General features: G+C 35.3%; 5 protein-coding genes, 2 long non-coding RNA genes, 1 other non-coding gene and 2 pseudogenes across 13 annotated transcripts in view; 4 read left to right on the top strand and 6 right to left on the bottom strand.

Annotated features, from left to right (window-relative positions):
• LOC125669407 (uncharacterized) overlaps positions 1-7489 on the top strand; it is a 23067-nt gene extending 15578 nt beyond the window's left edge. The window contains exon 3 of the long non-coding RNA XR_007367851.2: positions 6919-7489. This is a non-coding gene — a long non-coding RNA (uncharacterized LOC125669407). The remainder of the gene's footprint in view (positions 1-6918) is intronic.
• Positions 7490-17761: 10272 nt separating this feature from the next.
• Positions 17762-17834, top strand: Trnaa-cgc (transfer RNA alanine (anticodon CGC)). The gene has a single exon. It is a non-coding gene; the product is annotated as a tRNA-Ala (tRNA).
• Positions 17835-33143: 15309 nt separating this feature from the next.
• On the bottom strand, positions 33144-38918 carry LOC125669391 (uncharacterized). The gene is made up of 2 exons (XM_048903854.2): positions 38650-38918; positions 33144-35850 (listed from the first exon to the last, which is right to left on the bottom strand). Exons 1-2 carry the CDS (start codon positions 38858-38860, stop codon positions 35576-35578), a joined length of 486 nt encoding a protein of 161 aa, XP_048759811.1. The 5' UTR covers positions 38861-38918; the 3' UTR covers positions 33144-35575.
• Positions 38834-55507, top strand: LOC125669390 (cytosolic Fe-S cluster assembly factor NUBP2 homolog). Of its 2 annotated transcripts, none has more exons than XM_048903852.2 (8): positions 38834-38957; positions 45185-45309; positions 47907-47995; positions 49243-49352; positions 50539-50693; positions 51362-51472; positions 52310-52379; positions 53854-55507. In XM_048903852.2, exons 1-8 carry the CDS (start codon positions 38924-38926, stop codon positions 53994-53996), a joined length of 837 nt encoding a protein of 278 aa, XP_048759809.1. In that variant the 5' UTR covers positions 38834-38923; the 3' UTR covers positions 53997-55507. The 2 variants fall into 2 exon arrangements, with proteins under 2 accessions (XP_048759809.1, XP_048759810.1); XM_048903853.2 differs by lacking the exon at positions 38834-38957 and adding an exon at positions 39180-39219.
• Positions 55508-60259: 4752 nt separating this feature from the next.
• Positions 60260-64364, bottom strand: LOC125668516 (uncharacterized; annotated as a pseudogene).
• A 5007-nt stretch (positions 64365-69371) lies between these two features.
• On the bottom strand, positions 69372-71886 carry LOC130054248 (uncharacterized). The gene is made up of 2 exons (XM_056163391.1): positions 71777-71886; positions 69372-71569 (listed from the first exon to the last, which is right to left on the bottom strand). Exon 2 carries the CDS (start codon positions 71567-71569, stop codon positions 69836-69838), a length of 1734 nt encoding a protein of 577 aa, XP_056019366.1. The 5' UTR covers positions 71777-71886; the 3' UTR covers positions 69372-69835.
• A 2216-nt stretch (positions 71887-74102) lies between these two features.
• On the bottom strand, positions 74103-81675 carry LOC130054249 (phospholipid-transporting ATPase ABCA3-like). Its single transcript, XM_056163392.1, has 6 exons — positions 81311-81675; positions 78244-78456; positions 77381-77949; positions 76952-77136; positions 76297-76467; positions 74103-75320 (listed from the first exon to the last, which is right to left on the bottom strand). The coding sequence occupies exons 2-6, from the start codon at positions 78329-78331 to the stop codon at positions 74858-74860; spliced, it is 1476 nt and encodes a 491-aa protein (XP_056019367.1). The 5' UTR covers positions 78332-78456; positions 81311-81675; the 3' UTR covers positions 74103-74857.
• A 2454-nt stretch (positions 81676-84129) lies between these two features.
• LOC130054250 (uncharacterized) lies at positions 84130-95087 on the top strand. The gene is made up of 3 exons (XR_008802541.1): positions 84130-85740; positions 91158-91338; positions 92373-95087. It is a non-coding gene; the product is annotated as an uncharacterized LOC130054250 (long non-coding RNA).
• Positions 95088-99208: 4121 nt separating this feature from the next.
• Positions 99209-102896, bottom strand: LOC125668517 (uncharacterized; annotated as a pseudogene).
• Positions 102897-106661: 3765 nt separating this feature from the next.
• Positions 106662-129519, bottom strand: LOC125668515 (phospholipid-transporting ATPase ABCA3-like). Of its 5 annotated transcripts, none has more exons than XM_048902750.2 (20): positions 129415-129519; positions 124758-125075; positions 123594-123893; positions 122853-123124; positions 121638-121872; positions 120908-121081; positions 118444-118625; positions 118083-118220; positions 117459-117588; positions 117139-117293; positions 116728-116883; positions 116281-116491; positions 115701-115950; positions 114151-114251; positions 112953-113975; positions 110974-111186; positions 110111-110679; positions 109681-109868; positions 109023-109193; positions 106662-108374 (listed from the first exon to the last, which is right to left on the bottom strand). In XM_048902750.2, the coding sequence occupies exons 2-20, from the start codon at positions 125053-125055 to the stop codon at positions 107912-107914; spliced, it is 5229 nt and encodes a 1742-aa protein (XP_048758707.2). In that variant the 5' UTR covers positions 125056-125075; positions 129415-129519; the 3' UTR covers positions 106662-107911. The 5 variants fall into 5 exon arrangements, with proteins under 5 accessions (XP_048758707.2, XP_048758710.2, XP_048758708.2 ...); XM_048902753.2 differs by having other exon boundaries at positions 112953-113969; positions 129415-129513; XM_048902751.2 differs by lacking the exon at positions 129415-129519 and adding an exon at positions 128541-128627.
• Positions 129520-130541: the final 1022 nt, after the last annotated feature.

Here is a 130541-nt window from a genome sequence, read left to right as displayed (position 1 = left end):
GTCTCCTAGCTGGTAACCCCCTGTTTGTTGATTATATTTGTATTTGAAAGTGGTCATCTCATAAGCTTACAGAAAATAGAAAATGACTATCCAGAACGACTTATGAAGGTGTTCGGCAGGGAAATCTTATATTTTGGAGAAATTATTGGTTTTATACTCACTTTACATGGGAGGTGGTATGTACATAAAATCTATACACGCTTCAGGTGTCCGTGTACAACACGGGGTCAAGATCCTCTATTTCAAGTGCACTTAACTATCGTAAGGGTGTTTGAAACTATTCATGTAAGCCATGCCTTCTTTTTTTCCACAACATATTCCAGAACTTATAACAGTTTTTATAGCGGGAGCTAGAAAGGTCATCATCGAGGTCATCCGACGAGAAGTTTTATTTATTCATCATCGTTCGCAAAAATCTTTTTTTTATGAAATATTTTCCTTTGACACCAAGACAACTGATACGTAATCTTTAATCCGCCAGACACATGTAACTGATTGTTTAACCCTTACAGAAAGGTGAAGGTCTTTTCTCGATATGATTCGTAAACTTCTCTATTGCCAAGTTCTTATGAATTATTACATAGAGATTATTTGCTACAGCGGTTGAGGGGTAGATCGGGAGACTGATTATTTTGGAGCAGTCAGGCAAACAGACCAACTCGCCGGGAGATGAGGCATGTTTTTGTGCACTTAAACTCATCTTTCTCAAAAACCCGTGCGCCTAACGGAGAATGACAAAGATAAATGCTTTAATTACTATATGAGTTGATGCAGAGATGATTGTAAAACAAACAAAAACTCGTTGAACCTTTTGTTAAAAACATTATAGGTTCGCAGAAAGAGTGATGTACGGTACAGATCGTGTTTTCTAATATATACAATATACTTATGGTTCTCTCCTCTGATGTGTAAGAGCCAGAAAAATGAGAGGGGTTTGTAAACTGGGTCTGTAGACAGTTATCTGTTTGAGAGCAAAACTGCGTGCGAGATTCCCGACCGCAAGAAGGTGGTAGATCTGCGCATTTTCTAGGTATCTGCGACAATTACTCACACTGTGTCCGGAGTACATGTAACGTATTAGCCTGTATCAAACTGTAAACAAACTAAACATTTCCCTGGACCCTTGCTTGAGGATTATATTGTTGAACTCTATACCGTGTTTTGGGGTGGAAAAAGTATATCTCAGTCTCTGTTGGTTGTAAAGTTGCATCTACATGTATACAAAATTTCTGGTGTACTATTAGTTCTTCAATAATTTTAATGGATACATAAGATGTTTAAGCAATTTGTCGGAAACATCACAGACAGTTAAAGTATGAAAATGATTATTTGTAAATACTTATCTATCAAAGAGTATTTAGAAAAACATCCAAATTTCAAATACTAGTCCGCCAATGGAAACAGATGACCTTAAAAGATATGTATGCAATTTGGAACGTTATCACACAAAACCGATTCGTTATCATTAAACAGACGAAATAATTAAACACTTCAAAGATTTTGGGAAGAAATATACAGTTAGTTCATCGTTGACCCGTGCCCCAACACGAGCAGTGGGTACTCTGGTTCCTTCGACACCGAAACCTCCAAAGCTGACTTACGCGGGCAATATCGTGGGGTTTTTTTTTATGTCTGTAGAAATATAGGAATGGGTCTTCTAGTATTGTAACGTGTCCATCAGTGAATTACAGTTATGTGATTTCTGATATCTTCCCTATATCATATTAACGAACTTTTAACTGTTCACTAAATAATGGCGCTTCTATCACCAAAAATGTCTTTTAAAAAGCACTGCAATGATAAAGCACTATTTGATCCCTATTTTATGGAAGAAGAAACACGTACTATATTCATTCATAACCCATAAGGCGCCAACTTATTTCACAGTTATGCTCTAAGTTATCATCGTGACGGTCTGTGTTGGGAAAACACACTAATGGTTAGTAAGGACTGTCCTTAATTGTTATGGACTGAAGACAAGACTGGTCAGCGTGATCGACAGGACTTAGTGGTGCGGTTAACCACAGGGCAATTGGTCCCTCATGGATGTAAATAATTTGCTATCGACTGGCGACAGTGTTATTAGTACGAAAACAACAGATTTACTGCAAACTTAAAAAGAATGAATGCAAGTTGGTGGATTCGCATTGGGTATTCCATTGTTTATTACCAAGAACCGTTCATTTCATAGGTAGATCTATAAGACATTTACATAAAACTGACGGTACAAATGATTAACACTTACTAGAATATTTCCGGATTTACACATCTCGGGAAGGTTTTCATTTTATTTACAAATGAATAGTTTGAAAATTTGCATTTTTTATGTATAAAATAGTATTAAGAAGCAAACATTTACTTGCCACTTATAGATATGTCTTTTCAAGCTACCGTTTGCTGTTAGATTTTACGTTCTAATATATACGGTGTGCATCGGTTACGGAGTGATGTAGCAAATCGCTGACCACACGTAACAATTCTCAACTCTAGAGTGCATTGACTGATTCAGTGTTTCAGAATAGCACCTGCCCTCCAGCAAACAAGCAGGATACATCCCCCCACCGTGAATTCATTACTTCAAATCAAACAAAGTACAAAAGTAAAAATTCAAAAATCAACATTCTGCACGACTGCAGAAGGTACCGCTTCCTTTGAAATCTCTGCTATTTGTTCTCTGGCCATTTAACTTTCCGTTTCCCTAATCGTAATGTGTGAGTTTTAGCACGCTTCCAACTAATGACTTATCTATACCAATAATCAAGTGCGCGAGGTGATTTGCCATATTTTGTCGATCACATGTCGATGTTGAATTGACCTTTTTTATTTGGGGTTATGTGTCAAATTGTTATTTTTATTTACTAATGCCTGCCCAGAAAATTTAGAAATCAAACACTGTTGCGATACGTTATTTAACAGTTAATATAGAAGTGTGCTGGGTTGATATAGTTTCTGATCATGCATAAATGAATAAATACTATTACGCTCTAAGAAATATAGATAAAGATGAGTATCAATTTTCATTTGCTCTTAATCCTAATTTATATACAAACTAATTGTCGACTTTGTTGTGAAATTTTCTTTTATTTTTGTATATAAAAGCAATAAACGGCTACAGAAATTGCCGTTGGATACTCGTAGTCTGAGTGACTATAGTGACAAAACGAGACAATTGTCTGCCTTGCACTTCAATGAAACATCTTGTTATCTTTGTTAAATGCATTTCAAGTGCCCAGAAATTGAAGTGTTAAGAATTCTTTGAAAACTTTTCCAAGACTTTAAAAATCGTACGCGATGTAGGGTACGCGGTATGTTAGTAAAGTATTTGTTTAGAAATGTCTGAAATGCATTTACTTCAAATTAAAGTTTGTCATAAGATAAACAGAGAGTTCGATAAGAGAACAGGACTTTTTTGTAATTTCATTGATTATGACAAAGCTTATTTAAAATATTCTAATGTGATTTCCTTTGTCATTCATCTACAGTGTTAGTTTTCTAGCACATGAAATATGGTAGCCTTTGCAGTGAATCAGAGAGCGCTCTAAATGAATTGAATTATCGGTGTACTTAGATTTTCATAAACTTTCCGGATTATTCCGGAAAATACAATTGCAGAGGAATTATTGTTGAAATTCAAAATCCTGACTGTACAATTATGATTTCTCTACATAAATACTAATTGCCAATTAGTTAATTATGACTCATTTTAATTTTGATATGAACATATAATATCTTGGCTAGGATTCAACAGGTATTGAAAGTATCTCAAGGTTAGAAATGATTCTGTAAACTAACATGTTCCATGTTTCATTGATTAAATAAACATTTTATCCTAGTTACCACGATTTGGGCGATATCCCGTTTGTTTTGTTAATGTACCGCTAGACATCGTGGGCTTTGAAGGCAGGGTAACGTGAAATGAGGAACTCATAATAAAGATTTGCTTTTACAAGATCTGTGTTTATACTTCTTAAGCCAAACAGAAAACATTGGAATTGGGGAGAAAATAAAATATCGGTAATGATGTGACTTTTGCAAAAATCGGTCAGGTTTCAAAACATGCTTCCGTACTCGGTAACTTTGGAAACCTTGACCTCTCACGAGACTATGACAGCTGCATCTTGATATGCATGCATCCTTTTTCAGTCATCCTGACACAATTTGGTATATTAGACAAAATTCTGTATCATTTCCAACAAAAAATTCATCAACAATTCAGATCAATTAAATATAGAACTCAAATTTTTCTCAATAAGAAAATATACTCTGAATGTCAAATTGCAATTTTATCATCGTCTTTGATCACCAAGATGAGTTTTACACAACAGTCGTGATTTAATATGGATGTATATAAAGCACGAGCAATGTAAAGATTCTTCTCTTTTTTTTTCTTTTTTTTTTTTTTTTTGCATTATATACTATTTTTTTCTCGATAATTTTACATTCATTTAAACTGCAATGTAGGAGTGAAAAACAAATGACAATTTTTACCTCTTTGAAGTTGAATAACACGATTTGCTGATAACAAAATCACGACGGAAAAATTACGATGGGTCGCAACACCACAAAAAAATTGTATCTAATGGATCGTTGATATCATTTTAATATATGTTTGTCTAATACACAATTTCTTTCTTCATTTGACATGTTTCTTGAAAATGTTAGCCGTTGATTAAAAAGATATTAACAAATAATGTTTCAATTTTCATATTTGTTATTTAAAAAAGTAGAACGTCTGCCTGAGTCGTCTTGCTAATTTTTATTAGAAATTTAAATCAGGCAACAAACCACGGCGAACTTGGGACTTTTTAAATTTCTTATATGCGAACAAAACTCCTTTTTTCATTATTCCAGTGAAAACAAACAAACACACACACACAAAAATCAAGTAAAAGTATTGTATTTGGATGGTGAAATCATACTTCATATATGAGATGCTTTTAACAAGTCATGAAATGAGTGACGTTATGATTTGAACATATTTTATTGTATGAATATACAAAAGGATTGGTTACAAGTTCTAGCAACTTAGACAACCTCTCGTTGTGACGTTATGATCCACCGTAATTACACACACATAAGGTACGTGTGTTTTGGCCACTCTCATGTTCACCTAAAAAACAGGACTTTGAAATTCATACCCCAGAAATGTTCACATATCCCGTTACAGATGTAATGCATTAATAATAACAAAAAATGTTTTGGATATTCTATCAACGTTAATATTCATATTTTTGTTGTTGAAAATAACACCTTGCTGATTATATAATCAATGAAATGAACTGCCATCCCGCATTTACAACACTTTCAATGGCAAGGATAAATTGGAGTATTTTTACTACTGACAATGATGTATATGGTAAAATTGCAGTCAATATTTTTCCAAGCGAATCATGCGCCTCCATTGAATGTAGGACTGGAATGTTCCACCAAACGGCTCCCAATTTCCAAAACGGTGCACTATTCATGCCTGCGCCTTTTCCTGTATAACACCCGGTAGAAATTGCAATACATTATGCACATGTTCTCATTTTTCATAATTTCAATTTTCAATGTATTTCTTTGCAACATATGGAGTCATATTCATTCAAGCCTCAGTAAATCAAAATTCAGCAAATGCGTGGGCATCTATGTTTTTAATCTCTTCATTTGAAAGTTATTCATAATAAATGCCCACATTATGAATTTTTCCTTTTTCATGAATAATGAGACAGTTATACAGTCATATCGGTATCAGCTGATCAGAATTCCGTGCGCATGCGTGATAGAAATGTGAATCATGATATAACATTGAGATACCTGAGATGCTTATAATTGTATTTTCACCGTACATGTATTTGAAAAACAGGAAAGTTGATTAGGTATAAGCCAATCAGAATTCAGTGCAAGCGCATGCTCATGCAGTTTTAAATTCAGCACATATTTATATCATGTACTTACATCAACAATTCCAATTCGTTTCAGCGAATAAGACGAAAGTTATAAGTATTCAAAACTTAGCCAATCAGAATTTAGCATGCGTGCACTTAAGAGAACTATTTTGCGAATATTCCGAACACAGGTATATTTTAATTTTCATTGTATTCCAGTTTTAAGATCTATAAGATTATATCAATTCAAGTAATAGGTAATCAAAATGCAACGTATACATATACAGGTTTGTATTGTCCATAATACATTTTACAGCACTTTTTATACACCAACAACATTGACTTTATTATCATGATTAATAAGAAAATTATAAATGATTAAACTTTATTTTACTTAATCAGAATTTCACACGTGCTTAAAATAATGGTGATAGCACCAAATCATTGAACTTCTTGATATATGATATATCTTTAAGATATTAAAATAAAAAAGTAAAGGTACACCGAAAAAAAGACGCAGAGGAAAGAAAAACACAAGTTTCTGAACTACGTATATTGGGAACTTAATAACAATAATTACTAATATTAATACTATAGGTATGTTAGAACTATTCAAAATTTATATAATAGCAAAATATTCACAGGTCAGACCAGTGGAATATGGGGTTTTCACAATTTTAATTACATGTATAATAACTTTGATGGATACAATTGGATTTTACTGATGGAAAGTTACATTTTGAGCTGGTGCCTACTACTGGGTAAAAATTCTAACACTTAGAAGTAACCAGAGTAGATCTCTCTTTATAAAACAATGCAGGGTAGCAAAGCTGTCTTGGATTCGCCGAAGTACCATGCAATTTTTATCCATAATAATGGTTTATCGGGAATAAACCTTTAATTTCCTGTGAATTTTCGACAAACTTATCTGCAGTGTAATATTGCTGATTTGGCATTCCTGCTAAAATTAATTAACAATCTGCATTTCCCTAATCCACCATAACTGTTCCATCTAATCAAATTATGTCTATCAATTTGTTTGTTCTGACAGGCATGATCGATGGCACCACAAAACAGTCACAAAGAGGTGGCATTTTAGAAGACAGGGCGGACCCGCACATTGAGAATGGCCATTCTGGAATTTCGTTCGTCGCAGGAGAAGAGGTGTTCGCCCATTCAATCAGCTTCCTAAGCGACAGAAGCTTCTGCTTGTAAATTAAAACGTAATATGACAACTTTCATTACCTTAATTCAAGAGCAAAAAAGCATTTGGCATTTCAGTCTTCAACGATTCTGGTACGAGGGGAATGATCGCTACATTCCATTGGAGCAAGTGCAGAGGGAAAAATTGATATTGGCTTTTGAGTGATATTTAATGGTATTCACTTTAAAATCGAGGGCGTTCGGGATATTTCGATAAAACTCTCCAAACACCCTTCAAAACATGAAGAAAGTATCTATGATTTATGGGAAATGCAATAGCTTTCAAGATTTGGGATGCTCGTAAAAGAAAATTCAAAAGTTGGGTGATATACATATTAAACTGTTTGGTAACGATGTCTGACACAAGACAAGAAAAACATTCGACGACATTGATCTTATAAAGCATGAATCAAAAACCATTTGGAATTACCGTAGTCTTTCTTGGTGTTTATTGAATCTTTGCCTGAATTAAAGTCAAGGGAAAAAATCATAAAGCACTAATATTATTTTCAAAAATATGATACCATACGATGTTGCAAATACAAGACATATTTTTAATTCTTTAACACAATGAAATGTTTGGCTATATTATACATTTCTCGGAGAGCTACATACTGGTGTGTGTTTGTGTAGATTGTGTATAGCAAGACCACAACGTCCGACTCCTAGGGAGGAAGATGGAATAGCTTACAAATCTCGTCACACCTCAGTTCCATACGATGAATCGTATATCACACCATTCAAATCTCGTCACACCTTCTCATATCCATACGATGAATCGTATATCACACCATTCAAATCTCGTCACACATTCTCAGTTCCATACGATGAATCGTATATCACACCATTCAAATCTTGTCACACATTCTCAGTTCCATACGATGAATCGTATATCACACCATTCAAATCTCGTCACACATTCTCAGTTCCATACGATGAATCGTATATCACACCATTCAAATCTCGTCACACATTCTCAGTTCCATACGATGAATCGTATATCACACCATTCAGCACAGTATCGTTTAGACGTTTTCATGGTTTGTATGTTGAAAACAGAAAGGAAAACCAACTGCCTTAAATTACAATGAGAAAACAGTCATAAAAAATAAATGTTTATTCGGTATATACATGAAAGGCGAAGATAACGAACAGTGATCAATCTCATAACTCCTGTAAGCAATACAAAATAGATAGTTGGGCAAACAAGGACCCCTGGACATACCAGAGGTGGGATCAGGTGCCTAGGAGGAGTGAGCATCCCCTGTCGACCGGTCACACCCGCTGTGAGCCCTATATCCTAATCAAGTAAATGGAGTTATCCGTAGTCAAAATCAGTGTGTCAAGAACGGCCTAACAATCGGTATGAAACATGTCAGACAGCATTTGACCCAATGATAGGTTGTATTGACGAACTATATCGTTATAACAACCATAGAATTTGCGAAATGCTGATTTCAATCGAGACTGTTGAAACCCCTGTACCATCAACTTGTTTGTCAGTACCGTAGCTTGCCTCGATTTAAAAACTGACTATACATAGAACAAGCTCTTGCGTATCGAATCAGTTGAGAGATATAAACACCATATGCAGGTGATAATGGAATACCTACATACAAACATACATACATAAATACCAAGGATAGCCCATGAAAGCTCGAAAGCTTATTTCCAATGGGGTCCTTTGATTCACGGATGTTTGCGCTAGGGGGTCATTTATGTGGGAGGAAACCGGAGTACCCGGAGGAAACCCACGTGTCCGAGTGGGCGACCGCCATACCCTCTCACGTACAACCACTTCCGGTCATGGGGATCGAACTCGGATCGCAGCGGAAGTTGCACCCCGGTTCATTTTGGAAAAGAAGAGAGACGCCTTAGAGAGAGACGCCAGTTAAATAACTGGCGGTCGCCAAATAAATTTATAGTGACGGTCACTAGATAAATAAGTGGCGGGCGCCAGATGATAAGTGACAACCTACACTTAAAAGAAGAGGCGACCGCCTATTAAATTGATATCAAGCCAATACTATAGCACCTACCGGCTACCGTAAGATTCAGTAATTGGTAAACTGAAGTCGCCGAGATGACTTTTGTTAAACCGATAAATGGAAAACACCATCGACTCTATGAATAATGAATTGCACTTTTAGGGAAACGAAAAAACTTTGCAGACAGTCTAGATAACTTGAAAATGAGTACAATGCAATAATTACTACATATTCAAATGATTGTTATGCCTAATGAAATAAAGGATTTTCCCCCAATATTTCTCATGATATCGTGATGCATCCAAAACTTTTCTCTTTTTATTACATTTATGAGAAACAGACACCAAAGAGCACAAGAATCCAATATCATTTAACGAACCATTTCATAAATGGAAAGCGCGCACCCCATCTAATGCACATGTATTATGCAAGTGATTTAGAGACCCATTCATATTTCCTGTTATCCTGTTAGATTTATTGAAAATTAGCAATGTTCATTCATTCTTTGACAATCAATATTGCTAGTATTATCTAATAGTCAAACACCGCCAAGAATTTTATCAAGTTAAGATATTATTAAAAGTTTCCCACACACAAGGATAAGATGCAAACAAATATGCTTCAAAGTATTAGGGCAGTATTTTAAGTCGAATGTTAATTAACGTGTTTCATACCAAACTTTGCATACTGATTTTGACTACGGATAAATGTGTTTACCTGATCAAGATATAGGACTCACGGCGGGTGTGCCTGATTAACTAGGGGTGCGTACTCCTCCTAGACACCTGATCCCACCTCTGGTGTTTCCAGGGGTCTGTGTTTACCCTACTCTCAATCTCGTATTCTTTTTAGGGTTTATGAAATGAATCAGTTTGTTATCTTTACATTTTCATATACATATTCTACACTTTGTCGATTTATCTTGCAATATCTTGTCCTTAGAATTTATTTTTAGATTAAAAATGTATGGACATTTCATCAGAGACAGAGAGTTCATCCCCTGGCGTGGGTGTTTCCTTCGGACTATCCAGATTGATACGTCATTCACTAATTGTCATACTATTTTTCCCACCTATATAATTCTTAATGAATACAGATTTATTGAGCAAATGAGGCTGTTTTGGCAAATTGCTTCGTCATTTTATGGAATTAATCATGCCGACAGTAAATAAACACGGTTTCCATTATCTCAAAATAGAGACTAATTATCTGATTTTAGACTCCCAAGCGATAAATCAACATTCCATTGGAGAAATTGATACATCCTGGTCAAAACCAAATTTTACGACCAAAGTTTCTGTAAAGTTTCATTTCATTGTTTTCGTAGTGTACCTTTCATAGAAATCACGATATTTGTTTGAAATAGATAGAAGGGTACATGTTCCAAAACGAGATCTGACTCAAGATAGGAAATGACGTCATTAAATTTTGTTTGAATCCTTGAATGTGTTTCAAAATATATTTACACTGACATCTCAAATTAGAGAGGATGTTAGTGCTTCTAAAAATTGCCTGTCCAGTTTAGAATTAGATTTTTTCGTCATGTTCAATACTGTATCATAACCATTTTCCACTATTCAAAGCCTTCTAGTCTAGTGAATATGGGAATTTTATGCCTTGCAAGTCTATAAAAATCCGGCAACACTTGCTGTTTTACGGAAGTCTCACGACAAAAGTTTTTCTTAAGATATCCTCAACTGTCTTCAACGTCGGCTTCAATTTGTCTGCTGTCCTGTGAAGACAAAAGTAAGCCAGGTAGTCACGGACTCGGTAAATATTTCAGACCCGGAACAGAAGACACCGTGTACAAAAAAAAAACTACTAAAATACCTCAGCTCTCTCTTAAAGACGTTTAACCACAAGATCCTGAAAGTTGTCAGACTTCTTAAACTCTAGTTTAGGTGTGAGATCTGAGCCTGGTAGATGATGCCATAATGCATCAGTTTTGATAAACAGCTTTCAAGTTGTTGGATAATTTGATCCATGTAAGACGACGTTTTCAGACGATAAGACCGGACATCTAAACGACTTCAGTACTTGAGAGATCGGGTTCATCTTCCTCAAGAAAACCCTGTCTAAGTATGAACGATATCAAGCGAAGCTAGTTTCGACATTTATGCGTGCATTACACTGCGTTTAGTAATGACCCCTTGGTGATATGAAACAAATAACTAATTGTTAACTTATGAATCTAGACGTTGCAACCTATTGTTTCAAGATGCGGTGAGATGATGAAATAATTGTCTGTAAATAGTGACAAAAACTTGTGTCTATGATTTTAGAATAGACACAGACGAAAACCTTACTTTGTTTTAGTAGCAATTCATTTTTTGGTAATTCATAACGTCTTTGCACTTTCGTTAGATTCATCGTGCCGACGTTGGGGTCCTCTAATGACGTCATCGAAATATGCGTGGGTTGCAGACGTTTTATTTCATCAGTCAGATGGACGACGAAAATGTAAACAATTACCATTGAGTCTATTCTTATTAACTGTTTATGATCGTTGTTTTCTATTATCTATGAATTTTGTTTATTTTAAACGCAGTTGAACACGTGCAATAGCAAACATACACTTTTAGTTCATTAAATAATGAAAAATGAAAGCATACAACCTATCACTGGGTCGAACACTGTCTGACGATATTTTATACGTAATTGTTAAGCCATTTTGAGCATACTGATTTTGACTACGGATTACTCCGTTTACCTGATCAAGATGTAGGGTTCACGGCGGGTTTGACCGGTCAACAGCGGATGCTTACTTTTCCTAGGCACCTAATCCCAATGTCCGTGTTTGCCTATCTTAATTTTGTATTCTTTATTGAATTTATGAGATTAATCCCTGTTCGTTATCTTCACTTCTTCATTGATTATTGAACCAAAATATTGGACAAATACAAGCACATGTTTTTCTTTCATAAAATTTGTGGTCACTCCATATGCATCTTTAATCAAAACTGAATAAACTAATCAATTCTACAATTTGAAACATTTGCAAGTTGCAAGACACTCACTAAACCGCAGGAAAAACTTTACAAAACTTCGCTGGCTGCGAATACAAGACATGCGCAAGTTAAGAAAGTACATTTTCTGTTCTTATCCGGAAAGAATGATTTGTAATATGATGGCTTCTGGCAGCATCCAATTGACTTGTTCTTAATTTAGGAAATCCCCCTGCGATTTTTCTCCGGCAGGTATGAGCCGTTAACGTTGTATAATGGTGCATCACAGCAATTGCAGCATTCAGCTGCAATCATGTCGACATTGCATATTTATGGAAACTTGAAGTGTAACTTCGAATGTCGAAGACATATTTTCATAGAATCAAGAGGGATTGAATTAAGAACGCACGCAATATGTCTCTTTTTATTTCTTTTAAAACCATAGAAGCTTTTTGAAACTCTTTGAAACTATTTTGATGAAAACCGCATATTTTGCAATGGAAAACATGAAATAGATGTTGTAAGACCTTTCACTAATTAGGCTGTGGTATAAGTATCATAAATGCATACAATTACGCACGTTTTTCAATGAAAGATTCGTTCTTTAGTTGTGCTGCAGCAGGTACATATGTACTTTAACAATCGGAACATCGCTCGGTTTTTTCCGTCACACGTGGAATTGATGTTCGGATTTGAAATTTTTACATGCGTGAGAAAAGTGACGTCACAATAGCCTCGCCATGCCCGGTCATTAAGAATCCGTAATGTATAACAGTAATACATTACGGATCCGTAAAACACCCCTTGCGGCATTTCCGATTCTACTCACATATATCAATTTAAATCTAAGCATAGCTTTGTACTTTTCCAAGTTTCATGTTTTCAATGACGTTGCAATGTTTAAAAAAAACAACAACAAATAAATGATATATCTCAGTGAAATATAGCAGCGTAAATCTTGACCATGATCAATGTTCCTATCTAGTCCCCGAGATCGCAATCGACAAAGCAATCTATGCGTTTATACCACATGTACATAGATCTAAATTTCGTATGTGTATATCGCGTATATTTCGTTTATGCACTCTAACAATAAAACGCTTCCTTGACAATATCTGCTTTGAATTATGCTTTAATTTGTAAATTTCGTCAGACGCCTTCCTTCCGCTTTTGAGGCTACGCAATGGAATCCAACATAACCTCTAGTCCTCTATCACAACACAAGCACACCCATGTGTATAACATGCGCTAACAAAAAATCTACGTATTTCGTTGAAACTTTACCCCCACATTGTCACGTTTTGTTTGAAATAGGCATCGGAGTTATTGGTTTTTGCAGTTCATATTGGTTAATGAGACACTGCATCCTTCATAGTATTCCCACTTGACTAGCCATCTGCAGTCAAGTAGAACTGGTCTTGTTTAGACAACCCTTAAAAAGGTGTGGGGTTGGTGATATATGACCGACATCGGACATATGGGGCATATTTTGAAAAGCCATGAACAAATTTCGTTTTGATAGACTGATAGTTCTCGGACTAGACATCCACGGATAGGGAATTTCAGTAATACTGATAATTAAGCCGTGATGAATTGTGGATACATACTTGTTGTGTAAAGATTATTGCATGGATCGTGAAAGTCCATGGGAATTACATTTATAAGTAACTATGATGTCCGTCTATTTATTTCTCTCAGACCACAAACAGCAGTCTGTAAGATACACTCTAAAGTTTTACAGAATGCTCAGAAATGATCTCGTTATTACGAGGGAAAAAATCTTGAAATTGTGGGAAAATATCTCAAAATGTCGAGATAATTAGAAATTTTAAAACCTTTTCTCGTAATTTCGAAATTGTTTTTGAAATTAGGAAATATTTCTTAATAACAAGCAATTTTCCTCCTTTGAATATACTAATCGATTTTGGTATCATCACAGGTACATGCATTTACATGTATGATAAATAGATTGGAAGAAATGGCATAGAAGTACAATATAGGGTGGACAGACAAGGTCATATATACTCTGCATAAACACATACATTTTTGTCAGTGATTGATAAATACATGTTGTGTATTCATGGCATTTTGAAAACACGATGCAAGTTATCCCTTTCTTCTATTGCTGTATACCCCATAGATAGTGAGAGGTTCCTTATATAAAACTTATATGTTTTGCATATGTGTCAAGCTGAAAGGTCACATGTGGATGACAACGTACATATCGAGAAATGAAAAGAATGGAACGGCTAAGGTTTATAACAGACAAAACATTGGTGCGTGTCAGTATATCTTGATAAAGTCTCCAACACGCAAGTGGACCTTTCAACTTGATTAACATAAAGATTTATATATCATGATACAATATCCATGTAATACATTATAGTTACATTTTCAGTAGTTTTAATTTGCCTTTTACAACTTTACAAATTGTAATGATAGCCATTTCCTCATAAATGCTATGTGCACAGTTGTAAACAATGCGCGTATGAATCTTAATAAATATAGTATGTCTATTTTTAAAACTGCTGGGAATTCTGACAGAATGAACTGCACCGCCTCACACCGCCATACTAACGCGCTTCATGAAGTATGGCGGCGATAAGCGGCACAGTTCATACCCTCATGTATTTTTAAACATGACATTTATTTCTTAAATAAGATAAAAATTTACATGTGATATAAATGTTGATGATATGTCTTCGGTGCAATATGTACCTTTCAGTGAATTTTGAAACTGATAGCAATATATATAGCCTTTGACCAAAAATAAAAGTGTAGAAATAAATTTTTACATCAATCTCCGTAGGTGATGGAGGAGCTTCAATCAATGGCGTGTTGTGGAATTCGGAAGTCCATTCTAAAGGCGTGTTGCTTTATGGTTTTACATGCAATTATTAAATTCAAAAGTTGTGTGCAAAAACGTGAATATAGAGAATGTTCTGCGTCTGTACACTGACTAACAGTGATTATATAGCAACTCGATAATGTTAGTTCTGACCGGAAGAAATTATTTACAATGAAAATCCAAAAATCAATGATGTCTTCATTAGAGGAAATATTAAATCAATACCTTCTCCTTTGCAGACGATCTATCAGGTGCACTCCAGTTACTAGACTACATAATCTTAACCTGAATCAGAACTCAGATAGGTAATTATATTGAATATAGGTTAAAACACCCCTAGATCGGGTCTTATTAACACATCAAAGTTATGTCTTCAAATCAGGGAACATTTCCGATGATGAGGTGTCCGTATCAACGGTTTTACGTCATCCTCCGCCATCTTTAACTGGTTCGCGCGCTATGGTTCCTCAAATTTTGTTGGCCACCATTCTTTGAGCATGTTCTTGCAATTAACTGACAATGGATCAATTAACACGTTGGTTTTTTATTTTTTGGTAGTGTAAAGAGTACAGGGATGATTCACAAGATTTAGTAGCTACATGTAAACCATTACTTTAATTACGCGAGTGTAGGATTTATAACAGGCATTGTAGTACTACACTGCAGTTAGCGCACTTGTTAATAACGTTTTATTTGCTACAGCAGATGTCCAAAGAAACCTGATGCAAAACAGTATTGCAACCTGTTCTGACTAATCACTTGGGGAGGGGCAACGATAAACCATGACTGCACCATTTTTAACAGATTGCATAACACTTATCAAATTGTAAGAAGAGTTTATTTTCACACTATATATGCATTGGGAATAGGCATACTTTCAACGCAGAAAGTATTGTCCTTTTTATCAAAGTACATTCTGTACACCCACGTATACTCATGTACATTGAAGGAGCTTCCCAGAAAGAAAATGATATACATGTATAGGTAATTAATGTGATGCGATTTAAAATTATAAATGGAAAATTCCAAAAAGAGCGAAATAATATCGCGCTTCATAAGCAACTCACACCAAATATTCTGAGTGTACTGCTCATCATACCTTTGGTAAAACCATTACTCATTTTTCCAAACTGTGTATTGTAATATATGAAAATGAATCCATGTAATTTGGTACCTAGTACTTTTATCTGATGGGCGATAAATAAACAGACAAAGGCGAATATGTATACAGTATGTGTAAGATCCAATATCACAACATGATCTGTGTATACTAAATGATGTTTCGAATATCTACACGCAACCGGACAATAGTCCATACCTTTCCAATGACGTCAGTGTAACTAATCCCTCGTTTCTGAAATCGAATTTTGATTTGTCTGTACACTATGAATTAAGCGGAAGTGATAACTTTGCAATTGTTATTCAAATAAAGACTCCATCCACCCCCAAACAACAATTTGTCGTGTTGCAATATGCTAAATTACACCACTGTATTTATACTTCCATCCAATAAAAACAAAATGTACATGACCAAAGCTTAAAAATTCGAGAAATGTAATGTAGCAGAAAGTTTTGCATTTCAAAATTGTGCAAAATATTTTGAAATCATCCAGATGCTATCACACAATCTACACGCAAAAAAAACCCCCCGACACTATCTCTCATCAGAGGGCACGTTACACAAAAACGCGCCCTCTGGTGAGAAAATACCCAAAAATTGTGCTGTGGTTATCTTTTGTTGACACTGATTTGATTTAGCAATGAAACTTTACATAAAGAATTTCTGTCACCAAACGATTACCTCTATTGTTGTTTTTTTAAAGGTACAGATACATGTTCCTTTGTAAACAATCGCTTTAGGGTGGTTTTCCTCGCCAAGTTATACGTGCTTTTCTTTACTTATTTTTACAAGTATTCATTCATGAATTTTCAAAGCTCTACCAGACTTTCCAAAAACAAATATCATTGGTACAAGTGTACGAAAAGCGTACACTTTTAGAACATATGATTAGACGACTGTCGCAGTCTGAACCAGGATCAGATCTCAAGTTCGCATAGAATTTAACGCAATTAATAAAGTAAAAAACACGTGTATGACTAAGTTTGGAATTAAATTTGAAAGAAAATAAAACAATGGAGTGTAAAGTATTTATAAAATGGCCATATGTCTTGAGTATTTCGAATAAACATATTTTTAATTCCATTATTTTCTCTCATTGAAATAATAATTTCCCTTTTCACTGCAAAGCACTGTTCCGTAGTACTTCTCTGGCCGTAATTCTGGACATTCCAATTCATGAAAGCAATAAAATTACATGTATATAAACTTTTAATCATTATAATGGCGATCATGATTGATGGTAAGTCTATACTATAAAAATCATTGATAGGCCAGATAAGGTTTAATTTGGCTCTGTAATTTCAGAAAAAAGGTTTGCAAAACGAGAAACTTTGCTTCTGTTTGAAGAAATATCGGCATCTGCCTAGAACCACTTCCAAACATCACGCAGAAGACATTCGAACATTGATATCAGCTGACTTCTAATTTGGTTACAAGTAAGAAATTAATGTCATTTGTAAAAACACATGAGAGTATGAATTTATTATGTCTCCCCTCTTTCAGGGGGAGACATATTGTTTTTGTATTTCCTGTCCGTCCGTCTGTCTGTCACAAAATCTTGTGAGCACTTCTCCTCCTATATGGCTTATCTGATAGATATGAAACTTTGTACAATGCTTCATTGAAATTTGTAGATGTGCATATTTTCGGGACAGGATGATCCAATTATTTTCCTAAAAGTTTTAGTGGATCTAATAGGGGTGGAGGAGGTTAAAAAGCTTGTGAACGCTTTTCCTCCTATATGGCTTATCCGATAGACTTGAAACTTTGTACAATACATCAATGTAACCGCCGTGGTGGCCTAGTGGTTAGGGCGTTCGCTTCGCATGCGTGAAGGCCGGGGTTCGAATCCCGGCCGCGACAGATCAACGTCGTTAAAACAGGTAGCGACAGTTCCATCGCCAAACGCTCAGCATCAGATGTGAACGGGTCCTCGGAGATGACCTTAAAAACGGATGTCCCGTGTCGCAGTAGGTGTGTCACGCTAAAGAACCTTCACTGCTCAAAGGCCGTTCTTGTCGAGCAAAGGCCTAAATTTGAAGCCCCTCACCGGTCTTGGTGACGTCTCCACATGAGTGAGAAATTCTCGAGAGAGACGTTAAGCAAGATACAATCAATCAATCAATCAATGTTTGCAAATGTACATACATGTATTGAGGGACAGGAGGATCCAACTTGTTATCCTTAAAGTTATAGTTAACTGAGGGATGGAGGGTGTAAAACAGTTTTAAGGGGAGGTTTCATTTGGAACACTTCCTATTTGGGGAGCTGAGGAGACATTTGTTTTTCATAAAAACAATTTCTAATTTAGCTATATTTTCATTTCTGTCGAAATTCCCAACGTCTATCCCAATGATAGACGTACTATATTTTTCAAGTAGTTTTGTATTCATAGGCGTTGTTTACAACTTAAGAAATGTCCACCTTTACAAGTTGTAAATATATCAAAGGCAAAAACTTTGGAAATATTATTGGGTGCACACATTTACCTTTCTATTTTTAGTGCACTAGGAGCCATATTTGATAGTGGAATATAATATATGCCACTTTCATAATTCTTGCAAACATGTTTTAGCAAGATGTCGTCATATTTTTTCCCCATATTTTTATGCAAGTAATTAAGAAATCAATTTCATTTATGGAAATATTTGCGACGTTTACGCCGCCATACTTCATGAAGCTAAACGCGTTAGCGCATCATTAAAAGCATGCTGACCTGAAGTGTTGCTATTCATACCCTCATGTATTTTCAAAAATGAAATTTACTTATTATATAATTTTACTTTCATTTTTATCGGAATATTCCCTGCCGTTAAAATAGTCGTACTATATCTACTAAGATTCATACGCACATTGTTCACATTCATGAGGAGATGGCTATCATTTCAATTGGCAAGGTAAACACATTGGAAATGTAGATATATAAGTATTTATGTAGCATATGCCAAGGATACCTTTTGTAACTGTTATATGCATAAATGATAGAAGACCCCATTAAACTGGCTGACAAATAATTTAGGAAGGTAGATGATAGCGGTAGTTCAGTGATAGAACGTTCGCTTCGTAACTGGCTGGTCATGAGTTCGAGCCCCGCTCGTACCATGGCCGAGTCAAAACTAAGACGTAAACATAGCTTCGCAAAACACTTAAGGCATTTAGAAGATCACGGAGCTTTCGGATATGGCCGTAACAACGGAGGTTCCGTGTCGCAGCAGTGTTGACACGTTAAAGACCCTTTCCTGCTACGTCCCTGGGGCCAGCTTCACAAAACTGTCTTATGACTAAGATCTGTCTTCAGACTAAAATTTGTCATAAGATCCATCATAGCTGTATCACTAAACTGTCATATCTTAAGATGATCTGAAGATTGTTAGCAATATTAAGACATTCAGATACTTGTCTTAAGTGAAAGGTGAATATAACGAACAGTGATCAATCTCATACCTCCTACAAGCAATACAAAATAGAGAGTTAGGCAAACACAGATCCCTGGATATACCAGAGGTGGGATCAGGTGCCTAGGAGGAGTAAGCATCTCCTGTCGATCGGTCACACCAGCTGTGAGCCCTATATTTTGATCAGGTAAACGGAGTTATCCGTAGTCAAAATCGAAGTGCCAAGAACGGTCTAACAATTGGTATGAAACACGTCATACAGCAATTAACCCAATGATAGGTTGTATTGGCAAACTAGATCGTTATAACAACCTTAGAATTTGCGAAATGCTGACTTTAAACGAGACTGTTGGAACCCCTGCACCATCAACTTAGTTGCCAGTAGCCTGCTTCGATTTAAAAAAAAACCTGACCATAAGCAGAACAAGCTCTTGCGTATCGAATCAGTTGAGAGATATAAACACCATATGCAGGTGATAATGGAATATTGCTACATAAATATGGGAAGTTGACGACGGAGAAGAGGAAATCATCCTGTTTGTCATAAAGTTGAGTTGTTAGTTTGCCGTTGATATCGTTAAGTCTATACTGAACATGGTGGTAATCTATGTTTTGTTAGGAAATAGGTAGCTTATCCGGAGGGAGAGAGGTTTTGGGAACAGAAACAATCTATTAGACTATATGGAGGATGCGGACATCAGTGATAAGTTCCGTATACCGCGACATGTGATCTTTGTGAGGAACTCAATATTCGTTTAGAATGTCATACAGTCAACCTTTTCCTACATCCGCTTCTTAGGCATGTCCACTTATTCTTCATTTCTTTCCCCGACTGGACATAATCTGTTCAATTTACTGCATTGACTTTAGAAGTGACATCTCCCCAAGTTCCTTCATAGAATTGAAAACTGGAGTTTTGTTTAGAAAATAACTGTCTTTTTTTCCCCACCACATGAAAGTACACCTTCAGTCAATATTGATATTTCAGATCTTCAGTCAATATTGATATTTCAGATCTTCAGTCAATATTGATATTTCAGGTGAGAAATGTAGACATCGTTTCATAGACATCTTTTAAAAATATTTCACACCGATTTATCTGAACGCACGGACTTCGTTGCCGCTCTGTGGTCACATGTAAACGCATTCGAATATTTGTAGACACAAAAGCAGTGGTGGATAAAATTATTTCTTCATGTTCTTATCTTTGGTAGTTTTCGTACTTTTTCGTTTTTATTCAGTAATTGGCTTTTTCACGTAGGAACGCTATAGGTTTACACAAATACATGTATTACCTGTGTCTTTGGTTTTCCCGACCCGCCCACGCCCTCCATTACGGAACTGTGTTGTTGTTTTTTTAATTCAGTATGTTATTTTGTTAAACAAAACAAGTGTGATGTTGCGAACTTGTAATGAAAGCATCAATTCTATTGTTGAATTTTATATTCAAATTAGTTAAGAAAAATTCTCTGTGCTTTGTATTGAATATTTTTTACTTAGGGCATCTATGTTTAGTTAAAGATAAACAATGATTTCAAATGTAGTGGCTATCATGAATATGGTCCTCTAAGTTTACATTTGAATACAACTTTCTTTCTCAGTGACTGTGTTGCGTGTGACAGCGATAGCGAGAATTCCATCATCATCGTATGCAAGTACGTGTATTGCCTCTACCAGATGGTGGAGCGATCTAGCGTGCTGGAACCCTAGGAAATAGCGTAAAAGTTTAAAGAAATTTCAATAAAGGTAACGATAAATTATAAATTCCAGTTCTCCATGATGTATCCCATGGCAGTGATGTTTCTAACAGAGAGTTCTTTTTTATCTAGTGTAAAAATTTCATTTTGATAATCTCTTTTACATATCCTACAGAGATTTCGAAATTTCATTTAAAATAAAAATTGGTTTCATTGTGATTTCAGTGGTATTAGGGGGCGAGATCAAAAGATCGATGTTGGATTAAAATCTATATTCAACTAGTTAGGGTAGGGGGTAAAAACTCGTAAGTTTCTGTCATCCGACATCGATTACACATTGGTGGAAATAGCAAAAAGACAAGTGACTGTTAAAAACCACATACTAATATTAATGAACATTTAATAGTTTTAATGTGCACTTTTATGTGTGAATGGTATACTGAGTGTTAGTCACTCGTGTGTTTTTACTTATTAATCGATTAGTTTCAACATTCATCATATTTGGTTTTAAGGGGGTGGGGGTCTTGGTGAAAACTATGTGAATTTACCTTTTTTGGTCAGAAATCGAACTTCTGATCTCGTCCTTAAATTGCACATGAAACTTCTTTGCGCACTGAAATATTGTTTTTATCATATTTTGAATACGTAATTTAACATTTCAACATGAAAATTAAAAATAAGAATTCTTTAAAAACGTGACATCTTTGTAAGAAAGAAAGAAAAAAAGTTAGACATACAGTCGAGAAACAATTCAATCTTTAAAATTTTGATGATAAGATCTTGTAAAATACTACTATTTAAAAACAGAACCACCTTGAATAACTGGATAAAGCAATTTTCTGTTTTCAAAGTCATACAGTGATTATTGTGTTTTAATGTTTCCTTTTTAAATTCGAAAAATTCCCAACGTGTAAACAAATCCTCCATTATTGTAGAAAAATGATCTCTAATCAGAACATCAAATAACCGTACTATTGAAAGTTCTGATGATTGTTACACATAAGGCCATGAACAAGGACGTGGTGAAATTCGCTGCTGTTGCTGATCATTTGTTTCTATATAGAGAAGGTTCCTCAAATTTCAAAGCAGGAGTCAAAACCACAAAAGGACTAACTTAACCGGAATCTATTAAATGTATTTTTCAACCAGACTGTCCTTCCCTGTTCGCACTGTATCAATTGATTTATGCACTGCTTTTAGTTGTCCTTCGGATGGGGACGTTAGATGTTGGTTCGATATCAAGGTACACTATTCTCCTGACTTGAAAAAGTGTTCACCGATGACGAGCACAAAACACCGTATTAGTAGATAACACCCTAATTTCAACCAATAAGAATATCCATGCATAAGATCAGTTTACCGTTTTTCATAACTGCATTTTAAAAAAATCAAAGAAACAAACTATATCCGTATTCATTTTACTGCATTTGAACCTTTAAATACTAACACCCTTTTGTTTAATGGTACATATAAAAACAAAAATAGGATACATTCACTGGTGGATCCCAAAATAGGATACAGTTACTGGTGGATCTTAAATAGGATATATTTACTGACGGATCCCAAAACAGGATACATTCACTGACGGATCCCAAAATAAAATATATGTACTGAGGGATCTCAAAATAGAATACAGTTACTGGTGGATATCGGCATAGGATACATTAACTGGTGGATCCCAAAATAGGATATATGTACTGAGGGATCCCGAAATAGGATACATTTACTGATGGATCCCAAAATAAGATATATGTACTGAGGGATCTCAAAATAGGATACATTAACTGGTGGATCCCAAAATAGGATATATGTACTGAGGGATCCCAAAATAGGATACATTTACTGCTGGATCCCAAAATAAGATATATGTACCGAGGGATCTCAAAATAGAATACAGTTACTGGTGGATATCGGCATAGGATACATTAACTGGTGGATCCCAAAATAGGATATATGTACTGAGGGATCCCAAAATAGGATATATTTACTGCTGGATCCCAAAATAGGATATATGTACTGAAGGATCTTAAAATAGGATAAATTTACTGACAGATTCCAAAATAGGATATATGTACTGAGGGATCTCAAAATAGGATATATATACTGAGGGATCTCAAAATAGGATAGATTTACTGAAGTATTCTAAAATAGGATACATTGAATAGATAATTGGAAAATAGTATACATTTACTGACTGATTCTAAAACAAATTGGTTGATTCTAAAACAAAACACACTAATAGGTTAATTCGAAATAGCATATTTTTATAGTCCATTCATAAAAGTTTCGTCGTTATTTCAAGGCAAAATATGTTGAAATCCCCATGTATATTTGGTTGTTATATAGTTTAGAAAAGAAGGAAAGAAGAAGAGATAACCGGCGATGAAATACGACGGAACCATAAACCAACATTTAATTTTAATGAGGGTTTGCATTAATGTAGCATGTCTTAATCTTCAACCCCTCCAATCATCAATGAACCCGTTCATATTGCGCCTAGTGTGTTATGCTCATTTACAAATATCTTTTTAAAAAAACTCATGTGAATATATCTTTTCCTATCATTTTGTAAAACGAACATATCTGTTGATATAGTGCTCATAATTTGAAATAAGCTCCCTTTGTTTTAGATTTTAGCTTTTGGATATAGGATTATATTGTTTGGAGTACGTTTCTGGGTCATACGGTATTTCAAACGAAACGAGGATGTGAAGAGGCCCACACCAGATACCTCTGCAATATATTCATGCGCACAGTGCGTGATTGCATAGGGATGAACAAAGTTATAAACTCCAAAAATACTCACATTATTGGGATCTGTCATTTGATCACCACAGGCTTTTAAGTACGAATGCGTTATGTCGTAAAAAAGGGGAAATTAGACGCAACTGCCGACCTACAAAGTGTATACATTAGGATACCCGACATTCCACAATGTGCAGCCATTACTTTAAATAATTGTGATAACTAAACAAATTATCCACAAAGTGCATGACGATTCAACATAGAATAATGTTCTTAACGGCAGATTCTAAATCGATGAGTCGTCGAAGTTGCGAGGTGACTCCGTTTTGTACTGTTGGCTTGTGGATTATGGTGTCTAGTCGAGGCTTTTGAACCACAGAATTTGTTACATCTTGATAAATTTGAGAAATGTGATCCAATTCTACACCATGTATGGTTATACGAAATACGCGTTAAAAATCTCTAAACTGTTTTTAGAATATAATATAAAATTATACCTGCAGTAAATTAAAATGGTAGAATGTGCTGCCTCGTCAAGTTGTATTATCATTATCTTACATGTATATTCATATTCACCAATGTTTTATGAGAGAGAGAGAGAGAGAGAGGGGGGGGGGGGGGGAGATTCCGTTTCAAGGTGATGGCACACGCTTTTTAACTGAACGTAAAAAAATATATAAATTTCAAATTAGTGATATGCAGCGTAAATAATCGATAGAATTAGGGACCTATATACTATAGTATATATAGGTCCCTGATAGAATGCGCTGTGAGAACTTGTACGATGATGGCGAGTCCGACAGCCATGCAGACTTTTGACAAGTCTCCAGAATCTTAGACTTGGTATTGATTGACGTGCAGTTTGTGATTTCTGTTCGAGTTTCCAAGGCTTCAGAACGTTACGTGGGTGACGCTGGAATCTTCCTGTAAATTTTCAAACAAACACACTGTATGTCATTTGGGGAAGCTATCATTCCTTATCAGTTACAATCTTCAAAATTAATTTAGGTGGCTTATCATAACAGCAGCTAAATCTTTTTTAATCAGTACAAAACAACTGATACCGATAATAATATCTCCGCATTTACCAATGTAAACTTCTGAACATTTCAACGAGACTGAGTGGTAACAGAATTCCTGTATCAATTTCATGCAAATTCACAAAAAGTTTCCTTAAACCATACACATGATATGACCTTTATAATGATCTAACGAAAATGATAAAACAATCAACATGAAAAAGAATAAACAAGAAATGACAACAAAATATCAGAATGTGTTTAGTATAAAATTTTGCTCTTATTTATGTATATAAACAATGTTGCTGATCAGAAGTATTTGATTCGACACTCAGCTCAAGAGAGATAACTCTAACTCAAGCGATGTCGTCATATATATGTGTATACATACCTGGTGAAATTAAATTTAGAAACAAATCAAAGGTCTTAGAATAACTATTATATATAGCACTTCTACTTATAATGTATGAAGAATATCTATCGTTTTGTTACACTCAGATATATCGAAATGTTTCCATCTTTCGATTTCCAGCTTATGAGAGGGCAATCTAAATTTACTCATACATTGCATATATTGAACAGGAATCGGTTTTGTTGAATAAAGTTGCAAATCCGATTCATGGTAAATGTACTTATACATACGATACTTTGATGAATTTTTTGGGAAAAAATCATATTTTGTATAAATATATTCTTTAACCTTTGTCTTACTTAGCATTTTTCATTAACAGAGTTTTCGTATCAAATATTATCCAAATACAACGGCATACCCCCTACAGTAGATAACCAATGGTTCTTATTTGGTTCCAAAAGACACTGTTTACACATTTCAGAATCTATCACGTAAAATACAGATACCAGTGTTACTCAGTTTGAAAAAAATATTTTACCATTCGAAATTTTCTCTGTACGTAACCCTAATGGACATCTGCCTAATTCTGAATACATTGTCATCGAAGCTGTGGATTCTTTACTAGTAACACCTAGAACTTTCTTACAAACATTTAAATATACGCTTTCTAATTCTTTTGCAGGGATAGAACCCCATACTTCACAACTATAATTCGCAATACTACTCACATATGTGTCAAATGATTTTAACTTTGTCGAGACATTTAAGTGTAAGGTCTTCATTTTAGACAACAGGACATTTATACTCTCTTTACATTGCATAGCTAAAATACTTTGTGCTTTATTGAATTTACCATTGAAATTAAACGTGACTCCTACGTAGTTAAAAATCATCTGTACAACATCTAAAGGTACTTTATCATAACACCATGTACATATAACACCTTTTCAGTTTACCACCTTTTCTAAAAACAACAATTTTTTGTTTTAGTAGTATTAACATTAAGTTTACATTTCGGGGTGATCAATATACAGGGCTCACGACGGGTGTTTTGTATTCCATAAAGGAAAGGTGAAGACAACGAACAGTGAACAATCTCATAACTCCTATAAGCAATACAAAATAGAGGTTTGGCCAATACGGATCCCTGGATATACCAGAGGTGGGATTGTGTGCCTAGGAGGAGTAAGCATCCCCTGTCGACCGGTCACACCCGCCGTGACTCCTATAGCTTGCGAGGTAAACGGAGTTATCCGTAGTAGTATAAATAAAGAGTTGGGCAAACACGGAACCCTGGACATTAATTTTGGTTTTCAAAAGAGAGAGGGGGGAGGGTCCATCCTCAAAATGCGTTATTTTTTACCCTTTTAAAGAAAAATATTCTGACGAGGGGAGGTGTTCATACCCCCAAAACCACCCCCACCCTCTGGACCCGTCACTGATTTAAATCTATAGGGACACGGTTTCCATGATCATTCTAAACCCAGTCTGTATTCCATGCATTTTCATATCTGATTAAAGACTCCTAACTGACTAACCCACGAGTGTTTATTCAAATAAGATACATTTGGTTCTTGATCGAGGTCACGGGTTCGATTTCCAGTTCGCTCAACACTTTCACATTACAGTTCCTATACAATCTCAGTATACGTTTTTATAGTTTTTATAGAAATATAAACTTACCGGTACCATAAAGAATATATATACACAATATAAACGTACCGGTACCATAAAGAATATATATACACAATATAAACTTACCGGTACCATAAAGAATATATATACACAATATAAACTTACCGGTATCATAAAGAATATATATATACAAAATATAAACTTACCGGTACCATAAAGAATATATATATACACAATATAAACTTACCGGTACCATAAAGAATATATATACACAATATAAACTTACCGGTACCATAAAGAATATATATACACAATATAAACTTACCGGTACCATAAATAATATACATACAAAATATAAACTTACCGGTACCATAAAGAATATATATACAAAATATAAACTTACCGGTACCATAAAGAATATATATACAAAATATAAACTTACCGGTACCATAAAGAATATATATACAAAATATAAACTTACCGGTACCATAAAGAATATATATACACAATATAAACTTACCGGTACCATAAAGAATATATATACAAAATATAAACTTACCGGTACATATAAAATATAAACTTACCGGTATCATAAAGAATATATATATACAAAATATAAACTTACCGGTACCATAAAGAATATATATACACAAAATATAAACTTACCGGTACCATAAAGAATATATATACAAAATATAAACTTACCGGTATCATAAAGAATATATATATACACAATATAAACTTACCGGTACCATAAAGAATATATATATACACAATATAAACTTACCGGTACCATAAAGAATATATATACAAAATATAAACTTACCGGTACCATAAAGAATATATATACAAAATATAAACTTACCGGTACCATAAAGAATATATATACACAATATAAACTTACCGGTATCATAAAGAATATATATATACACAATATAAACTTACCGGTACCATAAAGAATATATATATACACAATATAAACTTACCGGTACCATAAAGAATATATATACAAAATATAAACTTACCGGTACCATAAAGAATATATATACAAAATATAAACTTACCGGTACCATAAAGAATATATATACACAATATAAACTTACCGGTACCATAAAGAATATATATACACAATATAAACTTACCGGTACATATAAAATATAAACTTACCGGTACCATAAAGAATATATATATACAAAATATAAACTTACCGGTACCATAAAGAATATATATATACAAAATATAAACTTACCGGTACCATAAAGAATATATATACACAATATAAACTTACCGGTACCATAAAGAATATATATACACAATATAAACTTACCGGTATCATAAAGAATATATATATACAAAATATAAACTTACCGGTATCATAAAGAATATATATATACAAAATATAAACTTACCGGTATCATAAAGAATATATATATACAAAATATAAACTTACCGGTACCATAAAGAATATATATACACAATATAAACTTACCGGTACCATAAAGAATATATATACACAATATAAACTTACAGGTACCATAAAGAATATATATACAAAATATAAACTTACCGGTATCATAAAGAATATATATATACACAATATAAACTTACCGGTACCATAAAGAATATATATACAAAATATAAACTTACCGGTACCATAAAGAATATATATACAAAATATAAACTTACTGGTACCATAAAGAATATATATACAAAATATAAAATATAAATAGTTCAAGTGATATTTTTAAAGATCTTTCAAATAGGCATATAACACTTTGATCCCCTTTGGGGGGGGGGGGGGGGGGGGGGCATAAATTGCACAGAGTTGGATCTACTCCATGCCAGGAAGCTTTCATGTATATTCAAAGTTTTCTGGCTCAGTGGTTCTTTAAAGATTTTGGCTATATTTTCCCATTTAAAACTTTGATCCTTTATTGTAAACCCACCAGATCCCCGGTAGCCATGATTTTAACGAACTTGAATCGGCACTGTCAGAAATGACAGACGACAGACAACAGGTGATCAGAATAGCTCACTTAAGCTTTCAGCTCAGGTGGGTAAAAATAACCAACAACAAAAAACAACCCAAAACAAAACAAGAGGTCCATGGGCCACATCGCTCACCTGAGGCCCATATTTAAAGACTTTCCATATATATTGCATGTAAAACTGTGGTCCCTATTGTGGCCCCAACCTACCCCCGGGGGCCATGATTTTTACAAATTTGAATCTGCACGATGAAAGGTGAAGATAACAAGCATTGATCAATCTCATAAATCCTACAAGCAATATAAAATAGATAGTCGGGTAAACACGGACTCCTGGACACACCATAGGTGAGATCTGGTGCCTAGGAGGAGTAAGCATCCCCTGACGACTGGTCACACCCGCCGTGAGCCCTATATCCTGATCAAGTAAGCGGAGTTATCCGTAGTCACAATCAGTGTGCCAAGAGCGGCCTAACAGTCGGCATGAAACACGTTAGACAGCATTTGACCCAATGATAGGTTGTATTGACGAACTAGATCGTTATTACGACCATAGAATTTGCGAAATGCCGACTTCAATCGAGACTGTTGAAACCCCTGTACCATCAACTTGTTTGTCAGTAGCTTGCCTCGATTTAAAAACTGACCATACGCAGAACAAGCTCTTGTGTATCGAATCAGTTGAGAGATATAAACACCATATGCAGGTGATAATGGAATATTGCTACATAAATATGGGAAGTTGACAATGGAGAAGCTGAAATCGTTCCGTTTGTCATACAGATGAGTTGTCAGTTTGCCATCAATGTCTACTTTCAATAAAATATCTAAGTATGAAGCAGAAGTGGACGACTCTGTGGTGTCTTTTATTTCGAGCTCATAGGGATATATCGAATCAACGTATGAAAATTACTATTGTTAATAGAAAAAACGTCGTCGATAGATCTAAATGTCGAATGAAGGCCACAGCAAGAGATTTTTTCTTCTCACGTAAAAGTTTTTGAATAAATTCTGCTTCATATGAATATAGAAACAGGTCAGCTAACAAAGGAGCACAATTCGTGCCCATGGAAATTCCAACACACTGTTGGAAGACCTGATCACCAAATACCACAAAGATATCGTCAATGAGGAACTCTAGCATTTTTTTTTATTTCAACTTCAGAGTACTTGTGCGTGGAATAAGAGTGGTGTTTAACAAAGTAATTTTTTGGATGACTGATCACTAGATATGAATATTCCCGTTTTCCATTTTTGTTGAAGAAGCAACTGTCTAGTCTTTAATTTATCGTGAGGAATGGTCGTGTAAAGTGTTGAAAAGTCATAGGTTTTGATATTATTGATTTGGGAAAAGTTTTGCAATTTCAAGTTTACTAGAAGTTCTTTAAAAAATTTTAGAACCCACATTTGATTAACACCACTTCTGGCATATGAAGTCACACAGTAAGTTTATAGTTTCTCCTTCACAGCTGTTAATATTTTCGTAAGGATCAAATATAGGGGCTTGGTAGAGCACTTCCTGGATCCAGCAATGTATCTTTGTTTGTAAGGTTTTTTATGTAGTTTAGGAATCCAGTATAGGTACGGTAACTCGTATTCATCTGACCCATTGACTGGGATATTAAATGTGTCTAAAACTGAAGCATGATTTTGAAGAATTTTATCTTTTGAAAGGGCAGTTAGAGTATAAGTAACATAACCAAAAGTGGAATTAATGCCAAGTTCGTTTAAAATACAGTTGTAATAATGAGTCTTACAAAGACAATGTTGTTACAAGCTTTGTCGGCTGGAACCAAAACATATTCCTCATGTAACCTATCTAATTATTTTATCACTTCTGGTTTACTAAACACAGAAAGATAGATGGTACGTGATTTTGTTTTAATATGTCTAATGCGGGATTTTAATATCCTCTTAATATGCTTTTAACCCATTCTGACAATGTATCAAGTTCTTCTTTTTCATATTTAGCCCATTGTCTGGCATTATCTTCAACAGAATTCATAATGTCAGGAAGCTTTCATGTAAATGCAAACTTCTTTGGCTCAATGGCTCTCGAGAAGATTTTCTCCATATAGTAGTAAAACTTTGATGCCCTATTGTGGCCCCATCCTACCCCATGGGGCCATTATTTTAACAAACTTGAATCTGCACTTTGTCAGGAAGCTTTCATGTAAATTTCTTTGGCCCAATGATTCTTAAGAAGAATTTTAAACATTTCCTCTATTTAGTATGTAAAATTTTGATCCCCTATTGTGGCCCCATCCTACATGTACCCCTGGGGGCCATGATTATAACAAACTTGAATCTGCACTATTTCAGGAAGCTTTCATGTAAATGTAAACTTTTCTGGCCCAGTGATTCTTCAAAAGAAAATTTTTAATGATTTTCCCTATACATTTGTATGTAAAACTTTGATACCCTATTGTGGGCCCATCCTAACCCGGACACCATGATTTTTAACAAACTTGAACCTTTCATGTCAATTTATACTTTCCTAGTCCAGTGGTTCTTGAGAAGGTTTTTAAAGATTTTCTCCCTATATATTTGCTTGTAAAACTTTGATCCCCTATCATGGCCCCATCCTACCCCTAGGGTCCATGATTTTAACAAACTTGAATGTGCACTATGTAAGGAAGCTTTCATGTAAATTTGTACTTTCCTAGCCCAATGGTTCTCGAGAAGATTTTCAAAGATTTTATCTATACATTTGTATGTAAACCTTTGATACCCTATTGTGGCCCCATCCTTACCCAAGGGGCCATAATTTTAACGAACATGAATCTGCACTATGTAAGAAAGTTTCATGTAAATTTCTACTTTCTTAAGCCCAGTGATTCTTGAGAAAAAGATTTTCTAAGAGTTTACCTATAATATTCGCATGTAAAACTGTGATCCCTTATTGTGGCCCCATCCTACCCCTGTGGGCCATGACTTTATCAAACTTGAATATGCACTATCTCAGGAAGCTTTCATATAAATTTGTACTTTCCTAGCCCAGTGGTTCTTGAGAAGATTTCTAAAGATTTCCCTATATATTTGTATGTAAAACATTGATCCATATCTACCATCGGGGGTCATGATTTGAACAAACTTGAATCTGAACTATGTCAGGCAGCTTTAATGTAAATTTCAGTTCTTCTGGCTTAGTGATTCTTGAGAAGATTTTTCAATGATCCCACCCTATTTTTGCGATTATCTCCCCTTTGAAGGGGCATGACCCTTCATTTGAACAAACTTGAAAGCCCTTCCCCCAAGGATGCTTTTGGCCAAGTTTGGTTGAAATTGGCCCATTGGTTCTGGAGAAGAAGAGTTTACAGACAGAAGGACAACAGGCGATCAGAAAGGTGAGCCAAAAAAAAAGGAATTATCTCCCTTTGTATACTGTAACGTGCGATTTCATCGATACTAAGTCATGTTTTTTCCCCTCAGATCATTAGGTTTTTTTTGTTTAAGCAATCACTACCCCCTTCATGAGTAGTATAATCTTCAACAAATTGAAGGCGATCACTCAAAAAAATAGATGCCTATATGTATACTCTCTCTCTATATACATGTATACGCACAATGTTCATACCAACATCGCATTCATGAGGACATGGCAATCATTTACAACTGGTTAAGATGTTAAAGGCAAAAAGATTGGAAATATGTAAATAGGGCCCATTTGCCAGTGAACTGACTATATACATCTATGTATGCTAATTGTTGTACTTCAGTATACCGTACTCCATTGATTTATCTCTTAATGGCCGAGAGTTTGGAGGAGCACAGTTTTTCCTTTTCAATCTACGTAACCAGCATCAATTAAAATAAACCGGCGAAATGGCACATCATGATACAATATACACCAGAACGCCAACTAGAACTACAGAATAGCTTTGCATACTTATAATATTGATTTTCTTGAAGGCTTGTGGCCAAACCAATCTGATCATTTTTAATTTTCTTTGAATTTCATTTAAACAAGTATGAAAGACACATGCAGCAAAAAATGTATAGGTACAATTATCATTGTCAATCCCTAAATCTCTTGTCTCACACCATGGTTTGGAAATTATGCTCTATCCTTGTGATGTACTACTAATTCTTAAGAGATGTCTTGTTTGTCTACCAACAAGAATTCAGACCCTATTGATTTTTGTGCTCATCCTAGGCACACTACAGTGGATTTATGAAATTAGATTAAGTTTCTATTCCTGAAAGATGGGGAAAAGAAACTTAATTAATGCAATAAGACTAAAAGCAATCAGATTTCCCCTATTAGGAAACCGTTTGAAAATTAAATAAATCTTTGAACCCCCCCCCCCCCCCCTCCACACACAAATAATAGGAAACAAATTCTAATCAAAACAATAAAAAGTTTAATAAAGTAACACTGCTAACACAATAAAAACAGAACATCAGATTGAGTTTAGTGTAACACAAACAGGACGGAAAAACGTATTTTTTCAAATAATTTGTATAATTACCCAATTTACTGATAATGCAGCCTAGTATAACATATATTGCATTTGCAAGGACTCAACATGTGCATGATTTGCCAAAAATAAATTCTGTTCTGCGACATCAGATGTGATTACATCTGTACTTTACAGTTATTGGTTTGCAAAACAGTGGAAAAATTCTTACACTTACAAATTCATTGAAAAAAGAATCAATCAGGTGCACAATAATTGATCCATCACAAAATATATACCGATTTCACATTATTTTTTTTCATGTTTTACAAAAATTCACAACTTCTTTGATATCGTTTTGTTACTCAGTATTACACCTAAAGATGTACATAACGATATTAAGGAGGAATGACACACCAGAGAAAACTTATGATATGGAGGTGGAGATTATGTATAATATTTTGAAACTGAAAATTTTTATATTTACCTTATTTAGAAAAAAAACAACAAAAAAAACAAAAAAAAAACATGCAGTATTAGTTTAAACCTTGTTAGACTCAAACCCACTGGGTTATCTGGCTAGTTCAGAGAATTTAAATGGACAAGGACTATATTGCTGACATTTGATTTTCCATTTGTAATTTGAAAGACAGTCAGCCATTATGATGTTGTGTTATTCCTCCTTAACGTATCTTGTACATGAACTTACATACGAAACTCAATATCATTCAAAAGATTCTACTACACAGAGTAGGAGACTGCATCTTCAATATTGCACAGTATGTCTTTCTTAGTATCTTTAATCAATAGGTGCAGATTGTAAATCAATACGACAACGGTAATGAAAATCCTTTCAAATCTGGAAAAGCCTTTATCATATCAATTTAATAACATTTTCCATAATGAATTTAGAAAAGTACACTCTAATAAGATCACTGATCAAAGTTACTGGTACAACACTAGAGAACAACATAAAAAATGTTCACAACAACTATCTACATTATAATTCTGAATGCCAATCTTTCCACAGATTATGGAAACAAGCAATAACAAAGGATGGAATGTTAGAGAAATGCAAGGGCATAACATTTCTTGATATAAACAGACAGATCTTTCTTCCATTCATATGACTACACTGAGACAGACTCTACTGACAAAATACACCCAAAGATCATGTTATTTTGTTCAAGCTTCATTAAAGTCATATGTGCTGTATTTTAAAAACAGTATCTTTTCGATGTTGGAAACCAAACCAAAATTTTGTCAGTATGATAAACAAAGAAAAATAATATCTGACAATTTCAACAAATTTTATATTGGTATTAGTGGATCTATTCAATGCAAGGGGAAAATTGTGATTTTCTAATGCATATTTGATTTATGAAGGCATGACGTTTATGGTGGACGTGCTTGGGAAAACTATTATTTCAAACCTCAAGGGAGAAGAGGATTTTGTTTCTATCATGTAGTCATATTAAAATGATTTTCTGTTAAACATGGAATTTAACTCCCTTTCCATTGCTCAAAGTGGTTTTCTCTACCCTATTTCCCAATCGACTGTCTTTTAATGCAGACAGCTAACAGTCTGCAAGCTGCGCATTTGCACCGCAATGCATGTTTACTTTCTACATTTAACTTGCGACATCACATGAAAATGAATATTTCAAAATGGGGCATTCATTGTGTTTCGAAAAATAAATAAATAGGAAATTAGCTTGATTACATTTTAATTCAATCAAGTTAAATGTTGCATAATTCGCATAAAGTGTAAAACTTATATAGCTTTTTTAAAACACATGCTTTTTATTCCTTCGATACTGTCCAATTAATACAGCATATATAGCTTTAAATTCATGTGGTATCTGTCATATCAACATGTGTAAAATCAATTATTGCCTCTAGTCATACCTATGACATGAAGTGTTTGCAAAACACAATGTCCCCGAGTCTTGCCATGTTCAACTGTGTCGAATCTGATTACCTTGATTAATGACCTTGACCTTTAGCAGTTGATATGACTGACCTTTCAGCTGATTATGTACGCTGTCTCTAACTTGTATGAATCTTGAGTTATGATCAAGATTAGAAAGTGACAGACAGACCAAAAAAATATAATCTTGATCTTAAATTTGGGGGCATAAAATTAAAAATTTATCATTTACTCAAAAAGGGATTACTTTATTTCAAATTATTAAGATTTGTTCGAAATCGAATCATAGTGACCAGTTACTGTTGCTGGTTGTATAAAAGTTTTTTTTCAAAATAATGGATGTAGATTGTCATATTATAATGATATTGCAACAAACATAATTATTTGCAGTATATAAAATTACAAAGAAAAATATGGCCTGGGTGAAGCTGACACGGGGATGACTAAGCGTAAAGCTTCATCTGACTTTGTACATCATCAAGGCTGTTGATGCCAAATTTTTCACCGTCAGTTTGCATCAACTCGAATATTGACTGGAGTTGTTTACGCTGAACCTCTCTCTCTTCCTCGATCTGATCCTCTGTGAGGTCTTTGTTGAATTTCTTCGCTGTAGCCCTCTGTTTGGCTTTTTTCACTTCACTCTGTATGTGCTCACAGTAAGTAAGGGGGTCCCCTTCTGGCTGAAGGTTTGACGAAATCAGAGGAGCATCTCCATCACCTTTGTGTTTGAAAAAGAAGATATTGCATATATATATACAGAATTAGCTGTGGAACTGTGGTTCTCTAAAGAAAACATTGGTTATGATATTGTGAAGTGATATTCATTCCCCTAGGAGAGGAAAATAATGAAGTTTGGTTATAACAAACTGTTTTTCGCTGGCCCTTGAGGTTTGCTACAACTGTGTTTTACTGTATAATGAAGTTTGGTTATAACAAACTGTTTTTCACTGGCCCTGGAGGTTTGCTACAACTGTGTTTTACTGTATAATGAAGTTTGGTTATATCAAACTGTTTTTTGCTGGCCCTGGAGGTTTGATATAACCATGTTTTACTGTATAACGAAGTTTGGTAATAACAAAAAAAATTTGCTGACCCTGGAGGTTTGCTATGACCATGTTTTACTGTATAATGAAGTTTGGTTATTATGAAGTGAATCAAGTAACCAATTTTTCGCTGGCCCTGAGGGTTTGCTATAACTGTGGTTTACTGTAATGATGTTAAGTGAATGAAAGTATAGTTACAACATATGCAAGAACTTTCCTTAAGTTCCTTATCATTCTGACTTTCACTGAGGTTTCCAATCATATCTTGCAATGCATGATAAAACAGATATAATTATATATATATATATATATATATATATATATATATATATATATATATGCACACATTCACTTGTTTCATCTAAAATTGAATTAAAGCACCTGCTCTTGTGACAATGCATGACTGAAAACTTTTCTCCCAAACCAAAAACAAAACAAAACCACTAATCCTTATCAAAAATTAAAATTATCTTATTTGTTTTAAACTTTTAGAATGACCTGGACTATTATGCTTACTACAGACATTTTACCTGTGATCAAAGATGATGACTGATTAACAGTTTCTCTGATCCCACGCTTTTGGTGGTATACTATACCAAGACAATTGACACCCTAATATGGACATTTGTTTTGTAAACAGGGTATCGTATGGCAGTATGCAAATTTGACATTATTCATAATAGCAGGAAAAGCACTCCTGACAAAAATGGAGGTTTAGTGAAAATGGCAATGAATCAAGTAGCAATAATTTGATAATCAACTATGAAATTTACACCTTTTTGTACCACTTTTTCTGCAATGGATTTCATCCATAGCATAAACATGATAAAACATAAAAATTATCTATAGATATTGTATGGAAACTTAAATTGTATACGTATATAATTAAGATAATGTCAACTATTCATTGAGGTTCAATTTGACAACCTAACAATTAAACATTAACATGGGTACCTAAATAGAAGAAATTGAATAAAGCTGGAAGTTTTTAGTTTGAATGGGGCTTTCAATTTTTTAACTGTTTCTCAGGTTTAGAGAGTACATTATGAGATAGTATACCTAATTAAGCTTCTTCACGTCAGCGTATTGAATTTACACATTATGCAGAAATATATCAATGTGAAGGACTCAAGCTCAATATACATCATCTTCACAAGTCAAGGGTTATTGATTCGTTACCTCACACTAACCCTTAACATCAGTCGCTATATAAAAGTTGGGATCATTAGACCATTATGCAATCCACTATAAATAAAACATCCAACGAAATCACTGCATCTTGTTATGGTGTACATGGATACAAATGATGCAATCTCATACTCAGGGATGAACCCAGGGCCTTCAAGTTTGGGGAAAATAGTGATATTTGATTTACATTGGGAAATTCGTTTCATACAAATAAATAAGAAAAACAAGCAAAAAGTTAACCATTTGATATTTCATTAATATCAATGTGGCTTAAACAAGCTTTAATTTTCGGTCTTTGGCAGAGAAAAAACTCAAATATGTTATGCAACAGAGTGGCACTGAGGTACGATGGCCCCTCATGGCTTATTCTCATCAAAGCATCCATCATTTGGGAATTTTTAGGCATCATTTTGGGAAAAACACCTGCTTTTCTGCATTGGGATTGGGGCCGAATTTCAGCCCTCTACAGACCCTAAAAAATCCCTGATACTGCTGTATTGACACACACGCGCAATTTTAATATTTACACCACTAATTATGTTTATTGAGAGTAGATCAAGTTTGGAAACCTTTTTGCTTAAGACAATATTGAAATAGCCATAACAGTAGGTATCAATACACAAGTTTTTTATTTGAATCTCTCGCTTTGCGTTGTTATGAATAGAACCGCAATTCTCATTGGTTCCCACTCTTTTGTGGTAACAATCAGAACAAGCCCAACTTTTCGATCGTCCCTGGTGTCAAGGGTTAGTGCGAGGTAACGAATCAATAACCCTTGACTTGTGAACATCGTCTCATATAAATCCAAAAACTGAAAGACACTTCTTACATTTAATAATAATTCTAATTACATTTTTAAAATGTTGGTTAGTCTACGTGTACAATTATGAATGAAGTGTATTCACATGTAGCAATTAGCCTTTCTCAAAAGTTGAAAGTTTATGAAATATTAACCATAAGGAATGTAAGGGGGGGGGGGGGGGGGATTGAATGTAAATTTATATGTCAGTATTATCAAATGTGGTGGTGGTGCTGGGGGGGGGGGGGGGGGGGGGTATTAAAAATCATAACATTCATTATTAAAATATTCAGGAAGCAATGCAGAAAAGGCTATTCCAATCAGCAGGTAATAGACTATCTAATCTGACACCGATATGACTATGAGAGAGAGAGAGAGAGAGAGAGAGAGAGAGAGAGAGAGAGAGACTAGAGAGAAAAATTGTCTCAAATGTTTTATCCTCATAATTCTGCTGGGTTTTGTTCTTTCAGAGAGAGAGAGAGATTACCTCCAATGCCTCCAGACAGGGTTCCATCTCCACCAATCTGCCGAGTTGTTTTCTCATCTAATTTCTTTTTCTCTGACATTGACTGTGGGCGTTGTTTGATTTGCAAAAACCTTTTGTACGTAAAAACAATTGAAAGAATCAGGACTAAGACAGTAATTCCTACTGACAATGGATAAAAATAAGGAGACGATTTTGATACAAGCTGCTCCATTTTTCAGTTTCCAGCAAGCATCAGCTTTACAAGCGTCTACGTCACTTTGACGCAAGAGCCCACATGATAAAGACAAAAATGTCTGCGCCCAGTGTAGGTGAGTTGATCATTATAAAAGTGTTTCTGGGTTTAATGCTGCATGTATTGTGATTTTAGGATTTATCAAATTTATGAAAAATCCATATGAACTGTTTAGATACCAAAGATTACAAAGAACATCTCACTCATGTCAATACTACGTATTGAATATTCAATATATCATCTGACAGACAGACACCAGACTTAGTCTCGGTTAGTCACTTAAGCAGGTTGGCAACACTTCCCTCTCGCAAAAATGCGATTATACCTCTTTAGCAAGAGTAAGTATATCCCGTGCAACCGAGAAAAAACACCCATGGAGAACATCTCTTCGTGTTTCACGTGAACAGGTGAAAAGAAGAAAAAGTGCTAAAATGTACTCCTGGCATTTCTGCAAATATATAATCAAAACAAAAACACTCAAGATGTGCATTGGATTTCAGCCTCCTTCCCTTTTACGCAGCAACATTAATGTGAAATTTCTTGACTGTTTTGACAATTTTATAGAGACAATTCGCATCATGTTGAGTGTATGTTGCACCGTAGAAATTTGAAAATTTATCAATAAAGTCAATCAAATTCACTTGATTGACCAAGCCATAAGCTATGCAAGTGAGTTTTATTGACTTTATTGATAAAATTTCAAACTCCTGTGGTCGCACTTATTCAGCATTGCACGGAATTTGCAAATTGTTATTTTATGGTAATGTTTTGTTTTTTTCTTGCTGAAGAGGGATAATTGCATTTTTAATTTAGCGAGAAGATCTTGTAATAGGGAAAGTGTTTCCAACCTGTTAAGGGGCACCAAGTCAAAAGTATCTGACCGTGAACCTCTAGCATGCTGGAGTAACACCAGACACACTTGATCTTACTTGATAAACAACTCCCTCAATGAAATGTTGACCACTTTCTACTAGCAATTTAAAAAAATAAAATTCATACAATCCCCTGTAGCAATGGCATGTTTCAGAAGAGGAAGTTAGAACAATATTCATAATATTGTACAGAATCCTAGTTTAACACAATGATGAAATATTTCGGCACATTTGAGGCAATGAGCCCCCCTCATTTGTTCTTGTCACATGGTTGGTTATCATGAGGGGGAAGGGGTGTCATTATTGTGGTTTGCATTACCGGATGTACTAAGGAATTGAGACTGAAAAATAGATTTCAGTAGGTTTTTTTTTATTGTTTAGTTTTGACACCAAAAAAACAACAAAGATAAGATTTGTTTTTGTTGTTGCATAAAACTGTCACCGTTGTATACCCATATCAACACTTCGTGCAAGTTACATCCCTTGTCCGCCAACTCCTGGTTAAAAATTAGCATTTCCCAACATTATCCTTTATAATTTTCTGATCTGTGGCTTTGATATTTTTCCATCAATTGGAGTCTACAATAATGGCCCAGGGTAGGGCAACCCATAAACTTGTACGGAAACTGATTGATTAGCTATGATTCACTGATTCACTGTAGCACCTCTTTTATTTGGTGGAGTAAATTAGAAAAACTTGATTTTTCACCAGTTGACCTTTGACTGATCCTGCTAAGTGATGTAACTCGCAGCGAAGTGTTGATACCTGTATTATGACCAGGGTTCGAAATTAACTCATGTCCGTAAGTCCGAGACTAGTAAAAAACATGTCGGACTAGTAAACTCTCTATAGCACTAGTCCGTACGGACTAGTGAAAATCCGGAAATCAATCTTCAATTGGTAAAGATTTTTAGGAAGATTTGTCTGAGTCTCTTAGATGTTTGAACTTATGGTTGATTACCTGCATGGTCAAGTGTTTGCATGACTATGACATCCTGATCTTCCAAACACATGGAGTGCGTTCGAGACCGCCGTTCTTCGAACATGCACAAATTGTCAAATTCCTGCCGATTCCAAACGCCGAATACACATCACGAGAACGTGTTCTAGGTGTAAGAATTGCAAGTAGTGTGGTCTGAGAACATGCACGTTTGTGCGCACATGTTCTCGTCATTCTCGACTCTAACACAGTAGTTCATAACACTATAGCTCATGACTTGGTCAATCGAGTGAATTTTATTGACTTTATTGATAAAATTTCGAACTCCTGTGACTCTAAAATCTGAGCACCAAAACAACAGGAACATCGATCTCGAACTCACTTATGGACGTTTATAAAAGGATTAACTCGGAGGTTAATATTGTATGCTTCTGAAGATTTTGAATGCGAAATAAAATATGGTGGTCTCTTTTTCTTCTGTAGGTGTCAGAAATTGAATTGTTTGCAACTGTGATGTGTTTGGTTTGATTAAAATGAAGATCATTTTATGATATACTGGACGGACTAGTGAAATGCTTTGCGGACTAGTGAACATCAACAGTGACTAGTCCGTACGGACTAGTGCTTGAAAAAGTTAATTTCGAACCCTGATTATGACGTACATCAAAATGTAGACATGACATCACACATCGCTTTAAGTTTACCCTGCCTCTCATCAACATTGCACTTCATTAAACATTAGGCCTAATGGTACACTGTATTTTGGAGCAAGGAGAACACAAGATTGGGATGATAATCCACATAAGTTTGTAAGCTTAGTCCAAAGTGTGACTTTGCTAGATCTCTGCCATTTTTAATGAGGGGCCCCTGGGATTAGTGTCAAATATTTTTGTTTGTTAAAGGTTCAGATTTAGATCACAGTATTTTGCACGCTTTAGTCATTAGAGCTCGCTATTATTTTAAATTAGTTGTTATCTTGGCGAGTCCAGCATCGACTTGATCAAGCTCTCAAACATGATTTGTCAGTACTTTCTCATTCCCCATGTCATTTCTTTGATCTTTGACTTTCTGATGTCATACTAGTTCATTAGTTTTGTTTCAATACATGAGGAAATTGCATTAGTGGGTCTTTGTGGGGTGGGCGTCTCTTGCATGCAAACGTTTTGGCAATGTTAAAATCTTGAAACATTTTTGACACAGTTCCAAGAAATTGTTCACCACAAGAAGAGCCAATTTGTGAATAAAGTCCCTGCTCCTTGTTACGTTTTCTTGTAGAGTTAAAGAACATGATTATCTGATTTTTTTTTCATTGCGTGCACATTAGTATAACTATAAGCCTGGTGTAATGAGGATATAGTAGTGAGTTTACGTCGTTACGGTAACGTCAATATTGAACGCTCATACTCGGAATGTTTCGGGCGCATACAATTTACGCAATGCAAAGTTAGCGTTCAATAAATTCTCAGGATATTGAATGTTAACATTCTCTAGATTTTACGCAGATTTTATATAAGACTATTTATTAACTATATAATAGTAAAACACAGGATTTGCTCTTCATCAGCTGAAAAATGATGTCACCATCATTGTGGTACTTCATCAAAATACCCAGAGATAAAATAGATGAATTGTTTGTAAAGTAAACTTAATAACCAGACAAATCTTACCTTTGTATGTTTTGTTGATAATTGTTTAGTTTCAAAGAAAAAATAGCGAAGCTAAATATCAGGTCACAATCCAATGTTACTTTTATCACTTCATTCAATGCAATCAAAGTCATTTTTCAACTTCTCTTGAAATTTTCAATACTGTTTGTGAGTAGGCAGTCTGTAGGGCTATGTAAAGTGTTGCTTCCAACCAGCAATATTTCTTTGTACTAAATCTTAGCTAAATTTTCTAAACACAAATCATGAGCATGTACTTAGAACAATTTATTGCTGTAGATCAGTGCCTTGTCCTACTTAATGGTATAGGTACATATATTTAAATCTACCAGAACTAGTTTTATTTACCTACTTCAGGACAATTAGAAATTCATGAAACACATGTAAAATATCAAATTGATAACCCTTTAGTTTTTAGCTCACCTGAGCTGAAAGCTCAAGTTCTTCCAAGGGGAGATAATCAAGAAAAGGTAAAAATAGGGTAGGGTCATTAAAAAATCTTCTCAAGAACCACTGGGCCAGAAAAGATGAAATTTATAGATAAGCTTTATTAGGTAGTGCAGATTCTAAATTGTTAAAATCATGGCCCCCGGGGGTCGGATGGGGCCACAATAGGGGATCAAAGTTTTACATACAAATATATAGAGAAAATCTTTAAAAATCTTCTTCTCAAGAACCACTGAGCCAGAAAAGCTGAGATTTATATGAAAGCTTCCTTATATAATGCAGATTCTAAATTGTTAAAATCATGCCCCCCTGGGGTAGGATGGGGCCACAATAGGGGATCAAAGTTTTACATACAAATATAAAGGAAAAATCTTTAAAAATCTTCTTCTCAAGAACCACTGAGCCAGAAAAGCTGAGATTTATATAAAGCTTCCTGATATAGTGCAGATTCTAAATTGTTAAAATCATGGCCCCCGGGGGTCGGATGGGGCCACAATAGGGGGTCAAAGTTTTACATACAAATATATAGGAAAAATCTTTAAAAATCTTCTTCCCAAGAACCACTGAGCCAGAAAAGCTGAGATTTATATGAAAGCTTCCTTATATAATGCAGATTCTAAATTGTTAAAATCATGCCCCCCTGGGGTAGGATGGGGCCACAATAGGGGATCAAAGTTTTACATACAAATATATAGGAAAAATCTTTTAAAATCTTCTTCCCAAGAACCACTGAGCCAGAAAAGCTGAGATTTATATGAAAGCTTCCTTATATAATGCAGATTCTAAATTGTTAAAATCATGCCCCCCCTGGGGTAGGATGGGGCCACAATAGGGGATCAAAGTTTTACATACAAATATATAGGAAAAATCTTTAAAAATCTTCTTCTCAAGAACCACTGAGCCAGAAAAGCTGATATTTATATGAAAGCTTCCTTATATAATGCAGATTCTAAATTGTTAAAATCATGCCCCCCTGGGGTAGGATGGGGCCACAATAGGGGATCAAAGTTTTACATACAAATATATAGAGAAAATCTTTAAAAATCTTCTTCCCAAGAACCACTGAGCCAGAAAAGCTGAGATTTATATGAAAGCTTCCTTATATAATGCAGATTCTAAATTGTTAAAATCATGCCCCCCTGGGGTAGGATGGGGCCACAATAGGGGATCAAAGTTTTACATACAAATATATAGGAAAAATCTTTAAAAATCTTCTTCTCAAGAACCACTGAGCCAGAAAAGCTGAGATTTATATAAAGCTTCCTGATATAGTGCAGATTCTAAATTGTTAAAATCATGGCCCCCGGGGGTCGGATGGGGCCACAATAGGGGGTCAAAGTTTTACATACAAATATATAGGAAAAATCTTTAAAAATCTTCTTCCCAAGAACCACTGAGCCAGAAAAGCTGAGATTTATATAAAGCTTCCTGATATAGTGCAGATTCTAAATTGTTAAAATCATGGCCCCCGGGGGTAGGATGGGGCCACAATAGGGGATCAAAAGTTTTACATACAAATATATAGGAAAAATCTTTAAAAATCTTCTTCCCAAGAACCACTGAGCCAGAAAAGCTGAGATTTATATGAAAGCTTCCTGATATAGTGCAGATTATAAATTGTTAAGATCATGGCCCCCGGGGGTCGGATGGGGTCACAATAGGGGATCAAAGTTTTACATACAAATATATAGGAAAAATCTTTAAAAATCTTCTTGCCAGAAAAGCTGAGATTTATATGAAAGCTTTCTGATATAGTGCAGATTCAGGTTTGTTAAAACCATGGCCCCCTGGGGTAGGATAGGGCCACAATAGGGGATCAAAGTTTTACATACAAATATATAGGGAAAATCTTTAAAAATGTTCTTCTCAAGAACCATTGGGCCAAAGAAGTTCACATTTACATGAAAGCTTTCTGACATAGTGTAGATTCAAGTTTGCAAAAACCATGGCCTCCAGGGGTAGGTTTGGGGCCATAATAGGGACTACGGTTTTACATGCAAATAGATATGGAAAATCTTCTAATATGGACCAAGGTGACTCAGGTGAGCGATGTGGCCCATGGGCCTCTTGTTTTTAAATGTTTTAGCAATGTAAACTTAAAATTGCTTTTTATTGATGAAAACTTTCTTTTCTTTCATAAATTTGCAAAGTACACTAGACTCTAGTGAATACTAGTACAAGATTCTTGAGAAATTTTTTAACAAACATACATGTTGTACAAATTGGACATTGGCAAAAATCATATGTATGTTCCCACTTATAGATCTCTCAGAAATAAAGTCCCACAAAATAAAAATGTTTTACGGTGCGTCATTGTAACGTAACTTTTTCGTTGTATTTCTACACAGCTGAAATGGACAGTTTTTTAATGTTTTGTAGATAGCCCTGTTGATCATCTGTCTGCAGTCCGTCATGTCATCTTGGTTTTATCGGGAAAGGGCGGAGTTGGAAAAAGTACAGTGGCTACCCAAGTAGCATTAGGACTGAGGCATGCTGGGAAAAAGGTAAACAAATTACATGTATCATCAAAGCTTGTCCTTGGTTGGAGTAAGAGAGCTCTCTATTTGATTAACTGTCTGCACAGATGCAGGATATAAAGTAATGGTGTCTGTAAAATGTGCCGCAGATTTGGCTCAGAGTATTTGTTTTGTGATGATGGAGGACAATTGTACAGACCCTGAAACGTGCTACTACACCAGTTGCACGGTACGGTTCGGTACGCTTTATGAACGGTACGGTTCGTTTTCTGAACAGTACGGTTCATTTCTTGAACGGTACGGTTCGTTTCTTGCACGGTACGGTATGCTTCTTGAACGGTACGGTTCGCTTCTTGCATGGTACGGTTTGCTAAAAATAGCTGCACGCTTTGTAAACGGTTTGCACGTTTTATTAATGAGGTGGGCGTGGCCTGAACGCTTTGACTTCGTATAAATTGTACGTTTCGATAGTTTGTTTTCACTCGATCGGTTTTATTCGGCTCTTTGATTATCGGCTGCAGGGTTTGTGGTTGTGTTAGAATGTGCACATGGGGAAATGAGACGTTATTTTTGATTGCTTCGATGGAATAATTCCATATGGATAACGTACATAAAAGTTATGAATAAAAGTTTTTAGAATTTGCTTAAGTCTAAGTCTTAATGGTTGTTATTACGTTTCAATTTGTTTTTCATTTCTCATCAGACATTTATTAATTTACGATTTTATAAAAAGTTGTTACATGAACTGCTCCCCGACATGGGCGTGCGTAAGTGTAAAAACAAAGCGTATTAAGTTTCCGGATATAAATTACAGTGCCTAAATTGGAAAAGTTTTTAAGAAGAAGTGAATTTTGTTTTGAATACACTAAAGTCGCAAATGACACAATGATTATTTTCTGCACTTCACATTTATTGTGATTTATCATCGGCATTATGAAAGATCCAGGATATCTGCACGTGAAGTTTGTACGTCCTTTTTTGTCAGCATTCAGTCATTCATAATTAATAATGTTAGATATCTGTTGCATTTGTCTTTGAATCAAATAAAATGATGATAATACATATATATTCCTATCCTTTATCACGCGAAGTCCGATTTTCATTTCCCTGACTTTATTTTTGATCACTGAAATTGAATTAAAAAAAATTAACAGAAAAGTAAGGCAAGTGTATAGTTTGCAATAAAAATGTTTCATATACCTTTTCTATATATTGTTGAAATACTTCAAAATGCTGAAATGAATAATTTTTTGCGTCCGATTTGATGCTTTGCATCAATTTAACTTGTTTACATTCTTTTACACATGTATGTATCTATTTATTTCTCTGTCGATGTAATTAAAAATTGTTTATTAGTGTATATAATAAATCCGCCAATCTACATCTATCTATATGGGTCGTTATCAATGTAGAAGAGAAAAAGATATGTCAAAATTATTGCTAATAAAGTAATGAAAATATTACAGTGTAGAACGTGACAATTTTTCTAATCGGTCTAGAAATTTCTCATATGATTCAGACACTGTACGTAGGAAAGTACGTATTGAATACAACAGTAGACAACCATTCGTCTCATAGCGAATTAGAAATCTTCAAACACTTTGCCACGTAGTTTTGAAATCGTACTTTGTTTTAAGCATCTCGGTGATTTTCACAGTTGATAACCCAGCTTCGTGATGTTTGAGGATAATGCTTCGAATAGCCAGCGATAGTCTACGACCTCCTTTCCCATCGGGCGCCATTGTGAAAATAATATACTGTGGCTGAAAAAGTGGGTCACGTGACATAAATTGCACGCTTTCTGCACGGTACGGTACGCTTTCGGGCTTTTGGGGGCGGGGTTTGCATAATATTATCCTGCACGCTTTCTGCACGGTACGGTACGCTTTTTGAACGATACGGTTCGTTTCTTGAACGGGACGGTACGTTTCTTGAACGGTACGGTTCGTTTTTTGCACGGTACGGTACGTTTCTTGAACGGTACGGTTCGTTTCTTGCACGGAACGGTTCGGTTCGTTTTTAAGGTGTAGTAGCACGTTTCAGGGTCTGTACTAAGGTCATACCTGATGTTTCTCAATAGATATAATATGTCAATTTTGTGATAATTCATGTACAATTCTTTTGCATTCTATCTTGTTTCTACAACAACAAAAAGCTAGTGGTATATTGATTACCAAGTTTGTTTTAGATAGATCCTGGTTGTGGCAAGTAAAAATGTTAAGTCTGGTCATATGTCCAGGCCAATATGCAAAGTAGGGTAATATTATATTATAATATAGAATTTAAACCTATTTTGGAAATCATGAAAGAACTGTTCATATCAAGGAGATGAAAAAATAATTTTAGTAAAAATGTTATAAACATCACATATGACCTTAACAGGTATGTATAGCTGTAGATTTTACTGTAGTATTACAAACCGTACGTACCACTATTTACAATTGCAAAATTAAAAATAAGCTCTTCTAAAGCTATTAATCGGAGGGGGGGGGGGGAGGGGGGGGGGGATCTGATTATTGTACAAGACTGATTATTGTACAAACCAATTATGCAAAGATTTGTTTCACAACAAATAGAGATTATTTTTCTTGAAGGTTGGTTTATAATTATCATTTCCCTTGAAGGTTGGTTTGCTGGATGTAGACCTGTGTGGTCCCAGTATTCCTCGAATGTTTAACGTCCATCAACAGGATATCCATCAATGCTCAGAGGGGTAAAGTAGTTATGAGATTTTTCACTGTTTGTTATCTTCACCTTTTCATTTAATAAAATGGCACCAACAGTCACTAATGTCTACTAGAAATATATGCTAGTCACAGAAACAATTTACATATTTATGCACGGTTATCCGTGACACCATATCTAGTATTGAAATTCAGTTTGATCAGAAAGTAATTTGGAAGAAAATCAAAACCCCTGCTAGACTCAAATGCATAAGCTGCCATTCAGCAGGTGACACAGGTACCTGGCTAGGCAATTCACTTTAGAAGGAATTGCATGTATTGCTGATAATTTTGTATTTTTTAAAAGGAAGTTGGCCATTATGGCAATGTATTATTCCTTCTTAGTGTATTTTAACTCCAAAATACTTTATAAATAAAAACCATGTATCAGACATGAATATAGTATAAATGTACTTTTTATCCACATAGTCATAATTCAATGGATTTACATATTTAAGTTTAGTACCCATTGTATTTATTCTACAGATTTGTCATCGTCGGAAACCTACGGTTGATTACATTTCATTCCTCTCCATCACCCGTGGGTCCATTCATTCCTACTTGCTCGTTCTCATGAGTAAATATTTAAAAAATATCATCCAATCAAAGTAATCATTATAGTAACAGAACTTTCTGTTTTTAAAGGTACCATCAACTTAACTTTGCTATCACAAGAACTGTATACTGAAATTGGGCTGAAAGCGTTTTGTTGATTGGACAAATTTGCTCAGGGTATACAATGAGCGCCATATCAAATTGCCTCATTAATTATTCATGAGAACGAGCGAGTAGGAATGAATGGTCCCACGGGTGATGGAGAGAGGAACGAAGCGTAATCAACCGTGGGTTTCCGACGATACAGATTTGTATGTGGTGAAATGAATTATTTTCATTGGTTCCAAAAATACTGCTGATTAATGTTCCAAATCTTGCCTGATTACATATTTTTTATCCATCTATTATACATGTATTTTACAATATTAAGATAACACAAACTAATTTTGTAATTTTCTTTTTAAAGATCAAAACATTATCCTATGATGCCATACATGTTTATTATTTTTCAACAGTGAATTACTGTAATTTTGTCCACTGAATAAAAATTGATACTGATGCATTTGTTATTTTCACTCTGTAAAATACCAAAAGCGATATCCTCACAGTGTTGGTAAAAAAAAAAAAAAAAAGGTGATTCTCTAAAAAGATTTATTTCATTATCTTCAAATTTACATCATAGGTGGCTTCCGGTGTTTGTGGACAAAGAACAAAAACTGGCACTAATGTCAATAGGGTTTTTGGTGGAGAATGAAAAAGATGCCATCATTTGGAGAGGACCCAAGAAAACAGGTAAGTTTTTCAAATATTTCACAAATTCTTTATCAGTTATATACTATACATGTATAGCATTTTGATGAGGTCAATGCACGATTTTATCGACCTGATGAGAGTATATTGACTGAGGACGAAGTCAGCTGAGGTCAATATACTCTCATCAGGTCAAATAAAACATGTATTGACTGATGTCTAAATGCTATAATTATTCTAATATGATTGACAAAACACTTTTAAAGTGCAAGGTTATAATTCTGTTATTAAATGCTTATGAAACAAACTGACTAAAATAGATGTTTATGAACCATACTTTACAAGAAATAAAACTTTAACCACAACACACAAAAGAAAGATTCTTTACTGTCTATTTTAAGTACACTGAGCTGATTCACCATACATATGATATATGCACACATATTTGAAATCTCAACCTCTCTGATAATTTTGACTTTGATAAATATATCGGTATATTTGATTCATGACCAAATATTCTACACATGATATTTTTCTCTTATAATGGACTGAATGGGTCAATCACTGTTGACCAGATACCTCAACTTGTAAAACACTGAACCAGTGATTCAGGGGTCCTGGGTCTCAATTTGTTGGGTTCCTTTGCATTTTCTCGAACATCCTCATTACATTTGGCGTTGTGGCATACTCCTAGAACTAACAAATGAAACTCTTGCCTAGGGAGAATGTAGTTGTCATTTTGCGGATACAGGACTGGGAGGAGGAGGGGGGAGTGTAGTGGTCGGATCAATTCAGAGACCTCAGTTTGCCTGGTCTGTTGCAATTTCTTTTGTTGTATTTCATTTGGTACTGTGAGTTGCCCCTGGAAATGGAAAGTTAAAAAGGCTTCCCAGGAGAGAACCTGGTTGTTTTCAGGGGCAAAGAGAAAGTTTATAGTAGTCAGACTGGTTTGATCTTTAGCAACCAGATAACTGTAACCAGAAAACCTGTTGGTAAAGGACCTGAATGGAAATATAGGGCTTCCAGACTGGTCTGTTACCACTTTTCCTTTCTCATCACACTCTCAACACTGATGTAACTACATATGTGTATCTTTATATAAATTCTTAGTTATGCATGACAACAAATCAATTTTCTTCTCCATGCTCTACATACTAACAAATGCATGAACTAGTAATTGAAGATAACCTATTACAAAAGATGTATGTGTATGTTTTTGTTTTGACAGCGATGATCAAACAGTTTCTACAGGACGTGGTGTGGAGGGACATAGATTACCTAGTTATAGATACACCACCAGGGACGACAGATGAACACATTAGCACCATCGAGAATCTGAAGACCTACAATCCTGATGGAGCCATACTTGTCACAACCCCACAGGTACAGAACGGGGGAGGGTGTCACTACTCCACAGTAACAAAACGGGGGAGGGTGTCACTACTCCACAGTAACAGAAGGGGGGAGGGTGTCACTACACCACAGTAACAGAAGGGGGGAGTGTCACTACTCCACAGTAACAGAAGGGGGAGTGTCACTACTCCACAGTAACAGAAGGGGGGAGGGTACCACTACTCTGCAGATACAGAACGGGGAGGGTGTCACTAAGAATGCTATTGTTGATATGAATTCTAACCTTTGTACTGGGACTAGTAATTGACACTTACCCTCTAATAGATTACAAATACTGACTGTTATGAAAAGGAGGGTTGCAATGAGATGTTTTGCTGCTTACACTAATCTTCAATTTTCAAATGCAAGCAAGATGTGTTTTTAACATTTATTAGTTCATTTAGTTGGACTTAATATGAAAAATGATATACATTTATATGATTATCATAAAGTTTAATATGATTACAATGGATGGATTGCTACTGTAGAGGTTTATTTTTTATGATAAAAGTGTTATCAGTAAATGTAGTACTGACTGAAATCGGATAAAAGAAATTTACAGAATTGGGATTTAAAAAGTGTATTAGTATAGAATGTCAGATGATACCATGATGTCATTTTGTGGGTAGTAAGTTCATAAGTTGACATGTACTTTGTAGGCCGTGTCTGTGGGAGATGTGAAAAGGGAGATCACTTTCTGTAGAAAGACCCACATACCAGTCATAGGGATCATCGAGAACATGAGTGGATTTGTCTGTCCAAACTGTACGGCAAGTTATCTTAATCATCAAGCTGTGCTATACCGTGGAATCGTTTTAATTTGTGGTGCCAAAATTCATGGATTGTGAAGATTTGACAGTTTTCTTTTATGGATATGGATTCTGTGTATTGATATGTTAAATAAATCGTATTTCTGATACGTTAAATAAATCGTATTTCTGATACGTTAAAATAAATCGCATTTCTGATACATTAAAATAAATCGTATTTCTGATACGTTAAATAAATCGTATTTCTGATACGTTAAATAAATCGTATTTCTGATACGTTAAATAAATCGCATTTTGATGAGGTTTTTAATTTGTGTCAGGACAGTACCCACAGAAATTGAGCCCCCCTGAAATTGAATGATTCCACAGTTAATTTGTATTATTAACCAAACTATATTGTAAGTTGTATATAAATAACCAGAGTTTGATGTAAGTTGTATATAAATAACCAGAGTATGATGTAAGTTGTATATAAATAACCAGAGTTTGATGTAAGTTGTATATAAATAACCAGAGTTTGATGTAAGTCGTATATAAATAACCAGAGTTTGATGTAAGTTGTATATAAATAACCAGAGTGTGATGTAAGTCGTACATAAATAACCAGAGTTTGATGTAAGTCGTATATAAATAACCAGAGTTTGATGTAAGTCGTATATAAATAACCAGAGTATGATGTAAGTTGCACTAATAACTGAACTTGTTTGTTAGTTGTGTAGATAAGCAAACAAGTGTTAATGGTATATGTTGTTCAGAAAACTGATGTGGAGATATTTTATTATAATTCGATTCATTTTCCAGGAATGTATAATTTATTTAATTCAATTGATCTTCCAGGAATGTACAAATGTGTTTTCAAAAGGAGGAGGGCAAGCACTAGCCAAAGAGTACCATGTGCCATTCTTAGGTAAGATACAGGACATCAGACTCTTCTATAGAACAGTTCATACGGCATCATGGGATATAAAGGGGACTCACTTTCTTTTGATTCTTACTACAACTGCTGTAGAATTGGTATTATGAATACCATCAGATGGGGAAAATGTGTGGATTTCTGTGCATTAGCCTTCCCTCCCACCCAGCCCATTTTCAGTTTTGCATTCATATGCTTTCATTAGTGATTTTTCAGCTTTGTCGATTTGATGTTTGCTAATTAAAAGTGATCTCGTAACGAACACAACCAACCTATTCACTTTTTCTTTTAAGAAATGAAACTTATAATTCTTTGTTTGATGCATGTATCAAACGAAACCTTGGACGGAAAACTTCATCAATGCGCGTAGCGCATTGATGAAAAAGTTTTCCGTCCAAGGTTTCGTTTGATACATGCATCAAACAAGGAATTATAAGTTTTATTTCTTATCATTTAATTATGTTTTTAAGATAGAAAAACAAATAGTTTCTCCCATCGAAAAGCTTGAATTAACGTTTTTGAAATGGCGCGTAGGAATACATATATGTAAGAATGAAACAACAACAAAACGGCATGGCTGTGCGTTTAGGTCAGGAACTGTTACTGTGCAGATTTAAATGGATTATACGCCAAATTAAAAGTGCAATGGTTAAAAGCTGAATTAAATATAAAGGAAGATAACAAGTGGTGATTGGATTTATGCTGCATTGTGTTGGAGGAGACGTTAAACACTGGTTGTGTCGTTGGAACGGTGGAATGCAACTCGGCTCCATTTCAATATCGAGTAAAAAGTTCAACACCTCTTCATCTAAAACGCACTCGTTGACTGAGCCCCATATAACGCAGTTCAATTTCATTAATATTTACCAGATCAGAAGTCGTCACTTGCTCCGTCATGTTATCGATCTCGTAAAGCAGACGATTCATACCGGGAACTCGTGTAATCTGTCTACTTCTACCAGTAAGTGGTCTACGTCATCAAGTTGACTATTCTGTCACGTCATCGCTTATGTATGTTCTTTCTTTAAATTAATTTGTATTTTATTCATATCTTTAGTTGTGCTTATTTTTGATAGCAATGAAAAACAAAAATCAAACGAATGCATGTCGTTCTATAAATGCTTGTGTGGAAATCCCGTTCTGTAAATAGCGCTAAAATTAGATCGGGGAAGACGCATTCCAGAGAAAAGTAGTCCCACGTGCTTAGTGCAGATGAACTCCGAACGAAATTATGACAGAGAAATCAAACGAATTTTTCAACCAATGAGCATCGTTGACAAGTCATCACTTTAAAAGTTATTAAATGATTTTGTTTTATTATCAAATAGTCAAGAAAATATTTATTTTCGGACGAGGGCACTGAGGGAGAAAATAAGTGTTTTTATTTTTATAGATTTAAAAATTTTCATTTGTCTGTATATTAGTATCATCTGTACTGTATGTGACTGGATTCTGAGTGTTTACACAGGCTGTATTCCATTGGACCCTGAGCTCTCCAAGTGTTCCGACAATGGGAAGAATTTTATCGAGCATTATGAGGGATCTCCGACGTTACATGCCATCCAGAAAGTGGTGGATCGCTTAATTCAAATTGACCGAGACCTCCCCTGAACTGTGAACGTCTAGACCACAGAACCCAGTGAATGGAAACCCTGTATATAAACTAATATTCTGTGATAGCAGTATGGCTTGATATTATGATATAAATGTGCTGTTGCAGTTGTTGGTAATTTATCGATGTGTATTTCTCAGCAGGGAATGGTTACTCTTGAAAATATTGTTCAACAATAGCGGATAAATACAGCATTTCATATTGTAGCGAAATCATCAATTTGATTTACCACTCATGCTTCAGCACCAAAGAAGCTTAAATATAAATCCCGCTAGAATAGGTATGCACATATAATCAACATTGTTTGCAACAAGGAAACAAACAGTCCAAAAAATCTTTTGCAATCAACTTTTGTAAGTAAAGAAATTCTTTGACCAGTGTTAATTTGCTCAGACATGTTGAAAAACAAGTTTGTCCTATTTTAAATTTGCTCCAAAAAATTTTCCATTATATTTAGTGCAATGAATAAATTTAACAGTAGATTCACCCAATTTTGAATTCATCCATCTCAGGATGAGGGTGAAATGGCCAAAATTTAAACAAGATGTGTTTGTGAAACATGAATACCCCCGATAATGGTCAATTTCAAAAGATGGTCAAGGTCACAAGGACAAATATTTTGGTACCAGTAGAAAGATCTTGTCACAAGAAATACTCATGTGCAATATGAAAGCTCTAATATTTACCATTTAGAAGTTATGACCAATGTCAACATTTTTAATTTAAACAATATTTTATTATGTATGAAACATAAATGGATTAGGCAACAGGCTTGCAGCCTATATAAGCCTTCTCCAAAATGTCAACATTTTTAAAAGTATGTCCAATGTCAAGGTCAAAAGGTTTAGTACCCATGGAAAGGTCTTGTCACAAGGAATACTCATGTGAAATATCAAAGCTCTAGCACTTACTGTTCAAAAGTTATTAGCAAAGGTTAAAGTTTCAGATAGAATTACAGAATGACTAACATGACAAAAACAATATGCCCCCCCCCCCCCCCCCCCCCCCCCAACAATCTTTGATCTTGGTGGCATAAAAAGGGGGTGAAATATATTTCTCAGATGTGGTTATAAGCTCTGAAGAAACCAATTAGATACTCATACAATTTTTCTGTAATCCCTCTGCATTATCTATATAAAATCATTCATTTTTTGATGAATCTTTATTGAAAACAAAAGCAACGGTCAGCTTTCAATATTGGATGCAATGTGTAGCGATATTCTTAAGACAGATATTATGTACTTGCGCTTGATATGAAGACGACTGACTATTTTATGCTGTACCTTTGTGTGTGTGTGTGTGTGTCAGTTACTACTGGTGTTACATCAGCTTTACATTCCATTCATTACTGGCCTAACCATTTGAAATACACACTCGACACTTAATGTTCTGTATGCTTTGATGAAAGATAAGTCTAAAACTATTTAAAATATGCATTGCTTGTTTATTGCAGTTGTATAAAATTACAGCATGATTTAGTGGTAACTGTGAATAAATTGTATGTACAGCAGGTATGTTTTATTATTTTAATCAATCAGAAAAAGTGTGAAAATTTTCAGAAAAGCCATGAAAGCCTACTGCTATCTCAGTGGGACCTTCATTCAATAATTGGGCAGATTCACACAACTTTCAAAATTCACAAATGCATGTTGTGATCTTGGTCCGGTGTCTCAAAGGAATTTGTATGTATGTTTGGTGTGTTACAGAGTTATTGTTGATAGATCACATGGAGTTTTATTTCTCTTCCGTCAAGAGGAATAGTTACATCGTAGCTGTCCAAATCAAAATCCAGCTGCAATCACCAGATACCCTCTGGTCATAAACTTTTATGAGATAAGGATTTGCAATCAGCAAAGGCTTGAATTAGTTCAGTATGCTATTTTAAACACTAGTCCCGTTACTCCCTGGGCCTCTCTATCTTCTCTTAATGTACACATAACACAGTTTAGATAAACATACAATTTTATTAAACATACATGTTATTACAGTACGAGGCATTGTGAAAAAGTTTGATTACATTATGTAAGAAATGGAAAAAAATCTTCTCATTATGCAACAGACAGGTTGTTTATGAAATATAAAAGAATAAATTTTTGCTTAGTAGAACAATAACAAACACCTCCATTCATACAATGCAAACCTCAGCATAATCTATAATCCCAATAAAATGTTTTAATCTCCATAGATATTTCATAGCTATAATACCCTTCATTTTGAATGAATATAAAACTATTCACATAGCTCTTGTAAATAGTAATGACGTCGGGATAATTTACAATATTTATTTTATTTAGTTTAAAAAAAATCCGACCCTGTTTAATAGGAAGAATTTTTTTTCCAAACAAAATCTTGCTACACTAACCTGATTAAATTAACAGTTGTAGTACACATCAAAGATTTATCTTTAATTGTAACATATTGTAAGATACATGTATTTAGTGAGAAAAATGCTTTGAAGGACTCCATCTTGACATTTGTTACATCTATTTAGACGATATAATATTATTCTCCAAAACCTTTGAGGAACATCTTGAAAGAGTAGAAAAAATTTTCCAGCGACTAAGAGATGTCAATTTGAAATTATCTCCGAAGAAATGTGAATTCTTTAGACAACAGGTCAAATATGTAGGAAACATTGTCTCAGAGAGGGGTATTGAGCCAGACACAGAGAAGATTAATAAGGTAAAAGAATGGCCAGCACCTATTAATCCGGATGAAGTACGGAAATTCCTTGGTTTCGTTGGATATTATCGTCGGTTTATTGAAGGATTTTCCAACATTGCTCGTCCATTGAATGACCTTCTACCAGACTCCAAGAAGACCCGAAAAGGAGCTAAACCAAAACCACCACCGGCTGGTTGGAAATGGGGTCCAGAGCAGGAACATTCATTCAACATCCTGAAAGAGAAGCTTATTACTTATCCAATCCTTGGATATGCTGATTATACCAAACCATTTGAGCTTCATACGGATGCATCTTCCAGTAGTCTTGGAGCTGTATTATACCAATTACAAAATGGCGCAAAACGAGTTATAGCGTATGCAAGCAGAAGCCTATCTAAGAGTGAGAAGAATTACCCAGCTCACAAGTTAGAGTTTCTTGCCTTAAAATGGTCAGTTTGCGAGAAATTCCACGATTACCTTTATGGAAACACATTTACGGTACTTATACTGACAATAACCCACTTACATACGTAATGACATCAGCAAAGTTGGATGCTACAAGCCAAAGATGGGTTGCAGCTTTAGCCAATTATGATTTTGATCTCAAGTATAGACCTGGTAGTCAGAATGCTGATGCTGACAGCTTGTCCAGAATTCCAGCTGATTCCATCAAAGCCATTTGTAATTCTCTAAATGTATTGCCATACGTACAATGCCTATCTATGACAACATCTGCAGTAGGACAGTTACCAGATTTATCAGACTATACCGAGATTGATTTACAGTACTACCAAGAGAATGATCCTGTATTACGCTTTTGGATACCATATGTCAGAAATAATGACCAGCCAAGAAAACATCAGCTGCCGTTCAATTTTTCACAACATGCTGCAATGTTTCGAAACTTTGCCAAACTGAAAATCAAAAATGGAATTTTAGTTAGACAGATCACAGTTAATGAAGAAGTCAAGACGCAGGTTATTTTACCCAAGTTATGTATCAAGAAAGTACTTTACCTTCTTCATACCGAAATGGGACATCCTGGAAGAGAAAAGACCGTTAGTTTGATCAGAGATAGATTTTACTGGCATGGAATGACTTCTGATGTTGAAAAGTATATTATCAACTGCAGACGAGGTCTTCCGAGAAAAACACCGACTAACGAAAGAGCTCCATTGACGAACATCAGAACTTTTCAACCTCTAGAACTGTTATGTGTGGACTACTTGAAATTAGAAACCTCCAAAGGTGGTTATGAAAGTATACTCGTCATTACAGATCATTTTACGAGATATGCCCAAGCCATAGTTACAAGAAATCAGACAGCAAAGACAACAGCTGAAGCATTATATAACAACTTCATAGTTCATTATGGCATTCCATTGAAACTCCACAGTGATCAAGGAGCACAGTTTGAATCCCACATTATCAGAGAATTATGCAGTATATTGGGAATTGAGAAATCAAGAACCACGCCATACCACCCTATGGGAAATGGGTTGACGGAGAGGTTTAATCGAACTTTGATCAAAATGTTAGGGACACTAGAAAATTACCAAAAGCAGGACTGGAAATTATACATATCTTCATTAGTTCATGCCTACAATTCTATGAGACAGGAAAAAACTGGACAATCGCCTTTCTTTTTAATGTTTGGCCGAGAACCGAAATTACCAGTTGACATCATCTTCAACACTTATGACCAAGACAAAACCGGAATTCTTCATAAATATATTGCAAATTTGAAATCGAAATTGGAAAACTCCTACAAATTAGCCAAAGATTCCATTGAAAAAGCACAACAAAGACAGAAAAAGAATTATGATATCAAAGTTAGAGGAGTTGTAATCCGACCAGGAGACAGAGTCCTAGTGAAGATCGTCGCATTTGATGGGAAGCATAAACTATCTGATAAATGGGAGGAAGAGCCATATATAGTTTACCGCCAGCCCAAATGAAGACATTCCAGTTTATGTGGTCAAGAAGGAAAGTAACGGAAAGATACAAAGAACACTGCATCGAAACTTACGTTTGCCTATTGGTCACCTTGATGAATTTGAACTTGAGATCAACAAACCTAGACCCAAACCAGCACCTAGAAGAAGCAAACCTATCACCAGAGAATCCAAGAGAGAAACTAAAAACCAGAAACAAGATCAAAGCGATTCAGAATGCAGTTATGAGTTCGAGGTCTGTTTCAGTTCCAAAGCCCTATGTAACTTCTGCAGATAGTACAGAGACTCCTGATACAGTGTTAACTGAGGTGGAAGGAGCTGCAGCCGCTCCAGAGAGAGACGAAGCACGTGCACATACAGATATACCTGAAGAAGCAGCAGTAGAAGTTAATACAGTCGCTAATTCTTCTGAGGATGCTGAGAAGGATGAAGAAGTCAGAACTCCAGATGAGGATGCAGATAGCAACATTGCTACATCATTACCAGATACTAGTACTACAGTTGGGAACATATCCCATCTGAACAGTACTGATGAGGAAGATGCTGAGGGTCAGAGGAAGTCAAAAGGGACTAGAAAGAAACCGGCTTGGAAGAAAAGAGGCGATTACCTTATCAACCAACAGATAGCAGTATCTCAACCAGAATGGAAAGTCAGAGCAGATTATTTGCAGTCGCTTGCCACTAATCCAATTTTTAACTCGTGAATTCCGAAGCAGTAGCTAAAGCTCTCATTGATATAGTTACTGGTAAACATTAAAATTAAAGTCATTTTTTAAATCAAAACAAGCCAGTCAGTTCAGTCAGTCTGGTAAGAGTTAGATATTAGATATCAAGTATTCGAGACATTATAAGAGTTTTAATATATTTTGCTAGCTTTGATTTTTCATACTTTACAGTCAAGTTACTCAAAATAAGTCATATTTATATTTGTTTGTCACAGTAAATGACGAGGACGTCATTTTACAAAGAGGGGAAGCATGTGACAGGGTGATATTTTTCTAAAGTAAATATATTATTTCATTATTTAGATTATGAAGATTAGTACATGACAAAAGTTGTCTTTACTTTTAATTTATTTTATGTACAACTTAATAGTATATGCAAATATCTCTAAAGTTATTTATAGATTATGAGATCATAATGGTCAGTAATAGCACCATGTACATGTAAATATTTATAGAATATAGAACTCTTCAATTTCATTGGTTGTCTAAGTTCCCTCTCTTTACTATTGTTCACATTTTGAATTGTCTTCTAAGAATATAGAAGTGTTTTCCAGAAGATTTTCCTAGTACAATTTGACTATTTATTACCAGCATATAGAATATTCTGGACCTGACCAGAAATTTGGCTCTGTGTCACACATAGAGTTAATTAGAAAAGAATACAAACTCTGATAGAACCCTACCATTGGTGTTGTGTTGTTTACTTTATATACCTATACAACCCACACTATTACACATATCTGGCATCAAAAACCATTTATGACATGTGGAGGTGTTCGGAGACATTTGTGTTGGCATCCCAACACAGTTATAGCTCGTTATTATTCCCCCCCCCCCTTTCGGTTGGATGGATTTTCATGAAACTTTCACAGATTATAGAGAACGATGGTAACTCGAGGCCATTTTTTCAAAATTCACTTCCGTTCGTGAGATACGTCCGATTTCCCGGTTTTTGAAAGCAACTTTGTCCGGGGGTAAACTTGAAAACGACTAAAGATAATCAAATGAAACTTTCAGGGATGATAGATGTCTTTTTTCTATGGTGCATGCACGTAATATTTTTTGTCGCCGTCACTTCCGGTCGTCACCGGAACTGATTAAATGAATCATAAATTTCAAACTTTTTTCTTTCAAATTGAAACCTATATCGGTTTACTAGGTCTCTTTCTAATTCTCAAAAATTGTTGACCCCACCGGAAGTTGAATCTCCAACTTTCGGTTATATCAAAGAAAGACTATTCATTCTCTCATTTTTCAGTGCCATAAATCTCAGTAATGAAACAAGTTAATGAGTTGAGTTTTACATATATTATAGTCACTAGAAATGTCTAGAGTAATGTCAAATATTTTTGTAAAATTTACTTCCGGTTGTTAGATATAGTGTGGACAAATTCAGACTTTGTTTCCCTGATATCTCCGGAACGAGTATAGATATACACTTGAAACTTACAGGGGTTATAGATTAGCGATAGTCCATCTTAAACATATTTTGTATATGAGTGTATGTCACTTCTGGTTTCAACAGGAAGTGGTTGAAAAATTTACTATATTCAAATTTTTTCAACACGATTTCTCAGAGATGGCTGAATGGATTTTCTTGCCAATTATGAAGATGATAGAGAATTGTAGTACCCTTAGACACATCTTTGATTTTTACAAAATCTACCTCCGTTCGTAAGATATGTCCAATTTCCATTTTTCAAAAGATCAACTTGTCCGGGAGTAATCTCAAAAACGACTAAAGAGGAACAAATGAAACTTTCAGGTATTATAGATCTCTCGATTGTATAGTGCATGCACATTAATTTGTTTTTCGTTATCACTTCCGGTCGTAACCGGAAGTGATTGAAAGAATCACTAATTTCAAACTTTTTCTTTTAAATTGAAACCTATACTAGTTTATTAAGTCTCTTTCAAAGTATTCAAAAAAGGTTGACCCCGTCGGTAGTCAAAACGGCTACTTCCGGTTTCTCGATAAAATACTCTTATACCTTTCGTCTTTGTGCCCCCCATAAATCTCGTTTATATTTCAAGTGTTTGATATGATTTTCAAATATCTTAAGAACAGTAATATGTCTTACGGCGTGACCGTGTTTGAGGGCGAAGCAAAAAATATTGGCATTAGTATCTAGATCCATAACAGGACAGAGAATATCTCGAAAAATTAGCACCTAACGTGTGAGGACAGAGCTCAATCAAAGTATTCTAACTTTAGACATTTTTGATCCGCCTATTCATCAAACGCGGGAAACACTATGCAACTGATGTAAACAGTGCATTGTGACGTCATATTCAGCGTCAGTGTTTAGCAAATACACAAACATCGGGAGATGTTGCATTGTACAATCGCGTTTTAAATCTCGGAGTGATTATTATATGATTAAAAAAAATAAGATTTACATGCTTTTACGGATTTCATGTAACATCTCAGTACGACGTGAACTTGGGTACACGAGATTCAAAATGGAGAAATACATGTCCACGTGCATGTATTCGAATCGACGCAATTGGTACCAAACTTTTCAAGTTCCATAGGTATGGTTTAATTTTTCATTATTTTCCTATATTTTCCTTTTAAACATGTATATACGTGTTACCTATAGGGAGAGCTCTATCAACATCTAGAGTTAAGACAATTTTATTTTTCAAAATTCACTTCCGGTCGGTAGTAAGCCACTACTTTTTCTTTCTTTAGTCTGCTTCTTTTTCTTGAGAACTCTTTCAAATACAGACGTGAAACTTTCAGGGAAATATATAGACAATACAGAGTCGCTGTGCTTTATGGGAAAACACATCTGAATATTACTTCCGGCGTCACCGGAAGTTACGAGAAATTGGTGAAAACTTCATTATCACACCTCTCATGTCTTGAAAAGGCACATTCTCTGATATATTTGAATGATTCTCGTAAGAACAGAAAGCTGTGTACCGGAAGTGTTCAAACGGAAGACCTACTCATTACTAGTAATGAGTGTCTAGTTTATTTAATCAAACTGTAGGATAGAGACGGGGTGTAGATTGACAATAGGAGGATTCACTGGAGATACCTGTACACTGTCACTTTGTCCATTTCCCCTACATAAAGATTGTTCTCATCATCTACACACACACTATAGGGATATACTACACCTTGTTGTTCTGTGAGTAGTAAAGACAAGAACTGACCGTCCTGATCAAGAAGATGAACAGCATGGCCTTTAAGATTATCACACACCATGACGTGACCGAGGACATCAGTACAGATTCCCCAGGGTAAGAACTCTGCCATCTGACCTGTGTAGGAGAACCTGTGTTGTCCTGATCTATTAACCACCACCACTTTTTTTTTCTATAGAGTCTGATGTACAGATATCTCCATTTATATTTTCTGTGATGTAGCGTGGATAACTATACAGTTCCTGTCCTTTGTTATCTCTCTGTATGTTCTGTAGTTCTTTTCCAGTCTTGTTGTACCGGGTGACTTTAGCCTCTTTATCCTTCTTCATTCCCACCAGTATGTCTCCATTGATGTGGGAGGAGTGTATACTGACTGGTTCCCAGTTTCCTGTTTTAATGAATTCTGTGATAGTGTTATACTGTATTATCCTACTGATGACTTTATTTGCTCCGTCTGCTAAGATCAGAACTCCGTCCTGTGTGACTGTGTGGAACCCATTTCCACTATAGATTTTTCTCTTCTGTAGCTGATTCCCCTGTAGATCTGTTTGGACAAGGTTTTCCCAGTCACTGACCCAGAGTCTGCCTGATTTATCTAGTGATATATGTAATAAACATGTCCAAACTCCTGATACCTTGAACTTCCTGACCTTGGTGACCGAGGGAGATAGAGACATTGTTTGTTTCACATGAGGTTTCTTTTCTCTGTCTTGTTTCCTCTGTCTACTTGTAGGTTTCGGTGCTATTGAAGGAGCAGACACATCCGTGGGTTTTATTTTTCTTTTATCGGGTTTGGTATCTTTCATTTCTACTTTACCTAGTAATCTGACAACATTTTCTTGTCTGTAATGACCAGTAGTAAACACTGGCATGACTGGTTTTGTTGTCTCTGGTATGGATCGGATTTTCAGGTTCTTCTCAAAGGGTTTGGGAATTAAGGCCGTGATCTTTGGAGAGGATAGAAAGCCATGTAACTCTCTGACAAAATCATGGAGATAGTCAATGTAGTCGTTAATCGTATCATCCTGGCTACTTGTCTCTTCTAACAACGAATCTTCTATTTTGTTTACTAGTTCTATATTTTCTGACACCACTGTGTCCACCATGTTTTTGAGAGACTCCGCATCAGCCTTTATGGTTGTTCTTATGCTGTCCATGATCATCTTTATTTCCGCAGCATCTTCTTTGATTTCTTCCTTTAAATCTTGTGAGGTTGGGAGGAAATATTGATGGACTTTGAAGACTTCCTCTTGACAAAGTGATAACTTTTCTGTATAGATTGTCTCTAATTCTATAAATTTATGGCCAGAATGACTCTCCAATGTGGCACATTTTGAACATAATGGAACTTGACATTCCTTACAGAAGATGTCAATCTCTTTAGTTGGGTGGGTCTTGCACTTTTCCACAGGAAGTTGCTGTTTGCGTTGTTGATAGAGGACCACTTCATGGTTCTTGTATTCTGGATTCTCCAGATGTTTCTCTCGGCATTGTTTACACATCTGCTGATGACAAGAATTGCAGTAAAATTCGTAATTCTTCTCGCAATCTTCAATGCCCCACTCCAAGAAGTGCTGGGGTGTACCTAAACCTAGGTTCAGTTTTGAAAGTGCCATCTAAAACACAGAAACACCCTAGCTTGAAGTACTGAGTATCATAAACTTTTGAATTAATACATGTCAATTTCCTGGAACTTATTATAAAAAAATCATTGCTTGAAAATATTCAAATAAGCAATTTACATGTACTATTTCACTTGTTGAGTTTCAGTACTTACAATATCTGTGGTTGACCTCAAAATGACAATGCTTCTATTTTGAGCTGACTTTGGAATGCAGCAGTAAAATTTAGATAAGACTTGACGAGATTTGTAATTTACTTCCTTGTTTAGATATATATCTCATACATGTGGTGTATATTGAAAGTGAGATAAAGCATTAGCTTTATCATACGCCCGTTTCATAAAGCCCTTCCGGTCCCAACTACTTTTGACACTGTCCCCGCTTGGATGACATGTGTTCTGTGTTTATGCATATCGACACATGAAATAAAACGTATGACTTGTTATTCTGCATTTAATTAGAATTTCTTTTATAGCAAACTTAAAATGATGTTGCCCCCACCGACATATAATGGAAGTTACCGGCCATAAAAATGCTAACTCGATCAATAACTATAGGCTACTCAAAAATTACGATCAGAACACAAAAATATGTCAACACTATTATCATCGACAAGAAATCAGCCGCCTACTGGACAAGCATAATCGAAAGTACCTCGACATGCTGCGGTACCAAGTACTCACAAGCACAGTCTCTTTTCTCTGGAGCCATATTCAATGTAATAAATTTCAACAACTTTACTTACTAGACCTAATTACCTAAAGAGTAAAGTGCCTCAGAATTTTCTCTCGCCCTCAGATCCAAAGAAACCACGTGAATAAAATCCAAATCCACAAACACTTCTATTTTTCATTGTAAGCAGTTGAACATTCTAATAACGCTGCATTAAAATATCACTTTCATTGATCATTATTACATATGTTTATTTAAAAAAGACGACGACATCAAACTTTTATCAGAAGGCCAGGCCTACGTCAAGGAATAAATACTCGGTTAATAGTTGTTACTTTATTTGAATGGCAAAACCATTATGAATCATAAACTATAATCCCTTCTAAAACAATTTCCATCCATGGTTTCTGTAATGGATGTGTATTTTGTATGAACTATAACGTGATATATATATATAGAGGATATCTATATTGCGTGTTTTTGATATTTGGTTTATCCAACTCGTTGATATGGTGTATTTATTCGCGAGGCTTGCCAAGCGATAAAATACACCATATCAACGAGTTGGATAAATCAAAATACGCAATTATAGATGTTCTATTTATCGCATACGTCTTCTTTTCGCTTAATTTTGAGATGACCCCCAATATGGTAGAAACAGCTGATTGAATTTGTTTTTAATCTGTGGCTCAGACGTCTTATTTATTAATCCAGTAAGGATGAGAAAATTAACTCAAGGAAACTGTATTACAATATGCGGATATTTTTGTTGGTCCGAACGATACGCTAGGACAAACAGATATTGTGAAGCATCGGATTGATATTGGGAATGCCAAGCCAATCAAATTACCACCTTGCAGACTACCAATACATCAAAAAGAAGTCGCGGAACAAGAAATCAACAATATGCTAGATAATGGTATAATCGAAAATAGCAAGTCTTTGGGCTTCGCCTATAGTACTAGCAAAGAAGAAGGATGGGACAACAGTTTTTTGTGTTGAATATCATAAGTTAAATTCAGTAACCATAAAATGTTTACCCGTTGCCGAAAATTGACGAATCAATAAGCTCGCTCGCTAAGTATTTTTGCACATTAGTTTTGGCGAGTGGATTTTGGCAAGTCGCCATGGAGGACGAAGACATAAAGTACAACGCCTTCACAACGCATAAAGGGCTATTTCAATTCAAAGTCATGCCCTTTGGATTGTCAAATAGTCCGGCAACATTTGAACGTTAGATTGAAGTAACGTTTAATGGACTGCAGTGGGAGAGATGCCTGGTATATCTCGATGACGTTATTGTATTTGGGGAAACTTTTCTTGAAACGCTTGAAAACTTGAAACTTGTATGCGATAGATTCAAGTCCGCAAATCTCAGATTAAAGCCAAAGTAATGCTGTCTTTTCATGGATGAAGTTTGCTATTTGGGATACGTTGTTTCAGATGAAGGGATTACTTGTGATCCCATAAAAGTGGAAACTGTTAAAAACTGTCCAACACCTACCGATCTAACCAGCTTAAGAAATCTCCTAGGTCTGACATCATATTATCGGCAGTTTATCGAAAACTTCTCACCAATTGCTTATAGGTTGACTAGACTGACACAAAAGAATGTAAAGTTCAAATGGACTGATGATTGCAATGATGCATTCAATAACTTAAAGGAAAAATTGGTAAATGCTCCAAATTTAGCTTACCCCACACGAACCGATGGTTTCATACTGGATACAGATGCCAGTGCTTATGGAATAGGGGGCGTACTTTCAATACAGAATGTCAAAGAGAGGGTTAGAACGTATGGGAGTAAAACTGTGTCTAAATCACAGAGGAGATACTGCACAGCATATAGAGAACTCTTGGCAGCAGTCACTTTTGGCAAACAATTCAGGCATTATTTGTATAGACGACCTTTCTTACTTCTTAACCTGGCTTTAAAAAATTAAGGAACCAGAGGGAGTAGTTGCAAAATGGATATATTGTCTGGGCACATATGATTTCAAGATCGAACATAGGAAAGGAACATCATACCAAAATGCAGACGCATTTTCGCGAGCTCCATGTAGGAAATGCAAGCGAACAGTTTGTCCTGAATGCGAGCTGACAAAGAATTTTCAGGATGGTCATAATGCTGAAACAACTGTCATTGTAGAATCAAACAGGATTGAGAAATGGGATAGCAAACAATTGCAAGAGCTGCAAGAAAGGGATGAAGATATCCAATGCATTAAGAAATACAAAATGGACAACACAGAAAAACCAAGCGTAAAAATCGTAGTTTCGATTGAAGTCAGCATTTTACAAATTCTATGGTCGTTATAACGATCTAGTTCGTCAATACAACCTCGCATTGGGTCAAATGCTGTCTGACGTGTTTCATACCGATTGTTACAGTAAGCCGTTCTTGGCACACTGATTTTGACTGCGGATAACTCCGTTTACCTGATCAGGATATAAGGCTCACGGCGGGTATGGCCGGTCAACAGGGGATGCTTACTCCTCCTAGGCACCTGATCCCACCTCTGGTGTGTCCAGGGGTCCGTGTTTGCCCAAGTATCTATTTTGTATTGCTTATAGGAGTTATGAGATTGATCACTGTTCGTTATCTTCACCTTGCATGAAAGCTTCTTGACATACTGGAAATTCAAGTTTGTTAAAATCATGACCCCAGGAGTAGGGTGGGGCCACAATAGCAAAACCCTTACCCCTGGAATCATCAAATTTACAATTTTGGTAAAGGACTATCTGCTCTTTCTAAATATCCATCTAGTTTCAATTTAGAATCAAAAGCACTAAAGAAGATGTTATTTAAGGTACGGTAGCTCATACACTAAAATTTTATCCAAAGGTTCGTTAAAACACCTCTTATAAAGTATGATTTCACCACCGAAAGAGTGATGCAAGCACTCAAGTAATTTATATGATTTTTTTGTGATTCATCCCGGAATAATAAAACAAATGATGCTTTGTTTGCGAAGAAGATATAATAGAGTCCAAATTTCGCTGTAATTTGATGCATAATATGAATATCTAAGAAACCATGCCTGAACGACTCAGATAAACGTTCTAATTTTTTCAATAAAATTACATTTATGAAAATTGAAAACGTTATTCATTATATTTTTTAAATCTACGGATAAAATCTTTAGAAAAAATTAACGAGCGATTAAATAAAACCTTGGTGTAATGCGCTACCTTACTTCCTGATCTACATCACTATGCATTTAGTTTATCTTACACATGTGCGTTCTAGAGAAGATTTTTGAAAATTGGTCAATTTTAGTCAGTTTTGCTCCACCCCTAGGGCCCCTGAAATTTATAATTTATGTCCCCCTTGTTCTAAACATGCTTCATAGAATTGGAATGGAAGTTAAAATTGTTTAATTGTTGACACACAACGATGGACGACAACCAATTACAATAGGTCACCTGAGTTTACAGGTGACCTAAAAAGTTAATTATCTTTGCAAATAATGCCACAAAGTGGGTCCGTTACATCATCACAATATCTATCGTTTAGTCTGATTTGGACATAAAGAGGGTTACAAGTGCATTTTTTGGTCACTGGGTTAAGTCCATCTAATTACAATAAATTATATTATCAAAGCTGATTTTTTACTTATAATAACATGTGTTAATTGAGATTAACATCTGCTGAAATACTTTAAACTATGCAGATTTTACAACTTTGATTTATTTTATTTTTGCTGAATGCGCATTCAGTTTGCTGTGTCAGTGAGTGAAGAAAAAGTTTTATGAAAGAAGAAATGCACGTTTACAAAATGAGCTTCAACCTAACACCAGAACCCCTGGTCATGAAATTCACACCATAACTACACACAGTTGTCTGCCAGGAGTCCCAAATTAAACACGTTAAAAATGATTTTTTTTGTCCCTCCCCTCAGCCAGGGATCAGTTACAATAGATATCCATTCCTGTAAACCGAATTTGGTCATAATTGGCCCAATATCCCAAAGAAGTTGATATGTTCGAGCATTAATACATGACTAAAACAGATTGCCAGTGGTTACCACAGTAACTCCAGTGACACAACAGAGTACTGTGTAGTGTATTTTTCCTTTATCTATGCTTTCAAGCATGCTACATATGTAATAATGCATTGTCATTCATTTTATGAAATGAGGACATTGTTATTGTTTAATAGAGAGAAATATGAGATTTACTTCACAGGCATTCTATACATGTAAATACAACAAAAAAATTCTAAACTGATTTTGTGCACTGAGTGTATCACTAAAACACAAACTATTTTCATGAGAAATATTGCACATTAGAAATATATCTCTAAACAAAACATCTAAAAGGAATCTGTATGTAAAATATTTGTTTGGTGTGTTACAAAATTATTATTGATAAATTATAGATCGATGGGGTTTTATTTCTCTTCTGTCAAGAGGAATAGTTACATTGTAGCTGTCCAAATGAAAATCCAGCTGCAATAACAAGGTACTTTCTGGTTATCAACTACTTTTTTTGAGATAAGAAAGGCTTGAATCAGTTCAGTATGTTAGTATTAATCCCATCCATGGGTCTTTCAATCTTTTCTTGAATACACAACACAGTTTGGGTAAACATACAATTTTATTAGAATATTCATGTTATTAAAATACCAGGCGTTGTGAAAAAGGATGAATACATTATGTAAGAAATGGGGAAAAAATCTTTATCTCGTTATGCAACAGACAGGTTGTTTATGAAGCATAAAAGAATAAATTTTGTATAGTAGAACAGTAAAAAGCACCTACAATCATCCAATGCAAACTTCTGCACAATTTATAATCCCAATAAAAATGTTTTAAACCATTCTAAACTATATTCTTAATAGTTAGGCCATATGAGTGATCGTAAATTATACATTTAATCTTACAAAATATAAACATCAACGTGGTATGTTAACTGCAGGTTATTCCATACAGTCTACTTTCTAGTAAAATAGTCTTATTCATTTAATCAAATTCGTAAAATATATTTATAGTCAGAAGTTGTGAAATATATGAGGCAGTGTGTTGATTGAGAATAAGAGGATTCACTGAAGATACTTGTACACTGCCACTTCGTACAATTCCCCTACATAAAGATTGTTCTCACCATCCACACACACACTATAGGGATATTTTACTTCTTGTTGTTCTGTGAGTAGTAAAGACAAGAACTGACCATCCTGATCAAGAAAATGAACACATTTGTCAGTGTCATCACACACCAGGATGTGACCGAGGACATCAGTACAGATTCCCCAGGGAGAGAACCCTGACTTCTGACCCTTGTAGGAGAACCTGTGTTGTCCTGATCTATTTACCACCACTATCCCATTTTCATCAGAGTCTGATGTACAGATATCTCTATTTATATTTTCTGTGATATAGCGTGGATAACTATACAGCTCCTGTCCTTTGTTATCCCACTGTATGTTCTGTAGTTCTTTTCCTGTCTTGTTGTATCGGGTGACTTTAGCCTTTCCACCCTTCCTCATTCCCACCAGTATGTCTCCATTGATGTGGGAGGAGTGTAGACTGTCTGGTGTCCAGTCTCCTGTTTTAATGAATTCTGTGATAGTATTATCCTGTTTTAACCTACTGATGACTTTATTTGCTCCGTCTGCTAAGATCAGAACTCCATCCTGTGTGACTGTGTGGTACCCAAATTCACCATAGTTTTTTATCTTCTGTAGCTGATTCCCCTGTAGATCTGTTTGGACAAGTTGATCCCAGTCACTGGCCCAGAGTCTGCCTGATTTATCTAGTGATATATGTAATAAACCTCCCCAGTTTCCTGATACCTTGAACTCCCTGACCTTGGTGACAGTGGGAGATAGAGACATAGTTTGTTTCATATCAGATTTCTTTTCTCTGTCTTGTTTCCTCTGTTTACTCTTAGATTTCAGTGCTATTGAAGGAGCAGACACTTCCATGGGTTTTCTTTTTCTTTTCTCCGGTTTGGTATCTTTAATTTCTACTTTCCCTAGTAATTTGACAACATCTTCTTTACTGTAATGACCAGTAGTAAACACTGGTGTAACTGGTTTTGTTGTCTCTGGTATGGATCGGATTTTCAGGTTCTTCTCAAAAAGTTTCGGAATTAAGGCCGTGATCTTCGGAGAAGATAAGAAGCCATGGAACTCTTTGACAAAATCATGGAGATAGGCAATGTAGTCGTTAATCGTATCATCCTGGCTACTTGTCTCTTCTAACAACGATTCTTCTATTTTGTTTACTAGTTCTATATTTTCTGACACCACTGTGTCCACCATGTTTTTCAGAGACTCTGCATCAGCCTTCATGGTTGTTCTTATGCTGTTCATGATCATCTTCACTTCCGCAGCATCTCCTTTTATTTCTTCCTTTAAGTCTTGTGATGTGGGAAGGAAATATTGATGGACTTTGAAGACTTCCTCTTGACAAAGTAATAACTTCTCTGCATAGATTGTCTCTAAATCTATAAATTTATGGCCAGAATGACTCTCCAATGTGGCACATTTTGAACATATTGGAACTTTGCATTCCTTACAGAAGATGTCAATATCTTTAGTTGGGTGGGTCTTGCACTTTTCCACAGGAAGTTGCTGTTTGCGTTGTTGATAGAGGACCACTTCATGGTTCTTGTATTCTGGATTCTTCAGATGTTTCTCTCGGCATTGTTTACACATCTGCTGATGGCAAGGGTTGCAGTAAAATTCACAATTCTTCTCACAATCTTCAATGCCGCACTCCAAGAAGTGCTGGGGTGTACCTAAACCTAGGTTCAGTTTTGAAAGTGCCATCTAAAACACAAAAACACTGTACTGAAAAACTTTGAGAATTACTGTAGATTGACAGTAAATAAGTACTGAGTAATTTATAAAGATTTCAATGTAGACAAGTCGATTTCTTGGGACTTATTATCAAAACGTCAATGTTTGAAAGTATTCAAATAAGCCACTTAACATGTACTAGAATTGTAAATTCAGTTGTTGTGTTTCAGTACTTACAATATCTGTGGTTGACCTCAAAATGACAATGCTTCCATTTCAAGGGACTTTGGAATGTAGCAGTGAGATTTAAATGAGACTTGACGAGATTTGTAATTTACTTCCTTGTTTGTAGCTGATACCTGTAGGTTTAAACCTGAAACATTTCAAACACTGAATAGGTCAATTGAACAGTTAGAAGCACAATTTAGCTATTACAGGTATAACAATGTCTAGCAAAATGTACTCTAATGTACACACATAAATGAATAACTGTATAGAGATTCCGAGTTGATTATATTTTTTTCAATAGAAATACTAGTTTGCGTTTCTTGAGAATTGTTTATATATCCCTTGGTTTAATTTTTTGCCGCCCCTCCCTCCCTTCCAAAAATCATGCATTAATTTTTTATTGGCTATTATAATTTTTCTTAGATGTACTTCTTATTTCAAAAACAAGAAACATCTGTTGAGGCAGAGGTGCAACATGTGATGAAAAGAGGTGTGTGAAGGGGGGATTCAAATCCAAGAAATACAAATAGACGGACTCAAATCACAGCTCACACAGCTCAATGACGAGCAAATAGATTTGACTAGAAAGAAATTTACTGATGATAAATTTTGCCTCATTTGAGTAGTGTTGATAAAGGTGTGTTTCTATTTGTAAAAGGGGATGTAACTTCACCTATGAAGGCTAATTATATTGTTAAATTTTACTCTTAAAATCACTGAAATTCAGGAGCTTCCTGGGGCTGGGCCCCCACCAGGGCTTACCCTGGACCCACTGGGGGCGGCCTCAAGACCCCCTGCCTCTGCAAAAAATTCAACACCCCCTTACCAGAATTCCTGGATCCACCCCTGCTCTTAATAGAGAAGTTCTGATTTTTTCTTAACGGAAAAAAATTATAAATACTTTATGTATTGAGACTAGCTACACATGAACATACTGGAATTGTTCAAGTTCTTAGCACAGGCACTTGAAGTGTGGATAGCTTGTAATAGATCTAAATGTACATACCCCCCATCCCCTCTCTAGAATGAAATTATTTATATACAGAACCAATTATTTATCCAAAATATGTTATTTCCCCACCGATCACATTCATAAGTTGTTCCGAATAGTCAGTTTCTACCTTCTATAAACTTTTGAGATGACCACTTGTGAGATATATTAATAAACATATATTAGTATTTCACATGTGGTCATCTCAAAAGCTTACAAGAGGTAGAAACTGACTATATATGCCGAATGACTTTTGAGGGTGATCGGTGGGGAAATAACATATAATGAATTAAATTATTGGTTCTGTATTAAAATAATTTCATTCTAGAAAGGGGTGGGGTATGTACACAAGATCTGTACAGGCTATCCACACTTCTGGTGCCTGTGGTTCTTAAAGGGGCATGGAGATACAGCACTCACAATTCTTTGTTACGTAAACAAAGTTTGTTTGTTTACATATAGATTACTTAATAGAAATAGGATGTTTAAAACAAAATGAGATATGCCAAACACTAGAAACAACAGTGTATTTGTGTTCAAAATTAATTTGTAATTGAAAAAATTTGCTTTAATCAAAACTAAGTTATTAGTAAATTTAACCAATGTAGACAAAAACATCTATATGTTTTTAATTCCCAGGATGAAAAAATTTCTAAGATTAGTGTATTTAAAAGTTTCCAATGTTTGGTAATATTTTAAAAATTCTGGCATATTATTCCATAACTGTGAACTGTAAATTGTAAAAGATCTTCTAAACTATTGTCTTTGCCCTCTGGATATGTAATGAATTACTTTGACTTAATCTGGTAGATCTACTACTAATTTTATGAACATACTGATAAACATCTAAATAATCAGGGAGTAAAGAATGATAGTTCAATTTACAAAATAGTCCGACAAAGGCATCCAAGTTGCTGCAGAGAAAGGGGATTTCATGTTCATTTAATGCACCAAGTTTTTAAGCTTAATGTCCTGGGGGTAAAGATTACACTATTTTCACAGGTTTAAGACCCACCCCTTTTGCCCCAGAAAGAGCATAGACTATGAAATCATATTTTTTGCTCTACTATCCTTCACAGCAATTTGGGTAAATATATATATATATATATATATATATATATATATATATATATATAAAGTCTCTGTTTTGGAAGTAAAATATAGAAAAAACTCTAAACACTGTTGAAATATTTCGACCGTGTTACCGGTCTTCTTCAGTCGTGTTTCCAGATTTGAAACACGACTGAAGAAGACCGGCAACACGGTCGAAATATTTCAACAAAGTGTTTAGAGTTATATATATATATATATATAAAATAAAAGTATGGACTCTTAAGATTTGAGGAAGCACAGGTTTCATCTCTTTAATTATTAATCATATCACAGTGATAGGATCACACAAAGTTCAATTCAATAAAACATGATTCTAATGAAATTAAACATTAACAGGTAATCGTGAAAACACAGGGTTCAACAAATCGACAGTAAATTGCTATTTAAATAAATTTAACAATGTAAACAACAACACAACACCAATGCAATACAATAACTATTAATACAAAATACACCGTACTGCCATAGCAGATTTCAAGTCAATGTTGAATGCAAATCAAAGGTAACTGATTTCAATATCTTAATTCTATAATATGCTATAGCAGATTTCAAGCTTTAAATCAATGTTGAATGCAAATCAAATGTCATTGAATGTATTAAATATCTCTGTGTCTAAAGAAATGTTTTCAATGTCTTAATTCTACATGTACTGTATATTGTGAGTGCAACAATAAAAAAAGACCCTGTAACTTTCAAACCTGCTAATAATGCATTATCATTCATTGTTATTGTTTATTTCAGAAAAATTAAAATGGAATACACACTATTACTAGTACATTTACCTCACAAGCACTGTATACAAGTAAAATACAATGTAAAAATTCTAACCTGATTTTGTGCACAGACTGTACGTCATATCACGAACACAAAATATTTTCATAAAAAAATATTGCACATTAAAAATATCTCTGAACAAAACAGTTATCTCAGGAATGTATAAGAAAAATTATTTTGATATAATACACGAATCCAAACAATCCTCCGCTTCATTCATCATCTGTGTGAGTATTGCAGCATAAACAAGAACAAAACCCACTACAACAGCCAGAAGTGACCTCCCTTGACGGAATCTGGGAGCGAGCAAAGTTGATAAAAACTTGTTCTAGTGTGGTCTGACTAACCAAGTAATCTTCTATATGGAATTCAGATTTGGCACTTTCTAAAATTCCAAAAATTGTTCCGAGAGTCAGGTTCGAATTCCTTGCTATGTGGTACGTTACCATGCCTTGGTGCATGTCTTTCAGTTCACTTCCTGGAAATTTACTCTCTATGAAGTTGATGAATGGCCGTAGATCTGGAGCCTCCCCAGATTCTGTGAAGGCTATGCGAGCCAGTAAGGTGTAGCCCTGGCCAAATTTGTTCTTTAGATGTTGTGTGCCCCCGAGACATCGGAACTCTCCATTGACCATGATGGCGAGCCTGGTACAAAGAGCCTCGCATTCTTCCATACTGAAATAAAACAAGAGGTACTGTGAGCAATGCTCACTAAGAATACCCCCCCGCCTACGCCAATCTCCCAAAGGGTGTTGGTAATAGGTATAAACTACCTCTTTTCTGAGTGTAAAAAACAAATGGCATGACAAACCTTGGGTATTCTCATTTGTAGGGAGAAATGGATTATCTAGGAACACAGCATCTCCATGCGATGAAAAAAGCCATTAAAGAATTTAAATGGAAACCATATTGCTACTTCGATGTCCAGTGCGCGTGACCTTTGACCTTTTGACCCCAAAATCGATAGGGAACATCTTCATCCCATGGGTAGTCCATATGTATGATATGGTGACTGTAGGTGGAAAGGATAACGCTTTAGAGCCCGGAAACCATATTGTTACTTCAATGTCCAGTGCACTTTACCTTTGACCTTTTGACCCCAAAATCGATAGGGAACATCTTCATCCCATGGGTAGTCCATATGTAAGATATGGTGACTGTAGGTAGAAATGATAACGCTTTAGAGCCCGGAAACCATATTGCTACTTCGATGTCCAGTGCGTTTGACCTTTGACCTTTTGACCCCAAAATCGATATGGAACATCTTCATCCCATGGGTAGTCCATATATATGATATGGTAATGGTAGGTGGAAAGGATAATGCTTTAGAGTCCGGAAACCATTGCGTCTACAGACAGACGGACGGACGGACAGACAGACAGACAGACAGACAGACAGACAGACAGACAGACAGACAGACAGACAGACGGACGGACAACCCGATTCCAGTATACCTCCCCACAACTTGTTGCGGGGGGTATAATAAAATATGAACTTACGCAGAATACGACAGATCACACAGAGTTAACAGCCCATCACTTTAGTTTCAATTTCAAAATCTTCTACCATACATTTCTTTAGTCTATCAAATTCATTCCTCTAACAAAATCCTACACCTCCTATAAAGACTGTCACATAATTTTATCTTTACCTGTGAGACGTCAGAATTAATGTGCGACCAGCATCTCTGACATTTATCAAGGCATTCCACAGGTATCGCCTTGCAACAGGATCCATGCCGGTGGTTGGCTCATCTAAAAATATCACCTGGGGATTCCCCATCAGGGCTACTGCTGTACTCAGTTTTCTCTTGTTGCCTCCACTAGAAATACAGACATAATTCACTAAATACTTTTAGGTCCGTGAACAATATCAGACAGAAGAACAGCTATATTTGTTGCACTTTAACAACGACTATCTAGATGTGCAGAAATATCAAAACATTGGTTTTACTTAGTGTCTATAAAAATATTGAGAGACAGACACACACACACCTGCCCAGCAAACTTACAAGAATCATTAGAATATTGCTCTAAAATTACTTCTTTTCATGATGTCAGATTTTTGTGAAATAACAAACAAACAAAAAAAAATTTTAAAATGCCGTATTTGTCGGGTCTTCAAGGCAGAAGAGTTTAAGGTAGCTTACTTTTTCTTGTTTATGGTGAATATGGATTAGTGGCTTTGTTCATACCACAAATACAAAGAAATTTTACACTCTGTTAAGTGGAAAACAATAATTTTACAGTGCCAATCCATTCATGTTAACATCACTTCCTGTTGAACACTGGGAAACAGATACACACCTGTAAGCTTTGACCATTTTATCTGCATGTTCCTTCATCAAGAGAGCTGCCATTAGTCCCTCTACAATCCCCGGTATCTTCTCCTTGACGCCCCTCAGTCTGGCAAACATACACAAAGTCTCCCTGCCCGTCATCTGGTCAATCAGGGCATCATACTGCGGGCAGTAACCCAAGTTCTGGCGGACCTGTCGGTAAACAACGACGTGTGAATATGCAATTTAATCTACAAACTCTGTGAAAAGACGTGTTTTAAAGTGGATACAGAGTATCCATGTGTTTCTAGCATTTTTAAAATATTTCTGTAAAATACCCAATACAATTAAATATCTCTGACTTACATTGTATAATTTACATAAAAGTGACTTTACCACCTGTAGCATGTGAAAGTAAAGACTTTTAATCAGCGTTGATTAAGCATCAAATATTTACCATTGCCAGCTCAGACTTGACACTTTGACCATTAAGGTAGGCTTCTCCTGATGTCATGATCTCATCTCCAGTCAACATCTTAAATGTAGTGGTTTTCCCGGCTACGTTCACTCTGAGCAAACCGAAGCACTCCCCCTGAGGTATACCTACACTAATGTGATTAACAGCCAAATGCTGTCCATAATACTTTGTTACTTCTTTCAAAATCAAGGAATCGGTCAACACTTGAGACATATGCAACCTCCCTCTTTCAGCTGCCACATCAGAATCTTCTTGAATTTGGGAACTCTGATACTGTCTTGGTTGGTGAGCTACAAATACACGTCCCCCTTGCAGCAAAGGGGTCGTCTCAGAAATTGATGTCTCGGAATTGTCTTCTGTTTTGCCAGATTTGAAGAAATAAATGATTGTCTTAAACAGATTTGATTCCACAAAGAGGAATATGGCGAAGTACATGATTCCTTGCAGGGTCAGGAAGATCAGCATTCTTCCGATGCCGTTCTTCTCCCATCCAATATAATTATTGTTGTAGTACACACAGCCCAGTTCTCCACACTGTCCATTTATTGCTGCAAAAAAACAGTGGAACACTTTGTAAAAATATTCATTTATGAAAATATAATAGATATAGTTGAATGAGACACCATTTGGTGGATGGGCAGCAGTCTCAGAAACATCATGTATCAATGTTACAATAAAAGAAAGATTCATTTTAAAGTAAGTTAATTTTCTTCCAGCGAAAAGAAAATTATTTTCTGGTGCAATGATTGTTAAACCTATAATTTCGTTCAAAGACTATGGGGTAGAAGAAAAATATCAAAATACATTTAATGAAATGCAATGGTGTCTCTTTCAAAACTTACGTCCACAACATGGATTTGGAAGGAATGAACAGAACTGCTGGAAATCTTTGCAGCTATCCAGAAACTCCCAATTGGAATAGTAATCCATCAGCCCTTGTCCGAGGCAGAAGTTCGGAAGAAAAACAAGAAATATCCACTCTAAGACATTGGATAAATCCTTCAGACCAAGTTGGGGAATTCCTAAAATTCCAACAGCTAACACTGTTGCATCACCTGTTGGATAGATATGACCTAGTCATTAGTGGTTATCACTGCAGTCAGGACATAAATCATTCATCATAACTACTTTTTCGTATATATCTACATCAATAAATAGGATGAGTTTTCTTTTCCTGAAATAAAGCCATTTAATTTCTAAATGAAAATATTATTGTCATTTCCTGAGTAACCTTTGTTGCGAAATGAAAATCTTGCTTTTATTTACTTATTACCAATTTCTATAGAATTTTATAAGTCCTTCAAAGTATAGCACTTGTGCTTATTATACATTTTCACCAATTGACTTTGTATGGTCATTATGCCAGATTACATGAACTCTACAATACAGTGTTTAAATGAATAATTTCTTCACTATGATTCACAAATAAATTAATTGTGGATAGAACATGACTATTGGCCATGACGTAACCTAAAATGCATTATTCTTACACAGAAAAGAATCCCATAAAACATACCCAAAACATCTCCTTTTAAATCAGACTGGATATTCTGATGCTGATCTTTTTTTTTATAAAGATCATGGAAATTTATGTTCTACCTTGTAAAACTCTATACAGTGTTCCCTCAATATATTGTCCCCCGTTGTAATGCCACCCCTGCTTATTGCCTGAAAATTCTAAAGAACAGATTACCTCCCATGTGACATACTCCTAGAACTAACAGATGAAACTCTTGCCTAGGGAGAATGTATTTGTCATTTTGGGGATACAGGACCGGGAGGAGGGGGGGGGGGGTTGTGGGGGGTTGTAGTGGTCAGATCAATTCAGAGACCTCAGTTTGCCTGGTCTGTTGCATTTTCTTTTGTTGTATTTCATTCGGTACTGTGAGTTGCCCCTGGAAATGGCTGGTGATAAAGGCTTGCCAGGGGAGAACCTGGTTGTTTCCAGGGGCAAAGAAAACTATAGTAGTAAGACTGGTTTAATCTTTAACAACCATATAGCTTTTACTAGAAAACCCGTTGGTATAGGACCTGAACAGAGATTTAGGGATTCCAGATATATTTGTTACCACTTTTGCCTTTCCCATCACACTTTCAACACTGATGTAACTATATACCGTATATACTCGCCTTTAAGTAGGATTTTTGGGAGTTAAATTTTGGTCAAAAACTCTATGTCCGACTTATAGGAGTGTCGTAAGAAGATAAGTATTTTTGTGGATGAAGTAATCAGAGATGGGGTAATCGTAATCTGTAATCGTAATCGGATGTAATCGATTACAGTTTTTCATGTAATCGAATGTAATCTGTAATCGTGTACTTTTTAGATTACATGTAATTGTAATCGATTACATTAATTTTACCCTGTAATCATGATTATTTTTAGATTACTTTTTTGATTACTTTCATTAATTTTGTATATTTTTCATGTTTTTTTTTTTTTTATTATCAACAAGTTTTCTTCTAATGATGTTTTTATAAATATTATTTCTTGATATCTTATTCATTTAAATCAGATGCATTTATTAATTTATTTCATTCTATATGTTTTATATTTTTATTTTACAAAAAAACTCGAAATAGAGTTAGCACCCTTAGTAGTGGAATGAGTTTGTGATCAAATTCTATGTTAAACAGCAAGCATGGTTGACAAGTTACAATGCTCTAATGTTGTGGTGTGGACCCCAGACAACTGCCTTTGCGCTTACAACACAGATATTTGCTCATCAATAAGTTTGTTATTTAGTTGTTTTCTCGGATTTCCTCTGTGGCATAGGTTACAATGCCATACCAATTTTTAATTTACATATCAACACTTCCCATCATAATTTTGAAAGTTATTTAAACATTTTAACCTGGTTATACCAGTTATAAGATCCTCCAGAGAATGTGGATCAATGATGGCCACTTAGCACATTAATATTACCTTTCCGGTCTGGCACTAGGTTATAGCGTTTTAATGCTATCTGAATTTTATATTAAAAGGCTTTCATTCAATTTTCAGATTCACTGTTGTAGAATAGATTTATCTTCTTTCAGTTGAAAAAAAAACAGGCCATGTACCCCTCCCCCATATGCATATTTGTTTTTGGAACAGCCTATAGATTTCACCGTTGTTTTATCAAGTTTTAATGTTTGATTAAATTTCCTGATGGGGTAATCCAACCTTCATAACCACAAAACAAAAACAACAACAAAAATGGCTATCGGAAGATGAAGGTTTTATACACCTTTTATTTACATTAATGAAAAAGAAACAGAAACCTCGTGGTTGTCTTTCTTGGAATTCAGTTTAGATAGAGATCAACTCTACAGGTGAATTTCTACTAATTGACGGATACTAAACAAACAACTTGTGCACTGGGAACTGGGTGCTATTATCCAAGTTCCCTAGAGTGTGACATGTCACCTGGAATATTTATGATATGTGGGTTTTAATTATGAGACAAATAACAGCTAGGTCTTGGTTTAGAGTGAGATGGGTGCAGTATAGCTGCAATAATGTAGCCCTATCCAATTTTTTTTTTATTTTGACGTTTTCGGGATAGGGCTACAATTCCATAGGATCTCCGTAATGGTGCAAAATAATTTTATGTATAACCGATAATAAACTCTGTGTATTAGTCCCAAATGTTGTTTACACCAAAAGGAGTACCAACTTTGTGCTCGGGGATGTCTAATAAAGGTGTTTTTCATTAAATATAATGTACAGCATGCAAAATTCTTCGTCTGCTCCGCCATGCTTGTTATCGCGAGATCTCGTAGGTGGATCTAATGAAAGCCTAAACATTGACAATCAGCGCGAAAATGTAGTTACTCGAGCCACTTCGACAAAGAAAGGAAATCATATTGTTGCAGAAAGATTTTACACTCTGCTGTTCGGTTTTTAACTTGATATTTAATTCAAACCTTTTCAATACCGACGAAATAACTTTCGCCTCCATACTTGTCCATTGATGTAAATACTACCTTATATGGCATATGCAAATGACTTGGCAATCGGAAGTTGAAACTTCAGTACATCAAACATGGCGCACAAATATGAATCGAGGAATTGGAATGTATCGAAATTGTTGAAAACGGTAGAATAGAGCCTCACAAATCTAAAGTTGCAGGTTGTAAATTTATATATTGACTAAGAAACATAGAATATTATTTTATTTACGTAAAGAAAGTCAGGAAATGTTTAGAATGAGCGCAAATGTTGCGGGAGTGAATCACTCCCGCATTTGCACCATTACGGAGATCCTAAGGAGTTGTAGCCCTCTCCCTAAAAAAAAAAAAAAAAAAAAAAAAAATCAAAAAAAAAATCAGAGAGGGCTACATTATTGCAGCTAATCTGTACTATACAGTGTACATGTAGTCTACCGTCATTATATAGGCCTACAGTACAGTCAACGTTTTGCACGATTTTCTCGTCTTCGCCGTGCTTGCCGTTGGTTTGTAGCCTAGTCGAAAATAGTTAGAACTGCATCTGGTCGAAGATTTAATTTCATAAACCCATTAGTTTTTGCCAAAGTAGAATGAATACAATAACGAAACTGATCCTCATCAACCCCCGTAATCGCGCAAAATGATTGTCAAACAACTTCGAGTTCTGTGTTCTCGGTGTAGATTTCACACCCAAGTCTTTCTGAACGTTGGATCATTTAGACAAAAGTATATAGAAATACCTGACTTGCTACATTACAGTTGAATGTAAGCACATTGAACATTTTGACGGCTAAAACCCGCAGTTGTTAGTATAAACAAATACACATTTGCGTCAGGCTGGTCTCTTTTGACGTCATCAAGCAAGGGAGATAAGTCATCTTACTATTTTGATACTTCACACCACGGCAACATTTGACGGTCTGTAGCGCCTGTTACCTTACGATTTTTTCTTAATGACTTCTTTATATATGTTAAGCAATTAAAGAAGAACACATTTTCGTGCAAAACAATTTTTTTTTTAAAATCGTCTCCTATGACCTTTAATTCAAATCGACCGAGACCTCCTCTGAACTGTGAACGTCTAGACCACAAAACCCAGTGAATGGAAACCCTGTATATAAATTAATATTCTGTGATAGCAGTATGGCTTGATATTATGATATCAATGTGCTGTTGCAGTTGTCGGCAATTTATCAATGTACATTTCTCAGCAGAGAACGGTTACTCTTGAAAATATTGTTCACCAATAGCGGATAAATACAGCATTTCATATTGTAGCGAAATCATCAATTTACCACTCATGCTTCAGCACCAATGAGGCTTAAATATAAGGCTTAAATATAAATCCCGCTAGAATAGGTATGCAGATATGATCAACATTGTTTGCAACAAGGAAACAAACAGTCCTAAAATTCTTTTGCAATCAACTTTTGTAAGTAGAGAAATTCTTTGACCGGTGTTAATTTGCTCAGACATGTTGAAAAACAAATTTGTCCTATTTTAAATTTGCTCCAAAAAATTTCCATTATTGTTAGTGTAATGAATAAATTTAACAGTAGATTCACCCAATTTTGAATTCACTCATCTCAGGATGAGGGTGAAATGGCCAAAATTAAAAAAAGGGGGGTGGGGGTGAAATATATTTCCCAGATGTGGTTATGAGCTCTGTAGAAACCCATACAATTTTTCATTTAATCTTTCTGCATTATCTATATAAAATTATTCATTTTTTGATGTATTTTTATTGAAAATAAAAGCAGTGGTCAGCTTTCAATATTGGATACAAAGATAGTGTAGCGATATTTTTAAGAGATATTATGTACTTGCGCTTGATATGAAGACGACTGACTATTTTATGCTGTACCTGTGTGTGTGTGTGTTTGTAAGCCCTGTCAATTGAACCAGTAAATAAGAAGGCACACGTGTAAATCAACACGGGGTCGGCCAAAGGAACACGGAAATGGTGGTGTTCAGTTGGATTTTTATAAAAATCAGCATAAAATCATTAAATAGGTCATCTACCATCAAAATCCTGAAGTGTTTACTTAACAGGATTTATGAGATGTGTGTAACAGGTGTGTAAAGATTTAGCACTCGTCCATCTTTTTTCCTTGCGAGCATGGCTTACACACTTTCGAAGTGCGCATGCTCTGTTTTAAATGACGTCATTTGTGATATCATCATAATGGAGTTTTCCAGGGAAAGAAGTTGGCCCATCTGAGGTAAGTAAACACGGTTGAAAGAAATTTTTTGCATATTATCAATGGGTTTTTTATTACATAGACCGGTTAAATGGTGTTTCATACCGATCGTGTTATGTACAAGCGACAGAGTACCCGAGTTACTGAAAATTTCGGTGATAAATCTGCGTGAACTGTTTGGGTTTTTTTCTTTTTGAAATATAATCTTTGCAGTTAATGTACTCTGTATACTAAGAATTCATATTGATTTTGGATAGAATTTCACAAAAAGAAATGCGCCAGGTCCTTAGGAATCAACCCCCCTACCCCACCCCCCACACGGCACATTTTTTGGATGATTGGAACGTATACCCCTTTACATCTGTCTCCCTACTTTGAAGTTTTCTCCAACGCCATGACATAAATAATAAATAGATAAATAAATAAAAATGCAAAAATAAAAAAGAAAGATGTATATGTATTCGGATTGGCATGTTCCACTTTGTCCGGGTTGAAATCCCTGAGGATGCAAATGTACATTACGCCGCACTGCTTGCAGTACGTACATGGTACAGGCGTACCGCATAGGTATGTAACTATTAAGACTATAAACCAAACAGAATATGATATGTAAAACTATTACTCTGAATGCATTTTACTTGTTTACAATGTAGCCTGTCGGGCTGTGGTGTCACACACGTGGTTTACACGTGCACTTTAGGTGGCCAGTGGAGGAAATTCGAACGATGTATGGATTATTGTCTCCTGGTAACTTTGGCAGTTACCTTTTGCTTTCAATCTACTTTTTAAGAATAATTCAACCCTCGCTAATCATTTCCAAGCTGCATTTCGATCTTGGAAGAATGATCTTCAGCTACAATACAAAATTAAGGGATGATGTTGTGTACTGAGTTTTTCTTGATTGTTTACATCTGTGATTGTTTATGTGATGTATAAACTGATCAAGCTGTACAGTGTCGTGACATATAGTGGCATAGCTTCCATTTATATGCTTGCGCATCATTTGCCAGAAGAAGAAATTTCTAAAATTAAGATTTTTAACATGTATATGATTATATGTGTTTGTTTGATTTTAGTATAATACCTGTAGAGAATATTTCAGTAATATGAAGTGCGACACATTTAGACGCATGCATGTGGTGTTTGAAGGTCTCATCTGAAAGACCAGCAACTTTCTCTTTTGAATGCTAAATATGACGATAGAGCATTCACCTCACTACCTACATTTACACCCTAAATAAAGTACATTAGCATGGCTCGAAACCATGATTTCTTCATCATGAAGCAAATACTCTGTTACCACTGAGCTACCAATTTTTTAACATGAATTCATAGCTAAAAATTTTTAAAATTTATAACTAATTTTTTGGTTAATTCCATAAATATTATTCCTCTCTCTAGACACAATTCTGGGTAACCCCCTGCCTTTGGGGATATAAGCACATCATTTCTTTCAGAATGAGACAATGTCAGGAGAGCTTTTGTTATTTGTTATACTCTTAGTGTTGATGGCATCTATGAACAACAGGATAATGTTTTTAGATTATTATTTCTGATATCATATTTGTAAATTGTTTATGAGGGGTTGTTAAAGTTTGCGGACAAAAGGACACACTTATTAAAAATTCAAAGTTATGATAAGTAAAAAATATAGGAGATGTGTAACAAGATTGTAGATTTGAACATTTTAATTTTAATTAATTTTTATAAGTATTGATTTCAGATACATGTATGACATTGCATGCTTGATCGGGGAGGGGGGCTACAGTTAGATAATATTCTGGTCAGCACATTCGATAAACTACAGTTGTACATGGAACTCATTAAATCACTTCTTTTTCTTTCAGTGGTCTTCAACTTTTAATCTCCAAGAAGGAAATGTAATTAAAAGATGAATAAAGTATCCCTAAGAATACCAGAAGAAAGGCTGTGTTGAGAAAAACAGCCCTTACTCAGTACCTCAGAACTAGATGATAGCCCTTGTTACTTTATGCTGAATATGACACAGTATAGAAGATCTGATCATGAAGAAGTTACACCATTGATACACTTGCCAACTGCCAAAACTACTTTCTGATAGTATGACGAGATTAGAAGATATCATGGTGTAGTCATGACACAAACTGCAAATCAAAGATTGTCTTCCCCAGAGGATGAACAGAGTGCTTCACATGGATAACATTTCCTTTTTGAGTTTTGAAATTAGTAAGTATACAAAATATTTTAGGCCACATAGTCATAAAATTATTTTTTAGATTTCCATCCTTGCTTGGAAAAAAATGGGGCAGGTGGTGTATTTTTTATTTTTCAGAATATATATTTCCCGTTCATTATACTCGCATGTTGCTGTAGAGTGTAGATTACTTCATATTTTTTTTTACATTGTTTTTTTGGACAGAAAATTTTCATACAGCAATATTATAATTGTTTTTAAGTGATTTTGAAGTACATTTTCATGTAACACTGAAGTTGAACATTCTTTTGCGCTTTTTTGAATAATAGTAATTTTTAGCTCACCTGAGCTGAAAGTTTAAATGAGCTTTTCCAATCCCCTGTTGTCCGTCTGTCTGTAAACTTTCACATTTCTGACTTCTTCTCAAGAACCACTGGGCCAATTTCAACCAAACTTGACAAAAAGCATCCTTTTTGAAGGGCTTTCAAGTTTGTTCAAATAAAGGGCCACACCCCCTTTCAAAGGGAAGATATAATTACAAAATTGCAAAAATAGGGTTGGGTCATTTAAAAATTTTCTCCTAAAGAACCACTGGGCCAGAAGAGCTGAAATTTACATGAAAGCTTCCTGACATAGTATAGATTGAAGTTTGTTCAAATCATGACCCCCATAGGTAGGATGGGGCCACAATAGGGGATCAAATATTTTACATACAAATATAAAGGGAAAATCTTTAAAAATCATCTTCTCAAGAAACACTGGGCTAGGAAAGTACAAATTTACATAAAAACTTCCTGACATAGTGCAGATTCAGGTTTGTTAAAATCATGACCCCCCTGGGGTAGAATGGGGCCATAAAAATCTTCTTCTCAAGAACCATTAGGCCAGAGCAGTTTACATAATTTACATGAAAGCTTCCTGACATACAGCTCTGTAGTGCAGATTCAAGTTTGTAAAAATAAAATTTCGAAAAGGTGTCGCTGTGTTTGGTGTAATTTTTGTTCGTTCTGCACAAACTTGCTCACTCAGCTTGACACAGCCTAGGTGTTCATATGTAAATTTTTTATTTTTCGTAACTTAAAATGTCGTGTAGCAATGGTGGCCAGATCAAATTTTCCTTCCAATGTTATAATAGGACTAGACATGGGTATCATTTTGCATACAATTTAAAGTATGTTTTTGCATATACAGTCAAACCTGTATTAAGAGACCGTCCAACAGAGAATGGAGAAAAGGTCACATATGACAGGTGGTCTCTTAATACAGGTTGCCAATAATTTGTACAATGGAGAAAATGACTACATGTATTTGGAATTTATCATTAAGAATATCAAGTATGGTTTCAATAGTTATAAAATAAAATTAAATACACTGTAGTTAAAAATCTAGAATACAATGCGTTGTATCATAATTTTTTATTCATCAAAAATTACATTTAATCTGTTTAAGAATGATAAATTTTCTAAAACTTATAAATACTTTGAAGTAAAGGGTATTTATGTATAAGCCTACTTGTACAGTGTAACTAAAAAATGCAATGCTTGTGGTAAGAAAGCAAATGATGAAGTGTTGCGTCTCCTTTTGTACAATACATGCTGGAAAAATGTTATTCAATTTGAGAAACATTTAAAAATAAATCACAATATCCATTGTACATGCACAGCAAATCTTTTAAGCTTAGAACTAATGCAGGCAATTTTCTTGAACTCGGACGTATCAAATACTTGGGACATGTCGAAGTGAGCTGCTAGTTCCGGTTATTATTCTGGAAACCTCGAGTATCTCATGCAGGAAAACTGCGAATACTCCGTTTAAAATTTCAGTCCTAAGCACAATATTTACCTGATTTATATCGCAATCGGGCAGATGTTTTACTCTTGTTGAACATAATGGTACAACAAGTGGTAGATTTTCATTTCCGGTCTAGCCTACCCGGCACTTAAAGTTTGTCGAAATTCACACCTTCAAATACACCGGCCATGATTCCCTGATCCTTGATTTTGTTAAACAAACAACAACTCGGGTTTTATTAATTAACCACACATGACACTGAATGTTGACAGCTTGGGTATGATAATTTATTCAGAGGGTTGACTAAACAAGATCATCGCCAAACTGTGCGTATTAAAACGAAAGTGTTAGGGGCGATAATTCCCAGAATAGTCGCGTGTTTGAAAACGAAAGTGTTAGGGGCGATAATTCCCAGAATAGTCGCGTGTTTGAAAACGAAAGTGTTAGGGGCGATAATTCCCAGAATATTCGGCTCGACCGAAATCGAAAGTAGTAATCACGTTGTAATCGAAAAATGTACAGTCGTTAAATAGAGGTAAAATTTCGTTAAAATACACGAAAAGGTTGTAAAAATCATGGTCGTTGGTCGCGTCAGACAGGTGGTCATTTAATACAGGTACAAAATATAGAGTAACGTCTTGGGGGAGACTTTTTATGGTCACATACGACAGTGAGTCGCTTAATACAGTGGGTCGCTATGGCAGTTTTGACTGTACACATTTTTCTAATGCCTGTACACATTGAATTATTAAACACCAGGCACGTCCTCCTATCCCCTTTACAAGCTATGTTTGTGTGGGGTTTTTTGGAGTTCGATTTTAGGTAGGAGAAATTATGGCCCCGTGAGTAGGTTGGGCCACAATACTTAAATAGGGATCAAAGTTTTAGAAGCGAATATGTAGAACAAATCTTTAAATATGGGCCAAGGTGAATCAGGCGAGCGATGTGGCCCATGGGCCTCTTGTTTGAATATGCAGTTTATGCAGGATCAGGATATGCCATTGCCGTATCCGCTAATTAATGAGTCATAATTACCATCATTGTACCACAAAGCAACAGTCACTGTACTGTAGTTCTTTTGCTTAACATTATTCAATTCAGTTGCCATCATCTTCTTCTAGTCTAAGACATGCACACTCAATAATAAAAGTTCCAAACACAGAATTGGGAAATGGCATGGTATCGCATACTTTCACATTCAATAGCATCTCCATTAATCAATTTTAACAAGGCATACATGTGCAGTCACTTGACCAAATGCATATCACACTGCAACAGTCCTTAACAACTACCACATCTTTGGGTACCCTTATAATAGAAACATGTCAAATATAACCACAACATGCCAAAATGTTAGGGTCAGTCATTGAAATGCTCTAAATGTTTGATATACAAGCCAAATATTTGTTCTCAACTTCTTTTTAAAAAAAAAAAAAGGTAGAATAAAAAACAATGGGGTGGATAATTTTGAGAGGGGTGGGCGTGGATGATAATCTGTAAATATGAAATTCTATGTGGTCTTAAGTACAGTAAATATGAAAGCAGGTCTTAGTATTTAACAATTTTGTTGATCCATAATTTATTTACAGATTTTATATGATCTTATTTTGTATAATTAAAATCTTAGATGATATATGTAGAATAATTATATCATTTAGCAAAATGTAATGATTTGTAAACATGTAGTAAATTTGTGTAACAATTAATACATTCAACCCAAAAATGAATTTGCATATTTTAATTGATTTTTAGCTCACCTGAACCAATGGTTCAAGTGAGCTTTTCTGATCACATTTTGTCTGTCGTGTGTCTGTCTGTCCGTCTGTAAACTTTTCACATTTTCTACTTCTTCTCCAGAACCACTGGGCCAATTTCAACCAAACTTGGCCAAAAGCATCCTTGGGTGAAGGGCTTTCAAGTTTGTTCAAATGAAGTGCCATGTCCCTTTCAAAGGGGAGATAATCACAAAAATAGGATGGGGTCATTTAAAAATCTTCTTCTCAAGAACCACTGGGCCAGAAGAGCTGAAATTTACCTGAAAGCTTCCTGACATATTGCAGATTCAAGTTTGTTCAAATCATGGCCCCCGGGGGTAGGATGGGGCCACAAGGGGGGATCAAAGTTTTACATACAAATATATAGGGAAAAACTTTAAAAATCTTCTTCTCAAGAACCACTAAGCCAGAAAAGCTGAGGCCAAAAATAAACATTGATTTGTTTGATGTACTCCGACCGACCAATCAAATTTGCTCCTACCCGACCATTTTTTCCAGCAATTTAAAACTTTTGGGGGGGGGGGGGTCCCTTGAAAAATAGAAAATTCTCCTTATTCTAAAAGAAAATATTACAAATTTTCATGACGTTAAAAAAAAACCAAAAAAAAAAAACCCTACCTACCGACCCACCTTGAAAAATGTGAGTCAGAGTACATCAAACAAAACTATTTTTAATGATGGCCTGAGATTTACATGAAAGCTTCCTGACATAATGCAGATTCAAGTTTGTTCAAATCATGGGTCCCGGGGGTTGGATGGGGCCACAATAGGGGATCAAAGTTTTACATACAAATATATATGAAAAATCTTTAAACATCTTCTTCTCAAGAACCACTGAGCCAGAAAAACTGATTTTTACATGAAAACTTTCTGACATAGTGCAGATTCAAGTTTGTTCAAATCATGGCCTCCGGGGGTAGGATGGGGCCACAATTGGGGGGGGGGGGGACCCCATCAGTAAGCACGCCCCCTACTTCCGGTGTAATGGCAGTAACTGCAAAAATGAAGGTCATTGTGTACAATACTTCATTATCATTTAATGTTGTTCACGTTCTTCTGACCCAGGGATCGAATATTTTCCTACAATTTACAGTGGATCAAAGAGAATTGTTTTATAGTTTTTTTTCTTCTTTATGCATATATGACCCAGTATGTCTCTGCAGAGCACAGATCTACATCTGGCATTTTCTAATTACTTAATGTTCACTATTTTTAGCGATCAATTAAGTTTTTTAAAATTAGTTTTTCAATCAAAATTAGCATACATATAAATCTATAGCTAACCAGGGGTATGATGCATGTGACCCAAATTTGTCATTATGCAGGGCCCTATATCTATTCTACGAAGTATATTTGATGCGCATTAAAGTTTGAAAATTTTAATTCAAAATATGCATTAAAACCGCTTTTTGAACAAGGCATAAGTATCATTTTAAAGTTACATATGTATGTAAGTATCTTTGCTAGATATGATGTTCAAAAAGATTAATCAGTTTTTTTAATTACTGATTAGATCACCTGAGTGGGTATAAGGATTGATAAAGTAAGATTTTGAATTTTTAAAAAAGCTAACAGACAGATGAAAGAGCTTGATAAATACCATAATACAATCCATCATAACATGGGTGCATGAAAATCAGGTTCTAGAGCAGATATTAATATATTAGGTAGAACATTGATGATACGTCTTATCTGGTATATGTAAGTTGTAACACCCTCTTCATTAATACTGTGCATTTTGACAAAATAGTATATGAAGTCCAGTGGTTCCATTGAATTTGAACATATGTTGAATAAATATATAGTTAGTAGTGGTAGGGAACAGGTATTGCTTGAATGTGTCTACTAGATTTCTTGTTAAATAACCTTCACTTTAATTTCAGTCAAACATAATTTTGCATCAAAGAGAAAAAGTGGCTTTGACATAACCTAGAAAATACAATATTCATTAAAAAGAGCATGGCACCAGGATAGCTAGATGCCCATATTCCCAGCAAAATGAGCCAGTCCTAAAGAGAGTCCACTAGAGATGAAATAAAATGCATTAAAATGTATTGAGAAAAGGTATATATATATACAAGTTTTGATTTGCACCTTAAGAGTATATTGATAATTTGTATTTTGACAGCCTCCAACTGAAATACAGTGAAAATATTGCTGCAGTACTGTAATTATGTCTCCCCTCTTTCAGGGGAGACATATTGTTTTTGTACTTTCTGTCCGTCTGCCACAAAATCTTGTGAACACTTCTCCTATATGGCTTATCGGATAGACTTTAAACTTTGTACAATGCTTGATTGCCATTTGTAGATGTGTATATTGGTGGGACGGAAGGATCCAATTATTTTCCTATAAGTTAATAGTAGATCTTAGAGGGGTGGAGGATGTAAAATACCTTGTCAACACTTCTCCTCCTATATAGCTTATTGGATAGATTTGAAACTTTGTACAATGCTTCATTGCCATTTGTAGATGTGCATATTGTCGGGACAGGAGGGTCCAATTATTTTTCTAAAAGTTAATTGTAGATCTAAGAGGTGTGGAGGATGTTAAAATAGCTTGTGAATACTTCTCCTATACGGCTTATCCGATAGACTTGAAATTTTGTAGAATACTTCAATGCCATTTGCGACGTGCATATTGCAGGGACAGATCAAAGATCCAAATGTTGTCCCTAATATAGTGGATTGTAGGGGTGGAGGGTGTAAAATAGTTTGTGAACCCTTCTCCTATGTGGCTTAATTATTGGAGTTCATAATGTCTATGTTCCTGCTCATGCTTTATCTTCCATACCATGCAGTACATTAAGGGGTTGGAGGTTTCATTTGGAGCACTTCCAATTTGGGGAGCTGGGGATACATTTGTTTTTCATAAAAACAATCTGAAGTTATGATATATTTGTCATAAAATGTTTATGATATCTGTATCACTTTGAATCTTTAAAAATGATAATTGATGTGTGAATTAATATTTACAGCTGATCATTTGATAAACACTTACTTTGTAGAAATAGAAATTATGATTTTTATCCAATTGTACATTTCTTGCTACCTTTTACGAAGACCTTTTACTAATCACTTCTCTAAATATTTTTGCAGATTTGTCAGAATGTTATGCATCATGATCAACAGAAAAGAACTTCACAGGTAGACAAAAGCTGACATGGGATGAGATCCTAAAACGAGACCTAGAGTTTAGAGGATTGGATAGGATCAATCCACTGGGTCGCCAAGTGTGGAAGTACAAACTTCAACCTCGACAGGACAGCCAGGCCTCACCCTTGCAAAAATATTAATTTGGCCTGGATAGTCAAAATGAGTGATGATGATGATATCAAGGTCTGACACTGTAAGCTCAGTAAGGGTAGATGCTGGCAATGGAGCTGTTAAGCAATACAACAAACAGGTTTAACATTGAACATGTTTATATACTTTTTTAGCTCACCTGAGCCAAAGGCTCAAATGAGCTTTTCTGATCACCTTTGCCTGTCGTCTGTCTCTCTGTAAACTTTTCACATTTTCATTTTCTTCTCCAGAGTGAACCACTGGGCCAGTTTCAATCAAACTTGGTATGCATCATCAATAGATAAAGGGTATGCAAAAATAGGGTGGGGTCATTTAAAAAACCTTTTCAAGAACCACTGGACCAGGAAAGTTGAATTCACATAAAAGGTTCCTGTTTTGTGCAAATCATGGTATCCGGGGGTAGGGTGAGGTCACAATCGAGGATCAAAGTTTTACATTCATATATAGTACAGATTCAAGTTTGTTAAAAGTCATGGCTCACAGGGGTAGAGTGGGGTCACAATAGGGGATCTAAGTTTTATATGTGAAATATATACAAGGAAAATCTTTTAAAATCTTCTCCTAAAAAACTAGATGCAGAACTAAACCCAAAATCGTAGCTCTTTGAGAAGATATTGGAGCAAGTCAGAGCGCTAGAGCTTCAGATGAGCCCCTTATTAAAAATCTTCAATTTACGGCACAGAAAAAAAGTGCATGGTTAAGTCCCTCTATCACTGCATTCCTGCATCGCTGTCTCATGAATTTAATATTAAATAATTCCTAACAGATTTTCCCACTATACTTGTTTCCAAGCATACTTTCAAATATTCCTTAAACTCACATATAACCTAAAAACTCACAGCTTCAAGTGATTTTCTTTGTTGATGTAGCCATGTTAGGTATACGTAGCCAGTCAATTTGAACCCCAGTTCATTTCCATACTCGTGCTCATTTTGAAACATAATGTCTGTGTGAACTAATATCCCCACAAATATTTTTAGTGAAATATTTTGGATGAAATCATCCCAGTTGGGTTAAATACTTATTATTCAAAAACTGTAGGTTTGAATATTGAACTAATCTCACAGCTTTCTTAAGTTTGGTCCCCATCCACTCCAGTCTGTTTTTACGCTTAACTATTGAAATGGAGTGTAAGGGATCAGACTAGGCTTTAATAGCATTATCAATTTTCAAAAGCTTTAGAAAAATTATACAATTTTAGGTCACTTGAGTAAACTCAGATGACATATTGCTATTGGTCTGCGTCCGTTGTAGTCCGTCGATGTTAACAATTGAATATTTTTAACTAAATTCTATAACTGAAAGGTGAAGATAACGATCAGCGATCAATCTACGATTCGAATAACAGAATTCTTTTCAAATTTAGTATGAAGCACACAAATTTACATTAAACCTTCCTGACATAGTGCATATTCAAGTTTGTTAAAATCATTTCCCGGGAGGTATGGTGTGGTAACAATAGGGGATCAAAGTTTTATATGCTGATATATTTAAAGGAAAAATCTTTAAAGATATCTCTTGAACTATTTAAGCTAGAGCTTTCATATCTTGTATATACAATTTTTATGGCAAAACAAATCTGACCTATTCAGTGTGTCCTGAACTACATTGTGTTTAATGTAAAACTTATACGGTACCAATTTTGATGCACCAGATGCGCATTTCGACAAATAATGTCTCTTCAGTGGTTGGCGTGGGTTCAAATCCTGCTTGCACCGGTAAGTGAGAAAGTTTCCCAGTTTACTCTCGGAAGGTCAGTGGTCTCTTCCCAGGTACATTGTATCTGGGTTCTCTCTTCCACCAATAAAAACTGGGCACCACCAGATAACTGAAAAATTGTTGAGTGTGGCGGAAAACAGCTAAAACAATCAATCATATTATGTTCTTTGACCTTATGACCCTGAACTCTGTGTTTGACCTACTTTTAAGAAAGTATAACTTATTAAGTATATCCAGGACTATTTTAGATAGGGCTTTCATGTATTGTATATAGATTACTTATGGCAAAGTCTTTCATATCATACAAAGACCTATGACTTCATACCTTGGTCTTATCCAGAACAGCAATATCATGCTTGTCATATCTTTGTGTTATATGATTTCATTTTAGTAATGTTGTGTTCTTTAGAGGTAGGTTTGGGTCACATTATTCATGAGAATAAAGATTGATAAAATAGCATTTAAAAATCAAAACAGCAGGGCCAAGGTGACTCAGGTGAGCGATGTGGCCCCTGGGCCTCTTGTTGATTTTGATATTTGTACAGATATCATTTGTATGAGAAATGGAACTCTTTTTTTCTTCTTTTACAAATACATGTATTATCATATGGATGCATCCGTGTTGATTATTTAATCAAAGGACTACATTCAATGTATTAAATGCAAATTTATTGATATGTCTGTGGTTGAATTACTCATGTATGTATACATTTTTTTGGCACATGCAATTACATATATAATGTATATATATATATATACTAATTGTACATATAACATATCCTGTAATATAATAAAATATATGACTGAGAATAAAAGACCTACTGTTTTCATTGCTACCATGGAACATTAAAAGATTAGAATAATTCAAATATCTTAATGAATTCTGTAATATATGAATTTGATATTTGTATACAATTGCCTCACTGGTGTTGAATGTGAACTTTGGTTTATCATTTCAGTTTGCTCTTTATATCAAATCAAAATTTAAGACAAATAAGGAATTATTTCCGAAATTGGTTAATATGGTACATTGTAGTAAAATAATCAAAAGTTTATTCATATGAGATAGCTAAATCCACATGGATAACCAGTGACTGATTCTTAATTGTCAACATTTTCACAAAACAGTTTAGAAATTACCCTGGTACATACTATTGGGGGATTATAAAATTCCTTGAAAAGTGACATATTTTTAAATATCACCTTTTCAAGGAGAAAAATCCCTTTAAGTATATGAATCCTATGAAGAAATTAAGAGAGAGGTGGCTATAGGTATATGCGACCCACCTGATCTTTATTTTTCTGCAACATATTCAAGTGTGTTTTTATCACTTGTATGGTGAGATTCATTTGTGGCAAGAGCTGTTATGATGTCTCGAGTCAGAAAGCACCAGAATCCACTAGGAATAGTTTTAGATCTATGGAGCGCCAAATTAACAAACTCAAATATTTGAAGATATCTTTAATTATTTGAAGATATTATCAATTCATTTCATGCACGCAACATTGCAATCAAAGATCTCTTCAAATAATTAATATCTTCAATTCTGCATTATATATATATTGCGAGCATGAATTGAATTATTGATATCATTATTTATTCTGCTGAATTGATGCACGCAATAATTTAATTGTTGCTCTCCTCAAATGAATTATAATTTAATGATACCAACAATAGAATTAATGCATGCTACAATTCAATTGAAGAGAGCAATAATTCATTAATGCTAACATCACTTAATGTGCACAATAATTGAATTATTGCTCTCTTCTATTGAATTAATGATATCATTAATTAAATTGATGCGTGGAATAATTATTTTAGAGAGATTATCTAATTGAGATATAATCTTCAATTCCAGATATCCACAATTGAATGATTTCTTTAATTGAATTGTTGCTCTTTTAAAAAAAAAATGATGCGCGCATTAATTGCTTATGAAATAGCCTTGTATATATAATTAAAAAGATCCTCCATTGAATTAAAAGAGATAATCAAGTCATTCATACAGAGCTGTAAATTAATTTTTGCGAGCAATATTTCCACCACATGGATGTGCGCATCAATTGAATTAATGAGGGCGATAATTGATTTGATGCGCGTATATTATTGGACTTCAATTTGAGCTTATGTAAAACATTAATAAGATTTTAAAAATCAACCTGGTGAATTTGTATTATAAAGGTCATGAGAGGACACGTCCAGTTTTTGAACAAAAACAGAAGGTAATATATTCCCTTGAATTTGCAATTGGTCATCTCTGTCCTCAGATCGGCAGGGAAAGGAGTGGGGGTCCAAATCACTTTGATGAGGGAGATTATTTCTCATTCGAAGGCGCGAATTGCCGATGTTCAGGGAATGTTTTAAATCTCTACTTGCCTTTCGAGACTGAACTAAGTTCATCAATAAAACTTACAAATATGTAACTTGAATTTTACCTTTCGTTATAATAGTTCAATTTATTCGCAATGTACCAGGTTCAATTGTCGGTGTGTTTCAGACGTGGTTAATAGGGGGGGGGGGGGGGGGTGTCCAACACGTAACACGTTTAGGGAAGGGCGTAATGAGTGCCAAAGGTACGAAATCTCTAAACAAAAATATCTAAGATGAAGCAAAATCGTGATTTTTGGGGGTTCTCTATTACAATTTTGTCCTCATATTTCAAGGTGAGATGATAGTCAAAATTGACATAATGTGCATGTACATATCATAAACATGTAGATATTTTTGTAACAGTATATAAAGGAACCGGGAACAAATCCTGATTCTGAAGTTATGTTATATAAACTGGTGTTATAAACCGGATTTTCAAAGAATTTATGGTTTTTGCAACGTTTCATTAAAGTTTTCTGTAAGGTCACATCTATGTAGTTACATATATAAACAGAATGTTCATGAAAATGTTCCCTTTTAGAGTGGAATTAAGATATCGCGTAACATTTCTTTACAAAGATATCTAATTTTTATTCATGTCAAAAGTCAACAAAAAACTTAAAGTGATACAAAAAATGTATATAATTATGAATACTTGTTTTAGATCTTTTAGGCACTGTATTACAGAATTTTGATTTTATTTATCATACTTTTTGGTCGAATTACTACAGAGTCTGGCCCGTACAGCATGCATTGGCAAACGAGGGAGTCTATAATCATAGAAGTATATATATATATATATATATATATAATGATGATTATCATAAGTTATTATTACATTAAAAGTCATCATTATGGACACTACTACCATTCCCCCTGACCGGTCGCGGTAGCTCATTGGTAGAGAGTTCGCTTCGTAACCGGGAGGTCGTGGGTTCAAGCATCGTTCATGCGTCAAACCCAAGACGTTAAAATTGGTAGTGATTAATTGCTCCTTCGCCAAACGCTCGACATTTAGAAGTGAGAATCACGGATCTTTTGGATGTGACCTTATAAACGTATATCCCTTGTCGTACATGTAGTAGGTGTTGGCACGATATTTCAAAGAACCCTCACTGCTACGACCCTGAACCCTATGGATACATTGGATAGGTCTAAATTCGTGGTATTCCGCTTAAAGCTGGTTACGTCTCAATATGAATAAAATATTCTCGACGGGACGTAAAATATATAATCAATCATCCAATCAATACTACCCCCCCTTTTTTTTTTTATTTTCTTGCGGCGATAATTTCAACGAAATGTGTGGATTCCCTGTCTATCCCATCCCAATTTCGATTTATATCATCGTTTCACGCTTTTTTGTAAGCTTTAGAGATTTGGCCTTATTTATTTAGCGTGGTGAGAATGATTGTTTGGATGTTTCAGAGTGTTTGATTGCCCGTGTGTATCAGAGTGTTTAACTGGTTGCGTGTATCAGAGTATTTAATTGGCCATGTGCGTCAGAGTGTTCAATTACACGTGTGTGTCAGAGTGTTCATTTGCCCGTGTGTGCCAGAGTGTTCAATTGCCTGAGTGTAAAGGAAAGTGTTCAATTGCCCGTGTGTAAAGGAAAGTGTTCAATTGCCCGTGTGTAAAGGAAAGTGTTCAATTGCCCGTGTGTAAAGGAAAGTGTTCAATTGACCGTGTGTAAAGGAAAGTGTTCACTTGATAAGCAAAAATTCAAGGAGTGAATAAAACGATATTTCACAAATTTCGACCGCAGCAATGTCTTCTATGTTGTTTTTAGTACCAAATAGTAAATTTTCGTACTAAAATACCAATAACTGTAGAAGTGTTCAGTTGCAGGTGGGAAGTTAAGGTGTTCATTTGACACGCGTTACACGTATGTGTGTGTGTGTGTGTGTGTCAGTTACTACTGGTGTTACATCAGCTTTACATTCCATTCATTACTGGCCCAACCATTTGAAATACACACTCCACACTTAATGTTCTGTATGCTTTGATGAAAGATAAGTCTAAAATTATTTAAAAGATACATTGCTTGTTCAGTGCAGCTGTATAAGATTATAGCATGATATCTGTGAATAAATTGTATGTACAGCAGGTATATTTTATTATTTTGATCAATCAGAAAAAGTGAAAATTTTCAGAAAAGCCACTAAAGCCTACTGCTATCTCAGTGGGACCTTCATTCAACAATTGGGCAGGTTCACACAACTTTCAAAATTCACAAATGCAAGATCCAGTGTCTCAAAGGAATTTGTATGTATGTTTGGTGTGTTACAGGGTTATTATTGATACGTTATCACATGGAGTTTTATTTCTCTTTCCTCAAGAGGAATAGTTATATTGTAACTGTCCAAATGAAAATCCAGCTGCAATCACAGGGTACTCTCTGGTCATAAACTACTTTTATGAGATAAGGATTTGCAATCAGCAAAGGCTTGAATTAGTACAGCATGTTATTTTAAAACACCAATCCCATCACTCTCTGGGTCCTTTTGCTTCTCTTGAATGCATAACACAGTTTGGGTAAATATACAATTTCATTAACATACATTTTATTAAAGTACAAGACATTGTGAAAAGGTTTGATTACATTATGTAAGAAATGAAAAAAAAATCTTTATCTCGTTATGCAACAGACAGGTTGTTTATGAAATATAAAAGAATAATTCTTTGTATAGTAGAACAATGACAAACACCTCCAATCGTCCAATGCAAACCTCTGCACAATCTATAATCCCAATAAAATGTTATAACCTCTGCACAATCTATAATCCCAATAGAAATGTTTTAACCTCTGCACAATCTATAATCCCAATAAAAATGTTTTAACCTCTGCACAATCTATAATCCCAATAGAATTGTTTTAACCTCTGCACAATCTATAATCCCAACAGAAATGTTTTAACCTCTCCCGAGTATCAAAACTACAACTCAGACAACCTAAACAAAAATGACATTGGGATCTCCCTAATTTTTATAAATCTTGATAAATATAAACATAATAAAATAGAAAAATAAGGTGGCACCTTAAAATTTTTGCCACACAACACAACTATAGTAGCAGGTACAAAATAATCCATAAAAACTGATAAACAGTAAGATGAAATGGCACACATTACATTTTGATGAAAGTGGTAAGATTGGGGTGGTGAAGGGAAAATTTTCCTCTATAATCACATAAAAATGAATGCTTCCTTTCACTTGGACAGCTACAAACAGACATGATCACCTGACACTTAATCATTATTTCATTGGCTGCTGATGAGGGTGCCAGGATAAAAATATATCTCTGAATAAGCTAAAATGATTGGTTATGATTACTGATGACATAATATGTAAAATAGATACATGTCCTTCACTTGTGATCAAGAAACTAAACAAGATGATTACATAACACAGACTACATAACATGATACATTGTATGCACAACATATAGTCATGAGTAGACAAATTAGCTAAGTGTTAAAAATAATCACATAAAACAAATTATTTGAAAAATAATATTTCATTTTTTTTCAAACAAAATCTTTCTACAGTAACATGATTAGATTAACAGCTGTATTGCATATCAAATATGCAATTTTAATTGTAACATATATTGTAAGATGCATGTGTTTTATATCAAATTCTTAGTACCGGTAGTTAGGCAAAGTAAGTGACTGCAGATTATACATTTAACCTTACACATATAATCATCAACTTGTGAGTTAACTGGCATTCCCGTACATTTTCTAGTAAAGTTGTATTAGCCTTATTCATTCAATCAAATTGTAGGATATTCATAAAAAAAATATCTCAATTGTCACAGGTTGTGAGGCAGTGTGTTAATTGATTGACAATTAGAGGATTCACTGAAGATACCTGTACACTGTCACTGTGTCTATTTCTCCTAAGTAAAGATTGTTCTCATCATCCACACACACACTATAGGGATATTCTACTCCTTGTTGTTTATTGAGAAGTAAAGACAAGAACTGACCATCCTGATCAAGAAGATGAACACATTTGTCAAAGTTATTACACACCAGGATGTGACCGAGGACATCAGTACAGATTCCCCAGGGAGAGAACCCTGACTTCTGACCCTTGTAGGAGAACCTGTGTTGTCCTGATCTATTTACCACCACTACCCCATTTTCGTCAGAGTCTGATGTACAGATATCTCCATTTATGTTTTCTTTGATGTAGCATACATCCTTATACATTTCCCGTCCATTGTCATCTCTCTGTATGTTCTGTAGTTTTTTTCCTGTCTTGTTGTACCGGGTGACTTTAGCCTCCATATTCTTCCTCATCCCCACCAGTATGTCTCCATTGATGTGGGAGGAGTGTATACTGACTGGTTGCCAGTCTTCTGTTTTAATGAATTCTGTGATAGTATTATACTGCATTATCCTACTGATGACTATTTGCTCCGTCTGCTAAGATCAGAACTCCATCCTGTGTGAATGTGTGGAACCCAAGTCCATCACGGTTTTTTATCTCCTGTAGCGATTCCCCTGTAGATCTGTTTGGACAAGTTTACTATAGTCACTGGCCCAGAGTCTGCCTGATTTATCTATTGATATATGTATTGTACTTGTAATAAGACCTGATGTCATGAACTTCCTGACCTTGGTGACAGAGGGAGATAGAGACATTGTTTGTTTCACATCAGATTTCTGTTCTCTGTCTTGTTTCCTCTGTCTACTTGTAGATTTCAGTGATATTGAAGGAGCAGACACTTTCATGGGTTTTATTTTTCTTTTCTTGGGTTTGCCTGGTATCTTTAATTTCTACTTTCCCTACTAATTTGACAACATCTTCTTTACTGTATTGACCAGTAGTAAACACTGGCATGACTGGTTTTGTTGTCTCTGGTATGGATAGGATTTTCAGGTTCTTCTCAAAAAGTTTCGGAATTAAGGCCGTGATCTTCGGAGAGGATAGAAAGCCATGGAACTCTCTGACAAAATCATGGGGATAGACAATGTAGTCGTTAATCGTATCATCCTGGCTACTTGTCTCTTCTAACAACGATTCTTCTCTTTTGTTTAATTGTTCTATATTTTCTGACACCACTGTGTCCACCATGTTTTTGAGAGACTCTGCATCAGCTTTCATAGCTGTTCTTATGCTGTCCATGATCATCTTTATTTCCGCAGCATCTTCTTTGATTTCTTCCTTTAAATCTTGTGATGTGGGAAGGAAATATTGATGGACTTTGAAGACTTCCTCTTGACAAAGTGATAACCTCTCTGTATAGATTGTCTCTAAATCTATAAATTTATGGCCAGAATGACTCTCCAATGTGGCACATTTTGAACATAATGGAACTTTGCATTCCTTACAGAAGATGCCAATATCTTTAGTTGGGTGGGTCTTGCACTTTTCCACAGGAAGTTGCTGTTTGCGTTGTTGATAGAGGACCACTTCATGGTTCTTGTATTCTGGATTCTTCAGATGTTTCTCTCGGCATTTTTGACACATCTGCTGATGGCAAGGGTTGCAGTAAAATTCACAATTCTTCTCGCAATCTTCAATGCCGCACTCCAAGAAGTGCTGGGGTGTACCTAAACCTAGGTTCAGTTTTGAAAGTGCCATCTAAAATACAAAAACACTTACACTGTACTGAAAAACTTGGAGAATTACTGTAGACTGACAGTAAACAAGTACTGAGTAATTTATAAAGATTTGAATTTAGACAAGTCGATTTCTTGGGACTTATTATCAAAATGTCAATGTTTCAAAGTTGTGTTTCAGTACTTACAATATCTGCATGTGGTTGACCTCAAAATGACAATGCTTCCATTTCAAGGGACTTTGGAATGTAGCAGTGAGAGTTAAATGAGACTTGACGAGATTTATATTTACTTCCTTGTTTGTAGCTGATACCTGTAGGTTTAAACCTGAAACATTTCAAACACTGAATAGGTCAATTTAGCTATTACAGGTATAACAACGTCTAGCAAAATGTACTCAATAATGTACACACATAAATGAATAACTGCATAGAGATTCCGAGTTGATTATATTTTCTTCAATAGAAATACTAGTATGCATTTCCTGAGAATTGTTTATACATGTATATCCCTTGATTTAATCTTTAAATTCCTTCCCTCTCTCCCCAAAATCATGCATTAATTTTTTGTTGGCTATTATAATTTTTTTTAAAAATCTACTTCTTATTTCAAAAACGAGAAACATCTGTTGAGGCAAGAGGTGTAACATGTGATGAAAAGAGGTGTGTTTAGGGGGGATTCAAATCCAAGAAATACAAAAAGATGGTCTCAAATCACAGCTCAGTGACGAGCAAATAGGTTTGACTAGAAAGAAATTTACTGATGATAAATTTTGCCTCATTTGAGTAGTGTTGATAAAGGTGTGTTTCTGTTTGTAAGAGGGGATGTATTACTTCACCTATGAAGGCCAATTATATGGTTAAATTTTACTCTTAAAATCACTAAAATTCAGGAGCTTCCTGGGGCTTTGCCCCACTGGGGGCCTTAGGGCAGCCCCCTGCCTCTGGAAAAGATTCCATGCCCCCCCCCCCAACCAGAATTCCTGGATCTGCCCCTGCTCTTAATAGAGTTCTGATTTTTTTCTAAACGGAAAAAATTTATAAATACTTTATGTATTGAGATTAGCTACACATGAACAAACTGGAATTGTTCAAGTTCTTAACACAGGCACCTGAAGTGTGGATAGCTTGTAATAGATCTAAATATACATACCCCCCACCCCCTCTCTAGAATGAAATTATTTATATACAGAACCAATTATTTATCCAAAATATGTTATTTCCCCACCGATCACCCTCATAAGTCGTTCTGAATAGTCAGTTTCTACCTTCTGTAAGCTTTTGAGATGACCACTTGTGAGATATACTAATATACATATATTAGTATCTCAAAAGCTTACAAGAGGTAGAAACTGACTATATATATGCCTAATTACTTTTGAAGGTGATCGGTGGGGAAATAACATATATTTTGGATAAATTATTGGTTCTGTATTAAAACAAGAGGCCCAAGGGCCTAGAATCGCTCTTCTGATAAATTGTACAACCCCACCATTTCTATTCTTAGCCTCTTAGTATTCTAAATCTTTAGTTAAATCCTAAGAATTCAAAAAAAGTAGGTCAATGTGACCTACTTTTAGGTTTACACATTTTGAGAACCCAAGAAATATCAACTGACAAAGTTTGATGATTTTAAGCCAATTAGTATCTGAATATTGAAATATAGCTGTCAAATTCCAATCGTAGGTCATGGTGACCTACTTTTTGGTCAGCGAACTCCGAACATGCAAGACCCATCAACTGACAAAGTTTGATGACTGTAGGTCAAATAGTATCTGAAATATATAAATATAGCCGTCAAATTCCAAAAGTAGGTCAAGGTGACCTACTTTTTCATCAACACCCTTCAAACATGCAAGACCCAACAACTGACAAAGTTTGATGACTGTAGGTCAAATAGTATCTGAATTATATAAATATAGCCGTCCAATTCCAAAAGTAGGTCAAGGTGACCTACTTTTTGGTCGACACACTCCGTAGACTCAAGATGCATCAACTGTCAAAGTTTGATGATTGTAGGTCAATTAGTGACTGAAATATATAAATATAACTGTCAAATGCCAAAAGTAGGTCACAGTGACCTACTTTTTGGTCGATACACTCCGAAGACTCAAGATGCATCAACTGACAAAGTTTGATGATTGTAGGTCAAAGAGTGTCTGAAATATAGTAATTTAGCTGTCAAATACCAAAAGTAGGTCACGCTGACCTACTTTTTGGTCGACACAAACCGAAGACTGAAGACGCATCAACTGACAAAGTTTGATGATCCTAGGTTTTACAGTGCCCAAAATATGCATCTAAAATTGAAAATTTGAATATCTGCAAAATTAAAAAAGTAGGTCACTGTGACCTACTTTTTTATAAATATGTTTCAAGGCCTCAAGATGCATCAACTTACAAGATTTGATGATTCTAAACCTCTCGGTATTTGAAATAACAACTTAAAATATATCTATAAATGATAAGCCATAAAATTCAGAAAGTAGGTCACGGTGACCTATTTTTCAGTTGACGCATTTCAAGATCCCATGATCCACCAACTGACAAGTTTTGATGATGATAGGCTTCAAAGTGTCCAAGATATGCATCAAAATTAATTTTAAAATAAATACCTGCAAAATTCAAAAAGTAGGTCACCGTGACCTACTTTTGAGACAACTTGACACAAGGTCCTAAGATGCATCAACTGTCAAAATTTGATGATCCTAGTCCTTATAATGACTAAAATATCAAAGATTTAAGGAAATATAAATTTAGGTCAACTTTGAAGTGACCTTGAGACCACGCCCTTTGCCCCAGGGTAATGCCTTGAACAATTTTTAATCTACAACATATCCTCATCCTTATGTGTAAGTTTGGTGATAATCTGCCCAGTGGTTCTTGAGAAGAAGATTGTTTAGCAACCACTACTTTTGTTTGTATTTTCCTGATTATCTCCCCTTGTTAAAGGGTCACATCCCTCTATTTAGTATGTATGAAAGCCCTTGGGCCAATGATACCCTGTAACAAATTTGAAAAAAATTGGCCAAGGGGTTCTTGAGTTATAGCCCTTTTTCTAAAAAGTTTACGCACACCGCACAAATGGCCATAGCATTAGCTCTTTTAGCCTTCGGCTCAGAAGAGCTAATAATTTCATTCTAGAAAGGGGTGGGGTATGTACACAAGATCTGTACAGGCTATCCACACTTCAGGTGCCTGTGGTTCTTAAAGGGGCATGGAGATACAGCACTCACAATTCTGTTATGTAAACAAAGTTCGTTTGTTTACATATAGATTTCTTAATAGAAATAGGATGTTTAAAACAAAATGAGATGTGCCAAACACTAGAAACTACAGTGTATTTGTGTTCAAAATTAATATGTAATTGAAAAAATCTGCTTTAATCGAAACTAAATTATTAGTAAATTTAACCAATGTAGACAAAAACATCTATATGTTTTTAATTCCCAGGATGAAAAAATTTCTAAGATTAGTGGATTTAAAAGTTTCCAATGTTGGGTAATATTTTAAAAATTCTGGCATATTATTCCATAACTGTGAACTGTAAATTGTAAAAGATCTTCTAAAATATTGTCTTTGCCCTCTGGATATATAATGAATTAATCTGATAGATCTACTACTAATTTCATGAACAAACTGAAAAACATCTAAATAATCTGGGGGGGGTGGGGGGGGGGGGGGGTGGGGGGGGGGGGGTTAGACCATGTAAAACTTTGAAGACAAGAATGATAGTTCTATATACAAAACAGTCTGATAAAGGCATCCAAGATGCTGCGGAGAAAGGGGATTTCATGTTCATTTAATGCACCAAGTTTTTATGCTTAATTCCCTGGGGGTAAAGATTACAAATTTTCACAGGTTCAAGACCCACCCCTTTGGCCCCGAAAGAGCATAGACTAAGAAATCATATTTTTTGCTCTACTATCCTCCATGATGCTTCACAGCAATTTGGGTGTATATATATATATATATATAAAGCACTAAATAATCACAACTAGGTACTAAAAATTTTCGCCCCAGCCCGGGGTCGAACCAGCGACGTACAGCACCCACCGCCTAGCAAGATTGTCAAACCAGTGCGTAAGTCCACTCGGCCACAACGACTTCCCTAAAAAGGAAGCTTTGTTATGCTCCTAAAGCGCTACTTATACGCACTGGTTTGACAATCTTGCTAGGCAGTGGGTGCCGTACGTCGCTGGTTCGACCCCGGGCTGGGGCGAAAATTTTCAGTACCTAGTTGTGATTATTTAGTGCTTTATATATTAATTAATTGATTTTCACATGTATCGTTTAGATCCTAGGGGTAAACGTAAGGTTGGGTGTTATAATTGTTTGTTTGTGCTTTATATATATATATATATATATATATATATATATATATATAAAAGTATGGACAAGATTTGAGGAAGCATACAGGTTTCATCCCTTTAATTATTAATCATATCACAGTGATAGTATCACACAAAGTCCATCTTCAATTCAATAAAACACAATTCTAGCAGAATAGATTATCATAAATCTAATGAAATTAAACATTAATATCAGGTTATTGTGAAAACACAGGATTCAACAAATCAGTAAATTGCTATTTTTAAAAATAAATTTATAACAATGTAAACAACAGCACAACACCGATGCAATACAAAATACACCGTACTGCTATAGCAGATTTCAAGTTAATGTTGAATGCAAATCAAAGGTACACTGTAAACTGAATTTAATGTATTAAATTGATAAATAACTTAACTTGACTAATTAGTATCTCTGTGTTTAAAGAAATGCTTTCAATATCTTAATTCTATAATATGCTGTAGCAGATTTCAAGCTTTAAATCAATGTTGAATGCAAATCAAATGTCACCGAATGTATTAGGCATCTCTGTGTTTAAAGAAATGTTTTGAATGTCTTAATTATATATGAACTGTATATTGTGAGTGTGACAAAAAAAAAAGACCCTGTGACTTTCAAACCAGGCTAATAATCCATTATCATTCATTGTTATTGTTTATTTCAGAAAAAATAAGATGGAATACACACTATTACTAGTACATTTACCTCACAAGCACTGTATACAAGTAAAATACAATGTAAAAATTCTAACCTGATTTTGTGCAGAGACTGTACGTCGTATCACGAACACAAAATATTTTCATAAGAAAATATTGCACATTAAAAATATCTCTGAACAAAACAGTTATCTGAGGAATGTATATAAAAAATTTTGTTTTGATATAATACACGAATCCAAACAATCCTCTGCTTCATTCATCATCTGTGTGAGTATTGCAGCATAAACAAGAACAAAACCCAATTATATATGAACTGTATATTGTGAGTGTGACAATAAAAAAAAAGACCCTGTGACTTTCAAACCAGGCTAATAATGCATTATCATTCATTGTTATTGTTTATTTCAGAAAAAATAAGATGGAATACACACTATTACTAGTACATTTACCTCACAAGCACTGTATACAAGTAAAATACAATGTAAAAATTCTAACCTGATTTTGTGCAGAGACTGTACGTCGTATCACGAACACAAAATATTTTCATAAGAAAATATTGCACATTAAAAATATCTCTGAACAAAACAGTTATCTGAGGAATGTATATAAAAAAATTTGTTTTGATATAATACACGAATCCAAACAATCCTCTGCTTCATTCATCATCTGTGTGAGTATTGCAGCATAAACAAGAACAAAACCCACTACAACAGCCAGAAGTGACCTCCCTTGACGGAATCTGGGAGCGAGCAAAGTTGATAAAAACTTGTTCTAGTGTGGTCTGACTAACCGAGTAATCTTCTATATGGAATTCAGATTTGGCACTTTCTAAAATTCCAAAAATTGTTCCGAGAGTCAGGTTCGAATTCCTTGCTATGTGGTACGTTACCATGCCTTGGTGCATGTCTTTCAGTTCACTTCCTGGAAATTTACTCTCTACGAAGTTGATGAATGGCCGTAGATCTGGAGCCTCTCCAGATTCTGTGAAGGCTATGCGAGCCAGTAAGGTGTAGCCCTGGCCAAATTTGTTCTTTAGATGTTGTGTGCCCCCGAGACATCGGAACTCTCCATTGACCATGATGGCGAGCCTGGTACAAAGAGCCTCGCATTCTTCCATACTGAAATAAAACAAGAGGAACTGTGAGCAATGCTCACTAAGAATACCCCCCGCTTACGCCAATCTCCAAAGGGTGTTGGTAATAGGTATAAACTACCTCTTTTCTGAGTGTAAAAAACAAATGGCATGACAAACCTTGGGTATTCTCATTTGTAGGGAGAAATGGATTATCTAGGAACACAGCATCTCCATGCGATGAAAAAAGCCGTTAAAGAATTTAAATGGAAACCATATTGCTACTTCGATGTTCAGTGTGCGTGACCTTTGACCTTTTGACCCCAAAATTGATAGGGAACATCTTCATCCAATGGGTAGTCCATATGTATGATATGGTGACGGTAGGTGGAAAGGATAATGCTTTAGAGCCCGGAAACCATTGCGTCTACAGACAGATGGACGGACAGTAAGACAGACAGACAGACGGACGGACGGACAACCCGATTCCAGTATACCCCCCCACAACTTGTTGCGGGGGGTATAATAAAATATGAACTTACGCAGGATACGACAGATCACACAGAGTTAACAGCCCATCACTTTAGTTTCAATTTCAAAATCTTCTACCATACATTTCTTTAGTCTATCAAATTCATTCCTCTAACAAAATCCTACACCTCCTATAAAGACTGTCACATAATTTTATCTTTACCTGTGAGACGTCAGAATTAATGTGCGACCAGCATCTCTGACATTTATCAAGGCATTCCACAGGTATCGCCTTGCAACAGGATCCATGCCGGTGGTTGGCTCATCTAAAAATATCACCTGGGGATTCCCCACCAGGGCTACTGCTGTACTCAGTTTTCTCTTGTTGCCTCCACTAGAAATACAGACATAATTCACTAAATACTTTTAGGTCCGTGAACAATATCAGACAGAAGAACAGCTATATTTGTTGCACTTTAACAACGACTATCTAGATGTGCAGAAATATCAAAACATTGGTTTTACTTAGTGTCTATAAAAATATTGAGAGACAGACACACACACACACACCTGCCCAGCAAACTTACAAGAATCATTAAAATATTGCGATAAAATTACTTCTTTTCATGATGTCAGATTTTTGTGAATTAACAAACAAACCAAAAAAAAATTTAAAATGCCGTATTTGTCGGGTCTTCAAGGCAGAAGAGTTTAAGGTAGCTTACTTTTTCTTGTTTATGGTGAATATGGATTAGTGGCTTTGTTCATACCACAAATACAAAGAAATTTTACACTCTGTTAAGTGGAAAACAATAATTTTACAGTGCCAGTCCATTCATATTAACATACTTCCTGTTGAACACTGGGAAACAGATACACACCTGTAAGCTTTGACCATTTTATCTGCATGTTCCTTCATCAAGAGAGCTGCCATTAGTCCCTCTACAATCCCCGGTATCTTCTCCTCCTTGATGCCCCTCAGTCTGGCAAACATACATAAAGTCTCCCTGCCCGTCATTTGGTCAATCAGGGCATCATACTGCGGGCAGTAACCCAAGTTCTGGCGGACCTGTCGGTAAACAACGACGTGTGAATATGCAATTTAATCTACAAACTCTGTGAAAAGACATGTTTTAAAGTGGATACAGCGTATCCATGTGTTTCTAGCATTTTAAAAATATTTCTGTAAAATACCCAATACAATTAAATATCTCTGACTTACATTGCATAATTTACATAAAAGTGACTTTACCACCTGTAGCATGTGAAAGTAAAGACTTAATCAGCGTTGATTAAGCATCAAATATTTACCATTGCCAGCTCAGACTTGACACTTTGACCATTAAGGTAGGCTTCTCCTGTTGTCATGATCTCATCTCCAGTCAGCATCTTAAATGTAGTGGTTTTCCCGGCTCCGTTGACTCCGAGCAAACCGAAGCACTCCCCCTGAGGTATTCCTACACTAATGTGATTAACAGCCAAATGCTGTCCATAATACTTTGTTACTTCTTTCAAAATCAAGGAATCGGTCAACACTTTAGACATATGCAACCTCCCTCTTTCAGCTGCCACATCAGAATCTTCTTGAATTTGGGAACTCTGATACTGTCTTGGTTGGTGAGCTACAAATACACGCCCCCCTTGCAGCAGAGGGGTCGTCTCAGAAATTGATGTCTCGGAATTGTCTTCTGTTTTGCCAGATTTGAAGAAATAAATGATTGTCTTAAACAGATTTGATTCCACAAAGAGCAATATGGCGAAGTACACGATTCCTTGCAGGGTCAGGAAGATCAGTATTCTTCCGATGCCGTTCTTCTCCCATCCAATATAATTATTGTTGTAGTACACACAGCCTAGTTCTCCACACTGTCCATTTATTGCTGCAAAAAAACAGTGGAACACTTTGTAAAAATATTCATTTATGAAAATATAATAGATATAGTTGAATGAGACACCATTTGGTGGATGGGCAGCAGTCTCAGAAACATCATGTATCAATGTTACAATAAAAGAAAGACTCATTTTAAAGTAAGTTAATTTTCTTCCAGCGAAAAGAAAATTATTTTCTGGCGCAATGATTGTTAAACCTATAATTTCGTTCAAAGACTATGGGGTAGAAGAAAAATATCAAAATACATTTAATGAAATGCAATGGTGTCTCTTTCAAAACTTACGTCCACAACATGGATTTGGAATGGATGAACAGAACTGCTGGAAATCTTTGCAGCTATCCAGAAACTCCCAATTGGAATAGTAATCCATCAGCCCTTGTCCGAGGCAGAAGTTCGGAAGAAAAACAAGAAATATCCACTCTAAGACATTGGATAAATCCTTCAGACCAAGTTGGGGAATTCCTAGAATTCCCACAGCTAACACTGTTGCATCACCTGTTGGATAGATATGACCTAGTCAGTAGTGGTTATCACTGCAGTCAGGACATAAATCATTCATCATAACTACTTTTTCGTATATATCTACATCAATAAATAGGCTGAGTTTTCTTTTCCTGAAATAAAGCCATTTAATTTCTTAATGAAAATATTATTGTCATTTCCTGAGTAACCTTTGTTGCGAAATGAAAATCTTGCTTTTATTTACTTATTACCAATTTCTATAGAATTTTATAAGTCCTTCAAAGTATAGCACTTGTGCTTATTATATATTTTCACCAATTGACTTTGTATGGCCATTATGCCAGATTACATGAACTCTACAATACAGTGTTTAAATGAATAATTTCTTCACTATGATTCACAAATAAATTAATTGTGGATAGAACATGACGTAACCTAAAATGCATTATTCTTACACAGAAAAGAATCCCATAAAACATACCCAAAACATCTCCTTTTAAATCAGACTGGATATTCTGATGCTGATCTTTTTTTTATAAAGATCATGGAAATTTATGTTCTACCTTGTAAAACTCTATACAGTGTTCCCTCAATATATTGTCCCCCGTTGTAATGCCACCCCTGCTTATTGCCTGAAAATCCTAAAGAACAGATTACCTCCCATGTTAACATCCCCCCCCCCCCCCCAAGGTTATAATGCCAACCTCACCTATTGCAACATGCCACAGATTTTCACAAACAGATAGTCAAATTTTAAAGGGTTTCTCCTTGATAATAATGCCAATTACCTAACACCAATCACACATGTACTTTAATTGCAGTATTGCAGTGTGGTGATTCTGGTGAAGTGCGACAGTCTGGACTGGGTACACAGGTGGTCAGGTTAATTACTAATGATTGCTGAATTAAACTCAGAATAATCTAAATGTTTATACAGAATGGAGTCCAAATAACTTTATGGTATTGAATTTCTTTTGACTGCTCAACGGATTCACCATTACGGACAATTCGCAGTAATGGTGAATTCATTATACTGCCACCCCCGTTTTATTTCTCAAAGTCATTTTGAACAAAAGTTGGCAATATATCGAGGGAGCACTGTATGTAATAATAATAAATAATAAAGTAAGATAGAAAACACTTATTTACCCTGTTTACTTTCTACACAAGAGATAAACCTACCAGCCAGTATATTAAACATGTAAACCTTCCAGCCAGTATATTAAACATGTAAACCTACCAGTATATTAAACATTTAAACCTACCAGCCAGTATATTAAACATGTAAACCTACCAGCCGGTATATTAAACATGTAAACCTACCTACCAGTATATTAAACATGTAAACCTACCAGCCAGTATATTAAACATATAAACCTACCTACCAGTACGTATATTAAACATGTAAACCTACCTACCAGTATATTAAACATGTAAACCTTCCAGCCAGTGTATCAAACATTTAAACCTACCAGCCAGTATATTAAACATGTAAACCTACCAGCCGGTATATTAAACATGTAAACCTACCTACCAGTATATTAAACATGTAAACCTACCAGCCAGTATATTAAACATGTAAACCTACCTACCAGTACGTATATTAAACATGTAAACCTACCTACCAGTATATTAAACATATAAACCTACCTACCAGTACGTATATTAAACATGTAAACCTACCTACCAGTATATTAAACATGTAAACCTACCTACCAGTATATTAAACATTTAAACCTACCAGCCAGTATATTAAACATGTAAACCTACCAGCCGGTATATTACACATGTAAACCTACCCGCCAGTATATTAAACATGGTCAGCCACACAAAACCACTGGACGGCACAGTGAAAATGAAGGACAGGAGATACATAAATGGCAGCATGGCCCAGCCATGTAGGAACATCAGCAACAGTATGTGTACAGCATGAGCATCAATATAGTAGGCCTCTATCCCAAAAGCCCAAAGTACAAACAACAGTATGCAGCATGGAATCATGTAATTGATCAAATCCCAGCAGAAGGTGGAAGCCCAGAAGGTGAAAGGCTGAACCCCGCTGACGAACTGAATGTGCTTCGCCTTGGTGGCCCTCTCTTTGATCAGGAACAAGACAAAGCTGCTGGAGAGGAAAGCCATCCCAAACACAAAATTAAAAGCAATGGTGAAACCTGTAGTGCTTCCTTGAGTTTCCTCTCGAATTTTCTGTTCTTTTGTTCTAGGTAATGGGTGGTTAACGGTTGTAAGGGTGAACTGCGAGCTGTTGGTGACGTACTGGAAAACTGCATTTGCCAAGGTTGCTAAGGATATAGCAGGAGCATGATAACCCTGGTTGTTGAAGTAGGCAGTGGCAATAACTGAATTTTGATGTTTGGCAAAATCTGCCCCGACAGCATACTCCAAATTATACAACCCCAAACTATCTTCACCCTTCCGAAACAAATAGTCATTTATATCTGGGTTTTTTGTATATCCTTGTTCCTTATTCACATAATTGACATGATCTTTACTGCTTTGAAACTGATTGGCATAGAACTGGCCAATCACAGACTGGTTTACAAATCCATTGTCACTATAAACAATTGTATTTACTCCATATTTCTCCACATCCAGGGTGAGAGCTTTAGAGTCATGAGGTCCTGGGAAAGTCTTGACAACAATGAGAGCCATGACGGTGAAAAAGAGAGGGATGAGGATCTGGGTGGCTGACACAAGCTTGTTCCTTAGTGTGTGCAGGGCCCTCTTGACAAACATTCCATAGAACTGCTGGATTTGTAGCCGGGTATCCTTGTTGTGCTCAAAATCAGCAGAGATATCTGTAACTTTACAAGAAACAGTCCTTATACAAAGTGATAAAATACACATTCTTCACAACGATAAAATCATCTCCTTAGGTTTGTGTCTGACTTCAGTAAAATGACACTTCAAAAAACATGGTTTTAAATCTTTTAACGTATCTGGTACTTAATCAGCAATGCATAATTCTTATTGTTATACCTAATTCAGTACTACTTCCATCGACTGTTAGATCCAGACTGATATTTTCTTTATGGTGAACTGGTATACCATTTAGAGACTTGTCAGTTCCTTCTCCAACTCTATATCATAAAAACATACATGAAACCCAGGGGTAAACATTCATCTGAGCATTTAATTTCCTAACTAGAATTTACATCAGATGAAGATGCTTGCATACCATTTTGACAGATTGTACCCCGTAGTTCTTGGCAAGATTTTAAAAACAATTCCTATATATTTCCTAAGTAAAACTTTGAACCACTTTAGTGGGTCTGTCCAGACCCTAGGTATGTGAAGAAAACAAACAAGAATATACACTATGAGGGGCTGTTTACACATCAATATGACTAATAGTATACTTCTGGTTCTTGTCAAGATGATTTTAAAATATTGTTCTAAACAATTTTGAACCCCTATTGTGGCCCCACCCTGGCACTTGGCTCATAGTTAAAAAAAAAAAAATTCTTTATCTAAGAAAGCCTTCATAAAAGTTTTCGCTTTACTGGTTCGTGATTCTTGAAAAGAAGAAAATTTAAACAACACACTCTATTTTTACCATATAAATTATCTCCCTTTGGGAATAAATCATGACCTTTGATTTGAACAAACTTGAACCCCTTTTAATACTGTGGTAGTTTGGGTTTTACTTTTATTCCTGGATTTCGATCCCGATGCAAATTATTCACCCGTTGTATTTGACCACGCCCACATTATCTTTTAGCCAATAACTTTAATGACAGTTTCTATTGTTTAATTTACTATATAAAGCCATGCATCTTACAATTTGTGGAAGCGAGACAGCTGGCCTTGCTAGCTACTCTTTTCCTTCCATTCTTCCTATTTTAGAATTACATCTTGTTCGTCTATTTTGCTCATTTCTACTTACTAAATTATTATTACCTTTGGGTTGGGAGAATTTCTTGATAGCTAATAGGCTAAGTTCTAAGCTTTAGAACTGTGTATTTGTCATATTCATACTGAGTAATAAATTCGTAAAGTGTTATTTATCTTATTTTCATTTCTATTGAATTTATTTTCAATGTTTCTAATCATAGTGTAGTTGGGTCGTTTCGAAGTCGCCACTAATAAATAAAATAAAACACACACAATGCGAAGTACAGACTATAAGAATGCCAGACCTGCTACAATACTAAGGAATGCTTTGCGGCAAGTTTGGTTGATAACGACTTCTTGAGAAGAAGATAAAAAATGAAAACTTCCCACCAGACACGTGGACAAATACCACACAAAGCTTGATCAGAAGTTCACGATCATTGAGCTAATTATGAGAATGACAGATACACAATAATTTGTATGAATTTGATTTCTTCCTGAAATAAGACTGATGTAGCTTCATAAATGATTTGTATTTCAGATGCAATTCTGGCGTTTGAAACATGAGCTGCATACCTCTGCATCCACCTACAATTTATGCTTCCACCTACATACAATTTATTCTTCCACTTACATACAATTTATTCTTCCACCTACAATTTCTGCTTCCACCTACAATTTAAATCGATCTTCACCTGATAAAAACTTCCTCCATTGTAGTAACTGAGGCCCCATAACTGGATATACCATATTTTTGTTTATTGTGCTCCAAATCTTCAAACAAGTCCTGAAAGTTTCCGGTACTCTCGTATGGCAGACGGAAGGAGAGCTCCGCCCCAATGTTGCTCTCTTCCTCTGCGTTACGAACATACTTCTTGACGGTGGTTGTCACCTGATCCACATCACAGTGAGGCTCTTTAACAATGACCATATGATAACCGGCTCCTGTAGATATCGAGTAGAGTTCATTTCAACAAGGAAGAATCACTAATCAATAAAAGGTACTATTTTATCATAGATAAGTATTGATTAACCTTAGAGATAGTGAGTAATAGTGAACATCTTATTGTAAAGTGATATGCATGTTCACTGTAGTAAGGAATATATGCACTGATAATAAAAATTTAATTGCATACAAAATATGATATGTACATTTACGTCAAAACAACTTTCTGTTGTCTTTAGAATTTCTCCATAACCGACTTGTATATGATGTTAAAAAAAAAATTCTGTCTTTTATAGCGTGATAGTCGCTTAGCATTTTATAACACCTACCATACTTATTCTTAAGAAACAGGGAACTTCCACAACATTTCAAAATTCCATCTGCCATGATAGCTATTCTGTCTCCAAGGAGATCAGCCTCGTCCATGAAGTGTGTTGTCAGGAGCATTGTGCGACCTGCCCGATTCTTCTGGAGAACAGTCCAGATCTGCCTTCTAGCATCTGGATCCAGTCCAGACGACGGTTCATCCAGAATTACAATCTATGAAGAGTTTGTATCCTTAATCAATTTTGGATTATGACTCATGAAAACTTTCTTTTGAAATTGCTTGATAATCGTTTTTAAAAAGTTTCTACCTTTTTCCTTTATACGAAAAAATGCTGCTGGAGCAGTTTGTATCCGATACAGGTGAGTATCATTATTTTAAAGACAAGGATCAAATTAACATACATGTACGTAGAATCAATACGACTATTTCCCCCAAACACAGAACACACCTTGGATCCAGCTATCAGAGCTATTCCTACAGACAGCTTACGTTTCATCCCACCAGACAGGGTTTTACTCTGCGCATTCCTCTTGTTTGTCAGATTAATGGCTGACAACATGTCCTCTACCTCTTGGCTAACCTTGTTGGATGGACAGCCCTTTAACTACACAATAAAATTTAAGCTTATACTTTTCACCTCCAGAATTATTCAAGGACTGGTGACTTACAAAAACAAATTGCCAATTTTCAAAATACAAAGACAAAACTGGAGACCACCACCTTGAGATTTAAATTGTGGCAGATTCTCACGAGTGGATACCACGTGGTATTCAATTAATTTATCTTGCATTCTCATGATGTGTTGGTGATCTTGTTTTAATATTTTAAGTTTTGAAAATAAGCAAAACTATCCTCAAACCTTTGCAAAGAAGATGAGATGTTCTTCCACTGTCATTGTGTCAAACAGTACATCATGTTGAGGACAGAGTCCTAGACTGCTCCTCACACTGGTTATGTCCTCTCTGATGTCAAAGCCGTTCACCAAGGCCGTACCACTCGTAGGTGGCAAAAATCCTAAAATTTCAATCACATACATAAAATTTATTCCATTATGACAGTGGAAATTGTTTCATTGGTGTGAAAGAATCTGAGAGAAAAAAAATGTTTTTGAAGGAAAACATAATTTGTTCACACATTTTCTATATATATAGAGTTAGACAACTGAAAGCGTCTAAATACCAGTGAGCATTGACATGGTGGTGGTTTTCCCTGCTCCATTGTGACCTAGAAGTGCAGTTATCTGCCCTTCATATAAGTCTAATGACATTCCTGCAACAGCCACCTTACACTTTTCTTTTCTGCCAAAGACCTGAAAATGCAAACAAAGACTTGTTTCAAAAACACGGAGTAAAAAGATCCAAATCATGTGGATCAATATGTATACTGCAATTCACTTATATATTGTGAGAATATTTCCATGATCTTGCCTTGTCCGATTCAGCAGCAACAGATAAATTTAACAAACATTTGATTTGTTTAACACTACATACACATTTGAAATTATTCACGTGAACGTTATTTTCATATCAAGTTAACCAGCAAAATTATGAGAATATTTAGTTCTCACAATTGACAGTACTCTAGCAGCACTGCCTACAAAGAGAATGGCATAGTTAAAGAATAAGAGAGCACCTGTCATTTACCCTTAAAATAAAATCCAAATCTTCGATTTTGATGTAGTATAAATTATTAAACAAAAGAAGCAAGATGTCGGCTTCAGTGTCCAGAATGTTCATCGACTGATGATTGCAAAACATAACGAGTAAACTGACAATATCTTCCTCTGATTTTACAAGATTTTACCTTCTTGAGGTTACGGATCTGGACCCCAGGTCGAATTCCCACAGGATCAGTTTCAAAGAAATCTGGATTTTGTCCAATGCTGATTCTCTTGTCATCTGGAACATCATCAGTAGCTGCAGTTCCACACCAGTAGGATTTCTGTCAAACAGAGGGAATGGACACACTAAACTAATGTGATAGAGGTTTTAGACAGAAGAGAGTTATACAATATAGAGCTCCTTATATGATGTAGATCTTCAATATATAAGTAAGATCTGGATGCTTATAACATTCAACTCTGGGCTGAACATTTTCTCATTGTGCATACCTACATGTATTTTCCAACAAAAGAATCAAAAGATGAATTTGAACACCAACTCACTGTGAATGGGAAGTACCATTTGAGTGGTGTGCCATACTCTCCGGGAAACACACCCTCTATATAGACAGTGATCATCATGTACAACACTGTGTCCACCAACAGCATGACAATAATGTGGAGCATGGCAAAGTTATCATCTACTGAGGCTCCCTGGTCTATAGTGGACCACTGCACACCAGCTCCTTCAGAAGAGGAATGGAAATCATTAATTCAACACTAAATCCGAATTCTTTCATTGTGAACACAACTGAAAGTAGCGGGAGATTAATTCCCAGTTAACACTGTACATCATAAACGATACTGTTTATAGCATTCTCAATAAAAACTTGTAAGAAAGTGTTGATTAAGGTTTTAGTTAGAAGACATTTGTGAAGTGTCAAGAGGGAAGCTGCAAGCAAAGCTGTTGTTCAATCATAATACAAACATAAAACTAACCCATCATGAGGCAAGAATAAAAAAAACCACTATGCACTGACCATTTCGATTTGTTTTCCAACAATTCAGACACAACAAAAATTCTCCTTACAGATACATATTAGTCACAAGAATGTTACAATCAGAAATGACACTGGAAGTCATGTGTAGATAACTGAATGTCATCAATAACACTAATGCAGTACTAATCTCGGCTGAGATTCAGGCGAGCCGAATCTCAGCCAAGACTAATGCAATACAACACAGTTAGTTACAGGGACATAAAGAAGATAAGTTTGTAAATGTGTTAGCTTTCATTCAGAACAGCAGAAATGTAGACAGGAGAAACAATTTGAAAGTCCTTTGTTTTTAAGGACTTTAAGCATACCCCGGCAAAAAGAAAATTGCATAGAATGCATTTCGACATAAACAGTAAACAATGCATAAAGATAATGATATATTTGAAGCTACTGAGGAGAATAAACAAGGATATACCACTATGACGAGAGTCTAAGTCACCTCAGAAAACCTTTGCATGACAAAATAAAGAGTCTTTTACTGATGTAATGGATAAAAAGAGAAAAAAAATTCACTCCCAAGTAGAAAGCTTAAGATCACAATTTTTAACCTGAGCGATTAGCTGGGTATGATTTGTTGTTTTATTTCACCTTAACAAATACCATACTACCCAAGCTCTAGTTAGCAAAGAAAATAACCTGTTACAGTTAGTTGATAATACATGAAGGCTTTTATGTACTTGATTAGTTTATTCAACATTTACATATACCTTAAGATTGCTTCTAAGTAACAATCAACATTTGATGAAACTCTGTATATAAAAATATTATGATAGGTATAAAACAAAAAGGGCATGCAAAGATTTGATTTAGCAACAGTTGCTATGGAGACCTACCTGCTAACAACAGCTGGGCAAGATATGTACATGTTTGATATATTTCAAATAATTTTAAAAAACCTGCTATTGTTTATGAAAACAACAATGGGGAAATTTTTGCCGTGCTAGTTTTTGCTTTTTGAGATTTGTTTATATTTATTTAATCCTTGACAACAATGGAATTAAATATTTTCATGGGTTTGATGTATGTATTTTTAGAGAGGAATAAAATAAATTTGCCCAATCATTTGGTGTAAACTTACAAGCTAGAAAAACTTTAAATATTCAATCTGACTTTAAAATAGAACATAAATACATTTGTGGAGAAATTAAAGATAAACCAGTGTTTGACACTAACTTTTTGATCATAGTAGTATAAAGGACCAGTAGATTCTGTAATTAACTAGTCCTGCTAGGTGAGTAGCTAGTCCGGCTGCCAGAGGCTAAGTCGCAAAGTGACAGGGGGTGGGGGCAGTGCGAGATAGGGGAAAGGGGCGTACCGTGGAATATTTTCAAAATCTCAAAGCAAAATCCTGCTTTTCTGTAGTAAAATGACCTTCTAGTAAACTGATTTTAGCCTCTGATTTTACCATGACGTTTTGGGTGTAGATTGTATGCTTGAATTGCAATGTGCTACATTTTTCTAAGGGCAGAATTGACGCGATTGTGTTCAAGATTAGACATTAGAACATTCCATTAGGTTTTTAATTTTTCCGTAGTCCACCAACCTACTTGTAACTGATATTCTGACAGTACAGGGCAAAATTTACCAGACTAGCAATAGTGTCAAACCCTGTAAACACATAAACTATTACATTTCTCTGGTGCACAAGCCAAAATACCCTATAAAGAGTTATTGCTCTTTGCAACACTCTCTTGCATTGGTGATAAGAACATGAGCCTTCATTTGCTTACAGTATGGCAGGATGTGGAAATTGCATGTTTAATTCATTTTGTTCTTCAGTCTGACTTATTTTCAAATCAGGCTTACTTTCAAACATTTTTCAGTGCAAGAAATTGGTGGTTTATTTTCAAAATCTGCTTATTATCAAATTTGGCTAATTTTCAAACTTTTAGGGCATCTATTGGTATATGTGAAATATTTGATAATTAAGTGTGGCAACTGAAAAGTACTGAAAATATGTGAGCTGATACCTGTGCCTTCAAACATTCCGATGACCTGGCCTCCATATGACATGGCTATGTTGGAAACTAGAGAGGAGGCAATCTTGGCCCCCCAAGACAGGGTAGCATACCTCTGTTGTATGAATAAGTAGGGGATATAACTCAGGAAAAAAATTATCCCACCAGCTGCGGCCCCAGAGTTAGCTGTAAAGACATAACATTCTCTTCTTACATCCATGCAATTGTACGTCAAAAACTTAGAAATGTTGTTTTAGCAGAAAGATATCGAAAAAGGACCAAACAAATCATATTCTATATGAAAGAATTCCATCCTTAAATAAAACATTGAGAATTGTACAGCATTTATCACTACACAAAGTAAGATAAAAAATGATAAAAGTTGCAAAAACAGAAAATTTTAAAAGTATTTTCATTGTCTTCATTTTCTCCTTGGTGTCAATACAGAACAACTTTTCCCACCCTTTTGTACACACCTTTGGTGTCACTACAGAACAACTTTTCCCACCCTTTTGTACACCTTTGGTGTCACTATAAAACAACTTTTCCCACCCTTTTGTACACGTTTGGTGTCACTATAGAACAACTTTTCCCACCCTTTTGTACACCTTTGGTGTCACTATAGAACAACTTTTCCCACCCTTTTGTACACCTTTGGTGTCACTATAGAACAACTTTTCCCACCCTTTTGTACACACTTTCGTGTAATACCGTACAACTTTCCCCGCCCTTTAATACACACCTTTGGAAAAGAAGGAACTGACAAGGAAACAGAAGGCAATGGTTGCCATGGAGAAACACAACAGAAACAAGAATATAATGAGTGGGTTGGTTTTCCCTATCACACGCCCCTCTGCCGTGTTCATAGTCAGGAATATCGTCATGACAGCCGATGTAATTAACAAGAAAATGAAATACTTGGTAAACCAAGCCACCCAGTGAAGCCAGCTGTTCAGGCCCATCATTTTCATAGACTCCTGAAAAAAGAAAACAAGTTTTATATTTAATACAAATTGTACATGTTCATCATATAGACTCTGAAAAAAAAACCAACAACAAAGAAAGAACTACAGCTGATAACATCAATAGGAACAGGATTTAACTGTTACAGCCGATTACATCAATAGGAACAGGATTTAACTGTTACAGCCGATTACATCAACAGGAAGAGGATTTAACTGTTCCAGGTACTTACACAACTGAATGTTCTTCAGGGGTAAAATTTTTGTGATTTATTCATACCAAACCCGTTCATAGGAGCTATTTTGTGGAAATGAAGAGGCTACTGATAGTAATCATCCATTAATATACAGACTATGTACGGGTCTATGCATATTCACAAGTCAAGGCTTATTGATTCGTTACCTCGCTCTAACCCTTGACATCAGTGACTATCAAAAAGTTGGGCTAGTTCTGATTGTTTCCACAAAAGAGTGGGAACCAATGAGAATGCGGTTCTATCTATAACAATGCGAAGGGAGTGATTCAAATAAAAACAAAATAAAAACATGTGTATTGATACCTACATTTATGGCTATTTCAATCGTTTAAGCAATATTGTCTTCAGCAAAAAGGTTTACAAACTTGATCTACTATCAATAAACATAATTAGTGGTGTAAATATCACAATTGCGCGTGTTTATCAATACAGCAGTATGAGATCGCGTCATTTGTAGCCATGTATACCATGACAAGATGCAGTGATTTCATTGGATGTTTTATTTATAGTGGATTGCGTAATGGTCTAATGAGCCCAACTTTTATATAGCTACTGATGTCAAGGGTTAGTGCAAGGTAATGAATCAATAACCCTTGACTTGTGAAGATGGAGTCTATTTAGCATGTTCTCTTGTTCACAAAGAATGCACCCACATCGACATTTCCATCTGCACAATATAAATCTGGGGACAAATAACATGAATAACTTGTGTCACACAGAGAACAGAAGCTACATCACCTTCAGTTTTCTTTCTTTTTCGTGAACCACATCTTTGACAACATTCAAAGCCACAAGTACAAAGCTGAGAATAAGAATCAATGGAAATTGCTGCTGAATAACCAGTACAAATTTGTCATCATTGTACGGAGGATATGGGTGTCGCCGGAGCTGTATGTTGTCGTCTAGTTCCATCAGCCTTTGTAGACCAGCCGTATCATTTCCAATTACTGTCTCATATATTGCTTTGTTTATGTTGGTTTGCAGGGCTAGAAATCCCTCCTTATAGTAACCTATTTTTATTTCAATAAATTAGAATGTGTGCATATACATATTGTTTAGTGTAAGATGAAATTCACTTTTTGAAGTTAAAGTTTTAAACTTATTCACATCGATGTGAACGTCACAACTTTAAGACATTATTTCTGTTCTGTGGGAATTGTCATAAGCACCCTACTGTGAGAATTCTCTTCATATGATGACATGTTTATACCTATCAAAACATTCAACAAAATAAAATGTTGATGATCGGATATAATTTTTATCTGGAATATACAGATTGTCCAGATGACATTCTCTAGAGTCCCTAAAATTGTCTGGATTTGTCACATGCAGGCAAACCTGTTTTAAGAAACCTCCCATTAAACCTTTTATAATTTTTCTCTCATTAAGTTACTTAAAACAAGTCTGATAGGACAAGTGTGAGATATCTTTGCATCAAGACACTGCAGGCCTGAGGGTCAAGAAAAAGTAAAAATTTACCTGGAACTGACCCACATCTGGACGCCTTGTCTCTAGGGCCTATGACCTGATAGAGAGGGAACATAAACTCCGTAAACCATTCCTTATCTTGCTTGGCTGGATTCAGTTTGTTGGTTCCGCTTCCATGTCTGGGAAAAGAGCTAAGACGAATTTTGTAGGAGATTTGCTCTACAAACTGGTTCCCTTTGGTTTTACTGTTAAAGACAATTCCTCCCAAATAGTGAGCAGTGTTGTTCACTGTTTTGTTGGCAAAAATCAGGAAATCGACCATTTCATCTTCAGTTTTGAATCCTTGGATATCTGGGAAATGAAAACAAATATATGCTCCCAAAAATGCATCTAACCAATACTTCATATGACGAATGACTCTAACAATAACTGTTGAAATGTTGTTGAAATGAAGGTTTCTTTTTCAAAAGTTCATATATGAGGTATGTTGAGTGACGTTGACCTTTACAAAACCACCCTGAGAGACATTTGTCTGAAAGCCATTTTCCTATTACTTATTTGTGTGATATATAACCAATGCCTTTTCAAAAACTGTTGACTAAGACACTTTTTCTTTATATGAGGTGTACTGAGTGACCTTTCCTTTTCCAAAATGACCTTGAGAGACCTAGGTCTAAAAGATAGATAACTCTGTTGAAATGATTTTTTTTTCATATAGAAGGTATACGTTCTGAGTGACCTTGACCTTTCCTAAATGACTTGGTCCAAAGTCCCTTTCTCAAGAAATATTTGTGATCAATTATGATCAATTTCTGATGAAAGGTTTCAGAGATGGGAACTTTTATATAAAAACAGTTGAAATAATGAACTCACAGATGTCACAATCATTATTAACTCATATGTCCTGAGTGACCTTGACCTTTCCAAAATGATCTTGAAAGACCTTGTTCTAAAAGCCTGTGTCTCATAAAACATTTGTGATCAATTTCAGATGTAAGGTTTGGGAGATATATGCTCAAATGGACAGACATGATGGCTACTATATGCTCCCCAGAAATTTTTCGGGGAGCATAAAAAGTTGGCTGAGCATGTAACTGGATAAGCACTGTATTTTATGGTTTGATTAACATGCAAACATTGAGTTATCTTTTTTCTTTTCTTCGGTTCATTAAAAAATGATACCACTTAGTAATTACATGATAAATATTTCATTACCCTTAAAAAATCCCATGGAGTCATTAACTTTCTTCATCACTGATTGAGTGAGGGGGGTGTCGGGGGTGAATGCCACTTTGTTGGGGTAGGATAATCCAGGCATAACAAACAAATTTGAACAAGCTGTCCAGTTCATCCCATCAGGAATCTGCTGTCCGGTAACCCTTAGTCGAATTAGAACCAGGATCAATCCAAAAAACGTGGGAAAGGCAATCTCCAAGATGGTGGTGAAGATTTTCCTCTTTTGAATAAGATAATTCTTCCATAACAGGAGTAGAAATTTGTTTCCATTTCCCATTTTTTACACATTTATGTGCCCTGAAACAGATGTCACAATCATTATTAGTTAAGGATGTCTACCTTTAATGATGTTTTCACACTCACCAATTGAATCTATGACAAGTATTTTATTGTCTGGTTTGATCAACAAATTATTTTCTCTCTGTTTAGTAATCATATATATATATATATATATATATATATATATATGATAAACAGCAACATTTATTTCCTTCTTGCTCTTATGTTCACCATCAGATGATCAATGTCCCTGGATAACTTCCTGGAATAATCTCTCTTTAAAATATTCAATGATAACCGATGTGATCTCTCTCTCTCTCTCTCCCTCTCTCTCTCTCTCTGTGTGTGTGACAAAACAGATAGATCTATAGGTTTGATTTTCAAGACATACTCAAGTTCCAATGTTAAACTGTGTGTATTATAACATAACAATGAACATACTAGTACTACATGAATCAACATGTGCGGGAAGATCTTATTTTCTCACATTGTTGTTATCCAATATCTATTTCAAGACGAAGAATCAGTTTTAAAAATGTTGTCAGTTGCCTCTTAGTTATCTCCATCTTTAATGAAGACATAAAGGAACCAAGCTTTCTATACAATAAAGTTATTAACTCCAGATTTTACAAACAAAGTGGATCTTTTGGTAAGCAAGTCAAGGTAATATGATCACCGAAATTTCCCACTTTAATTAAAAAAGAAAAACGTTACATATCTACAATTGTGAAAGTATAATTTTGCTTGTGAAACACTGATGCCCATGTATGGCAGCAAAGTAATTATGATACCCAAAGAAAGAGCTTGTTACAAGTACACATGTGAAATATGAAAGTCCTATCACTAACCATTCAAAAGTTAGCGGCCAATGTAAGTAGTGATGGGAACCGGTGAGAATTTCATAATCGATAATTGGTTTACTGTAACTAACTAATTATTGATTATAATATTGGACAACTAAACATTCTATAATATAGTCATTTAACTACTGTAAAAGTATACATTTGCTATTCCCGAAAAAGTGTAAATGAATATTTTCTGTGTGTATTTGCTATTCTTTTACTATCTTACTATCCTTTAATTACACACATATACATAAAAGCCAATACAACTTTTGGAAGAGTTTACATGCCAAAAAATGGATATCGTTTGCTTCAGTTACATCCCTATATATCAAAGTTGCATGTCATTAACTGACGATGATCCTGTATAATTAAAATATAATTAAAATTCAGCAAAGAAAAATAAGGAAAGAAATTCATTTAATTAAAAAAGAAAAGAAAAACAAATCTATTGTCACTAATTGAAAACACAATACGCACATGCAGAGTAACAGTGACCTTTGAAAGTGGGTATTCTTTACATAATTCACACATGGCTTTGCTTGTATCAAGATTCTGTTTAATGGATATTCCTTCGTTTATATGTCTGAATCAAAAGTATGGCTATCCGACCGTGTGAACATGTTTTATTATCTGGATATGGATATAGATCAATGCCTTTCGCTTCCATGTGCACCTCCATTACAATAAACAAAACTTACAGGTTAATAGATAGGTCACATCAGCAATATTCTTCAAAAACTATAGTCGTCAAGAAAATGGAATCTAAACAAGAGGCCCATGGGCCACATCACTCACCTGTGTCACCTTGGCCCATATCTGAAGACTTTCCATATATATTTGAATGTACATCTCAGCTCTTCTGGCTCATTGATTCTTGAGAAGAATATTTCAAAAGATTTTCCCTATATAATTCTATGTAAAACTTTGATCCCCTGTTGTGGCCCCAACCTACTTCTGGGGGCCATGATTTGAACAAACTTGAATCTGCACTATGTCAGGAAGCTTTCATGTAAATTTCAGCTCCTCTGGCCCGGTGGTTCTTGAGAAGATTTTTAATTGACCCTACCCTAATGTTGCATTTAGTGATTATCTCCCCTTTGAAGAGGACATGGCCCCTCATTTGAACAAACTTGAAAGACCGTCACCCAAGGATGCTTTTGGCCAAGTTTGGTTGAAATTGACCCAGTGGTACTGGAGAAGAAGATGAAAATGTGAAAAGTTTACAAAAACAATGACAAATTTTGATCAGAAAAGCTCACTTGAGCCTTCGGCTCAGGTTAGCTTAAAAACCGATTAATTGGAATAAAATTTTCATAATCAAGCGCTTAGAATACGCCAACAATCGACTGATTTTCGATGATTGGAACACCAATAAAAGTAAGTTTTTCAAAAGTAAGTGAAACTCTAATGTGAAAGTAACACATTTAAGATGGTACCAAATGAAAGGTCATGTTAAAAGGAATAGTCCAAATACACATGTGAAATATGAAATCTCTATCACAAAACATTAAAAAGTTATGGTCAAGGTTAAAGCATTTCAAAAGTAGGTCAAACTCCAAGGTGAAGGTAACAATGTCAAACATTTTGGTACCAAAAGAAAGGTCTTGTCACAGGAAATGCATATGTGAAAGATGAATCCCTATCACCATCTATTCAAAAGTTATGGTTATGGTTAAAGTTACAAACAGACAAACCAAAATCCATATGCCCCCGAAATCTCTGATAACGGGGTATATAAATCATGATTTTAGCATGACTATCTGTTTTCATGATAATTTGTCTGACAGTGTCAAACATGCTTGGGATTTTACTTCGTTCCCCTCACTTTGAAAGGAAAGGGAATTTTTCAGGCTATTACTTTGTTCTCACTGAAAATAATAGATACAATTACCAGTAGGAGACTAATACATAAACTGGTAATGGTATTTGTGATAACATTCATTAACATTTAACAATTAATACCATACACTATAATGAAACAGACATTGAAAGTTAACCATAGGAACTGATAATAGTAGAGGTCTCTACAATACCACCCCTAATAAAAACTCAAGGAATGAAAATCAAAATTGGCCTAGCTCTAAAATTCTGTTTTATTGTCAGCCACCGCCATTAATTCACCATAAAAACAAATAGAGCTGATGGGAATTATATTCAAAATTCGCATCCTGGTCCAGAGCAATTTCAAAGTGTTTCGTAGATTTTGAGTTCATCACTTCGTTAGATAAACTATTCTATTCCATCTATCAGTAGTGCGGCGTTCGCGTGATGGGGTTTTGGACAACATAACATCAGCTGACTGAAACATAATTAGTTAGGCAACATATTGTAAAGTTTTGTCTGTTACAATTTTAATGAATATTGTATTTACTAGTGTAGCCCTTACGAGTAATTTATCTTTGCTAAAGATGAATATTTTTGAGCATGTTAATATTTAGCGGCAGTGTGCTACTGTTTTGTATTGTTTTGGAACATACGATCGTAGACAAAGTGAAAGTAGACCCAAACGTGTGAAAAATACATTGAATGTCTCAAATATTTACGATGTCTTTTATTGGAATACTTGCACAGATATTATAATGTATGCTTAATCTATTCAGGGATTTAATAAATTGTTACGTATTCATTGTTATTTTACCTGTTTCTTGTAAACACATGTTGTTAGGCGCAGGCTGCAGACAGGTTTCGTTCTATTTTTAATGTCGGCGCATTGCATTATGGTCTATTTCCGCTTTACTTCTTTGATCCGCCAAGAGATATTCTTGCATTCACGGATAGAAAGAATAATGAGTTTTAAGGTAATTAATTTATTTTACAGTTACAAATGAATTAAACTTGTATTATTTTTATATGTTTTATGAAAATAACGTAATGTTTTCTTGTTAATAGTTATCAGAACTATTTTCCGTTGATTTTCAACGGTCCGTTTATCCGTTGATTTAGAACGGATTCCGTTGTATTGTAACGGACCGTTTAGTAACGGCCTAAACGGGACTATATAAGCTCGTCAGCGTCGGTTGACGGGGACTTGGACATTTTTCAGATTTTTGATTAGACGTAGGTTTTGTCTCTGATTCATTTATTAATTAATCGATCTTATTTTTGAATTTCCCTTCTTCAAGAATCTATTTCTTTAACTTATTTATTTCTAGTATAATCTTAGGGGATATCTGCAGCATTTTTCTAAGCTATTATATACTTTTGGTGTTTTTCATCTAAGATAATATTTATAAGATTGTGAAATTTTTCTCTTATTGTAAATAATGGTATTAAATTATCAATACTCTGAATAAACCATCATCTCAAGTTATTTTAATCTTTGTGTCTCATTTGTCAAGTCTACATCTTTATCTATTTTATCATTACAATTTTTGGTGTCAGAAGTGGGATAGTCTTAGCGCTATCCCATTACAATTTTTGGTGTCAGAAGTGGGATAATCTTAGCGCTATCCCATTACAATTTCTTAAATATTACTGATACAGATTAATTTGTAAGTTTAAAATGCACGTACCTATAGGGCTCTTCAACAGCAATATTCTGCTATCTCAAGTCAACATCCATCACGTGAAGTTTCATAATGTTTTCCAATCTCTCACCAGAGGGCGTATTACGCTGCGCTACAACACAATTAGTGGAGCGTAGCGGGAACGATAACTCTGGGTAGAGATTGAATGTAGCCTGGTACCCGAGGCCTTCCGATGTAGCCTGGTACCCGAGGCCTTCCGATGTTCAAAGAACGAAGGCCAGGCATCGGATGTCGAATGGATTCTTCCACTGATCAAAATCCAATATGGCGGACTCAATGGTAAGTAATGGGAATGTACGTAAATGAGCGTATCATGGCTTAATTAGCTGTGTCACTTTCGATTTTATGTCATTAATTGCCAGAGACAGACCTTAGGAAATGTATAATACTTGGTTTTCCATGTGACACGCTTGTTTGATATAGTCTGATCCCTTTGTTTTCAAGTAAGTAGGTGATTCATCAACTCGCATATTTTTCACGTGTGTTAAATTAAATCTAACCGTGTCACTTCGTTTTTTCTACTATTGATGGGTTGTATTGGGTTGCTGGCGAAGATACATACTGAGTTTTATAGATGACACGCGCCAGTTTTCGTATTTTAAACCGACAATTTCAGATCGAATTTCCTCGACTCATTTTGACTGGTTATCCTTGTTAGGCAGTATAAATATTATTGCAACTGCTAGCTGTTTATGAGCCACCCTTGCAGTTTGTAAATAATTGATATTAAGCAAGATAACATTTTATTCTAGAAAGATACAAGTTAAACCTACATGCACAAATTATGTAAACACAATGTGGAAATTAGTTTTGGCCTCAAGATCGAATGCCTGTATAGTTGTATATTGTTTAACGTCCCTCTCGAGAATATTTCATTCATATGGACCCAAGAACTTCCATCCAACGATTTTCAGGCCCTTTTATGTTGTGATCTTATGCTAGTTCAGTTCTTAATATATTTTAATGTACATCATATATATGTCAGTTACAATCATTGTTTGATTCTCTATTGTTTAAAATTCATCCATATTCAAGGGTCACCATCAATTGCCTGTATTTAGACCTATACTTGGTACTTTGGCCTTTTGAGCAGTGAGGATCAGACTGTTCTT

This window comes from Ostrea edulis, chromosome 4 (genome assembly GCF_947568905.1).
Source record: "Ostrea edulis chromosome 4, xbOstEdul1.1, whole genome shotgun sequence".
In the NCBI taxonomy this organism is placed as follows: domain Eukaryota; kingdom Metazoa; phylum Mollusca; class Bivalvia; order Ostreida; family Ostreidae; genus Ostrea; species Ostrea edulis.
Note: the sequence above shows the minus strand (reverse complement) of the source record. Positions and strands in the feature narration are given on the sequence as shown.

Excerpts from the sequence above, each read along its gene's own strand:
- LOC125669391 (XM_048903854.2), bottom strand. The coding sequence starts at position 38,860 with ATGGAGCAGCTTGTATCAAAATCGTCTCCTTATTTTTATCCATTGTCA. Across the intron at positions 35,851-38,649 it reads CCTGTCTGGAGGCATTGGAG|GTGATGGAGATGCTCCTCTG; the intron begins GTAATCTCTCTC and ends TCAAACACAAAG.
- LOC125669390 (XM_048903852.2), top strand. The coding sequence starts at position 38,924 with ATGATAAAGACAAAAATGTCTGCGCCCAGTGTAG. Across the intron at positions 45,310-47,906 it reads TGAGGCATGCTGGGAAAAAG|GTTGGTTTGCTGGATGTAGA; the intron begins GTAAACAAATTA and ends TTTCCCTTGAAG. Across the intron at positions 49,353-50,538 it reads GAGAGGACCCAAGAAAACAG|CGATGATCAAACAGTTTCTA; the intron begins GTAAGTTTTTCA and ends TTGTTTTGACAG.
- LOC130054248 (XM_056163391.1), bottom strand. The coding sequence starts at position 71,569 with ATGGCACTTTCAAAACTGAACCTAGGTTTAGGTACACCCCAGCACTTC.
- LOC130054249 (XM_056163392.1), bottom strand. The coding sequence starts at position 78,331 with ATGGATTACTATTCCAATTGGGAGTTTCTGGATAGCTGCAAAGATTTC. Across the intron at positions 76,468-76,951 it reads AAAATGGTCAAAGCTTACAG|TGGAGGCAACAAGAGAAAAC; the intron begins GTGTGTATCTGT and ends CTGTATTTCTAG. Across the intron at positions 75,321-76,296 it reads TTAATTCTGACGTCTCACAG|TATGGAAGAATGCGAGGCTC; the intron begins GTAAAGATAAAA and ends GTTTTATTTCAG.
- LOC125668515 (XM_048902750.2), bottom strand. The coding sequence starts at position 125,055 with ATGGGAAATGGAAACAAATTTCTACTCCTGTTATGGAAGAATTATCTT. Across the intron at positions 121,082-121,637 it reads CAGTTCCTTCTTTTCCAAAG|CTAACTCTGGGGCCGCAGCT; the intron begins GTGTGTATTAAA and ends ATGTCTTTACAG. Across the intron at positions 109,869-110,110 it reads TCAAGTCTGAGCTGGCAATG|GTCCGCCAGAACTTGGGTTA; the intron begins GTAAATATTTGA and ends GTTTACCGACAG.